Here is a 143,004-nt window from a genome sequence, read left to right on the forward strand (position 1 = left end):
GACAGCTCTCAGGGTGTGACTTTGGGGTCTGCCGGGTGCCTGGCAGTCTCGGGCTGGCTCCTGCCCTGCAGGCAGCCTCTGCCCTCACCCTTCCCCAGACCCATTTCTGTCCCTCGGAGCGATTTTTCATTTTAAATCCCGCGCCTGAGAGCCAAGCGGCCACTGCCCCCGCGGCTGTTTTAGCAGCGCGGCGCGGGCAGACGGACACAGGTCGCTGCTTTTTAGCGGTTTTTTGGGTGTTCTGGGCCAGGAAGGGTCGGGGTGAGGCTGTTGGGACACCGCGATCAGCCCGCGGCTCCCGTGCCCGGCTCCTCTGTCCCGGGACGGGCGCGCTCCTCCCGCTCCGGCCCCACGCCTTCAGCGAGCTCCGGGGTAGCACCGCTCGGTGCGAGGCTGCCGGGCCCTGGCCATGACCATCGCGATAACCCATCACGACAAACCATCGCGATAAACCCGCTGTTCCCCTGCCCGGGCTCCGGCTGCCGCAAAGCGGGCGGCGGGCGCGCTCCTTCCAGCCCAGTCCCGCAGCTTCAGCACAGTTCACACATTCTGGGGCAGCACCGTTTGGCGTGTGGAGCTGCCGGCCTGGGGCGATAAACCCATCGCGATAAACTCGCGGTTCCCGTGCCACTCGCGTGGGGGGCGGGCGCGCTGCTTCCACGCCGGTCGCGCTGCTTTAACACAGTTCGTGCGGTCTGGGGCAGCGCCGCTCGGTGTGGGGCCGCCGGGCTATGCCCATAACTCGGTCGCGACATCCCTATCGCGACATCCCCTGCCCGGCCGCTCTCCCTCCAGCCCCAGAGTCGCGCGGGTGGGACGGAGCGCGGGGCAGGGAAGGGCGGAGCTCCGCCGCGCGTCTTAGCCAATAGCGGCCCGGGATGCAAATGAGATGCCCTTATTTGGCGCTCGGCCCCGCCCCTCCCGCGCCGCCCGCTCCCACCGTGCGGCCCATTCATGCCGGCGCTGGCGGCGCGGGGTGGGACCGGCCGCTCCTCTGCTCCGTCCCGGCCCTTCTGTCGCGATTTACCCCGCGCCCGGCTGCCTTTCCCCCCTTCCTCCCGTCCTCTCTTCTTCCTGGATTAGGCAGCCCATCGATCCTCCTCGTCGTCCGCTCGAGGAAGCAGGTGATCCTCGCCAGCGGCGGTGGGTTTGCGGATGCGGCGCTGCCCTGGGCTGCGTGTGGAGGATGATGATACCAGGCGAGACTGAATCAGCGTGACTTTCACTCGGCGAGAGGAAAAACTTTCTTCCCCCCCACCCCTCCGTTCGAAGGCGTTAAAAACACGTAGCGTTGAAAAGCAGAAGAAGTTGGTTTTAAAGCTGAACTTCACTTTCCCGGGATTTGCGTGTCAGAGTCAAAGGCTGCGTCGTTTTCTTGTTCTTTTTTTTTTTTTTTCCCTTCTCCCTTTATCTCCCACAAGGAAACTGTTGCTAGTTGGAATAGACTTTTTAAATGTTTGGAATTCAAGATACTCTAGGAAGAGGACCAATTCTGAAAGATAAATCTCTAGGTTCTGAGATGGATTCCGTCAGGTCCTGGGTCAGAAACGTTGGGGTTGTGGATGCAAACGTAGCAGCGCAAAGGTAACCGTGACTCTTTCTCTCCCACTTTCCCCTTGCTTGTTATTTTTTTTTTTTAAGCAAACCTTTTCTTTATACCCTGTTGTTCGCATTTGATATTAAATTTATTTTCTTCCTCTCTGTCCCCCTCCCGGACTCCTCCAGCCAGCGAGGAGTGAAGGTTGGAGTTAGAACTAGGCAGCAGCGCTCCAAAAGCAGAGAGCATCAAGAGTCCAAAAACCCAGTGCGGGGCTCACATGACAGCGGGATGGGATCACCCTTTTAATTTCTGCCCCAGGAAGATGTGCAGGACCCTGGATTGGTTGTTCCCAGCGATCCCGGGTCTCTGCTTGCTGGCCCAGACAGCCGAACAGGAGGGCACCAAGTTAGAATGAAATGTAGATGTCAAACCCCAGCTCCCCCCAGCCCATCTTGGTTTGTTTAATTCACGGTGGGCATTGCCCAAATCCTCACCCGTGGCTTCAGGGCAGGTCTGAGGGAGCGGCGGAGGGCACGGGCACCGCGGATCTCCGCGGGCATCCCGCAGCCTGCGGGCATCCCGTGCCCGCCCGCCCGCAGCACCTGTCCGGGCGCCCGAGAGGTCTCTGCTGAACCCAAACGCCTCCGAGCACCCCGAAATTGGGGCCTGGCTGTTCGCTTCCCACTCGTTTAGGCGGGGTATTTCCCTTTCCGCCTCCTTTTTATTTTCTCTTCCCAGCCAAGTCGGCACAGGACGGTTATGCCTGTCTCTTCCCGTTAGGGGTAAGACGATAAAAAAACTCTTTTAGGGTTTGTTTGTTTGTTTTTTTTCTCCTTGCTCTCTGGATAGCTTAAGAAAAATTAAAAAATTAGTAGCGTCGGGAAAGGCTAAATTGGGAACCCCGGGAATAAGCCTGATTTTATTTAGTGTTAGAGACAAGGTGAAGGGCATAAAACAGCAGAGGGGACTTGAGATGAATCAGGGACGTTTTAGAAATAGTACATCCGTGCCCCCACCCACGGCCTGATCCGGCAGCAAGGTTTTCCCAGCGCCATGGGAGGAGTTATCAGAGTTTTATGAATGTCGATAGAGCGTTTAATAAACACGGCTGAGGAGGGGGAAGAGGTTTATCCTTGAGGAAATCGAAAGTAAAAGGAAGCGGCTCCTAACGAGACTCGAATTCACGGGAGAGGTGGAGGCGCACCCGGGTTGTGCTGCCCGCTGGCATCGCCGGGTTTGTCCTCCCAGATATCCCGAACAAACCAATAAATCCCAATTTTTACCCGCGGAACCAGAGGAAGCCCCGAGCTAGGTGCAGTTGTGGCGGATGCGGTGAGTTCACACCGTCCCTCACTGGCAAGGAAAGCACAGGGAAACATCTGCAGTTCTCTGGAAGAGTCAAATACTTTTGCCAGAGCTGTGGAGCTATTTTGGGGGCTAAAACCAAAAGCTGTCCAGCTCCTAACTAGTCTGGCACACAGACTTCATCTGTCTGTTAGGTAATTTGGAGGTGCTCGTGCGCACCGATTTTCTTGCAGCAAGCAGAAATTGGCTTTAGGGAGAAGGAACCACGACTAATTTCACAAAGAAATAAAGCTGCAGTCAGGGATGTTGTGGGGAAACAGAAGCGTTTGAATCTTTCCAAGCCGGGAAATGCGTGGGAAACATCACAACGTTTTCTGCAGCCAGGGACGGGATTTTCGCAAGGGCTGGCTAACCCGAGACGAAATTCTTTCAGCTTAAATCAGAGCTCCAATTCGCAGGAATCGGTTCAAGTCAGCCGGTGACTAAAGTCAAACTTCGCTGCCGAGGGAAGTCGCTGCTCTGCCCCAAAGTCGCTGACCAAAACGGGGATGCCCCCCGAGCTGACAGCCTGCACTTAGGAAAGGTTTTTAGGGTCTGCGGGAGAAAGGGACGTGCAAAGAGCACTTCCAGACCCTCTGACAGCCCCTTCCCACCCCGCTGCATTCCAGCCAGGAGCGGTGACAGGCAGAGAGAGAAGCGGGGGCAGGAAAACACGCGCTGCCTTTAGCGCTCACCCCTCTCTGTCCTCGGGCTGTGCAGGGAGCGGGGTCGTGCCGAAATTCAGATTTCAGCATCCGCCCCCGTCGCCGCCCGGCTGCAGCCCGGGACGGTCCGAGCGTGCTCTGCCTTCTTCTGTGTTGTTGTTTTGCCGTTTTCTGCTGCACAACCTGGTAATGTCTTTGTCTCTCCCCCCCCCCCCCCCCGTGACCCCATCCCGTGTGTTTCCTCCACAGCGGAGTAGCTTTGTCCAGAGCCCACTTTGAAAAGCAGCCACCCTCCAACTTGAGGAAATCCAATTTCTTTCACTTTGTTCTGGCTCTCTACGACAGACAGGGGCAGCCCGTGGAAATAGAGAGGACAGCTTTTGTGGACTTTGTAGAAAATGATAAAGTAAGGCTCCTTACTCTTCTTCTTCCTCTTTTCCTCTCCGATTTTGGTCCTCTCCCCTCCCCAGCCCCCGCTGAGCTGCCAACCTCTAATACCTGTTGTCCCTAATAAAACACAGCCGTGCTTTGGGTTTAGGTGCTGTGGCAGAGCTGCAGCCCTGCCTGTGCCGCTGTAGTTTCAAAAGGGTTGGAAGCTTCTGCTCTGTATCAAGAATTACATTCGGCCACTAATAAATAAAATAAAATTCATGGGGGGCATAAATGAACTTTTTTTTTCTTTTTTTTTTTTTTTCTTTTTTACCTACCAAGTCTTCCAGGTTTTATTAGTACCCAAACAGAAGTGGAATCTGACGTGTAATATGTCAGATTATGGTTGAGTGTGGTTATATGTGTTTCCTAAGGCTCCAAAGTCAATGGCAGGGCTTGAAAAGCATTCCCTTTTGGATTTTAATTCCACGTCTTGGCCATTTTGCATTTTTTCAATTATTTTCTTAGCCGTGAACAAGATATTTTTGAACTGTGAATCGTAAATAATTTTCTTATTAATTAGGGGAAATTACATTTAAAAAAAAGTATAAGAAACGTGCCTGTAAGAAACATACCTTCAGGAAATAAATCTCAATTTTGACTCAAAGTGACACTACTGCAAAGCAGTGATCACAGTGGAATCAAAAGCCGTCGTGTTTTTCCCCGCTGTCAATCTGCTTTATATGAACTGATTTGAAATGCACAAATCCCTCTCAATTTATAGCCTCGAAAAAGTTGAGTGCATAATGGCAAAATAAGGGAGGGAAAGAAGTTCTTGAACTCCTCCAGGAAAAGATGTCAGCAGCATTTTGTAGTTTGTCCTGGGTCACTCGGAAGGTTAATACATCCCAATCAGCGGATTCACCTCTTAGAATTTTAATGAACTTTGTTGTCACTTCCATCATGATTATCAGCTCTTGCATTTTAAATGTGCCAAGTGTAAGTTCTGGAAGGATTTCTTCCCCCCCCCCCCCCCCCCCCCCCTTTTTTTTTGTTTTGTTTTGTTTTTACAAATTCCCTTTGCAGGAGCAAGGCAACGAGAAGACCAACAACGGCACACACTACAAACTCCAGCTCCTCTACAGCAACGGTGAGTGCCCTTCCCTGGCCCCTCCTGGGTCTGCCTGTGGGGGCTGCGATTTCCAGAATGCACCAAAATTCCCTTGTCTGAGGCCCATTCCGTGCAGGGATGGGCCCTGGAGTTTGGGTGGGTTTGGGAACAGAACAACCCGGGGTGCCGAGGGTGTAACGGGGCACGAAAATGGGTTTGTTCCGCTGCTTTTTTAGGGCAAGGTGCCTGTAGGGTGTTTATTTAAAGGTGCCTATAGAGCATTTATTTAAATGTGCCTGCAGAGTGTTTATTTATCCCTGTTCTCCCTCGTTCCAGGTGTCAGGACGGAGCAGGATCTCTACGTGAGGCTCATTGATTCTGTCACCAAGCAGGTGAGCAGGGCTGTGCTATCCCACCTCATCCTCCCTGTTTGCTCAACCTTCCCGGGCACCTTTTCCCTTCCCTGCTTCACTTTGGTCTCCTGCTCTGCTATGTTGCAGATCTGCTCTGGAGGGTAGTTGCTCTTAAATCTCTTTTTTTTTATTATTTTTATTTTTTTATTTTTTTCCCTCTGTGGACTGTAGGTTTTCATCCACTTTGTAGCGATATTTATGTAAAGCTCTTCTCCCTGCACGTAAAGGGGAAGGAGTTTATTTGCAGGCGATGGTGAGGAGTGGAAAAATCCCTTCCCCTCACACCTGACCATCCTGAGGAATAAATAACCGACCCCCGATGCTCCTGGCTCACCCCTTCTCTTGGTTTTTGCAGCCCATAACTTACGAAGGCCAGAACAAGAACCCCGAGATGTGCAGGGTGCTGCTCACTCACGAGGTCATGTGCAGGTAAGACGATTTTAATTAACATATAATTCATCAGCTTGGCTGCCCCAAATGCTGGGAGAGCCTCTCCCAGGAAATTTTGGGTAGGGAGAGTTGGATTTTGTTGTTTGTTTATTCTGGTTTTGGCTCAGAGAGGGCCTTTGTGTAGTGAGACTTTCTCTCTATGCTTGCTTGGGTTCAAAACAGATATCTGGGGGGGTTTCCAATTTTTTTTTTTTTTTTGCTATTTGTTTTTCCTGCAGGAGATTCAGCTGCACTATTTTTGTTTAAAGTAGGCCTTTGCATGTGTTAAGTCAAGACTTTTATGTGCTCATCGCTCACAAAATTTCTGCTCACCTTCTGAGAATGAGCAGTTTAACTTTTATATTTTTACCTGGAAACTGCGAGTTGTTCTTCATGTAACTTCTTTCGGTGAAATATTTTAATTTGCTTAATTAAAGCGGCGTTGTTAATGTCCTTTAATTTTGGGCAGTTCTACCCCAAAAGAAAAAAAAATCCCTCAAACCCTTCCTTTCTATACACATGAACAGTATTTTGGAGCCTTCTACTTTTTAATTAAAACAAAAAAAAGAAAAAAAAGGAAAAAAAAAAGAAAAGACTATTTTTAGCATTTAAATTTATAAATTAGAGGGTGAAATGACTTGAGGATGTTTTTAATAACTTTTGTATAAGTCTGAACTTACATGTACCTTATGTATGTGTGTCGTGCTTCCATGGTAACTTATTACTTTTCCTGTTCCTGGGTAATTAAATTTTTTTTTTTCTCAATACATATAATAATGCAAACAGTCAATGTTCTTATATTAAAATGTGCTAAAATGTGCATGGAATGTTCATAAAATGAGAGGCAAACCCCATTCCTGACCTTTATTAAACACGATTTGTGATTTGTTGTATCAGTGGGAGAGGGTTAAGCTGTTGGACTCAATGTTGCTTCTTTTAATGGTGCAGCTTGCTACTTGATTGTTGGTTTTTTTTAATTTCATTTTTATTAAAGTAGCCTTTTAAGTTAATGTAGCAGTGAGAGAAGCTTATTGGGACAGAATTTTTGTCAAGGGAAAGTCTCAGTGTCAATACTTAATTATGTCAACAATTCCATTACTTTTTAATATAATGTGAACCAGCTATTGAGTATGAAACAAATGTATTGTTTCTCTGTTGTGTGCGGCTCTCATTAATTAGGTAAATGAGCTTTTGACCAGTATTTGTGCCCAGACACAATGTCTGTCACCTGTGAGGGGTGCATTGGGTGGGCTTTACAAGGATCTGGTGATGTAGTGGCAAAGATCAAAGGTGTGCGAGTGACTTTCTGGCACACCTAGAACTCATACAGACAATTATATATAAATATAATATATATATATATGTTATATGGATCCATGCTGTTGAAAGGTTTCACTACAACCAGGTGGAAACAGGAAAAGAAAAATCTGATTTTTGGTGCAGTTGGGTCGTGGGTTGTGACACCACGAGAGCAGTGAGCCCGTTCCTCGTCTCCACTCCCCCTGCACAGAGCCCAGCTCTGCTTTGGAACTTGGAGTGTTTCTGCACCTTCTCCTCCAAAACGGACTTGTTCGATTTAAAATTAATTTGGGCTTTCCCCCAGCTTCCTCCCTCCTGCCTTTCTGGTTATCAAATGCTCTGCTCAGCTTTGATATTTGTGAGCTCCAGTGATGCCTGCAAACCTCCTGCGTGCTCGGTTCAAGGCGGCGTCGCACAAACCTGAGCCAATATTCTGATTATTCTCAGCTCTGCTGCTTGATAGGTTAACCAAGGAAGAATTACAGCCCAGGGCCCGTCCTTCCCATGTAAAACACAGATTAGTGGAGGGAATCAAAAGCGCTCTGTAACCTAATGAAGACATTTGATTTTAAATGTGGTGTTTTCCTGGAGCATCTCGGAGCAGGGTGCTGCGCGTGCTGGAAGAGGAATTACACCACATCACTTTGAATAACGCCAGGGGAATGGCTCCAGCTCTAGTTAAACTTGACATTTTATTTTATTTCTTTTAAGTACAATAATCAAATCTCCCCTCATTGTGTGCTGCTTAAGTGGCAGCATCAATTTTTAAAGCCCCCTAGTTTAGTTTGCATTAGGAACAGTATATAAAATTTTAATGCACTGTACCCACTCTGCTGTCGAAATTGATGCCTACTGCTTTTGAAAAGGGAAAACAAGGAGGGTCTGTCTGTCTTTCTGCTCCTCTTCCCATCCTCCCCAGCTGGATGTAGGGTTTTTTGGGGGGAGATTTTTCGTACATAACCACACATGGAGGTTTTTTTGGGTTTTTTTTTTGCTGCGTGCCTCCTAAAGTGCCCGTGTCTCCCTCAGACAGTGACAGATGCCTGCTTAGCAGGAAAGTTGTCCAAATATTGATACGGCTGCACCAATCTGTCACAGCCATTGAAAGTTCAGCTCTCAATAATTAGTTCTTTCAGCTCTTCCAGTGCGAGCCTCCATTTATCCCTTTTCCAACCTGATTTTTTTTTTTTTTTTTTTTTTTTTTTGGCCATTTGGCTTCTTAGGAACACCTCCTATTAGGTGAGTTTGTGTGGAATAACACAATCCTAAGGGCTGAAAATCAAGGTAAAACCACCCTCCTCTCCTGAAACAACTTCCCCCCCCCCCTTTCCTTTCTCCCTCATCTTCTTCCTTTTCTTCCAATTATCCACTAAGAGGAAACTCGTTGTTATGCTGCTGCCAGCAACCCCCTGCGCCCTGAATGCTCGGAGGGTTAAAAGGTATTATAATTCGAACAGAAGTAGTCTCAGGGTCTACAGCTGGCTAATAACAGAGTTGTATTGAGCGGAGCGAGCCCCACAGCTGTGACTTTCGCCACAAGGCTCGGCCTAGACGGGAGCTCTAATCAGCTGGGCCAGGCGGCCGCTGGGGCCCGCGTCTTTATCGGCCAGATGGTGAGAATTTAGACACTTTTGTTATGCAATGGCAGGGAGGAGCCGGGCAGGAGAAAACAAAACAAAGGCCACCATGCTGCGAGCTTATTTGAGTTTGAAATTAGAGACAGGGTGTTGGGGTCTTTATGTATGTATTTATTTATTTATTTATCAAAAAAATTATTTTTATTATCGTGGTGGTGGGGGTGAAGGGAGAGGAGTTGAGGGATGGATTTTAGAAGTGTTGTGGTCGAGTACAAGGAAAGGGAAAGGATGGAAGCCATGGGGTTGATTTTGAAACTGGTTTAGTCAAGTACGAAGAGAGGAATGGATGGAAGTTGAGGGGTGGATTTTAAAAAGTGTTTCGGTCAAGAAAGAGAAAGGGAAAGGGTGGAGGTTGAGGGGTGGATTTTAAAAGTGTTTTGGTCAAGAAAGAGAAAGGGAGAGGGTGGAAGTTGAGGGGTGGATTTTAAAAGTGTTTTGGTCAAGAAAGAGGATGGGAAAGGATGGAAGTTTGGCTTTGGGATGAGGCTTCTGGGGTACTCATTTTGTAGGGCCGGGGTGGTCTCTGGAAATAAAATCTTGATTTTTAAGCTGCCATGTTGAGAGATTTTTGGAGTTTGAAATTAGAGACAGGCTGTTGGGGTGTTTTTTTTGTTTGTTTTTTTTTTTTTTAATTATTATTTTTATTATTTAGGTGTTGAGGTGATGGGAAAGAAGTTGAGGGACGGATTTTTAAAGCGTTTTAGTCAAGTATGAGGAGAGGAATGGATGGAAGGGATGGATTTTAGAAGTATTTTAGTCAAGTAAGAGAAAGGGAAAGGATGGAAGCTGAGGGATGGATTTTAAAAGTGTTGTAGTCAAGTACGAGGAGAGGAGAGGATGGAAGTTTGGCTTTGGGATGAGGCCTCAGTTTGTAGGGCTGGGGATGTGTCTGGGAGCTCTCTGTGTTTGCTTTTAGTTTTTTTCCTTGACCATTCTTAACACAAACCGTCCTTTTCCCAAAGTAGATCTAATCCGAGGGGAAAGTATAACAACAAAAGATGCAGAAATTCATCTTAAGCCTTGATATTCTTGTCTTAAGCAAATGAGCATCCCTAAAGGTGTGTTCCCAGCCCAAAGCTGTAGCAGAAATGTAAATATTGGTCAAGTCTTGCCAATATTGGTCAAGTCATGCCAATAATTTGCTTGAAGAGGATATTGAAGGCTTGGTCCTGGACCCACCAGAGTTTGGGGGTTTGGTTTGGGCCGAAATTGGAACAATTCTGTTACGGACAGAACTCGTGAAACCAACCAAGTGGGAATGTCACTGATGGATATGGGGTGAAACACCTGGAAATGGGGATTTAGGAGATATTTTTGTAAAACGTTGGGTTGAAACATCCTCAATCTCTCTGATTTATCTGCAAACAAGTCCTTCATTTGGTTTTTCTCCCTCATCAGGGTTTTTTTTTTTTTCATATATTTGGGCTCGGAAAGTACCAGGGTCAAAGGGGAAAAAGTTTATCACTTCCCAAGGTCTTGCCCCAGATGTGACAGGAATGTAGATATCAGTCCAATATTTGGAGAACTTCAGCTGCAAGCCACAGTTTTAGGGAGGAAAAGGTCTGAATATTGCAAATACGAAGTTCAGAACTTCCATAATTGTGGAAATAAACCAAGATGCATTTGTTTGTGAACCCAGCCACGTTGTGCTCAATCTCACAGAATTCATCCCAAAGCAGAATTCACACTAAAACACTCCAGGAAGTGCAGGAAGCGGAACCATCCCTGGAACCCCTACAGAAATATTTTGAAAAGAGGGTTCCTTTTTTTTTTTTTTTTCCTTATTATAATGGCCAGTAAAGCAGCAAAGATTTTATCCCCATTATTATTTTCCACGTGTTGCTAGTTTGGACATGTCAAAGTACATCCCAAGTTTATCTTCCTTTAAGAGGATTTTCTGCCTTTTTTTTTTTGGGGGGGGTGTTATTATAATTTTCTCCTTTAGAAAACAGCTCCCATCTTGGCTCCTGGTATAAAAACCCACTCCATTCTTTTTCCAGACACCGATTAGGCAGCGAAATCCATAAAAGATGGGCTGAAAATAAAGTTGGGAGAAGGAGGGAGGGTGATGTCGTGCCCGGGTGTGGATTTCCAGAGCTGCACCGAAGTCGATGGAGCCACGACAATTTACAGCAGCTACAGGGGCTGCCCCGGGGATTTTTAAATATTTAGTGTTTCCTTTTATTTTAAAAGGAGCAGCATCGATGAATGAGTGCAGGTTTGAGGTGAGGGGGATGTAGGAATGTTGAAACAGTTTGAGCTGCTGTTCAAATAAATCCACTCCTTGCAGCTCATCTGCCTGGGCAATCCCAGCCCCAGAGCAGGAACTTCCTGCGAACTGCAGGAAATGTTGGGATTTTTCACAGCTGAAAGAGGATTTTTCTGTCCAAATCCTCATTTTAGGCGTTTGTAATTGAATATTTGGCATATCGAGAAAAACATCCTCGCTTTAGTGTTTTATTCTGCCTTCAATGAATTCAAGTATTTTATTTATTTATTTATTTTAATATTGATTTCTTTGATTTTGATTTTTTGATATTTGATATATGTATATGTATATTTATAATTATATGTAAAATATATATTATTTAAATATTATATGTACACACACACACATATATATATATGGCACAAAAACATCTCTTCAGATCCTTTTGTAGGATCTAAGTATGTTCAGTTTCTGGCTTTTCATAGAGTGGTGAAGTTTTCGGTCACCATATAAAATTAAATATTCAATAATAATAAAACAGACGGTGATATATAAAAATTATTGGAATATGCCAAACCATTAGCTTGCTTATAATCAGTCCCAACACCTCTTGATGGGCTTTTAACCCCACATAACCCATTGGGTCCTGCCCGCAGTGACATTATGTCATCTGTTAATCACTTATCAGACCTTTATAAATATCACCTCGGTCTCAAGCGTGCCCATATTGCTGCTCATTTTTGGCTGGGCCATTCGGGATGGACTGCAGGGAGCCAAGTGCCAAACTCCAGCTGGAACCAGCCAGGATTTAGCCACTCAATTCCCTTAGTTTTCCCTTCTGAAAAGCAGAATTTTTACCCTTCCAGACTTATATCGAGTGCTGAAGGTTTTCTGACAGACTTTGAGCTGGTTCTTTGCTCTCAACTGTCCCAGTGGTTCTTTAATTTTGGTTTTTTTTTTTTTTCCCTCTCCAGTCGGTGCTGCGAGAAGAAAAGTTGTGGCAACAGGAACGAGACTCCATCCGACCCTGTGATCATTGACAGGTAGGAGTTGAATCCTCATTTTCCATCCCGAAAATTGTTGGTTTTCCCTTTGAACGATCCGAGGTTGTTGAATCCTCGTTTTCCTGCAAAACCTTCCCAAAAATTGTTGGTTTTCCCTTTGAACGATCCGAGGTTGTTGAATCCTCGTTTTCCTGCAAAAACCATCCCAAAAATTGTTGGTTTTCCCTTTGAACGATCCGAGGTTGTTGAATCCTCGTTTTCCTGCAAAACCTTCCCAAAAATTGTTGGTTTTCCCTTTGAACGATCCGAGGTTGTTGAATCCTCGTTTTCCTGCAAAAACCATCCCAAAAATTGTTGGTTTTCCCTTTGAACGATCCGAGGTTGTTGAATCCTCGTTTTCCTGCAAAACCTTCCCAAAAATTGTTGGTTTTCCCTTTGAACGATCCGAGGTTGTTGAATCCTCGTTTTCCTGCAAAACCACCCCAAAAATTGTTGGTTTTCCCTTTGAACGATCCGAGGTTGTTCCTCCCTGGTTATCTGTCCATGTCTGCCGTGTGGTGATGTTTGTTTTCCAAATGAGGTTCTGTTTTTATTGTGACCAAATATTTCCACGTGAGCTCCTGGAACGTTCTCTCCTCACCAGGGATGGGATCCAACGGCTGAGGCAGATAAAGCTTGGAGCAGCCTGGCAGCTCCAGTAATGTTCTTTAGCAAAAGAACAACGCTTTTATAGAAATGTGGGGAGAAAGGGAGAGGGGGGAAAAAAGGCAAAATGTAAAAATTTTGTAAATGGAAATGTAAAAAGGCAAAAAACGCGATGTTAAATCTGGCAGGTCGGGGATTGCGAGCAATTTTATGTAGAAGAGCTTCGTGTGCTACTCAGTTTCAGCTCCGGGTTTGGGTTCTTTTGCCAGTTTTTAGGTCAAAAATCAGAAATGTTTGTTAAACCATGAAGTGGCACTGCAAAAATTGCGTGTGTTTGGGGGAGCTTAGAAAACTTCCTCGGTGGAACTCACTGACCATGGAAAGGTTTGAAATCTGGAGTCCAGCAAGGCGCAGGATTTTATTTCCAAGGGAAAATAAAACCAGGCAGAGCCGCTTCAGAAAGGAGCACATGTTCAAGGGCCGCAGGAGGGGAACAGTAAATAAGGAAAAGCCAGGGAGGAAACGTTTTCCCCCAGATTATTCTGTAGTAGCTGTTCAAGGGTTCCTTTTCCCTGAAGCAGATGCTCCAGGAGAGCTGAGTGGATTGATTTTCGAGTCAGTTTTTATGCCTGTCTGTGCCTGGCCTGTTGTATCTCCTTTCTAACAAGCTTCATTTGTCACAGTATTTCTTGTGGAAATACTCAGAAATACTTCCAAATACCTGGAAATTTTGGCACTCAGAGCAGTAAAGCTGGTTTGAATAAAGACCTGCAATAATTTCCTTTTTTTTTTTTTTTTTTAAATTAATCTAAATGATTTTGGAACTCTGCTGAGGTGCTGGTTTCTCCCTCTCCCTTTACCCCGTGGGTTTTTTTTTTCCCCTTTTAATTCTGTGTCCACAAGCTGTGGTTGGGGCCAGAGCTGGAAGCTGCAGTGAAGTGGGTTCTTTGGGGAGCAGAAGTCCTGGATGTGCCATCTTGACCTTTCCTATGAAATTTTGAGCTTATTTTTGGCTGTGTCGGTGCTTGCTATGAATGCGCATTTGGGAACTTTCCAGCCCGAAGTCTGAGTTCTGCTGGGGAGCAGCTGGGGATGGATTTGCCCCTGGATTGAGACCTTGGCAGGGGCAGTTCCTACCCCATCTGAATTTGTAATCCCAGGGCAGTGGTAGGAAAATGAAGGATGGACAGGTTGGGTCAGTGGAAAGTCCTGCCTTCTGCTCCTTTCTCCCCAAAAAAGTATTTTTGTAACTATTCACAGGGTCTGTGTTTAACTGCAAAGTTATCAGCCTGTCCTCATGCAGAGTGAGGGTTCTGAGCCTTCCTGGGGGGAATTTGGGCTCTGCTGATGTAAAATGAAATGGGAACTATGAGAGAGAACTGGGTTTTTCTTTTGAACAGCTGTGTGTGTAAAACGTGCATCACAACTCACCTGTCGTGCTCCAGCCTTTTCTGTTTTGCTCTAAGGCCTCTCCTAACTCCATCTAGACCCCTCCTAAGTTGTTCTGAGCCCAGAACTTTTTTTTTTTTCCCTGCCTGCCCTGCTCACAGCAACATTCTCTTGGCGTGGAATCATCCTCCAGGCTCAGTCTGGCAGCTCCTTTTTGTGCCTTGGTTCTTCCCTTTCTCTGTGTGTGTGTGTGTGTCTCCGTTCCAGGTGAGCTCTGGAGCTCAGTGAGGGAAATAAATAAGAGCTGCAGCCTGGTAAAGCTGCTCCACTCGGTATTAAAGGCAGTCACTAAACCAGATTTAGGCCCCAGAGAGAAGAGTTTATCCCAGCTCTGCCCTGCTGTCGGGGGGAGGCTTGGTGAAAAAAGGAAAATGGAGAGGGAAGAATTGCAAGACCACCTTTGTGTTATACAAAACGGGGTCTAAGCAGTGAGGGCAGAGTGAGACCCAATTTCCATGGCGTGAAATTCCAGAACCTTTGAGATTGGAAAGGTCCCTGAGGCCATTGAGCTCAACCATAACTCCACCATCGAAACAGCGATTTCCCCTTTATTTGTTTCTCTCCCCACCTTTTTACCTGCTCTGTGCTGGAGGGAGACAATCCACTGGTGCTCACCGAACCCCGGGGACTTGTATCCCCGTTTGAAAACGAAGAAATAGTTCAGTGGGAAAAAAAATGTCAGCCCTGCTGTTGTTGTTGGGCTTCTCCTTCTCCTTGAAAGAATTCCAAAAGTTCTGATGCGGAATAGAACATTTCTGCAGTGACCTTTGCCCTGGGGACTGGATTTAGATCCGAAGGGCCTTGCAGTTGTTTTTCCTTGCAGTCATTTTTCCACTCCCTCTAGGAAATGAGAACGTTTCCACGTGAAGGGGGAACTTCTCCACTGGAATTGAGTGTGTGCCCTCTCCTGCTGGCAGAGGTCTGCAGGATAAACTGGAATATCTTGATTCCTGGGATGTTCTGAGCCACAATTCCAGCGTCACTCTGGTAAAGGATTTGATTTCAGAGTTGATGCCTCTGATTTAACAGGGAGGGCACAGCTCAGCTCCTGCAGTGCTGCTGTTACAGGTGTCCAGAACTGGGAATTCCACTGGAGCACAGGGCTGGAAGGACCTGGGGTCACATTTTTAATCCAGAAACACTTCCACTCCAAAATTTTGGACAACATGAGCCATAATCAGTTCTCAAAATGTCACAGCAAGCTCTGACTTTGTGTGCACAACCAGAATTGGTCAGGGCTGAGTTGGTTCTGGTGCGTTCCTGTGGTGGATCCATCCTGGGTTTCTCCTCGCCCTTTGAAGTTGGTGTCTGTGGAATTGGTTGCTTTAAGAGACATCAAAAATGTAAATATTTTCTTTTTGCTCCCCCTCCCTCGTGGTTGAAGTGGTGGTTCTTGATGTTCCTTGAAACTGGAGAGTGAATTTTGTGTTTCCTGGGTGGAAATCACGGGCAGGGATATGAGGTGAGGGGCTGGGGGAAGTTTGGGTGGAAGCTCATTCCTCTGAAGATGGCACTTCCAACTGAAATCAGGATTTTGTTACACCCCCGATGGAATTACTCAGTTTGTTGCCTTCCCCATCCTGCTCGTGCCAATAAAAAGGAACTTGGTGTTAGGATTAAGTGGTCGTGGAAGAAGCAAATTGATTTAATTAATCACTTCACTGCAGATTTTCTCTCTCATTGTAGGTGAGTTGTGTAGCTTTTGGATATAAACTCATCACATGCCAATGATATTTTGATTTTTTTTTTTTCAATTTTCTTTGTGTTCCTTGAAGATTCAAGCCTTTTAGAGGAGGTTATTCTGTGTACTTGTGTACTTAGTGCTTTACTGAGTTTACTGAAGCTGTGGTTTAATTGAAGCTTCTGTGGTACAGGGGAGAATTGGTGTGACTTTTTTAGCTGAAAAATTTCCTTTTTTTAATTTTTTTTTTTTTGTTTTTAACCTTTATTCCCTCCCCTTTTTCTAATAGAGAGAAACAGCCAAAAATTCCCAGAGACACTGGGTTGCCCTGTCACCTTAAGTGACATCACGTGCCTCAGTTTCCCCCTTAAAGCACAGCAATACCTGGCTGTGGAAAGCGGTTTCAGACCCTTAAACGGGAGTTTTGGGGGTTTATTTTTTCACGTTCCTGCTGCCAGGAGGGTTTAATCTGCGCGGCAGACTTTGATTTTCCCCGCCCTGTTCTCTGTGAGTGTCCGTTAAGGCGAAATGAATATCTGGGATCCGTGGGGTGAAACCAGGAGCTGTTCCCAGCTCCCTGAGTGCCCCAATCCCCCTTTTCCAAACCCCCCAAACCCACCGTGATCTCTCCCCTCGTCCCAGGGAGTCCAAGTCCTTTGTTCCCTGCTAAACCCTGCTCTCCTGCAAAGAGCTGCTGTTGTGCCATCTGTCTCTTTATGAATTTTTTAGTAGACTGGATGTTTGTGGGGAGTCAGTAACTCAAAGTGCACCATCCCAGCCATTTGACAAGTGGTTCTCTTAGTGCCTAATTTGTTTGTTTCTTTTTTATTCCCCCCCCCCTTCTGTTTTAGACAGAAAAAAAAGAAAATTCTTTGCTAGTTCGCCGTCCAAAACATCTTGAAATCTTTGATGTGTGCAAACACTTAAAGCTTGTAAATGGGCTAAACTGGAGAGTAGCTGGTGTCACTTAATCTTTCTCGTTTAATGTTGACAGACAACAGATTTTCCAGCAGGTTGGTGAGTCAGAAGAAGCTTAGATATCTTTTTGAGTGTGCTAGAAAAATGAGGAATGGACTGGTGGGGTCAGTGGAAGTCCTGGGTTCTGATCCTTCCTCCCCATCACAGCCCCTGTAATTTTGTATCCACAGGGCCAGTGTTTAACTATAAACCACAAACGTGACTTTCTGGCTTTCCCAAAGACACATTTGCTGGGAACTGAGGTGTGGAAATACTCTGGTGATGTGCAAGAGCGTTGCTGTCACAGCAGAGGTGGTTTTGGAGCAAGTTGTAAAGTTTCTCTCCCCCAGGAATGTTGGGTGCTGCTGCTTCTGGAATGGAGCAAGAAATGAGGGATGGGTTTAAATCACTGCTGGTTTCAAGCACAGATCATATATAAATATATATATATATATATGATTTATAAAAAATATAAATAAATAAAAATTAATTAATAAATAAAAATATATCTTATAATCAGAGCTGGAACGTGATTTCCACCAGCACTTTGTGCAGGTTTTCTCCTGGCCGTGTGCCGTCACTGGGGGCATCTCTGCCCTCCGAACGCTGAGAGGCCTTTTCGGGATGTGTTGGAGGGAACACCTGTGTGGGAGGGCCCACCAATATTGATCACTTCAATATTAAATCTATAAGCTGGAACTATCCATCAAATCCATAACTGGAATAGTGAGCTCACGTCCTGACCTGAGAACCGAGAGGGAAACACGGCCGAGCCTAAGCAAGGCCACATTACATAACCTGAAGATTATATAATGAAGAAATAAAATCTGAGTGTTGCTACTACTGCCTGGAAGCCTTGAGAAAACAAGCCCGATGAAGACAAAACCCAAAGGATTTTAGCAGTTCTGCATAAAATCAGATAAGCTTCCCTGATGCTCTGGAGCGGCTTGGACACCAGCGTGGATGGGTTCCAACCTCGTTAGATTAGTTGAGATAAAGACACTGATGGTGCCGGGGCTGAACCCTGTGCAAAGCTGGGAGCAAAGTTTACAAACGGTCCAGGGGAATCCTTGTTCCTTTTTAAACTGAAGCATTTTGCTGTAACTGGGGAGAATTCGGCCCGGTTTGTGCTCATGAACAGCGAGTGAGGAGGTTAAGGGGCGCTGACCCCACAGGGAGCAGAGTGAGGAGCCATTGGAGTCAATGAGGTTGGTAGTAGTGGAAAGGGGAATGGAAAACAAGTTTCCCATGGACTAAAGCACCTCTGGGAATAGAAGCTGAGGATAAATTCGCTGTGCAAACAGCGCAGAAGAAATTCTGGGTATGCAGAGCAGCAGTGTGTGACAGCTCCAGTCCTTGGGTCTGCCTTTGCCCGGCTCCGTCTGCGCTCATCAATAAAAATGCCAATATTTCAGAGTATTTGCATCCTAATGAAAGCATCCTCTGTGTATTTATGACCTGAAATACTCTTCCTTCTCACTTCTGCACTCCTCTCAGCCTCTGTCTAGACCTGGTTTTATGGACTTGTCACTTCATCTGCCCGAAGCTCTTTAGTTCCTGCCTCTTGCTTTCCTTTTGAACCTTTTGTTCCCCTTCATCCCTTCCCTGTGTGCTCCTTTCACCATCTGTTTCTGGTGGGATCTCCCGTATTTTCTGCCCCTGTAAACATCCCCGGGTTTCAGCCTCTCTGAGCTGATTGCTTCACCTCTGAAAAAACTTCTCCCAATTAATGTGTTCCTGCTTTCAAGATGGGCTGCGAAACAATTTGTCCTGCTTGGGACATCACCCCCAAGTCCTTGTGAAGAAAAGATTGAGACTGAGAGTACACAATGTGCGTCTGAAGCTTGAATCGGTTGGAGAAGCAATTTTAAAGCTATTAAAACTTGTATCATTTGCAAAAGATGCTGTGGGAGACATCATCAAAGTCATTTTTTGTAGCACGCTCTCCACACGGAGGAGTGGAACCCAAGTCCTGTGTTCCAGGCTGGATCATGTCAGCAACTCCTGGAACAACATTTTCCTCTGCACCTGTGATCCCCATTCCCTTTTTTTCCTCCCTGGTTTGGATCTTTAATCCTCTGCTGTTCATCCAGGCCATCCTTCTTTTCCCTCCTTATTACCTTCCCTTTTCCTCCCCATCTCCTCTGCTCCTTTTCCTCACAAATAAACGCTGATATCTCCACGGGCATCCCGCTCACAGTTCTGGTGGCTTTTCCTCCAAGTGGAGCCCATCGAGCTTGCAAATTGCACTGGATCACTGAGCCCATAATGAGCCTTCCAAGCCCAAACAGTGCAAGTCTGCTGGGATTTTATTGTTCATAAAGCTCCTTCCCCGGGGAGTGATAGAGCCATTAGGTGTGTGCTGTGTTTAATATTTGGTCATGACAGGAAGCAATAATTTTCTCTCTTTTGCTGGGGCTCCCGAGCTGTTTTTAAGCAGTCAGCTTATTTAGCCCCAGTGGCTGGGAGCCCATTAGGCAAACGGCTCTTCCCTCCATGAGGTTGTGTCTTCCTGCGAAGGTCGTTCCGAGAAAATAAAATTAAAAAATCAAGTGGCAACTGGTTGCCCTGTGGTGGCTTTTAATGCCTGGCCCTTCTCAGTGGCTGCCACTGGCAGGAGTTGACATAAGGCTGGTTTCACCAGAAAATGGCATTTCTCACGCTGGATGAGATTTTATTTTTATTTATTCCAGCGGAGAGCAACCACCAGAGCTCCCGTTTGCATGGTGTGTTATGGGTTTGGGTATTTATCTTGTGCAAATCCGTTATTTAATTTCAGTGGAAGCAGCAGGAAGGTTGGATTCAAGTGTTTTGGAAGTGGGTTTATACCTTTATAAATAGAAAAAAAAAATTTGAAAACAGGACTTTTGGGTGTAGCCTGTAGGAAGCTGCTCCTCTGGGTGTCCTTCCCTTGCATTCCCAAAGCTTCCCTCAAAGAACCAGGACACTTCTCCATGGAATGTGGGAGGATTCTGCATGTTCTGTGTCCTGATGGTGCTTTTCAGGAGGGTTCTGCATGTTCTGTGTCCTGATGGTGCTTTTCAGCCTGATCACTGCAGCAGCTCCCTTGCTCTCTGCTTGGGTCTCCTCCTTTGCTCCAGGGGAAAAGTTTTCCACTCCCTCATCTCCCCTCTGGGTGCTGGTCTCGGATCTCTGCAGCTCGATGGGAGAGGTTTGGATCAGAAAGGGGATAAATAATTGGCTGGTTCTGTCCTAGGGCTGTTGTGAGGGCACAGAAACTCGAGGTGGGTTTGCATCAACCAGGAACACAAAGGTTCTTCTTCCAAACCAGCCCTGACAGGAAGACCCTGGAATGTTTGGGGAAGAGGGAGGGCAATTCCAGAGGCGCTCAAAGCAGCTGGAAACTGCCCACGACCAACACGTTAGACCAGCTCGTGGCGTAAAGAGATGAAAGCTCAGCGCTGGTGTCTCACAAAGGATATTTAATTAATTGTTAAGAGGTGTGCTTATCAGAAAAAAAAGTTATTTTAAATTGGATCCTGGTTCAGCAAAGCAATTAACGCTCTGTATTATCTGGCATCAACATCAAGAAGGGTCTATGGAAATAGTTTCCATGAAGTAAGTCCTGAAAAGAAAAGTGGAAGTGCAGAGATTGATAACTGGGCTCCTGCTTCCTCTCGCTGTCACGAACTTTCTGTAAGAAAATTCAGACCCTGAAGTTGCATTTTTTTGAAAAGATGAAACTTGAGTTTCTCTAAACCACAGAGTGGAGTTTTGGGTGCTGCTAAAGCTGAGTTCTGCCTCCTCCCACACCCATTGACCTTCAGCTCTAACTGTGGAAATGAGCTTGGGATTTATGGCTGCCAGACAGTTCCCTGGGCCTTCAAACTTGCTCGGGCTAGATTGCAATCTGGATTAGGAGTTCTTAAATACAAATTGTAATTTGGATTAGGAGTCCTTGAATGTAAAATGTAATTTGAGTTAGGAGTGCTTGGATATAAATTGTAACTTGGATTAGGAGTTCTTAAATATAAATTGTAATTTGGATTTGGAGTGCTTGAATATAAATTGTAATTTGGATTTGGAGCGCTTGAATTTGGTTTTCCAAGTCTCTGCTCTCTTTGGGAATGTGGGTGCTCAGGGCCTGGAAGAAAAGCAACCACAGCTTTTCCAACTGAACCCCTGCCAGTGTAAATCCTTCCCCCTGGTGCTGACAAAGTGTCTGCTCAGTCACAATTCCTCTGCTGGAGAGGGGAGAAAAAGCTGTGCGGTGTTGTCTCAGGTCACGCAGAACCTCAAAAAAACCCTCCATCCTCTGGGATGTTTTGATTAAAGATGGTTTTTTGGGGTTTTTTTCCCCCCCCTTTCCTCTTTATCTGAAACGTTTCCCAGCATTCCTCCAGGGACATCTGGTTCTCTCATTTTCCTTTGGTGCCTCCAGAAAGTGTCACTGTCACTTGTGTCTCCTCAGCCCAAGGCAGGACGCTGATCCTGCCCAGAAATTTCCCTAAAACGTCGCTGCCCCTCAGAAGCAGAGCCTGAAACCATTCCTGGGGCGGGGAATCCCTCTCTAGCATTTCCTAGACACCTTTTTTTGTCCCTTTCTTGCATTTTTCAGTGTAAAAAATGTCCCTTTCTGAAGGTTTGGCACTGTTGCAGATGGTTTTTCATTGAGATTTTTGCGTTTGGGCGGGGGAAAGGGCTCTGCGCTCCCATGCCCTGGGTCCCTTTGTGTCACTGTCACCTTGGGCAGGTTGGGTTTTTTTTCCCTCTGGAGGAATATTCAGGAGCACAGGGGTTGTATTCCCTCCTCTGCCTGAGCCCCGTGCAGTGCCTGATGTCAGAGGGATTTTGGGAGTCCCGTCCTATTGTCTGCGTGAACTCTGCTTTGTGCTGCCTCCTGCAAAAAAAGAAAAAAAAAAGGATCTGACATGGAAAACTTTGTTTGATGGAGAATTAGTCTGGAGGCAGCTGCAGAGCACTGTGCTGCAGGAATATTTTGGAACGCAGCATTTAAAAGGAGAGTGTAGTTTGTTTGTTTGTTCGTGACAAAAAAAAAAAAAATTCCAAATCCAACTTTTATGCTGTGGGTCCTCTGCACTTCATGGACTGCATTAAAAGCCTCGAACTTGGCTCTTGCTTATATTAATTTAAATATCTTTTTTAAATGCTCCTCATATTTTAGGGCTGCTCAGGGCCATTGTCCTGGGCTTTTTTTTGTTTTGTTTTTGTGTATTTTTGTGTATTTTTGTGTATTTTTGTGTATTTTTGTGTATTTTTGTTCTTCCTTCTCTATCTTTTCTCTCTGGAATGCAGGGGGTTTTGAACTGTGCCTAAAAATCTGGTGTCCTGCTCTAGGCTGAGTTTGTAGCTGCTTCTAAAATAATGCAATGATTTCAACTTGCCCCTAATAGTGATTTCTGCTGCACAGGGGAAATGTGTTTATTTATTAAATGGGACTCAAATGAAATGTTTATTTTCTGCCCCACACCGCAGCCCTTTGAACCGTTGTGTGCGAAGTAATTAATAAAACTGAATAACCACGTAAATATTTTTGGTAGATTCTTAAAATTTGTTTTCTGGAAGTCTTAAATAGGTTTGGTTTGTTGTTTTTTTTTTTTTTTTTCATGACTGGCAAAACATTTCAGTAGGTTTTGTCACTTGTTGAAACTCTTTGAAAACAAGAAGCTTCTCTTTAGAAAACCTGGTTCTATAGTCAGCACGCTCACGCAGATTTTTAACTGGTTCACCAAGAAAAAAGTAATCTCAGATTAAAGAGTGGGGATAAAATCCTTCATGAAAACGATTCTCCTCCTGTGCCCCGAGTCACCCCTGCTAACGACGGGGTCTCCTGTTTCCACACTGCTGCTTCTAATTGATGTCATTTGATCTGATCTGTTTGCCGGGCACTGAGTGGCAACTGAAACATGAGACGGGTTTTGAAGGGTCCGTGTGAAAAAATAAATAAATAAAAAAAAAAGATTCACTGCCACGGCGGTGTCACTGCAGGGCTCCCGGCTCTGGAGGGAATTCCTCCTCTGGGCAGACACCAAAATCAGCTTTTAGTCCATTTTTTTTTTGGTCTGGTCCAGGTCTCACATCCCCCAAATATTCGCTGTAAATGGCAGAGGTGGGACAGCTGAGTGTTCCGTACTCAGGGATTCCATGGGATCAACCATTCTGTGTCACCCCAATGATCAACGTGGAAAACTTCCCCTTATCTTGTTATATAAAAAAAACCCCCTCCTCCCTCTCCCCACTGAAAATTCCCCCTGTTCCACGGTCCCATCCCTGTCTCCTCAGCCCCGTTTTCTCCCGGAGTTCAGCATTGTTTTGCCAGCCCAGCCCTGACAAAGCAGAGGTCACACCAACACGACCCCTTGGCTGCTACCAGGAGGCTGCTAAATAATTCACGTGGCCAACTTGATTTCGGGGGTCCACATTTGTTTTTTCCACTCTCCTAATCAAGATGCTCATTTAATTCTATTCCAGCACCTGTTCAGCAATTAACACCCTACAATTTGCATCTTACCCTGACATTTGCTATCTTTCCAATTAGTTTTTATATCAGTATAATTAGGTAGGGTTATTACAGTGCATCAAGCAGGGTCGAGGATATTCCCAAGCCTTTAAGCTCTTTCCCAGATTTGTTTGGGGAAGGCACCGAGGGTAAACGGTTGATTAGGATCACTGTTTTTCTTCTTCATTCAGATCAGGAGGAAAACTGTTTCCCCATGTGGCCCATGAAAGATCAGGGAAATATGTCAGCCTGTAAGAACTAATATTATGTAGTTCGTGACTTTTTGGGGTGAATTTACAGGGGATTAGGAGTGAGGGTCAGCCCCTTGCAGCAGCACTCACCTTCATTATGCCCTTCCTTTATGTTAAGCCGAGCAACTTGCAACAATGATTTTAATTTAAAAAATCAATTTATATATATATATATATTTTTTTTCTTTTTTGGAGTTGACATGTGGATGGGTGAAAAATCCAAATTAGAGAGTGGCCTGACCATATTGAACACCCTGCTTAATTGGTGAAGGCTCTGGGAGTGAAATGACTACTCCTAACACCTTTTAATTTAAATTTCACAGAAGGGAGGTCTCGCTGTTCAGCTGTGATTGGTTTGGGTTGTGGGCTCCTGGAGTCAAAAACGCTCCAGCGGCCAATGTGGACTTTCCCAAAATTGCTGAATTCCAGCTGATCCCCCTCAACACCCAGTGCTGACAGAAGGGAGAGGGATGTGTGTGTGGGGAGATCTGCAGTGTGGATCAGAGGGGAGAGGATTTTTTCCTTGCCTCACACCACCCGACTCTGCCCATTCTCCTTTTTTTCTTTTTTTTTTTTTAAATGTTCAGTTGGAAATCATCTCCCTGCAGCCCCCAAATTATCCCCCTGCATGTCTCTTCATTCTGGAGGTGCACACAAAGGCTGGAATTATCAAGAGGCGACGTTGCCCTTGGCAAGATCGCAGTGAAGGGTGGGATTGGAGGAAGGTTTGTGCTGGGGAAAGTGAAGAGCTGGATTTAAAAGAAAACCCCAAAATTTCCACAGTGCATGTCTGAATCCTGGGTGCTGTTCTGAGTTTTCTGCAATACACCTCAGTGATGCTCTGCAGGCCTTGGCAGGGCCCTGCTGGGACCCCAAAAAATCCAAAAAAAACCCCCCAAAAAATCACCCCAAATTCCCCAGCCTGGAAAGGCAGGAGAGCAGCAGAGCTCTGCAAGCAGTTCTGATGTTCAGTGCGTTCACCCTTGCCCAATTTAATATTATTCTCTGCAATGTGCTTCACCTCTCCCCATCCTGTTGGGGTTTTTTTAAATCTCCGTTTGCTTTATGTTGGTACCTGAACAGGCTTAGAGAAATATTGGGGTGAAATGCCCCGGGGAACTGGGGCAGCGAGGGAGAAGTGAGAGGTTGTTCCAAGGAGTGGGAGGAAGGATGTGAAGAAGGCAAAGCAGGACACAGAGGTGATGGAATTCACTCCCTCTGCCAGGGCACAGAACCAGCCTGGCTCATCCTCCTCCTCACTCTGTGAGAGCAGAACCTGGCCTAAGACCCCAAAGAATTCCCATTCACTGGTGGGAACTGTGGATCAGGCTCTCGTGGAAGTCATCTCCTCAAACGACCAGAGCTAAAATGGAGAGCAATACAGAGAAAAGGGACAGATTTTTGTGGGGGTCAGAACTCCGCTTGAGGAGAGCAGAATCCACAGGAGCCCCTGGGTGGACGCTGTGCCCAGCAGATTCCAGAGCTCCTGCTGGGAGCAGGAAAAGCAGCTGCTCACCTGTGCTGACAGCAGCTGTGGGGTGTCTATTCCCAAGGTTTTGTCTCAGCCAGGATCCTTGTTCCCAGCCTGGGCTGTCCTCTTTGTACATTGACTGGCCATGAATGTGCTCTGAGAAATGGGGAGGGACAATTTGTGTAAATCTGATTCGAAAGGAGGAAGAGTCTATATTGAGGAGACTTTTAATGAGATTTTTTTTTTTTCCAAGCTCTTCTGTTTAGCTGGGTGCTCATCTAAGCTAAACCCTGAGCAGCAGCAGTTCTCCCTGATGTCCACCCCTGCATCTCCTGCTAAAATCTAGCGCCTGGTGGGTGGGCGGAGGAGAAAGTCACCAAACAATTAATTCCATTTACCTCAACCATGCCCTGTGTTGTGCAGGACGATGCCATCATCTGATCAGCTTCTCTGCACTGCAATCCCACACCTCATCCTTTCCCCTGGAGAGATTTCACCTTGGAATGCAAATGCATTTGTCCCTGGTGGGTGAACTGGGTAACACAGAGCCTGGTTACTGTGGGCCAGCAAGGCTTTACAACCATCCATCATTTGAGAGTTCTAAAAGGTTTAGCGACTCCTGAGGGAGTGGCAGGAGGTTTTCTCAGGGCAGGTTCTGGTGGCAGCACCGAGGGCTGAATTTTACCGTTGCTGCGCCAGAATGTTTCTTAACCAGCATTTGGAAACCTCCTCTGAAGCTCACTTGCTGATCCACCAAGGTCTGGGACTTCAAAAATTGAATCTTTAGATCCCCCATCACAAATTAGACCAGATCTAGGAGTTTATAACAGTAATTATCATCCAAATCCAATGGCTGGCTTGGAAAAATCAGCCTGAAGGGAGCAGTCGGTGTTCTAGAAATTGCTGGCTCTTCAGAACTTTTGAAAATGAAACCCTCTCCAGCCCATTGCTTTTGAATTTAAGGATTCTCTTCTAGATCACCTAAAGCACACAACAGGAGTGAGTTTGTTCCAGGAGAGAGTATGAGATTGACTTTTTATCAGTGTCCAAAGAGAAAATCTAACCTGCAGAGTCCAGACTGTGCTTGTGGTGTCTCTCCATGTGAGTCCCTGAGTTTTGGGCGGCTTTGTGAGCGGAATCAGAGTTATAAAAGTTGGGTGTTTTCCATCTGGATGAGGTCACCCCCATCGCTCCCTGGCGTGGCCCTGCTCAAGAATCTCTTGCTGGATTCTATTAATTACTGTCTCCTGCTGTAATTTGGAGGGTTGTTTCCCTGAAGGCAGGTGTCCAGCGCTGATGGGAGTCACATCCCCCCGGCACAGGGACGTGTCAGACCCTCGGTGTGCTGCACCCAGGAACGGGAGAAGAAAGAGCCCAACGAAGTCAATGAATAATCACATTAATGATGTTTGCTGAGTCTCTCATCCAGTGCACCGGCCAGTGTAATTGCTTCAGAGCTTTGTGTGAAAGCCAGCAGGCTGATGGAGAAATATAAACAAAATTATTCGCTCCCCTTTACCCCAAACAAGAACATAGCCATCAGTGAGGGCTCTTTGTTTCCTAAAAACCTAAAAATAGAAGCTCACGATGTGTGAGCAGGCAAGGTTTGTGTGTGCGATCAGTCCTGGCTGCGCTGCCAGCTGTATTAAATTCCCTCTATTTTGGGGGGATCTTCCAGGGCTTTTGCAGTTGCGTTCACAGAAATGAAGTTTCCCTGCACGAACACAAGAATATTTGTGTTTGAGCACCAGCAGTGATCGGTTTGGAGCTGTTTTCCCAACCCCGGATTTATCAACACGTTATTAAACTGAAACCACGCAAAGCTCTGCAAATCCCTTTTTAATCTCTAAGAGCAAATTTGGGGGAAACCACAACAATAATAATAAAGCCTTACGTGTTCAAAGTTGGCGGGAAAGTTTAAAATCAGACGGGAATCCTACAGGTTAGGTACCTTTGGCAGGGTGTTTGACTTCTCAATTTTCCTCCTGTAAACCCCCTCGGGTGAGCTCGGTGCTCCGGAGCTGTCAGGTACAGAAGGAGGGGGCTGCCGCTGTTTGGAAATAAATAAATTTGTAGGATGAAAGGTCACGCCAAATATTTGGGAGTTTTTCAGCTGGCACCGGGAGCGGCAGCCTGGGTTCCCTCCTGGAGGTGCTGCCGTGTTGTTTCGGGGGATATTTCGGGGGGAAAAAGGGACCGGGAAGGGGGGAAACCTGCTGAGCGTTTGGCAGCCGGGAGCAGGTGACCAAATCGACGGGACGCTTCTGCGTTTTGTGCGAGGAGGGGTCAGGGAGGAAAAAAAAGAAAAAAAAAAAAAAACAACCCAAAAAATAGCGTGCGGGGAGGGCTCTGCGTTTTAACACCTTCCCTGCTGAGCAGGAGGCCGGGCTCGGGGGGTGCTAAATTCCTGTCTGCGAAATAAATCCGCGGTGCCGAGCTGTCAGCAGCGCTTTGCAGTGATGGGCTTTGGAGAGGTTCGCTCCGGCTCCCGGAGCAGCCGCAGCCACTAGGGAGCTGTCTTTAGCTCGGATTTCTGAGTTAGCTCATTAGACCAATCACAGCAGACACTCGCCGGCTTTTTCTGCAAGAATTTGTCCAGCCGGGGTGTATTTACAGAGCTGCGGCTCGGCGATAATAATGTTACACCTCCCTTTATTTTATTTTCTTTTATTTTCTTTTATTTTCTTTTATTTTCTTTTATTTTCTTTTATTTTCTTTTATTTATTTTATTTTATTTTATTTTATTTTATTTTATTTTATTTTATTTATTTTTTTTTTTTTAACCTGTTGCGATGGTTTTTCTCGCAGAGATCATCATCCCCCGCGGGTTTCTATCTGTGCTCATCTCGTGCCTTGAAAGGAGCTTGGGGATGTTGAATTCTTTGGCTCGGCTCAGGTTTTGGGGGTTGGCCTTGTGTTTTGAACAGTGACCCTAAAGATTGAAATGGGAAAAACTCAATTTTCACCGTCACTCCAGCGATTAGGAAAATCTGTCCTGTAGGATCTGAAGGGATGAGACGGCCCTGCTGATTCCAGTGCAGGAAAAGATGTGGAATTACCAGAAAAGCAGAAGCCAGGGACTCCAGTTTTGATTAATTATCTGATGCACTTCCCCTTAACCAAGTAATTTAATGTCTTTGCTTCGATTTTAGCAGTCAGATCTGACTGGCTTTGGGTTGGAAGTCCTCAGTTAGATTCCGTTAACAAGAGGGAGAAAACAGTGAAAGAAGAAGAATAAAAAAAGTTAAATATTTTTCAGTTTCAGCTCTGGAATGGGAAAACTGACTTGCAGCTTCTGAGCCTGGTCTGGGTCATCACAAAACATCAGCCTGGCTCGTTACCAGCGACACTTGGGATTGTTAAAGCAGAGCTGTGGTACCACGGCTCAAAGTGGGAGTAAAAGTCTGGAAATGTGCTGTGCGATCCTGCCTGGAGCAGGTGGGGACGCTGAGGCAGAGGAGGCAGGATGTGAGGTGAGGAGGAAGGATGTGGATGCGCCGTGACCTCCCGGTGAAAGATGTCATCACCCAGCGCTTGGCTGGGACAGGGAGGGCAGGGGTGTCCCTCTTCCAAAGGAGAAATGACTCAACCTGCCCCTCATTTCCAGACAAAAAAACCTGATGGGTTTAGGGCTGGAATACAGAGAGGAGAGCTGGAAGCAAGGGGGAACTAGAGGGAAAAATCTGTTTGGATAGAAGGTGTTGGAAATTCAGCGGTGCCTTTCAAACAAGGAAGGAAAATCCCTGAACTGAGCTAATGCCAGTCTTGTTTCTGCCCCACCAAAATGCTCTCCCAGCTTTGGATCTCAGCCTAAAATCCATCCAGCCGGTCTATCTCTGTATGGGAAATAGTCCAAGTAGGACTGACAGGCAAATGATGTCCAAATTTATTTTTCCAGAGTAACGTAACCATAAATAAGTTTTAAACAAAGAGTAATACAGTGTCAAGTTGGTTAGGGGAACATGATAGTGGTGGCTTTTCCTTATCTAACAGAAGATATTGCTTCCCTTGCTGACCCTCTGAATTCCAGTTTGTTTTCCTGAGGGGAGGTGGGGTTTGTAGCTGGCTCTGGAGCTGGAGCTGACACCAGAAACGATTCATTTGTCACAGCACCTCCTCAATTCTGTGCTTTGCCCTGCAAAAAAGCTGCACTGGAAGCACCAGTGCCCGGCTGGCATTTGGGTTCAGTCCCTGCAGGAGCCCTGGGATGAACAAGTCCAACACGGCCAAATCTGGCAAAAAAAAAAAAAAACCCAAAAAAACCTCCACAAAAAACCACTGGCAAACTGCGTATTAATTAAACAGCTGATAAAGTTTCATTTGGTTCATTTTCCCTGCAATAAACCGCTAATTATGTCGGGATGGGAAGGTTTTCTGAGCCCTGCAGCAGCAGGATGGGTTTGAGATGGGAGTGACGGCTGTGAGTGCAGAGCCACCCACACTCACTCAGTGTCGGGAAGAGCACAACAACTCCAGAGCCAAGGGATGAGGTCGAGGAGGAAGTGGTGGGTTCTGATGGTCAAACAATCTTTCACTGGACCTCTCTGGTTTCGGTCTCTCCAGCTGACAGGAGAAAACCTCCACTCAGATGGTTGAAAACGGGTTGGAAGCTGTTTGGGGCTTTTTGTTTGCCTGATAACTCTAAAAAATTAATAGTGGCAATGTTTTTTTCTCTCTTACCAAGGAGCTCTTGGAAGTTGGAAGAGTATTTTCTATTATTGCAGGGAAAAAAAACCAAAACGTTTTTTCAACCCAATAAAGAGTTGCACTGCAATACTTCTTGAATCCTGAAAGAAGCATGACTTATAATGGAGATAATTCATTGTGACTGTTTAAGATTATTTTCAGTAGATAGTTTGTTTTTTCCTCCAGAGCCCCAAACCCTTTTCAAAGATAAACTTGCAGGACATGGAATAGGATTGATCAGCAGGATTTTTGAATTATTTAAATTGATATCTTCTGGCGCAAGAAAAATATTTTTTCAGTTAATTTTTCCATTAGCAACTTCCCATTTTGGTGATTGTGTGCTAATTTCAGGACAATTTCCTGAACAAGAACCACCTTCTTTGCAACTTTCAGGTCGAGTTAATGGATTCTGCTTTTGGAAGTGTAAAATTGGCAGCTCCAAGTGTCCAAATTAATCTGTGACTGGGACTTTGTTCTGTGCTTGGAATAAGAGTCTGTGGAACACGAGACTCTGTGGTAAGGCTGATGTTTAAGGAAAGGTCAGTAATCCCATCTTGAAAGGGTTACACAATTTTTGATGGGAAGTTAGGACAATGTTGTTGTTCTTCAGGCCTGAAGGCAGAGGAGCAAACTGATGTCGCTTCCAGGTCTCTCTCGGTGTTATTTTTTAAAGATTGAGGGTGGTGTAGCCCAATTTCCTTCAAAAAACAACAGCTCTGAGTGTTCCCGCCCTGGTAAAGGGCACTCCTGGAAATTAAAGATTTTGGGACCCGTCTGGCAGCCCGTGTTCCAGGCAAGGCACTCCCAGATGTTCCCAGATGTGTGGCAGTTTCATGCATGATTTTGTGTAAGGCAAACCATGTTTTTAGGCTGCGTCTCATCCTCTCTCCTCCCCCCATCCTCCTGTGGTGCTTTCTCCTCTGAGGTTAAGCTCCAGTCGGAGAGAATAAAATAACGAACGCAACGAGGGAAAGAAGCTGGGGCTTTCCTTTTCACCATTTCAGGTTTATTTCTTTCAAATGACACTTGAGGAGCTGGAGCCTGTTAAAGCTCTCTCCGAGGAGCCAAGGTTGCTTTTTGAGAGGAGGACCACGGGGAAATGCAGCGGCAGCAGCAACGAAAGTGCACCAGAGCCCCTCAGACCTGGGCGCTCCGCACAGAGCTCTGGCTGTCGTAATTTACACACCTTGCCTAATTCAGAGCACATGTCTCAGCTACAAGAGGCATTCGGGAGACATGCTGCTGTCTTCCTCGCAGTGGGCCTGCTGTGAGTTTGTCAGCAGCGCTGTTAACAATGACAAACTAGTTCATCAATGTATTTCTCTTCTTTCTTTTTTCCTTTTTTTGTTTTTTTTTCTTTTTTGAACACCGATATCCCAGAAGCGGCAAAAAAACCTCCCAAAACCTCCTGCGTTGTTCCTGGGCTGTAGCCTTAGGGAGAAACTCAGCAGGGATAGAGCTGCTGGGTGTTGAAAGCCTGTTTTTTAATCGAGGGATTGGCAGTTTGTCCTTTAATATTCCTCTCTGTGGGTCTGTTCTTGAATCCGGGTGGGATTCTCTGGGTCGTGTTGGTGCAGAGTGACGCTGTTGTACACCACAACGACGCAGACTCTGAACTTCAGAAGGCTGAAAATGACTCCTTTATTTTTGGGATGTGTCTTTATTTTATACTATTCTACACAGACCAATTTGATTGGTGAAACAAAGACAAATTTTTTCACTCACATTGGTCAGACCAGAGGGACATCAAGAAGAAGTCGCCCCCCCCCCCCCAGGAGAAGGAATGAAACAGTACAGTCACAAAAACGTGTTTCTTGTTTACAGAAAATTCTTTGGGAAAAGAATTTCAGAAAACTAAAACATCTCAGGTATGAAACCAAGGCTACAGCAGAGCTCACAAGTGCCGCTGGGCCAGGGGCTGTGCAGGGCTGGGAGCATTAAAAGCATTCCACTTGTGCTCCTGCATCGTTATTTTCCAGCTCTGCTGGGTTTGGAAGGCCTTGGAAGGGTCCAGCCTTTGGGCCTGAGCCTGTTCTGTGTCTTCTGTGTGGAGCACAACCAAGCTAGCAAATCCTCATGGCTGCAGAAGAGCTTGGGAATGGGATGTGGAGAGATGTCAGAAATCCAGCTGGACAATCCCATTTCCTGGTGATTTTCCTGCCATCCCCTGAATAGCCCTTCATAATCCAAAAATCACCACTTCCACTTACCCACGGACCTGTAATCTGCCCCAAAATGACCACTTGAGCTTTTCCCTGGTCCTTTAATGTGCCCCAAATTCATCACTTCTCCGTGGACTTTTGAGCTGCCTGTTTGCCTCGGTGGGTCTGACGGGGATGGAACAGAAATCTGCTGAAATTAAAGACTGAGAACCCAACAACAAAATCAAATGGAACCTGTGAAAATTTCTGGAAGCTTCTGGAAGTCCTTTTAGGAGCAGGTTCTGGAAACAGAGGCAGTGGGAGAGAGTTGATAAAGAGTAAATTGGGGTGGGCAAGCCAGTCCAGAGCTGGGCGCCGTGGGATTCACCTTGCTTCAGTAGAAAAGTGTCACCTGAGGTTTATCTTCTCCTCAGGCTCCACTGAAGCCAGGAGACCCCAGGTCTTGGGCACCCACTGGAAAGTTTCTGGCCAATCAAAGAATGAACTCCACCATTTTCATGCTGATTTCATGAATTCCTTGCTAGTCCTCAGCTGCCCTTTTGAGGGGGGTTTCTGTGCTGGGGCGTGGAATGGGCAGGCTGGGGACTGACCCCTCGTAGCTGATAAGGGAACCTTCCCCTCTCCCCCTCCCCACTGCTCAAGGAGCTTGGTCTGACTCATGTCTGGCCTCTGCAACATGTGGTAAGAGTTAAGAGAAAGGGAAAAAAAGGAAAAAAACAAAACAAAACAAAACAAATAAAGTGGGGGAAGGGTTGGATGAGAAGGTTCCACTGGATTCAGTAAGAATCCCTAGAATTTATGCTGGAATCCTGCTGGGAGGGTGTACACACAAACACACACAATGCCTCTGCAGGTTTGGAGCCAAGAAATGCGAAATTTGGGTGGAGGTGTTCAGAAAAAAGCACAGGTAGAAAAAAAAAAGACGAAAGAGGTATTAAAAGGAACATGGAGTCAGACCCTGGGCTGGGTGGGAACAGTCCCAAAGCTGTTGAATTCCCACTCCTTTGGATGCCAGCTGGGGGCCTGTTCTTCTCCCAGAGAAGATTTGGGAAGAGCTGGTGGAACTCGCCCTTGGCTGCAGCGTTGGGGTGAGTGTTTAAAGGAAATAAAATGGATGTTGTTCAAGCCAAAGCTGCAGAATCCACGTTCCCTTAATCCCATCCGTAGTTTTTTTTCTTTTTTTTTTTTTTCGTCCCCGCGGAAGGCGGTTTGGAACCGTTTCTGAGGGAAAAGATTTGCTGCTCAAGGAGAGATTTGTAGAAGTCTCAGGCCTGGCTTTGCTTCGTGCCCAGCCTTCCCACTGCCCTGATCCCAAACGGTGGGAATTGCTCTGGAGTCAGCTCTTAGTGCAGATCCGACAGGGAGAGTTTGTGTTTCCCTGCAATATCTTAAGGCCACATTTGTTGTGTTACCTCTGTGTGGGCTTTTTGGCTGCCCGTGCACTAATTTGTTGACACAAGAATAGAACCGTATTTTCAAGCAGCATCTGCTTTGTCTTTCTTCCATGAGTTCTGCATACTTTCTGCTCTGTTTTTCCAAAAGCTGCCAGGCGTGCGTCCAATAACCTCTCCCCAGCTCTTCCAAAAGTTGATTCCTGCAATTGCCCAAGGGCCTGAATAAGGATGAGAAAAAAAAATAATAAAAATAGAGGTTATCTGCATGAGAATGATTGATTGATTGATTGATTGACTGCAGGAGTGCAATAAAATTGGAAAAGCTAAGCCCTCCCTCCCCAGGAAAATGTGTGATCCATGGAGCCCACAGCCATGGAGTTTTAAAAGCAAGGCCTTGGGGTGTAGTTTGAGCAGGGCCATAAAATCAGTTTGAAATCTGCTCACTTAGGGCTTTGATTTGTGTTTATTTACTGTGCATTGGCTCAGATGGGGCCTCTTCTCCACTGCAGGGCTGGTGGAGTGAATCACAGGATCCCAGAATGATCTGGGTTGAGTTAAACCCCATCCTGGGACAGGGACAAGGACACTTTCCACTGCCCCAGGGTGCTCCACGTCCCATCCAGCCTGGCCTTGGACACCTCCAGGGATCCAGGGGCAGCCACGGCCAACAAACGTGCCTGAATTTCACTCACATTGTGGACAAAGACGTCGCTCAAACCGCAGCTGAGCTGGGTTTAAGCCAAGCTCAGTTCCTTTTACAGGCAGGTAGATGCTGGTTTTTTTTAGTTCTGATCCCAAAAATCAGGATTACGAACTGCTGGGGGCAGAAACTTCCTCCACCCCCTCCCAGGGGGGCGTGTGAGGACCTCTCTCAGCTGTCCCCGGTGCAAGTGTGGTGATGAAAACCAACTGAACAACACCTAAAGTGCGCAGAGGATGAACTTGTGGGCTCCCCTTGGTGCTCCACGAGTTGTGGACGAGGATCATCAGCTCCTCAGGAAGCGAGATCGGTCTTGTCACGCAGTGCCAGCCACAGCTCTTAATTGCCCCGCCCGTAACGCTCTATTCCTTCGCTGATAGTTTGAGTTATTTCTTTGTTAACCTTTACACAGCCAATAACAAATTAAACATCATTATCTGAGTTTAAAATGGGCTGTAAATCTTGAAGCTCTGCTTGGTTCTCAGGTGCTTTACACCGGGGGAGCAATAAAAGGGCATTTAATGACGCTCCCCGACGCGACGTGGGAAGTGTTATAACCCGAAAGGAGGAAAACAAGGCAGCTCTGAATTGTCCACGGGAAGATTGCTTTGCATGAATGATTGATCGAAGCGGGGGAGATTTTCGAGTTGCAGGCAGGTAAACGTGGTTCCAATGCTCTGGATGGTTTTGACTAAGCGAAATTAAAGGCCCGTAGGAACATTTTGCCGCAGAAATCACTCGAATCACTGCCTGCCTCATCCCTGGGAGTGGCCAAGGCCAGGCTGGACAGGGCTTGGACCAACCTGGGATAGGGAAAGTGTCCCTGACCATGGCAGGAGGTGGAATGAGATGATTTTAAGGTCCCTTCCCACCCAAACCATTCCATGATTATATAATTTGTATATTACGACCACAAAAGGCCGTTATTCTGATTACTTTGCTACAGAATGCTGTCACCTTGCTCGTTACTTTGATTACTCCCTGGCACAGCCAGCTGTGATTGGGATCAGGATTTTGAGGATCTGAGCTTTGCTTTGGTTCCCTTTGGTCTGGCCAGGTTGGGACTCTGTGGCCGGGAACGGAACCTGCCGTTCCTCAGTTGGAATATTCTCCTTCAACCATCTCACCGTGGCATCCTCTCCCTTGCGCTTCACCCTCGTGGTGGCAGCTGAAAATCAGAATTAAATCAGGAACAAAACCTACACGGAGGACGCCGTGGTTTGGAGGCCTGAACATCTGAGCCCCGACTGTCCCTTTGAGGGGCCAGGAGCAGCTTTTGGAGAGGCTCCTTGGGGCTGCCCTGTTTATTTTTGCACTTGGAGAGACTTTGGAAAGTTTTTGGCACTCAGGGAAGGGGCAGCAGGACCTGGAGGAGGAGGAGGACCCAGGATGTCATTAGAGGTGTCAGAGGTCGGCGATGCCACAAGTGACACACTTGACCCATTTCCCTGCCCCGCCCGGGAAAAGGGAATTCCCGAGGGGGCAGCACGGCGGGTTTGGAGCTGCGTCCGCAGCCCCGCCCTCCCCTGAGGTGGATAATTCGGTATTTATGGCCCTTCTCTCCAACAAGGTCTATGACACCTCGGGGAGCCATTGGGGGAAGAATGCTGATTCCCTTTATGAATTTTTGATGGGGGAGGAGGAGCGAGGGAAGGCCACAGAGGGAACTTGTGAAACGTTAATATTTTTTTTTTCTTTTTTTTAGCGGTGCTGTGAACATCCCCTCTGATTATGTTTGGGAGGATAAACTCCCCTGAACGTCCCTTCTCTTCAATTCTCCCCCCGTCCTGCCCTCAAAGCAGAAAACAATAGCCAGGAACTCTCATTTCCATCCCACAACTCCACTAAGGACAGAGTTTTCAGCTGCTGCCCTCCTCCAAAAATAAAAAAGAAAAACCAAACCAAGATGCTCAGTAAACAGGATATTTCCCTTGGAAATGCTCTAAACGAGCCTCCTTTGTTCAGCTTTATTTTGGTGGTCCATGGGGGTGGCACTCCCGGGACTGGGAGTGTCTGAGCACGTTTCGGTGCCGAGGAGGAAATGAAGGGTTTGCTTTTATTAGAGAGCATGAATGCACATTACTCGGCCGTAATTTTTCTTTTTTCCCATCCCAACACGAACGAATGTTCACCCCTCACTCCTTTCTGCAGGTGAAGTGTTCCCCCAGCGTGACCTTAAGTGCAGCTTTAATCGCAGACGGGGGCCTTGAGGGGTTTTTTTTTGTGAGGTGGTTTTTTTGGCGTGTTTCCTTCTCTTCTTAGTTGTAATTTATTTGCAGAAGTAAGTCTGATTTTGTGCCTCTCTCTGCTGACTTTGCTTTTAATTCTAACTGCTAATTTTAAAAAATTTTTAATTCTAGCTCTGCTGAATTTGGTATTTAATTCTAACTTTCTTCGGCCTAGAGCGATGCAAGGTCCGTGTTGTAAAAAAGAGGAACCAGCGGCGCTTCATTTTTTTAAGGGACCTTCAGACATTAAACAGGTCAAATGGGTCCAAAGTTTGATTGATAAGAAGAATTAGATGTGGTGAAAGAAGGGAAATGAGGACACGGGTGTTCAGATGGTGATTTTGGGGACAAGAATATCTTTGATTTTTAGACAAAGAATGCGTGCATCAGAAAGGAGGTTTGGGGTGATTTTCCGGAGGTGCCTCGTCCTTGCAGAGGCAGGGAGTGGATGAAATAAATAAAATAACCAGGACGCTTTCCCCCTTCTGTCGTCCTCTGCCCTGTGGGGGTTTCAGGGGGTGCAGTGCCCTGGCTTTGGCAAACACTGCTCTGATCACTCAGGAAACTCCAAATGCCAGCAGGACGTGGAGATTTTGAGTTTATTAATGAGATTTTGATATCATGATGGGCTTTTTACTTGGGATGGGGCAGGTAATAAGCGCAGCATCTGCCAGGTTTTGCTTTTCCTGTTGATTGACTCCCAGAACAATGTGAAAGCAGAGGCAATTCCCAATGTAGGCTGGATGCTGGAGACATTGAAAACTCAACACTGGAACTGTTCAGCTTCACTCTGCTGAGCAGTCCTGGGGAATCAGCCCGGGCCTGGATTTTGGGGGTCTTGATCTGGTAGATCAGGAAAGTGGAAATTGGGAGTGGGATGGAGAAAAGGGCATCAGGGGATGCAGAAGGTCTGCTCTGTTTGTCACTTCAGAGGAGTAAAAAAAAAAAAAAAAAGAATTAAAAAAAAAAGAAAAAAAAGAGGTCTGGATCTTTGCCTTGGATTTCCCCATCTGTTCAATAAAGATTAAGATACTTTCTCTGCCTCCCATCAGGCTGTAAAACTTAATGGATTCGACTGGCTGCTTTTTGATGGCACCTGTTGGGTGCTGTGCTTTCGAGCCTGGTGGATTCTGCGTCCCCTTCTGTGAAATCTTTATCCTCGTTGCTTTTTTGCAAAGTCAGGAAAACTTCATTTTTGAGTTAATTTTCTCTTCCCAGACTGGTCAACAATTTGATTTTGTTTCAGTGTTTTCCTTCTCTAAACCAATCCTCAGATATTTTTCCTTGTCGTGTTTCTCATCCTCCCTGTTTCCCTTCACAGCCAACACTTAGCAGCAGCCTGGCAAGATAAATTAAACTTTTATTCTGATAATAGCATCAGACTCTTTTCCAAGAAGCTTTAGTCCTCCATTATCTTCAAGAATCACAGGCTCAAGGTGAATCTTAATTTCTTCTTTGCTGCACCAAGACTCATTTCTTACCTCTTCCCTGTTGTTGTCCATTCCAGACCTCTTAATGAGTTTTTTTGGGGTTTTTTTTGTGGGTTTTTTTTTTTTTTTTTTTCTTGTTCCCAACTCGTTAAAAACCTTTGGGAACTTAGAAAAGATCCCCCAGGCTCTTCTATAAAATAACCCTTTTTGATGATCCACTTTGCCGGCTCGGTTGACTTTGCCTTCCTTCTTTCTCCTGGAGTGTGTTGGAGTTTGTGGGGGAAACCCAACGGACCGGCAGGGTTGGTGCAGGACATTCCCAAACCGGCTGAAACTTCTGCCAGCTCTTTGCAAATATTTGTTGCCTTTCCTGGAAGCCTTGTTGGGAGCAGCTCTATGGATATGGAAAGCTTTCAGTGTCAGGAGGGACAGGGACAACAACTCTCCTACCTCGTGAAAGCAGCAGAATATAAAAAGCCTTCGCACAAACGTGTTAAAAGGAGGCTGTAAGGACCTCTCAAATAAAACCTCCAGTATAATTAGGGTGAAGGAGGCTGTTCAGAACATTCACTCCCATCTCGATGAACGTGGCCTCATGCAAACATTGGTGCAGCCCCCTCTGTCACACAGGCAGAGAGAGAGTCCTGCCAACCCCTGCAGGAGCCTCCCCATCCCCACAAAGGCGCAGCAGCCAGCCAGCCTTCCACAGGAGCCCCCTCGCCACCATAAAAGCAAATTAGCCAGGCAAAATACCACAGGCATCTGTCGGTAGAATCCCTGATCTATTTCGAGTCACTTGGAGCATCTCGGTTTCCCAACAGCCACCTTGACATGTGGCTGCACCGTAAATTGCTCGGGGGAAGAAGCCAGGCGTTCAGCAGTCGTAAAAGGAAAAGGCTTCCTGCTGCTGCTGGGAAGGGTTTGCTGCTCCCCACGCCCCATTTCCCCGCTCCCGCAGCAGCTCTGCTTCTTGCTGAGCTGCAGGTAAACCTGGCTCAGCTTTGCTGGCACGCCTGCCTGTCTGTTGTCCGTCTGTCTGGCAGTGTTCCTTCCAAGGAGGGCTGCTCTTTGGTTTCCAAGACGTGACAAGATGTCAGTGACGCTTCAGACACCAGCCCATGACCGTGGATCTGCTGCTGGCTGGGGTTTGTGGTGCTTCATCTGCTCCTTCTAAAGGGACGAGGGATGTTTTTCTGAAGTGGTCAGGCCGATGGGGATGAGGGGGGAGAGGCAGATTCACTCCTGGTTCCTCTCTCCTGGTTGTTTTCTGGTGGCTGCCTCCTTAACCCATCGTGGCCGTGGAGACAAAGTGCCACAAGTGTTGGGACCTTGGCAACTCCCAGATGGATCTGACGTTCAGTTTCCAAAGCAAAAACTAAAATTCCCCATCCCCGACCCAGCACTTGAGGAATCCTTCATAATCTTAGCAGAACTGGTAGCAAAGTACTCAAACAATTAGGGAGCAAGGAAATTCTTCAGGTTTGATCCTGATAGGTACAGCTCCCGTTTGGTTTGGGGTAAAACCAAACAAGACCTGACTCCTGCCCTGCTCCCCCAGCCCCTCACAGAGGCTTTGTGTCCTCCTGTTCTACTGGAATTATAAATTATTTTATCTGCATAAGTTACCAGGCTCCCTGTTGCTAAAATTCCTGGTGGGTGTGAGGAAAGCGCTGCCTGTGTTGTTACACCGGCCCCTGTGTGTTGGATTAATCGGTTGTAGAGAAACATTTTATTGCAGTGGTTATCAGAGGTCAGGACTTGTTCTAGTGGGACCCTTAATTTTATCTGGTGTGGAAGAGGAGAAGAGGGATAAAGTTAAAAGTTAATTCTTAAAGGTGGCCTGCTTTCGATGGTGGATTTTGCCACGAGCTTCCTCGGTGACTTGGGGTTACTCCGTTCCACAAAACCTTGGTTTTCCTGCCCAGGAAATGGTTATTGTAGCATTTTCCTACAACTCCTCCTCGTCTGAGACTCTGGGGCTCAGCACTCACAGTGTTTCACGCACGAGGAAGATCCTAAAGGGGCTGGGAGTTGACGATTTAGTGCAAATGTTTCCCACGGTTTGCTTTGAAGATGATTCAGTGGCCGGAACGCCGCTCCCGCTCTGTTGGGCAATTATTTCGGGGCAGCTTTTGCCATTTAGGATCTCGCCTCTTTCCATCGTAACTCCTGGTGAGTAAACAGAGAGTATGGAGTGCTGCTGGTGGTTTAGGAGTGAGTTACTGCTCTGCCTTGTTTTTGTTCTTGGAAATGCCTCTTTTCTCTACTCCCTAATTGGATATCAGTCAGAAAACAACCCAGCCTTGGGAACATGAGATTTTAATGTGCACTGAAAAAAGTACCTTGAGACTGAAGCCTGTCACTAGAACTCATCTGGAATTGCTTACCGTGGAGTAAATTTACTAGAAGCTGTGCTTAATACTGGAGTTTAAAAGGTGGCACCTAAAGAAATCCTCTTAACGTCTCAACAAGCTGATGTTGACAAGTCCTTTGCATTAAGGACTTATGGCAAAGTCCAAACCCTTCCTCGGTGCGTTAGACAAATAATTATAGGGAATTTTTATCTGGATTCTTTGCTCTGAGGTATCCATTCATAAAATATTTACAGTAACTGCAGAGAAAGCAACAATCAGTTTGAGGGGGATTTTTTTTTTTCTTCCTTTCTTTTTCTTCTCTCTCCTCAGAACTGCAGGAATGAAACCTAGCCTTTAAATTTTTAGCAGAGAGACATCTCCTAGGAGAAACTGAATTTTTTTTTTCCCCCCGCCCTGTAAACTTTAATAAATGCAAGAAAACATGAGGAATCATACCCAAGCAATCACCGTGCTCAGAGGGTATTTTTTTTTCTGCAGCTCGTTCCCACTTTGTGTCATTTTCCAAAGTCTCATGCCCAGAATGTTACGAGAGCTCCTAAAGATGTCAAGTGACCACTCGGCACCTACCGGGGCCCACAAACCTTTGTGGACGTCGGCGAGTTCAGCACTTGGCTGAGCTTTCAGAGCAGCCCGTGGTGCGAGCTTGCCAAATTGGCCAAATTATCCCGATTTTTGAGTCCGAAGTGAGGGAAATAACATGGAAAAAGTGCCTGCGGTTTGGAGGAGCTCTGCTCCATAATGATTTAACCATTTTAACCGCATCCTATTTAAAAAAAAAATAAATAATAAAAAAATCAATTTCTTTTTATGAAGCGCGTGTTGCAATGTTTCATCTCCTGAACATCTCCATCGGTATCAGAAGTGACTCATAATTTGTATTGTTTATAAACGCGTGCATGGTTGTCTGTTTTTCAATTGGATGTTGGTTTAAACGTTATTTAAGAATCTTGTAAAGGTTCAAGCCAGTAGCACCAATTCATTTTCTGGCTTGAAGTTTTTACTTTTCTTTGGTAGCTCCATAAACTCTGACAAACATTCCTGAGAAACCATTGCTATTCAAATGCAATCCCATGGCTTGTTGGTGTTTTCTCAAATACACATTGATTTTGTACGGTGCCTAATTCTCTGTTTTGAAAAATAACCTCAATGTAAAGTAGCTGAATTATTTTGGATATTATTTTGGGACAGCAAAAAGCATCAACGCATTTTGAAAACTGTTTAGATAAATATAAAGGCATTCGTTGGCTGCCTGTTCTCGGTTACTTTGCATTGGAAGTTTGAAGTGCAGGCAGAGCTGGAATATTTAAAACACATGATTTAATTAGGGAACATATTGAATGAACACAAAACTGCATGTGTTAGAGAATGGAAACACTGAATTGATCTGGACTCTTAGTTGAGCTATGTAAACAATTCCTTGGGGGGAAAAAAAAGAAAAAAGAAGAAAACTCACTCTTCTTCCTTTTTGCCTAAATATTCTTTTTTTTCCCTCAGAAAAATTTTTGCTGCCCAATTTATCAAGCAAATGGTGTTTGTTTATAGCCAGGAATGAGGAAGTCAATGTGAATAATAACAATAATGGTGATGATGATGATAATGATAATGATAATAATAATAATAATAGTAATAATAGTAATGATGATGGTAATGATGATGATGATGATGATGACGATGATGTTGGGCTTGGTGGTTTGGATTTTTCCCAGAACCAGAGGTTAACTGAGCTGCTTCTGGATTTCCCAAACATGAGTGTCTTTGTTCCAGGTGTTTTCAGGACAGCCCAGAGAAAAGGCCCTTCCTGTCCCAGGCCACTTCCAAGAATTTCTAATTTTACATCATAAAAACACATTAAAAAAAAGTGGAAATTCTCCTTTTGCTCAGCTCCCGGAGCTGCCCCTTTGGCCCGCAGTTGCTTCCAGCTGGACGTAAACTTCCATTTGTATTTTTTTGGTGGTGGGGGGGGGGGATAGATGTTGGGTTATGACTTTAAAGGATGGGATCACCGAGGGAAGGGGCCATCCCCAATTAATCTTGTGCCTCTGGGTTCCCCAGCGCTCGTGGCTGTGGCCATTCCTCTCCCGCAGTGGCAGCCCCGTAACGAGGGGGGAGGCACAGCCAGGAGCTCGATTGTTCTGGATGAACTCTCAGCCATCCACTGGGAATTCTGGTACCTTGACCTCCCTGACCCTCAAAGTGCTGAGTGTGGAAAATGGGAAGTCTCCACGGGCCTCAGTATGCACAAGATGTCAGGAAAAATGCAGTTCTTGGAAAACTGTACCTTTTTTTTTTTCTTTTATTTTGAGGTTGCATCATTGTGCTAACATTACAAGTTTTTCCTCCTTTTTGTTTGCTTTTGTCCCCAAATGCGTGTTTTCAGGTTATTTTTTTCTTTTTTTTCTTTTTTTTTTTTTTGCATTCTTCAATTTTTATTGTGTTTCTGGGTGTTTGCAGCTGTCCCAGGAGAAGAAAAAAAAAACAACCCAAAAAAACGTGAGAGAGGATTTTTAAACGCATTTACATGGCAGAATTGTGTTGTGCTCCTTCTCCCGCCTCCACCACGGGGCTGGGATCTCTTTTAATAATCTCTTCCCCACATCCAGCCAAAAAAATCTCTGCTGAACTTGAGTAAACTTCCTACAGCTCCTTTCGGGCTCATTAAGGGCTGAGCTATATTTCAATTTTGATATTTGGGTGTTTCCTTGGCAACAGGGTTTTCTTTTTTAGGGTTTTGTTTTTGGGTTTTTTGGGGGGTTTTTTTTGGTTTGGTTTTTTTTTTTTTTTTCATTTGGAGGCAGGGCAGGTTATGGACCCTTCACTTGCTGCTCTGAATTCCCAGGAATTGTTTGGGACGGGGCTGGACAATCCCAGATTTGCAGAGGGGCTGCTCGGCAGCGATGTTGCAATTTCTGGGTTCCTGAGCACTTCCAGATCCCTCCTGCCAATATCCAGGGATGTGTATGGTGAGCAGACAACTTGCAGCAAGTTTAGTCAACAGTTTAAGATTTCAGTTCCTGAGCCAAGGTTTAAATTGTTTTCCCTCCCCCTCCTCTTTAGAGGACAGAGGGGTGTATTTGATTTTCTCTAGTGCACCTCTTCAGGGCTCGGGTTTGGGTTTTTCTTCTTTTTTTTTAATCTTACAATTATTTTTTTTTTTTTTAATGAACACACCTCCCCTCCCTCTTAGTTCACTGCAAGTGTGTTCTCCCCTTTTTCCCAGCATCACTCATAATGCTGGGCATGGATTTAAGGGTTGAGAATAAAAGTTCAGCTTAGCTTGAGTAAATTAACTTCTCACTGGCTGTGCTTTGGTTTGTGTATCTCAAAGGAAAACCCCCAGATGTTTAGGAGGATCCGAGACTTGATTTTGAAGGAGTTTAAAAGATTTGCTGTTACAAATGAGCCCCTCATCCCAGCACAGGTTGTTCTGGATTTGCTAAATTATTATCAACATTCTTGCTGGGATTTCATTCCGGGGCCTTGGAGCATCGAAACAGAGAAGGTGCACCGGATTTTTAATTTGGATGCTCTTGACGTGGATGATGGCGTTTGGGTTTTTTTTAAGATGATGTTCTTGATGAAGTGTAATGGTTTAGACACGCCCAAAAAATTCTTAATTAGCAGAAGAAATCAGCAGACATAACTAATATAGTTCAAAGTGTATGTACTGTATATGCAAAATTGTGATATTTTACTCTTGAAACAGGGATAGTTCTTACTGGGTCTGGTCTGCTACTTGAAAATGAAAACGCAGAAGGATGCTGAAGAGTAACAACTTTTTAAGGGATAGAGGAAAAGCAAAAGGGCTTTTTTTCTTTACCATGGTCCCTTTGTGAAAGTTTAAATAAAAACTGTCTCTGTTTTTCAGCCACTTCAGTATTGTCAAAGCAACGAGGCCAAGAAAGGGAAAAAAAAAAGAATCAGGTTTATTGTGTTCCACTAAAAAAACCAAAAAATTACAACCAGTGTTTTATCAAATGGCCTTTAAAAAAAACCCACCCAAAACTGAATTCTTAATTCCTACAGACTAAATCCTTATTTACCTGAGAGACCAAACATCTCCGGTGGTGGTTTTCTGGTCTTCAAGGTAAATAATGAACCCTTTACAGAAGTGCTTACTTAACATCCTCAGCCCAGGTCCCTGCCGGCTCCCCGGTGTAAATGATGTGTTTTATGAGGCTGCTAAGAATGAAACACACAAACCGACGTTTAAAGAACACGGGGAGGGTTGGGAGAGTGTCCTTGCACTCCCATCTGTGCACAAGTGGGCCTGAGCCTAAGGATGAAAAGTTCTGGCAGGAATTATTTGCGGCTCAGATCATTTTGTCTTTGCCTTTTCTTTTTCCACACGAGCCAGAATTCGTTGCTATCAGCCTTAACTTTCAATTTCCTGGGCTTTGTCAGCTTAAGCCAGACACTTAACCTCATTCAAAAACTTTGTTATTTATTTAACTTTTTTTTTTTTCAGGTTTTATGAAAACCTGGAAAAAAAAAGGACTTGGCTCGAACTATGTTGAAGAGCAAAGTGATTTTTCACTTTCTTGAAACAAAGGGAAGGTGAAAAATGCCGATTTTTTTTTAACCACTACTCCCCCAGAGAAAAAATATGGAAACAAAAGTGGAATTTAAGTGGCGAAAATTCCCAAATAAGAGCAAATTCTGCGTATGTTTAAAAGAATCCAACAACACTTCAGATTTTTCAAAATGTTGATTGTCTAGTTACTCGCAGCTTTTTAAAAGAGTTGTTAGACAATTATTTTTTTCTTTCCATGTTTTTAAAAATTATTTCATTTTATTTTTTGTTCTGGGATCTCTCTGTAGAAAATTGAGGTTGGAGAGGAAGACAGCCAAAGGAACAAAAGTTTAATAAAGCCCCGTCTTTCTCCCTCTTGCCCAATCACAGGAAAAATGCGGGAGAGAGGGCACCCTCAACAAGTTTTGTTCATTTAAATTCGGGGAGTGTGCGGCACAGGTGGTTGAAGCCACCTGGTGCGGTGCTGAGGAACTGCACCGGGGTGATGCCGATCCTCGGCATCCCGGGAAATCACGGAATTCCTGGAGGAGAGGGTGATGCCGATCCTCGGCATCCCAGGAAATCGTGGAATTCCTGGAGGAAAGGGTGATCCCGATCCTCGGCATCCCAGGAAATCGTGGAATTCCTGGAGGAAAGGGTGATCCCGATCCTCGGCATCCCAGGAAATCGTGGAATTCCTGGAGGAGAGGGTGATGCCGATCCTCGGCATCCCAGGAAATCGTGGAATTCCTGGAGGAGAGGGTGATGCCGATCCTCGGCATCCCAGGAAATCGTGGAATTCCTGGAGGAAAGGGTGATCCCGATCCTCGGCATCCCAGGAAATCGTGAAATTCCTGGAGGAAAGGGTGATCCCGATCTTCAGCATCCCAGGAAATCACGGAATTCCTGGAGGAAAGGGTGATCCTGATCTTCAGCATCCCAGGAAATCACGGAATTCCTGGAGGAAAGGGTGATCCCGATCTTCAGCATCCCAGGAAATCACGGAATTCCTGGAGGAAAGGGTGATCCTGATCTTCGGCATCCAAGGAAATCATGGAATTCCTGGAGGAAAGGCTGTCCTTCTCTGCTCTCCCCATTCCCAGCTCGGAGGGAGGAGGAGGAGGAGGAGGAGGAAGGATGTTCTGGGTTCATCCCCCAGGAAAGGATTTCCCCGAGGGTGCCAGGACAGGGAATTCCCGGAGGATCTGTGGGTGAGGAGATGCTGCTTTGGGACCTTTGGGAACCTCTCCAGCCCCTCTGGCACGATCCCTGGGGATTTACAGCCAAACCAACCCCAGGGCGAGCTGCCCCGGCTTTGATGGAGCCCCGTTATCTGCAGCATGCCCACGCCCTGCAACAAACTGTTAATTACTCTAAAAGCTCATCAACGTGAGCGAGTAGCTCCATGTAAAACCGGCGGGGACGCCCGCAGTGCCGCCTTTGCACAAAAACATTCCCTGATATCAGATTGTCTCACTGGCTCCTGTCTCTTCAAAGACAGTGTTTCTCTTCGCTCGGGGTGTGTGTGAAAATCTGGGGTGATTCCTTTCTCTTTTATTTTTTTTCCCCCCCCCCCCAAAGTTCCTTTCCTGTGGCGCCGTGGCCTCTTTGTCTTCTCATCGGCTCAGCCTCCGCAGCGGATTCCCAGGCTCCTCTTTTCCCTTCTGTTCTCGGCAGTGATTTAATGAACACATTTCAAAATCACTTTTTCCTTTCTCCTCCGCCCAGCTGCCAACTCCCACCCCCAGAATGTGCGTCTGAATGTGAACTGAATTCACATCCGCAGGCACCGATAGCTCTGATTTCGCCAGGACTTAAGATGATCTGGAGTTTTTTTTTTTTTTATTTTTTTATTTTAAACTCGCTCCTTTTTAATTCCTTCTTTTTCCCTTCTCCCACTGCCTGTGTGTTTTGGATGTGGGGTAAAAGTCCATCTCGCAGTTAGAATGTGAATTAAATGTGGAGAAAAGGAAAATCAGGGTGTCCAGATCACAGTTGCCACCAGACACTGCGCTGATTCTTTTGCCAAAACCTGCTGGCACTGAGTAGAATTCCCTAAATTCCCCAACCAAATTTGCTCAGTGGTACAGTAAATATTTTAGTTCTTGTTGCTTAACATTTAGCAGCAGGATGCTCGAATGTAGTGGGACTGCCTGATGTGTGTGTGCAGCTCTGCTTTCCGGTGCTTGGATATTTATGGGAATTTTCTGCTTCTGAGACCTCAAATTCAATTTCCATTGGCACTGATCTATGGCAATTCCCATGGATTTCAGTGGCACTTACAGCACAGGATCTCTGAATATTTCAGTGGAGCGCTGGAGGACAGGGAATCTCTGCTTTCCTTCCCCTCTCCCAGGTTATTCCAACCTGGATTTGGACATTTCCAGGGATGGGGCAGCCACAGCTTCCCTGGGAATTCCATCCCAACCCCTCACAGGGAGGAATTCCTTCCCAATATCTAATCAAGCTGCACCACAAGGCTTCAGTCCTCAAATTTTCCTCTCCCTGGGCTGCTTTATCTGGAGTTATCTTCACTTTAAACTTTCTTTTCTCTTCTCGTGCGCAGTGAATTCGGATTCAATTAATGCGTAACAAGGAATTAAGCAGCAAAGTTCTTGTCTCCTGTTCATTCATCCCCGTGGCTGTAAGTGAGCGCAATAAAGATTCATGCAAAGGAAGGAGTGGTTTGCTCTGAATAAAGTCGGGACAGAACAAGGCCCCAAGATTCCTGCATTTCATGTACTTTTAAAACCTGAATTTCTAAGCTGGTCCTGCTGCCCCATTGGAGAGAAGCAAAAACATTTAAAGACCTGAATATAAGTGAAGTAATGCAAGACAAGATCTGTCAGCACAGGCTTTAATGTTGCTTAACAAAATATGTTACAGTAAATCTTTATAGACTGTATAAGTACGTCGAGTTCCAACAAAGTAAACCAAAGTAAACATTTCTCTTATGGGAAATTAAATTCCATGTGGTTAGTGCAGAGCCATGATTAATTCAGAGGCAATGAGAATATAGCGAAGTTATTGACTGTGTCTGAGAAACAATTTAATGTCAGGGAGAAAAAAGAGGGGGGAAGGAAAAAAAAAATTAAAAAAAAAAAAAAAAAGTTTAAATACCAGATAGTAGGAGGGGAAAAATAGAAGTGGAGTTTCTGATCTTTAATTATACATGAAAGCATTGATGCTGTAGGTACTAAAGGGGCATCAATTATTGATAATGAGCTCGCTGCAGTATTGGGGAGGAATTCTTTGCACTGAGGGGATGTGTGTGTGTGTGTGTTTGAGCACACGAGTGTGAATTCCCTGCCTGCCTTCCCCAGGAACTCCGAGGGCTCTTGGACAGCAGCCTCAGCCTCAGCCCCGGCTTCATCATGCTCGTTTCAACTCTAAATGATTTTTAATATTCCACATATGGTTTCATGGTTTTAAGCCTCCTCACTGGGAATGAACAAGGCTGTGGTATTATGATGAATAGTGGATCAAGTCCAGGAACACCCACTTGCTTCCCTACATATCAAACATGTGGCGCTCCCATTAAATCTGGGAATCTCCCTGGGGCTTCGGGTTGTCCTATCTAATCCAGCCCTATTTTGTTCCCCCGACCCGAATTGAGTAGGATGCATTGTTCCCATACATTCTTCTTTTAATTAAATGCAGTAGATATGTCATGTCAATGAAATATTCCAGGTCTGTTTTTACATCTGTAGCCATTTTCTCCTCCTGCACTTCCATTTGCCTCCTTGGAAAGAAACTCTCCATTGAATAGAGCCTTGGATTAGTTGATTGGCTCTGTGTGTGTGTGTGCTGCCAGAACAGTTCAAATAAAAACCTTCGTGTTGTTCTTTATTTTTTTTTTATTTTTGCCTATGTAAAACTAACCCATAATGTCACAGAGACACTGCTCCTCTGAGGAGCTGGAGAAAACCCCAAATTCCCCGTGTTTGTTTTGCCAAGCGGATGGGCTTTGCAGCAAGAGCACCGAGCCTTTCCCACCTTGTTCCTGCTCTAATCCCTGCAGGAATTAGCACGGAGGACACCAAGCTGGGCTTGTTTTGTGGATTTGCCGGGATAATTTGGTAACTGATCCAGTGGATACAAAGATGCACCGTTATTTAAAATAAAAAAAACCTCTCTGAGTACAAGCCACGCAGATCATCCACGTTGGGAAACTGATCTCCTTTTAAGAACCCAGTGTTCAATTATTATTTTTAAAATGCTGGATTACAGCTACGAATTCTCAGGAGGTTAAACTGGAGCCTTATTATAAGGGGAACTACAAGTAAACATTATTAATTATAAAAAAAAAAATTGCTTAAATTAGGTTTTTTTTCACACCTGCTTCTTTCTTAATTAGCTGGTAGTCCACATATTTCAGTCAGTTGAACTCTTTAGTATTTATTCAAGCATACTTGACATTAACATACTGTTTGATGTTTGATATCCTGAGTTTTTAATTTACCACATGACAACAAATGGTATTTATGAAATATCAGTGAGCTGGAAAAATATCCTGTGTTGCAGCCGTGTGCTGGAGTGAGCTGAAAGCTGCTTCCTCTCGGAGCTTTGAGAAGGGCTTAAATGCACAGGGGGAATTTGTGCCTCGTGCTGATACCCCTGGTTTTTATTCCCAGCAAGATTTCCAGTCTGCTGGGGGTGCAGAGCTACCAAGAGGGGAAGCAGAGTTGATCTGGGAGCAGGGGGGAAAGAACCACCAAAATGCTTCCAAAATGATGTCATGACTTGGAGGTTTCTTACAAAACGGGAATTTGTTCTGACACGAGAGTCACCGGCAAAATATGCGGCATCCATTCGTCTGGGTTTATTCGTAATTTATTTATTTATTTGGATCGTGCCTTCCCCACCTTCTGGTGGTTTACAGTGATGTTTACAGTTACTGGCATCAAAATTTACCAATTTGTGTCCCAGCAGTGCCTGGCTCTGCTGGGTGCTGTTCACCACAGTCCCTGCCAGAGAGAGAGAGAAAGAGAGAGAGAGAGAAAACTCACTTTTCAAGCAGATTGTACAAACACAGAGCCCAGAAACCACAGCAGCCTGTGCAACAACTCCCTGAGCATTTCACAGCGGGGCAGTGGCAGCCCCAGGATCGGAGCGTTATCCCCTAAATCCCACCCTCTTCCCACAGCATTTTACCGTGGTTTATTGGTTTATTTATTTTTTCAGTAAAGCTGGGGTGTGGAGCACCCAGCTGGATTTTTTTGGGGGGTGCTGGGGACGACCCCCAGCCCTCTGCTGGTCTTTGGGTTCAGGGCTGGTTTGGGGCTGATCATTCCCTCTGTCTCTGAGTAAATAATCTCACATTTGTCACTCCTGAGCTCGCGGCCAACGATGACAGTGCCGAGCCAACGTTAAACTTGCAAAACAAACAACAAAAAAAGAAAAATTCCTGCCAAAATCTTGCTACCTGCTGTGCTGGGCTTTGTGTGTCATCTCTGCAAGGTTTCAGGGGCTGGGGGGGCGGCTTTCAGGGAAGGGTGGGGGGAGATGTGAGTCATTTGTTAAATCTGCTGCAGATTCTCTTGTGCAAGCCCTGTCCTCCTCGGGCTCTTTCCGACAGAAAAGTTTTCTCGTTTTGCTGAATGGCTCTCACGCCGAGCAGAGCTTGGTGCCCTCAACAGAATCAACCGCTTGGTTTATTCGCTAAAACGTTTCAGGGATCCCAAATGAAAAGTTTTGAAATACTAAAAATAGGAAATTTCAAGCCAATTTAACATTAGAATTTTTCGTGATTTTGAGTCTAAAAACTGAATTCTGTCCTAAAGTCCAGCTCCTTGTTTCAAAAGGCGATAATAAAATGTTTTTGCACTCCTAATGCCTTTGCTCCCTGTGAAAAGTGTAGCAAATTGTAAATCTCCCTTTGTTTTCTGCATCGCACGCTGAAACTCGAGGTGTGATTCTGTGTTTGTAAGAATGCTGTTAATCACGACGATGACATCTTTGGGTTTTTTTCCTAAGCCATGTGGTTAGAAGACTAAAAGTGCAAAATTTTTTGAGGATAAATACGTATCACCTTCGTGATCCTTACTTCTGGGTCAGCAGGAAGGACCAGGATTGCAGCAGGAATATCCTTCTAATGAGGAAAAACTGGTATAACACCCAAGTTTCAGGTTAATACTGTTTTTTTTTTTTTAAAAAAAAAAGCTTGCTGGTTGTTTCAGCAGACACAAGTTTGCACGTGATCTTGATCACCAGTAAAATGATTTATAAATCACTTTATCTCCATCACGTGGCTGTGTGAGCACACCTGCGTTATCACTGCTCCAGTTTGATGGCAGGGACTGCCTCTTTCTGTGCCATTTAAAGGCTGGTAATCACTAAAAGGAGGCGAAAAAGAGAATATTCGTGCTTTCACCTCATATCTCAATGCCCCACGCCAGGAGATGCTGCTGGGGTGGGGCCGGGCTCCGTGCTGTGTGACAAATGAAGCACGTAAAGAAATATTAAACACGGAGGTGAGAGAAAATCCCTCATGTTGGAGGAATGTTCTGAGCTGAGGACAAGACCTTCATGAGGGATAAATGGGAGACAGATGCGTGGATTGCACGGCGCTGGGTAAATCCAGAGGAGAGGAAAGTCGGGTTTGAGGTTCACACTTGTCAGCAGGTCCAGATAACAGGAGAGGGGATGGAGCTTTCCTGGGAGCCGCTGGAGCTCGTTCACACAGAGCTGCACTGCCTGTGCTGGGATCTTCACTCGGGGTCTTAATTAACACGGGGTGAGGATGCACTTAGCTGGAATTGTGACTTCTGGGAGGAAAGCTGGTGTCAGTGGGTGAGGATGCACTTAGCTGGAATTGTGACTTCTGGGAGGAAAGCTGGTGTCAGTGGGAGCCCCTCACTGACCTCGGCTGACCTGGTCTGGAACGTGGGGTTGGCAGCTCTGTCAGAGTGCCTTTGGCACGCCAGTGTGGGTGAAAAACTCTGGGTTTAGATATTTGGGGGCAGAGCAATTGCTCTGATGAGTTCCCAGTCCCAACAGAGAGAAGAACAAGTATTGACCTGGAGGAGGAGGAGGAGGAGGTGGGAGCATTGCAGGAGGGGTGAACAGGAGAGCTCAAACCAGTGCTGGAGTGTTGCTGCGATTGATGAAACCCCCTGTTTGGCTGTCTGCTTCGGAGACAGGCAGAGAAAACAGCTTTTCCAGGGCTTACCCTCATCCCTGGCCTGCCAGGCTGTGTCACTCCCTGTCTGGAAGCTGAAACCTCACTTGATTCCCCTCATAATTACAGCTTGTCTCTGGCAGGTGGACTTGGCCACGCTGCTGTTGCCTTTGGGTAGAGCTCGTGGTGGAGCTGTGAGAGGCAGTGTCAGAGCCCCCAGGAAAACGTGGAGACAGGACCAGAACTGTGAAAAAACCACGCTGCTTTTAAAGTTTGCTATCACTGCTTCGAACAGAGCAAATAAATAACAAAATAAATAAAAAGGGCAACGTAGCGAAGTTTTGCGCCACGTTTGTGCCATAAAAACTTCCAGGGAGGGAAAACTGCCTTGGAGAGGCTGAGCTTTAACAGCAGTGCTGCTCCAGCCAGGGGCAGGGAATGTGTTGGAGCACAAGGCACACTCTGGGCCTGGAATTTTTATCTGCCTGGGTGTGTTTTGAACCTGAGTGTTGCTGGAGTTCTCCCCCTCTCTCACAGGGAGGTCAGTGAGAAGCTTAAGGGAGTGGGATCCTGCAAACACCAGCAGCTCCCAACAAAGTGAGACACGTGGAGGTCTCCCTCAGAACCGGGTCCTCTCCTGTCTGGAAAGGAGAAGAAATATTTGAACAATGGTGGTTCACTGTCCAAAGCTCGGATCTACAGTCGTTAGGTCAAAGGGAAAGGCCCAGATCTAAGAAGGGAGGAAGGTTTTGAAAGCTACAAGTTGAAATTCTGAATTCCACCAGAGGGGAAAGAACAGCAGGACCTGATTCTGCCCGTACTCCTTGGCTGCAGGAGTTGTTTTGGAGAGTGGGTGCTGCAAATAGAGATGCCGGGAATATTTATGTGAATAAAATTGCTTACGGAGTGGTCAGCTCCCCGTAAGAGTGGAAAAGACTTAGGCAGAGGTGGAGAGGTTTGTGAGGATGCTTTGAAGTGGGATTCCAAGGAAATGGATTGGGGTTGCTGGAATGAGCTGACCTGGGAGAAGGAGGTGTTGAGGAGAAGCTGATCTAGAAGAAGATGGTTGTGGAAGAAAGGCACCAAACCCAGCAGTCATGAAGGGAAGATCCAGCCTTTTCCATCTGCAGCTTGAGGGAAACATTTCCCCTGGGGCCTGGTTTGTTTACAGCTGCTTTTACCTCAGTTTTTAAAATTTTTTTTACCTTAGTTTCTGGTCCTCTCCCTGGTCCTCTGTGATCTCTTGGTGCCTGACACCTGCTCAGGGTGAGTGGCAGCACTGGGGCTCTGCTTCCCATTTATAAACAGGACTATTTATTAATCCTTTATGTGTGAAAAGGGGAGAGACTTTTTGCAACCCCCCCCCCCCTCCCCCCCTCCCAGAATAATTCTGTGTGATTTAGAATGTTTTCTTTTGCTCTGAACAGTTTCAGTGAGAACTTCAGTTCTGCTGCAGTTCAGCTTTTGGGCTCCACCTGCACGAAACACCCCTTAAATGAGCCACTGAGAGGATGATTTTTCTTTAAAGACCACAATCCCAATGCCAGATTATTCCACATGTCCAGAGCCAGACCAACAGACCTGTGTAAACAAGACACCACAGACTCTCCACTTGATTCTTTTTTTTTAAATTTATTTTCAACCATTAAAAAAAAAAAAAAAAGAAAAAAACCCCAAAAAAGCCATGTATAAAGAGGCTACTTCAGATTCTGCAGAAGTAATAATAAAACCAGACCTAATGGGTCACCATATGTGGAGAGGGGTTCTCTTGGGTCTTAGGATATACACTTAGAGAGTGAAGTAAAGAAAAGGAAAAAAGCAGTAATATTGGCAACTGTTGTTAGGTAGTATAAACAATAGCCAGCCATTGGCTCGGAGCAGAGGATCAAGTTCCAATAGCACTCAATAGGGAGCCTTCCTTAAAAAATTAGAAGAAGCTGGGTTGGAGCTGGTCCATGCTGGGAATGGCAGAAGAAGCAAAAACAAGAGTAAATGAATGGAAATTAAGCAGCAGGAAATGGGGATTTGGCACAAGGCTGGAATTTGAAACTGCAGAGAGGTGTCAGTGATAAAGGTTGGATAGAGTTTCTGGCCAAAAACAGAGAGAAAGAATGCAGATGTGTTCATTGAATAAAGTACAGATGTAGAAACAGGGGGAGGGGGGCTGATGGGGAGAGAGGAGTAAAGAAAAGGGTGAAAAAAAAATAAAAAACTGAGGGGAAATAATGCTGAAAGTAGGTGCATTCATGCTGAATGTTTTTTTGGAGCAATTTTTCTCTGTGAGAGCTACGGGTCTGGGCTGAGCTCGATCACTGCGTTCTGCAGGGAGCAGATTTTCACATTTCACTTCTCCTTGCTCCTTGTGTGTCTTGGCCCCACATTCCCCTGGATTGTGCACTGCTCCACAGCGAGGTGTGAGGTGGGACTGGGGATCTGTTCATTTATCATCTGACAGAATCTCCTCAGGAAGAGGAGCTGATGTCATTGCTGGGGCTGCACCGTTAATGCTCTGGACCTCTCACAGAGGGCCTGGGATGTGAAGCCTTCTGTGCAGGTTTTTATTGGCGTTATCATTTCCTCAATTGTTTTTTTGTTCCTTCCTACCTACTCTACGGTGGAGTATTTATGCTTAACTCCAGGCATATGGCAGCACAATCAAAATTTATCATGTATTATTTAAATAAGCCCACACTGTGGCAATTGACAGTGGGTATGTTCCTGCTAATTACCAAGTAGGCTGATTTGCTTAAACTGTTGTGAATACGAGCCCATTTCCCCCTGCAGTCGAGCAGCCTAATGACAGTTTTGTTTCCCTTCCTGCACTTCATCTGATGAGTGATGCTGTTGTGCTCTTTCCCCAAAGTCCTTTTATGATTTCTCCCGTGATTTCTCGTGTGGAGATCTGGCTCCCCACCGCTGCAGTGACGAGGGGAAGTCCTGTCAGTCCTGCTGAACGCCCACTAAACCCGGAGCTGGGAGCTCTGGAGGCACTCAGACATTTGTCTCCTATTGATCCGAGCCCATAAAATAAGAAATACGGTCTTAGCAAGTTGCCAAATAATCCTACAGCCTGGAGCAGAGCTCAGGGTAGGATCTGGACTATCCAAACTTAGGCTGGGCTTCAGCTTTCGCACCAATTCCTTCCCTGCCGTGCTCACAGAGCTGGAGCTCGGGGAATCACCAGTCCAGGGACCGGGAGCGTCCTCTTTGCACTGGGGCTGCCTCAGCCTGGAGACCTTACAAACATCATTTCTTTTAACTGATGCCTCGTGCCTCGAGCTCCCAAGTTTAGATCTGTATAAACATAAAATCTGCTACAAAAGTCGTGGCGGGGATTCTGAAGGGCCTGGCTCTCTGCTGAGTCCTGTGTGCCGTTTGCCAAGCGGCAAAGTTGGTGTTTTCGTGTCTGTTGATGTCAATAAACGACCCGCAAGACTGCACGAGCTCCCTGCAAAGAGCAGCCAAAATGAACGGCGGCCTTTGGGTAACGCTGGACCGAAGAAATCATCCTGTGCCTTATGGGTTTGTGATGTTAGACCCTCAAGTTGTGATTCAATCTGGCCCAGGCCCTGTTGACTTTCTAAAGAGCCTGTCCAGGAAAACCGTCTCCCCACCCAAGGCAGCGGCAGAAAAACAGCTACTGATGTTTTAGGCCTTTCCATGTGGGTAACCCCTTACAAAACCTGGTTATTTGACTTCTAAATTCGACGTAAAGTTCACAAAGAGGACTTAGTGTATTATTGCGGCTCAACAGAGGTGAGGGGAAAAGAGACAAAGAGGAGTTGAGTGAAAAACAAGACAGGGAGAGATTGAAAGGCAAACAAAGCAGGATAGGTTCAACAACCGCTTTGGCAAAGATGACAGGAAGTTTAATGGGAAAACAGGGGTTTAATAAGAGAACTCCTTCTCTGGATTTAAATCTGTTCCCTCCCCCAAACCCTCCTGCCAGGAAAGATGCAATTCATCAAAGTTATGTTGATTAATAAAAGGAAAGCTGTGAGGAGACATTAAAACTCCCATTTCAGGGCTAAAGGGAACTTCTCCAAGGCTTTATGGTGAACTTTCTTGCCGACTTTCTTCTGCCATGGTGCTGGCCCAGGTCAGAGGCCAAGTTGGAGGTTAAAGAGCCCAGTGTTGCTGTAAAAAAACATGGAACAAGGCAGGATTGGGTGTGATGTGCCAACCCCTGTGCCTCCTGGTTATCTGTGTTTTTGTGTGACCACTGGACAATTTTCTGATCCAACCCTCTTGCTGGTGCTCAGTGAAACCAGCCCAACCTTCCCTGGATTATTTTGGGCTGACCATTGAAAATCTGTGGTTGGATTGTCCTGATGAAAACTGTGGCAGGTGAAAATCTGTGGCTGATGAAAGCTGTGGCAGCCGCTGCCAGGGAAGTGAGGCCGAAATATGGACAATTGGATTGTCTCTGAGCTCTGTCCTAGACCTTTATGCTTTGTGATATCAATTTCTGCAAAATCTCCCAATAGATATTCTCATCCGAGGCTTCCTGAGAGCTCAGATCCCGTGACCATGGCAATTAATGAGCCTGGTTTTACAGGGAGGAAGACCTTGAGCAATCTAAACCAACAATAATAAATAAAAACTTCCATATTGCTTATAAGATATTAACTTTGTCTATTAATAAACTCATTGTTGGTTTTTTTGCTGGTTTACTTCTGATTTTTGCAGTTTAGGACTTGGCCATCTGACTCTGGCTTTTGCTTCTCATTAAGACAGAAAATAAATGATATTTTGGCATCTAAGCATCATTTGATATTTAGCTCAAGTATAAAATGTCTCCACTCCAGAAAGTCTTTATTGCCTTTTGAGCTCTAGAAGGAATTTGTAGCTTTTTCACAGCTGTTGTTTTCCTCTCAACTGTGAGTAGTGGTTGCACAACATTTCCTTTATGTTTCAGGGTATTGTTGAAAAAAAAAAAAACCTTCAAGATGAAATGTGTTTTTAATGGGCACAAAATTTAAAGGAGTGCTATCCCAGGTTTTTAAGCAGCATTTGGCCACCTTCTTTATTCTACTTCTCCTTTTCTGGTTCGTGTCTCATCATCCCCTCTCCCCCCCCCCCTCCCACCCTTCCTCTGGTGGAATCTTTTAGGTGTAGATTCTACTTACATGCCTAAACAGCTGTAAAACCACCAGTGCAGCCCCCCTGGAAATGCTGAACAGATGTGCAGGGCTGGGCTCCACATCTGGGCAGTGCTGTCAGAACACGGGAGCCTGGACCCCGCTCCTCCTCCCCTCCCTGGGAGGGCAGAGGGGAAAAAAGGGCTCTGCCCCAAGGTTTGCCTCCTTTTGCTGGAGCTCCTCACTGGGAAGAGTGGGAAGGGAATGGAATCATGAAATTCCAGAATGGTTTGGGTGGAGGCACCTTAAATCCCACCCAGTGCCACCCCTGGACACCTGCCACTGTCCCAGGCTGCTCCAACCTGGCCTTGGACGCTTCAGGATTCTGTGACAGGGTCTGATCCTAGTCCTGGATTAAAGTTTGGACGGGACGAAAGTAAAGCAGGAGAAATCCTGAATGACAAAACCCCGTGTGGACACAAGGCAGAGGTGCCAGGAGATGTAAAATTAATGTTTAAACCCCCTCAAACCCCGAGGCTGGGGTTGATGGGATGATCTTGAAGCATAGAGATGTCACTAAAAAAAAAAAAAAGGCAAGAAAAAAGCCCAACAAAGCAAGACGCAAAAAGGTGAGACATGAGAGAGGTTGAGGTTTAGTGGTTGTCCATCAAAAGCGTTGATAAGCTGCATCTGAAGACACATTTCTGCTGCTCAGAACATCGAACCACACCAATAATAACCTATAGATCATAGTTTGGCACATGTCACCCCAAAAGTGTTCCCAGGAGAGCCACAGGCCCCTTGAAGCGCAGCCAGCCCGAGGGTGGGGGACGGCAATCAGGCAGGCAAGGGCAGAAAAAGAGCAAAAAAGACCAAAAAAAAAGAGAAAAAAAGAGCAAAAAAAGTCATGAGGGCAAAAATATTTTCTCAGGAGAGCTCCAAACCCTTCCCAGCTCCACCAAAAATCCACCCCACGGGTACCAAAGTTAATGCTGGGCAGACAGGAAGCTCCTTTCCATCCACGTGGAACGTGGTGGGATTGTTGGGGGTGTCCCGGGCAGGACTTTGATGATCCTTCCAACTCAGGATATTTGATGATTCCACGATTCCACCCAGCCTTTCCAGCCGTGTGTCCACACCCTGCACAGAGCACAGGAGAGCAGGTCAAAGGAAGGGGGTGGAGAGGGAAGAGAAGCAGGAATTTAATGAAAAATGGAAAGGAAAGGAAAGGAAAGGAAAGGAAAGGAAAGGAAAGGAAAGGAAAGGAAAGGAAAGGAAAGGAAAGGAAAGGAAAGGAAAGGAAAGGAAAGGAAAGGAAAGGAAAGGAAAGGAAAGGAAAGGAAAGGAAAGGAAAGGAAAGGAAAGGAAAGGAAAGGAAAGGAAAGGAAAGGAAAGGAAAGGAAAGGAAAATGGGGAATAGTCTTTGCCGATGGAATAAGCAAAGAAAAATGCTCCTGATTCATGCTGGCAGGGAACTGGTGTGGGAAGGGAAACTGCTCTTGGATGTGGTTGGTGCTGCCATCTCCTCTGGGAATCCCGTGCTCCGTGCCCACGGCTCTCCTGTGCCTCTCCGTGCCCGCTGTGATGAGGTGGGGTTGTGTTCCCTGTCTAAAATCCCTGCTCCAGTGAATTCCTGACTCATCCCCTTTCCACGGGCTGTATCCCACACCAAAAATGAGTCAGACACTTCTTCCTGATCACCCACTTCACAATAAAAAACCCCTTTGCTGCCAAGCAGTGGTTTGTCAAGGACCAGCCTGGTAATTTATCCGGGAATTCTGGATGGGAGCTGTATCAGTGATTGAAAGGTTTTATCATCAATGGAATCAGGAATGTTTCCACAGCTCAGTTATGTGCAGCTCTGGCTGTGACAAAATCGATCTCAGTTTTAAAACTTGAGATCTGTGCTTTAAAAACGATCTGATTGGGTTTGGGTGTTCGTCGGTCTGAGCTGTCTTTGTGTGTGGTGGGATTCCCATCCAAGCCTGAATTATTCACTGGTTTTGTCCCCAGCTTCTGGGGACACCTAACTTTCCTGATTTAATTCTATCTGTGAGATTGCTGCCCACAGGATAAATGGGACATGGCGGGACTCATCTCTAATTAAAATTCTGGCCAGTTTTATTTTATTAACAAAGGAGGCAGGTCAAAATTCCCAACCTCTGTTTTAAACCACACGTAAAATTCTTTAAATCCTATATATTGTGTAAGGTGGGACACTGACAGGAGAAGGAAGACGGTGCATTTCCCCACTCATAAACGGGCCCAGATTTGCAAAGAAGGTTGAGAGGACTTCCTGACCTGCGGGGGTGGCTAATGGGGCTGTTTTTGTGCCGAAACTATGTGAAAACTGCAGCTGTGAAGAAGGATGTGTCTGAGCCACAAGGTTTGGATTCGTTTCCAGATTCACAGGCATGGGCGTTGGGACGTGAGATCTCAGCCTGAGCTACTCCTTGGGCTGGATCCAGTTTAGATCCTTGTGTTTTTCTTTTTTTTTTTTTTTTGTTTTTGGAGCTTGTTTTGTCCCTTTCAGTCCTCAGCCTGAGCTGGTGGAGGTTTGCAGCCCGGGGGTTCCCAGCGTCAGGAATTGCCAGGAATTGAATTGTCAGGAATCATCGGGAATTGTCGGGATTTGTGCTGGAGCAAAGGAGCCACAAACGTCCTTCAGAGGAGGGCTCTGGGCCCAGCAGAAACGCAGAGATCTCACGTGCCAGGTGAAATATTTGCAGCACGGATGTTGAAGCAGCAATGCTGTGACCGGGCTTGCGCTGAAATTGAAATAATTGCTCCCGGCCTCGTCTCTCCGTGCCCCTTGCACCTCTCCCGAATTCTGGATTGCAAATTGCAATTCCTGCTGCAGGGAAGCTCCGGGTGAGGCCCAAGCTCTGTGCGAACCCAAACAGAGCCCTGGGAATATTCCCGCCTGCAGCAGGGGAAGGGGGATTTGGTTCTTCCCCCCCCAAAAAAAACTGCAGCTCCATCACATCCCCCCGATTTCAGCGGGTTGGCCAAATGTTTAATTACTGCAATTACAAAAGGGCATTGCGCCGCACGTCAATCATCCTGCTTGGCAAATATTTGCACATAACCAAGATGGAGAGGAAAACAAATATACGGGATGTGCATATGTTCTAATTTCAATGTGAAATACTAATCTTGGAGCCTGTGAACGTGCAGCAAGATTGGAACAACACTTTGAGAGTTTCCCTCTGAACTGGCTGAGAGCTCCGAGCTGGGATGAGCCTCCTTTTGTCAGGAATGTTAAATATGAGTTCTTTGAGGTGTTTTTTTTTTCTCTTTTTAAGAAAAAACTCCTTTTCTCCAAGTGTTTTGACACTTCTGTGAACGTTTCTCTCAGTTTTGCATCAATGTGTTTTAATTCACCAGAGTAGTAGCTGGGAAAAAATATTTATTTCTTCCCTCTTGGAATTCTACTGAGTAAATATCCATAGGATCCTACATGCTAAATTATGATAGAACCATATGGTTTATTCCCAACTGAATATAGGACTCCTGAAAAGGAGGATGGTGGCATCATTTTTTTTTTTTTTTTCAGCACAACCATCATTGTCTATTTACATCAGTTTCACAAGTATATATTAGGGAAATGAAGCTGTTAAAATATTCCGTTTTCTGGGGGTTTTTTGGTTGTTGTTGTTTTTGAAGGGCCACTGTGGGATGGTGGGAGTCGATTTTGATTCTAAGAGAGATGTTTCTGACAGTTGAGCCTGTGAACAAACATGGAAGAAAAAAATCTAGAAATGTGGGACTTTTGTTTCTGTTGTTGGCTGATATTTGATTCTCTGTCATATATATATATATATATTTTCAAATCAAGGGACTTCTTTCTGTGCAACTGTTGAAAAATCATCTCTGGACGGTGACACAGTTGCACTCCCACTCCTGTGGTTTTTTTCCTCCGTTAAAAAACCAGATGATGTCATTAGGGTTTCCTTCCTAATTTTCATTTCTTTCAGGTTCTTTTTATTTGGTTTGGTTCTTTTATTTGGTTCTTTTTAGCTGAAGCTCACTGAGATACATCTGGATCTGTATAATTCTTCACAAGGTTAAGATATGAGGCATCTCGGTGTATTTTAAGCCAGGCAGACTTTTTAACAGCTACACTGATTTATTTTTTATTTTTTCTTTCTCTTTAATTTCTTTTGACTCTTGTGGGTGGGGGCAGGGGAATAAAGCAGAGAGGAAAGCAAAACAGAAAAAAAAAATAACATTAACACAAAGGAGCACTTCTTATTAAGAGTAGGTGGGTAAAGGCATTGGAAAAATAATACCTCAAGATGCATTGAAACATTTTAGGGAATTAGGGAATTCTGATCTCCTGCAAAAGAAAAAAAAAAGGAGGGGTAGGAGGGGGGTGGGGGAGAAAATTAATATTAAAGACAAGCTGTGAGTTTCCATCTGGCCTTGCCGCTTTCGACTAACGCTTCCATGACGGAATTCATCTGTCCATCAACTGTCAAAAATTCTCCTGTCAGTAAATCCCTGGGTACCCTCTACTCCAGCCCACCCCACTTAAAAATATTCCGAGGCGCAGAGCCCTCCGAATTCCGAATGGCCCCCCTGGCCCCCCTCCCTTCCCAGCTCTGCTCTCGCTGCTCCCAAAGTTGTAGGGCCTGGAAAAATCTGTTTATTTACCTATTTATCTGTTTATTTATCTATTTATGTATTGATTTATCTGTTTATGTGTTAGTTTATTTATTTACTTCCTCCCCTCTGCTCCAGCCCACCCCACTTAAAAATATTCCAAGGCACAGAGCCCACCAAATTCCGAACGGCCCCCCTCCCTTCCCAGCTCTGCTCTCACTGTTCCCAAAGTTGTAGGGCCTGGAAAAATCTGTTTATTTGCCTATTTATCTGTTTAGTTACCTATTTATCTGTTTATTTATTTACTTCCATCCTCTCTCCAGCCCACCCCACTTAAAAAGATTCTGAGGTTCAGACCCCTCCGAATTCCGAGTGGCTGAGTGGCTCTGCTCTCGCTGCTCCCAAAGTTGTAGGGCCTGGAAAAATCTGTTTATTTACCTCTTTATGTGTTTATTTACCTATTTGTGTGTTTATTTATCCATTTATGTGTTTATTTATTTCCTTTCATCCTCCTTCTCCCCTCTACTCCAGCCCACCCCACTTAAAAACAATCCGAGGCACAGAGCCCTGTGAATTCTGAATGGCTGAGTGGCTCTGCTCTCGCTGCTCCCAAAGTTGTAGGGCCTGGAAAAATATGTTTATTTACCTGTTTATTTATCTATTTATCTGTTTATTTATCTATTTACTTATTTCTTTCCATCCCCCTCCCCCTTTGGAACCGGGGGTTCTGGGGGATTGGAGGAGAAGGGTGGGATGAGGACGGGGGAGCCCTCAATCATCTGGAGGTTAAATTCCCACCCAGCTCCTGGTGGTTCTCCCTCTCCAGGCTGACAGCAGACAGCCCACATCTGTTTTAGAGCTCTGAGTGGTTGTGAAGTGTGAACTCCCCACTGTTTAATGTAACTACATGACTATTTAATGTACACAGTGGTAGAGCGGCCCCGAATGCCAAACTGTTGTGACATGCCTGAAGGACATATATAAACATAATATACGGCGGTTTATTGTGACAAAGTGCATCTCCAGCACGGGCAGGGAGGGGTGGCTTTGCTCCTGAGTGGAGTCAAATGGGAGCAGAATAACATTTGCCACGGGTTGTGGGGTTTTTTTTTTATTTTTATTTATTTATTTATTTTTTAAATATATAGCAGGCATAAGGCAAATATACATGAAGCTTATGTTCCTGAAATTGTGTGGAGCGTGTTGAAATTCTCCGAAGGAAATTTTTTGTTGTTGTTGTTTTTTAGCCAGATTTGTGTGTTCTGTGCTGTTGTTGATGGTGGGAATAGGAGGGAAGGGATTTAGGCATCTCCTGTAAGGCTCCATCACTTCACATGGCCCCAAAATCCCATTTCACAGTCATGATTAAAAGGGTTACACTTCCCAAAAATTTGTGGCTACTCTAATCTTAACTGGAGTATTGATTTTTTTTTTTTTTTTTATTATATTCTGGATTTTTTTTGACTGAAAACCCAGCTGCCTTTGAAGCAGCTGCCTGTTGTAGGGTGGGAAGAAAAGTGGCAGAAACATAAAATCTTTAAACCTACATTTTATTTCAGTGTTTTTCCCTTCAAAAAAGTGTTGGTTACTCGTGGCTTCTGACACCTCATTAATCAAGGGATCAGAATTCAGTATTTTACAGCAGCAAACCCAATTAACCTTTGCCAGCTACATAGCAGCCAAAAATAATTTCTAATTGTCAAAAGGGGGAAAAAAAAAATCCCCACCCCAAACACCGAACCTCTGAAGCATATAAAGAACATTAAAAAGAAAGTGAGATTTCTCTTTTCCTTTGCAAGCATTGAACCAGAGAGGGATTCCGAACTTTGCATAGGTGGGTTTCTTTCTTGAATTTATGAAAAGAGGGAAGGAATTGGGTGCGGGGAAGGTTCAGAGCTCGGACTCTGCTCCCTGAACGTCCCTAAATCCCTTCGGATGCTCAGCCTCCCCTTCCCGGTAACTCGAGACGCTGTTGGCTAAAATCCCTCCCCTCCTCTGCCAGGGTGTTGGTGGGAGACAAAAAGATGATGGGAAATCTCAGCTCAGCCCGTTTTATTTGGGTGAGAAATCTCATTTGAGAGATTTTAGGGCGGCGCTGCTCCCTCTTGCAGCGACTTTCCCACCCTGCGGAATTCCCGGCTGGAGCAGCAGTGGCAGCTCCTGGTGGCGCTGGAGGAGGGAATTCTCTGCCACCTGGGCAGCTCTGGGTGCAGCTCCCCACTCGAATTTCGGCACTTTGGGGTTGCTTTTCACTCCCGCACTCCTTAAAATGAATCAGTTTTCAGTTCCGGGCTGTATTTATTGTTTGCAGGGAAATGGAAGTTTTAGAGGCAATCAGAACTAAGAATTCTTTCGGGCAGCTTTAGATTTTGGGTGAAGGTTATCTTTAAATGTCTTTTCAATACTAATGGAGGGGGATGTCACAGCGATAAGTGTTTTGTAAAGGGGAAAAGGTGTCTTTATTTTCTTGTTATTATTTCTCAAGAGTGAGGATGAAGACTTTGTCAAAATTCCATTGTGGATCTTCAGATTTGGCCAATTAGCCAGTTTTGAGGGAGGGGCCCCCAGTATGGAACCTCCACCACAAAACCATCTCCTGCTTTCTTCTTTCTCTCTCCTTATTTCTCTGTTATTTTTATGCTTTCACATTATTTATTAGTTCTCTATATGTTTTTTGTCACTTAAGCCGTCAGGAGATCTGATTACAAAGTCACGCTGAGGTTCAAATCCTGTATGAGCTTATTAATGAGGATTTTATTGCAAGCTTTTAGTTAATATCGTGATGAAATTTGCAATCAAAATAGAGCTCAACTCGTAAATATTTTCAGTTATTCCTGACACTCAGTATGATTTTTTTTGATAGAATGGTGATTTCCATTTTTTTAAAAAAATGGAATTAAAATGGAATTACGACCCAAAATTTGATTCAGGCATTTGAATCAAAATTTCAGACCTGTGGACTTACCTTCAAGAAGTATTTTCCATTCTAGATAGTTTTTCTGTGAGTTAGATTTCACCAGCCACGCTTTTCATTACAAGCAGGCCACCTCCATCCCCACTTCGTCCACAAAGTGCTTCGTCAAACTGGACGCAGTCCATCACCAAATTTTACACAGAGTGGATCACCAAACTGTGCACGAAGTGCATCACCAAACTGAGCCCAAAGTGCATCACCAAATCAGACACAAAGTGCATCACCAAACTGGACACAAAATCCATCACCAAATTGAGCACAAAGTGCATCACCAAACTGGACACAGTCCATCACCAAATTTTACACAGAGTGGATCACCAAACTGTGCATGAAGTCATCACCAAATCAGACACAAAGTGCATCACCAAACTGGACACAAAATCCATCACCAAACTGAGCACGAAGTGCATCACCAAACTGGACACAGTCCATCACCAAATTTTACACAAAGTCTATCCCTACACTGGACACAAAATCCATCACCAAATCAGACACAAAGTCCATCACCAGATCGGACACAAAATCCATCACCAATTTGGACACAAGTCCGTCACCAAATTTTACACAAAGTGGATCATCAAGTTGGACACAAAGTCCATCACCAAATTGAGCACAATGTGAATCACCAAACTGGACACAAAGTCCATCACCAAATCAGGCACAAAGTGCATCACCAAATCAGGCACAAAGTCCATCACCAAACTGTGTCTCAGGGAGGACCTCTGAGCGTCGGGCCCGGCTTCCTTTCACTGCGTTTCATTTATTTTTTCCCCCCCTCCTCCTCTCCACGTTCCCCTTCTCCCCCTGGCAGGGTCTCTCCACCCCTGGCGCAGCGGAGGAGAGGAGGTCACCGCGGCCGGCGCATATGCGGGAGCCGAACAAATCAGCTTTCGGCGGGGTTGGGTGACATGTGTCCCCCTGCCGGGGCGGGACAAGGGGGGCACAGCGCCCAGACAAAGGCGGGGGTGGGCTGGCGGAGCCGCAGCCACACGCGGGGCTTTGTGCGGCAGCTGCCGCCGCTCATTGTTCCCTTCCCCGCTCGCCGCCACCCCTGACAACAGCCACCGCCGCTGGCATCCCACCCCGACATCTGTTCGGCTTTATTGATGCTCTCCTGGAGGAATTCCCAGTGTAAACAGGGAATTCTCCACGGGAACCCCGTGTTGTAAAAGGGATGAGCTGCATAATGCAAAGATTTAACCACTATTTAAAGGTGTGACACTTGATTGAGAGTGACTTGATTTTTTTTTTTTTTTTTCTTCTCTCTCATCCTCTCCCCAGCCACCTTTAACTGTATTTGGCACACAATGTTTGGGTCGACTTTTTTTTTAAATTTTTTTTTTTAAATTTTTAAATTTTGGGTAGGATTTCTCCTCCTCCTCCTCTTCCTTTCTCACCCTCCTCTTCCTCTCTCCCCCTCCTCATTTCTTTTGTTTCATTGCCGGGATGAGCGAAAACTAAGAAAGGGAGAACACCGAAAATGGCAAACGAAGCAAAAGGATTGCAAAGGTGAGAGAGAAAAGCCTGGTTTGTGCGGAGAGGAGTCTGGTTACTCCTCTAAAAGCTGCCAAAGCCCAGCTACTCCTAGGACTGACAACAAGCTGAAGATCTTTGTGTCTCTCTACTGAGAATTCCTTGGAAACTGGGACAGAATGTGCAACATCCACAGTAATAGGAAGGAAAATCATGGACAGGGCCATAAAACATCTTTATTCCTATCCTTTCTCCTGCTTGTTTGTTTGTTTTTAGGGAATCCTGTGTGCTTCCCCTGTGCTTTGGCTTTCCCCAGGAGCAGCAGCAGATCCGCTCCTGTGGGAAGCATTCCACTGGATTTTTGGAACCCAGAGGGCTGATCCAAAACCAAAGATCAACCCAAGGGTTGGGATTGGCTCTGGGGCAAGATTTTGGATGCTGAGGTGGCCAGAACAGCACCAGAGGCTGGGAATTGCTGCGTGTTCTCATCCAGGGAACACCACGAGGAGACCGGAGCTGGCAGTGTTTGGGCTGCCTGATTTGTTTAAATAAACACGTGAAAATAAACGGCGATGCCTGAAATGCAAACAGGAGGTTCTCTGCTAATCAGATCGAGCAAAAATGTCCTGAAAAAATAATAATTTTAAAAAAAATTGTGCTGAAAAAGTCCTGTAGAATTTTAACAGGATATAAAGTGATTTTATTCTGCTGGGATTGCTCCATAAACCATCGTGTCTCAGGCTGGAGGTCCAGCTGAGGTTCCCCAAGCCCAAACACGTGTTTATTTAAATTAACTCTGGACCTGGCCAACAAATCCTTGTTCTTTGTTCAATCCTGGCCTATTCTATTGCTTTAAGTCGTGTGTTAGGTCTAAACATTTCTGTTATTGGATGGCACACAGGTAGAAGAACAAACCCCCGAAGAGTGAAGTGCAATAAGAGACACCAAACCTACGCTAAAAAAAAATCCCACAGAACGAAATAAAACGTTATAAATGTTTAAGGAACAGGAAGAAGGGCTACATTAAAGAGAAATCTCTGAAGCCTGAAAACGTTATAGCTGAAATCAATTCAAGGTTAGAGTGTGTTAGGCATGGAGAGTACTCTGTAGTTATTTTGGTTCTTCCTGGGATATAATCTTCCAGGCTGGGGTTTTTATTAGGTTTATGGCATCACTGGGATGAATAAAGTAATCTCAGCCTCGCAGCAGAAATGCATAGTCTGCACTGGTTTGGATTAATAAAAATTTCTGAGGTGGTTGTTACGAGGAAAAGTCTTAATGAAACCACAACGTGGAGTTTTATTGGCTTGTCTATAGGGTTTCCCAGTCAGTTCTGTTTTTATTCCGTAATTCCATTGGATTGTTTGAAGAAAGATTGCAAATCGACTGATAGCATCTGATTTTCAAATTAAAATTAAATTTAAATCGGAAGGACTTTATAGGAATTTCTTTTAGGAATCTCTGGCTAAGCTGTATTAGAATATTTTCCAAGAAGGGAGGGTAAATGTCTGCGTTTGTTAAAAGGGAAAAAAAAAAAAATCCAGAATCATCCTCCTTCCCTCCAAGCCAACCGAGCATCTTTTCGTGGAGCTGACAGGAACTGGGGGTTGGGGAAGATGATCTTCAAGGTCCTTCCAGGTGAAACCAGGATGGGGTTCTGTGACATGAGGGATCTCAGCGAGCAGAGGGAGGATCCAGAGCCAGCACAAGTCCTCAGCAAAGAGAGGCAGAGCTCCCAAAAAAAAAGTCAGAGCAGGATCTGCTCCTGGAGATTATTTTGAAACTAAAACCAGGATTGTAGGGAAAGGAGCAGGAGACTCCTGATGGCTTTTGTAGGAGTGTCTCGAATCAGAAAGTCTCATTTTCCCCCCAAATTCTGCTCTCCCCTTGCTCCTGGCGGTGGAAAATCAGGAGCACAAACACCAGGGGCGTTGATGGATGGCCAAAGTGGCGGCCAAATCCCACTTGGTGCTTCCTGTGCAGCTCAAACTCAAACACAAAGGGAAGTTTTGCCACTGGAATTTTCTCCCCAGCAGTCAATCAAGACCACGTTTACAGTGGAAAATTCGGCTTCCCCTCAAGAACAAACCACTGAAAGATTTAAGGATGTAAACAATTCCCTTGTAAGGTTTGTTTGGAGCATGAAGTGATTGTGTAGTTTCATCAGGACCTGCCTCTTGCTGGTGTCCTGAAATGCAGCTTTTCTCTCCTCCTAAATGTAAATATTTGAAGAAAACAGGGTTTTTTTCAAAAAAAAAAAAAAAAAAGAAAAGAAAAAGTTAGCAAACATTCTGTGTATTTGTCTTCATGTGAGAAAAGTGACAGGAATGGTGTGTTTATACACTTAATAAATGTGTGGATAGTACCTATACGTCTGTGAATGCATATTTGCACAAATCTATTTGCGTCCAGGTCAAATAACAGCTGTCATTATTAAGTTCAGCTTTTATTATCAATTTGTTGGTAGATTCAGGCACTATTTAAAACCAAAAAAAAACCAAAAACAAACCCCAAAAAAACCACCCACCCCTCCAAACCAGAAATCCACATCTGAGCTCTTTCCTAATCAGTCCCCTCATTTTGCTAATATTCTAACGACTGTCAATTTACTTCAGTGGTGCCATTTGCAGAATTTTCCAATTAGCAGGAAACCTGTTCCACCTTCTCCCGTAATTACAGGGGACTCGCTTCAGATCAGCTGTGGCCAGACAGCATCTGATGCACTTGCCAAAATCTGTGCACTGTGGTTTGGTTGTTTTTTTTTTTATTTGTATGTGTGTGTGTGTGTAATTTTTTTTTTAACCTTTGCATGAGCTGGCACGGAGTTTACATCTCTGTTGTGGGCAGGGAGCTCCCTCAGTAGTGGCATGTGTCAAAATATCCCAATAATTCCCCACAAACACAGCACGGTGAGAACACAAATACCAGCCCGGCCGTGCGTTGATGGGGTGTGATGGATGCTTGGGGCCTTGTGCTGACACAAATCTGCGTGCAGCCATGAAAATCAGGTAAATATTCACCCTCTCCCGTGTTCCGCTCACTCCAGATGATTTCATTCAAGAAAACATCTGTTTGGTCACTTTTTATCACCTTTATCCACCTGAGTGTCTGTCCTGACACTCTCTGATGTCACCCCAGCTGATCAAAAACCAATCAACCCCCTCTTATTTATATATATATATATATTCTTTTTTTTTTAATAGAGCTGCTCAACCAGCTGATATCCCAGCCCCTAACAATGCAGCGGCAATAGCCATTATTGTGACATGAAAAGAAAATATATTTAATAATAAGCTCATTGATTTTTAACAGCATCTCTGTGTTGCCTAATTGATGGGAAGTTGTATGTTTGTGTAGCCAAGGGGGGTTATGAATTAAATATGGTCGTCATTCCTTGAGGGATGCATGTCAATGCAAGAAGGATGGAGGATCTACATCTCCCCCAAGCTAAACAATCCCCTTGTAAAAGACACAGGAAAGCCTGGAACGGGAGGAAGGGGTGAGGGGAGGGGAGGGGAAAAAAGGGAATAAAAAGCATCCATCACTGTTTATTAAGTGCTGCTACTTGCAGGTAAAAGGGGTATTGAACTGTTTTCAAATTGGAAGAAACGGAGCTAAACAAAAACGTTGGTGGTGATACCGGGCTGGCGACAAATTTTATTCATTTGTCCACATTTATTGCAGCGGCGGTTTGGGATGATTTATGCCTCTCGGCCCTCCCAGCCTCTCTGCATATGCACACTCACCAAAATTCAGGGTCTGGGAGTAAGAGAACAAAACTCTACTGGGGACAGCCACGGAAATATTGGGTGAAAGCGTCTGGAAACGCTGGATTTTAAATTGAAGGTGAGGCTGGTGAGCAGCCCTTGGTAAGAAATGGGCTCACCTGAAGATGTCTCAAAGTGAGCACAGGATAGAAAATCTCTGGGCGCTTGTGCAGCCCCAGGCCAGCCTGGGCTTCGCACAGAGGGACGTGGGCGATGCTGGGAGATGCCAAGGACTGCGGTAGATTATTTTTTGGATATTTTAAAGATGTTGAACTCTCTGGAAACTGAAGTTGCCCAGGTCTTGAGCCTGAACTGTCAATGGAAAGGAAGCCCTGAGCTCATGACGCTCCTGATGGGCAGAGCGTGGTTCAGTGTGAGCCATCTCCAGTGTCTCACTCACTGTCACAGGACCCAAAAACCGCCAGATGCCCTCCCATGCCTTTATTGGTGTCGATTTACCTCAGCTTTCACCAGGAGGATTCTGCACACTGCTCCGTTCCCCCCCTGAGCTGGCAGTCCTGGGTCTGCAGTGGACATGATGGTTTTCGCCTGTCACTTTTCCAGTTCCTCTTGCCCGAGTTTTATCTCATTCTTCCCCCACTGGAGGATCATTTTCCGTCTGTTCAGAAGTTCAGCTTGGCCAAAGAGGGCAAGGTTTGGTGGCAGGAACTCTTTGACCATAAAACGCACGTGGAAGGGTAAGAACAGCACAAACTTTGCTGTCCCCAGCGGAGTCCTGAGGGCTGCTGCCTGTCCGAGTCTGGGCTTTGTCAAAAAGTCGTCCAAAAAATCCTGTTACAAGATCTCTAAATCATAAATGCCATTCTGTTTTCTTCTCTCTGCTGCTGTTCCGTGGTCAGATCTATGATTTTGCTGTGGTTAATGGGGATAATGTGATGCAGGGCAAAGTTTGGGGTGACAGTGCGTGTGCAGGGCATGGAGTTTGCAGGTACAACTCCGACTGAACATTGAGATTTAATAAACATCACAGAATATTAAGATTTAAACATCACAGAATTCCTGCTAACTTTTAGTAAGGGACGGAGGTGGAGTGGTTGTGTTTCTCAGAGCAGGGTTTGTTCTTGTAAACAGCCACGACAAAAACAAACCCAGCGCCACTGGGATGGTAATTAACTGGGGAGAGTCACGCCGAGGCTGTGACAGGCAGAGTTTGAAACATTTGAGCCCAAAGTTTAGCTCGAGCAGGATGCTGCAGGAAAACGAAAGTCACCCTCCCACCCAGAACAGGAACAAAATGCTCCTGGTGGGAGGAGGATTGGCTTGGAGAAAGCAGGAGGGTTTATTAACCAGCAGAGTCACACTTTTGGATCAGTTCTTGTTGTCAGCTTCACCTCCCACTTCAGACGCTCGGAGGTGGGAGCAGCCGCTGGTAAAACAAAACTTCTGCAGGATCCAGGCGAGGCTTTGAAGGCAATTTCCCCTCATTGTTGTGTCCTCAGAGGCTCAGGGAAGGGACTGTTCTGTCTCCTGCTCTTTTTATAACTGCTGGGACAGCCAGGCCCTGCTCCCTCTTTAAAGGTTTTGGAGAGTCTTTCGGTGAAAAGAATTCCTGTCACCGAAAGATGTTCACAAGTCCCCAAGTGTGGCCAGCCCAGGGAGCCAAACCAAACCATGGCAGGGAATGGGAGAGGAAAAGCCATTTACAATAAACAATTTCACCTTTTTTCTTTTTTTTTTTTTTTTTTCCCAGAGTTTTGTCCTTTTCTAAGCTCCAGCACAAACGGTGCCAAGCATAATAACTGCCCTATTATTCTTGCTCAGGTGCTCAGGAATATGAGCTTAGTCAACGTGGAAAGAAAACGAGCAGGCTTTTATTTTATTAGAAAGAAATGCTCTGTTGTGTGTAAAAGACACTTTCCCCCCCTAATATTTTACTTGCTAATGGGTAAGTACAAAGTAATTATGTAGGACAGATTGAATGGTTTCTAATGCCTCGTTTCAAGAATTGTAGTGAATGTTTTCCTAAGCTGTCCTCCAAATTGGTAGTCTAATTAAGCAACAAAAAATTATGTTGGCATTCGCTGAATGATTACAAAACCAGAATTTAGACTGAAACTGTCCAATATTACTTTTTTTTTTTTCTTTGGTGGAAGGTAGAGAGGAAAAAGAGGAGTGGGGAAGGGAGGGTTTTGCGATCTGCTATTAGAGGAACTGATTAATTGTCTAAAAATTTTTAAGCGGCCTGGCAGAGATCAGAGTTTCTGCCTTGGCATTCCTTGGTTTGATGATTTCTTAGGAGTGTGATCAATAGATTTAAACCCCAAGAGCTTCTGAGCTGCAGCACATCCTTGTAGGACAAGTATTGGCATGTGCAAATCTTAAAGTTCATCTAGAGTAAACCCTCCTCTTCTAGAAAGAGATGTAAGTTTTTGCTTCTGGGTCCCCAAGAAAACACATTTTTGCCAAAATTAATGTCTGTAAAGTCACTTGAACCCTAAATCTCTGTATTGAACTGAATTTTTGGCCGTAAAGCCTCACGGGGCAAATGTTGCTGTAATTGTTCTTCTAAAAAATGATGCACAACTTCCCGTGGAGACCCTTCAGGAGCATCTCCTGGTGCACAAACCCAACGCAGGCTGGGAGTTTTGGGGCTCTTTGAGTTCACAGCTTTCACCAGAGCTGGAACTGTACACTCAGGCAGGAGGAAACTTCGCAGAGTTAATTTTCTTGGTAGCAAAAAAAAAACCACCTTTGAAAAATCTTCTGGTCTTTTATGGAGCGTTTCCCCCTCTCCTGCTGGCTCCTTTCAAGATGGATTTTGGGCCCAGTGGACCATAACTCCTGTAAAATTGCCTTTCCACAGATATTCCAGCAGATGCTTCCTAACAAAGGCTCCAAAGGAGCCTTTACAGGGGATTGCATCATGATGTGGAGTCATTGAAATCTTTCTGCACACTGGGGGAAAACTCAGCTGTGCAATGGAGAGGAGAGGGAATAGACAGGAGCTGGTTTCGTGCAGAAAAGTCTTTACCTGCTCCACATTATTATAACTTAACAATTTCTGTGTGACTTTACATAGCTGAGAGTGTTTGAGGAAATCAGGGGGAAAAAAAAACAAACCTATAAGAAACAGCAGAAAGTTCAACCATCACAAGGCTGTCACCATCCTCAGTTACAGCAGCGGAATTTAAGAGGTGATTTTTAAAAATCAGTTTATCAAAGCCGCCTCAGGCCCGCACAGTGTGTTCCTTCCTCTTACACTGACTTGACTTCACTGAGGTTAAGGTTGGTTTTTTTGGGAGGTTCTAATTAAAACGAAATGAGAGTTTAACAATGGAGGCAAAAATTAGGGCAGCAAACTTCCAGTGCTTTGAGGGGAACCCACATTCACTCAGACCAAAAATTTCACTGGCAATCCTGAAACCTTAAATCAAAGCAACCCGACTTAGGCTTAAGTCAGGCAACAACTGCAGCACTTCATTTGGGAGCCTCAAAACCACCCTTGCTGTTCGATGAGCTCAGCGAGAGGCTCTGCAAAGAATAAAAATTAGAATATTACCTCTTTAAAAATTTCTTTTTAAAATCAAAACCGTACAAAGAAACAGAAGGGCAACGCTCAGGATCCATTTTCCCTCACGAGCTCCGTGCAGTTTGTGTCAAACCTTGCTCAGCATCTCCCCGAGTGTCAGGGATTTGCACTGATGTGATGTTTTCCAACAAGCTGCACTCCTTCCCTGCCCTAACCCATCCTGACACTGCAGGGACCGAGCCCTCTGCCGGGGTCTCATCCTACAAGTTCCCCCCGACGACAGCGCGACTCCCATTAGCCCTCCTTGATGTCTATTTACCGTAGCAGCTCCTCAATTATTTAAAATGTAAACATCTGGGTTAGATAAACGAAGAAAACATCCAGCAAATGTTGCAGGCGCTCAGAGAAAAACTTTTTTTCTCCGGGAATTATGGCTGAGGTAGAACTTGGGGAAGGAGGAGAAAAAAAAAAAAATAAATCCAAAATTCACTGCACACATCAGGCTCTCGATGCACCGGGGACGTGGGCAGGAAGTTCTAAAGTTGGGAAGTGCCAAGAGACCTTTTAGTTTTTTCAGTGGAGAGCACGTTGTGATGATGCATCTGGAGCGGCACCTTGTTATTTAAGGCATCCAAACAGGAGGATTTTCCGATCAGGAAAGCCAACTGTGGGCTGGCAATCTGTGCTCTCGTGTGTGCCTGCACATGAAACACGCAGGACGAGTGCACGGAAAGATGCTGGACATCTCCAAGGGATAAAGCGGGTTGGCTTTTCTCCCTGAGAGGTCTCCCAAGCTCAGTTAAGCGTGAGTTTGGGTCCAGCTTTGTCACTGCCAGGCTCTTGGCAGAGCCTCATCTCTGATTTTTGCGACCCCTCCTTCAGCACCATCCTCAGTCCCTGGGATCTCCCCAAACTGGGGGGGGAATGTCAGGATTTGGAGTGGGTGAAGAATGTGTTTGGAAACATCTGGAGCCCTCACACGAGCTCATTACTCTGGTCACGATGCAGAACCTTGCAGAAATCTTCTCTTGATGGAATTAAAACCAAGCCCAAGCATTCCCATGGTGTGGGAATGTCCAGCTCTGGGTGGGCTCTTTGGGAGGCTCTGGGGGATTTGGGATCTTTGCCCATCACTGGGTGGGGTTGTGTGATCAGAAACTGGCTGGGGATGGAGAGCTTGGTCACTCAGCTTGTCCCAAACTGCCCCCAGTGTTCTGCCCCCTGCAATTCCCCTCAGGGAGAGGCAGAACCACAGAACGTGGCAGATTCCATGGCCAAAAAAACCTGGGAAATGGTGGGAAGCCCTGGGCACCAGAAATCTGAGAGATTTGGGTGTTGATACTTGGGGTTGGGCCTCAAAATCTCTTCTTCTGACAAAACTGGAATAGCTTTAAAGACTGTCAGGGACTTGCTCGTGTACCAGAACCGTGGCTCTGGAGATACAGATTCTATTTCTGCCTCAGCCATGTGACCTACATATCTTTGGGCCAATTCTTCCATGGTTTAAAAAAAAAAAAAAACCACAATAAGTGCAGGCAGACACGTGGAGGGAAAAAGATACAGACCTAATCCTGATTCTTCTTTTCTTTCTTTTTTCTTTTTTTTTTTTTTTTTTTTTTAACTCATTACATCTTTTCTGTCTGCTCAGTTGGGCTGTTGGACGGGAAGAAATGGAGATGGATGAGGCAGGGAGATGTTTTCTTTGTTCCTCTTTAACTTCCTCTGTCACCTGGTGATGTGTCCAGTGGCTATTAAGAAAACAACCTCTATTTGGGCTGTCTGTAAATTTACAACATGGAATTGTTAGAGCAGTTCCATGTTCGGTCCCGTGGCAATTTCATGATATTTCTGTGCTTTGGGAGTGGGCAGGATTCCAGGAACGCAATTTTTTTCCGTATTTTTTTAATTTCAAGATGATATTTCTTCCCCCAAAGAGAGACCTTTGTTCAACACGTGCCATTCAAAGCTCCTCTCTGCTCTGAGGAGGTTCTGACGAGTTCAAGCACGGCAGAATAATTTCCTGTCTTACTTGGGCCAAAAAGTTGTTGGGTTTGGTTTTTATTTAAAAAAAAAAGAGTGATTTCCTATGGACTGTCCAGTAGGAAATACTAGAAAGAGGCTTGGTTGGCACACAGTGCCAAGAACTTGTCCTGTTTAAGCTTTTATGCGTTCTGTTTATGCAGAGCCCGGGTCAATTTAAATGATATATTTATCTGAGGAAGGGCACCGGTCCAAGTTCATAAAAAAACCCAGAAACTTCAGGCAGAAGTGCCTGATGAGGATGTTTCAGGCATTGTTCAGAAGAGACAAGCCACCCTCAAAGACTTGAAGTGGCTCAGCAATTTCCTCAGATAAGAATTAATTTTTTTCTCTCTTCCTTCGTTGGGAATCAGGAGGTCTTGTCACGGATTTTGCTTGCTCACGGTTGAGGCAAACACAGGGCGATGCTGAATTTGAGGATTGCGGGGAAAACTACGAGCACTAGAGCTGAAATGCTGCACCCCAAAGTAGGTAAATAAATAAATCGTCTGGAGTGAGGCTCCAGACAACGACTGTAAATTAAATAATCACGTTATTGTGGGCACCCTTGTTCCCACGCTATCCTGTGATGTTTTGGATCTCCCTCTTCCCCCTGCACGGCTATTTCAGGAATTTATATTTCAGATCTTAGCACTGGGCTGTTTTAAGCTCGAGGGTTCTTTGTGCATCACTCGGTGCCCTCTAACCCAGCCCGTTTAAACCCGCTCCGGCACGTGCCCGGCTCTCCAACATGAAAGCACAGCCCTTCATTTCAATCAACCGGGAATGAATCCGGTGCTAATAGCACTTAATTGTTTCTCTCGAACGCTCTCTCGGTTGGTTTTGGCAGGCGGGATGAAAACAATTCCAAATCCCATCAAAGGAAGCTGCTCCACACCCGGCGTGTCCGGGGCGAGGGGTTCAGAGGCAGCGTGGGGTGGCATCAGAGCTTCTCCTGATCCTACACCAGCCTCTGTCATCCCTCGCTGATCTTGGAAGGTCCGAGGGGGAAAAGCAGGAAAAAAAAAAAAAAAAAAGAGAAAGGAAAAAAAAAAAAAAAAAGGAATAAACCAGACGCAGAAAATCTTGGTCCGTGCCCCTGAAAATAATGTGCTGACGGTCTCTTCAAGCACACACCTCTATTAATCTTGACTTTCTTGAAGCCTGCCCGCTAGTTTGAATTTGTATGCGACATCAAACATACCTTTTCACATATGTTCTTTCCAGATTTTTTTTAACAGTTACTTAGCAGTTTATAGAAGGAAGTGAATGATCTCATCAAGCTGCTTAGAAATTAAAAAAAAATCTGTGCTTATTAATTATGCAGGATTAGTCTAATTATAATTCAGCAAATTAATTAGCGACAGAAGGTGTTCTGAAACATTGGAGTACATTTGCATGTTAAATGGAGAGGCTAGTCTGTAATATATGTAAATTTATGCATGGCTTCATAGTTTAATTTAAAAATTTGCAGCTGCATATGGTATGGGAGCAGGTGAAAAGTCAGTTTTAGTTTAATGATGCTAACAAACATTGGATGCTGTCCTGTCTTAGGGAAGGAATGCTCTGAATGCACCCCTGTCTGCCAATCCATAAATCTGTCACAGGAATAGAATGTTCCACCAGCGCTCCGACTCAAGGTCATCTGTGCCCAGCCCCAGAAGTACAATGGGTGCAAATCCACCCTCTGAATGGCCCCGAGAAGGGAGGAGGAGGAGGAGGAGGAGGAGGCAGAACGTGGCTCCTGAGCTGCCGGGATGTAAATCTGCCTCTTTAGCAAATGAATGCGCGTTAATTCCACACAAAACCCAGTTTGGGGGACAGAGCCCTCCACGAACTGAGCGGGGAGCTCTGAGCTGAGCGATATCCACCCTGGCAGGTGGAAAATGGGAGCCTAACCTCGCTTCCATCCCTCATGCTCACGTCAGGGCAGCTCTGGGAGCTCCTGGAGTGGCTGGGAAGTTATTCCTGAGTTCTGCATGAGCTGCGGGGTGGGGAGTTTTTGTGTGCCGGGGCTTTGCCATCTGGCAGCAACAGTAAAAACCAGCCGAGCCAGCGGAGAGGGACCACTGGTGTAATTGGTGCTCACTGCTCAGCCTAGCATGGCTCGGCAGGCTGAGCTTGGGGAGAGACGTGGGCTGGGAGGGTGGAAGAGCCACAAGGGAAAGGAGAAACGAGCGGGGATTGGGGTCTGTGCTGGTTTCACACCCCTGTCAGCCTTCCCGGGGTCTGCAGGGTTTGCGAAGCTGATCTGGAGGTAAATTTGCACCCGTGTGGAGCCCCGAGGATGGAGTGATACAGAAATGAGTGGGTTTGAGCAGGGCTGCAGAGCATCCTCGGGCCTGTGCTGGGTGACACAGCCCAGCCCCAAACCCTGTGTGCTTCTGAGGGTGACAGGAGAGTAAAGAACAAGAACTGGGCCAAACCCAGGGTTTGCCAAACCCTGCTGGGTGTTACCTGTGGAGGCAATGAGCTCCATGGAATTTGTGTCACTTTTAAAGAGAACCAGTACAACCCCAAGCGTGGACTTGCAGGAATGGGATGTGGCTGATTTGTGTCTGGTGTTAGGAAAATGAATCCACAAACGCCAGAGGGTCGTGTCCAAAAAGGAGACAGAGGAGTCCTTTGACTTTATTCCAATAAAGGGAGAGGCCGTGGGGCTTTTCCCCTGGGGTCTCTCCAGTTCTGGAGGATTCAGCCTCCTGTTTATCCCAATTTCCTGGCCCCATTTCCCTCTCTCTGAGGTACCTGAGAGGTGCAGACTGCCTGGAGTTCCCGATACCTAAAATTCCCCTTTAATGTATAACCTCCCTTTTAATTTTTAATTCTTACGGAATTTATGGGTTTTCCCCATTGTTTCTTTCACCTTTCAATATCCAATTTCATTTCTCAGCCGACCCACAGTTCGTTTGTAGAGGCAAATATCTTCTTTTTCCATTCATCAGTCAATGGGATCTTCCCACTGGTTTTTTTTTTTCTCTCTCAGTGCTGGTTTTATCTACCAGCAGACACAGAGTTTGTTTGTAAAGACAAATCTGTCATTCCTCCCACTGGAAAAGCAACTGGCTCCGTGTGATGGCACCAAATTTGGATCTGAACTTGAATTTGAATTTCTCTGTGCCTTGACTTCCCCATCCCTGAGATTCACAAAATCCTCCCCTCCCCGCCGTCCTCTGTGCCTCCCTGCCCCAACAACAATTTCAGGACGTGGCTGGGCCGTGCCCAGCACAGTTGGAGCCCACAGACCCTGAAATAAACCTGGGAATATTCTCGGAAGGTCCCTTTCAGCGGCCCGTCAGCCCAATCTTCTCCTCTATTACCTCCCCGCCTATCGGCTTTGGATTGTGCTCTGGCATTTGGGCCCCTTGCCAAGTGCCATGAATAATGTGGATCTTCCAGGAGAAAATCAGCTTCTACCCGTTGTCTTGGAAGTTACTGGGAAGTTTTTGGTGTGGGAGGAAAAGGGGAAAGCCCAAAGGATGAAGGGGAAGCTGCTCCGATTGCAAAGAGCCCTCCAAAGACTTTTTTTTTTGGGAGAACAATTGCAATTACAAACACGCTGTTAGTGTTGTGTTTCATTTTCGATTCGAGCCCATAGAGTTCAATTATTATTTTCATTAATGGTGTCAGGTTTTCATCAGAGTGCACAAACAAGGAGGTTTTCCTTGGAGATTTTGGGGTTGGTTTTGGTTTTTTTTTTTTTTCCCTCTCCCCTAGCAAATGTGGCCTTGGGAAATAAACACTTTGAGCACCGAGAAACGACTGCCTGGGCACCCGGCAGGGCACTCTCCCCCAGCCCTTGTTTCTTGAAAATGGGATCATTTTTCAACAGAAAAAGCATTTATTTACCCCAAAGAGCGTGAACTGCAGTTGTGAGGGTTTGTCCCTGCTCTGAGCAAAGGGGACGCAATCTGCTTCAGAGATGAAAGCTGCAAAACATGTAGAAAATCCACGGAAAACAAATAAATTTTAAAAGAATCAAGTTTCCTGACACGTTTGGAGGTTGGGTGACGCACTGCAGGTTTATATTCAGTTATTATTGGTTTGAAACGGAGCTTTTTGAAACCCTCTCGATAAAAGGTGGAGAGAAATATGTTGTTCCAGAGAGAGGAGGGGATATTTGAGGAGGAATTGTTCTGTGGCTGAGGGAAAGGACTGGGAGCTGGACACGGATCCATTGCTGGGGACTTGTGTGCAATGATCTTTTTTTTTGTTTGTTTGGCTTTTTGTGTGTGTGTTTCTAGTTGTGTATTTTGCTAGGTTTTTTTATGTAGTTGGTCGGGGGGTTTTTTTGTGCAACTGGAGTCTTTCTATTAAAAAACCCCTCTTGATCCGTCTGAAATACTGAATATTTTTACCCCACGTCTTCTTAAATCCACTGTAGAGAGTGTTACCCACCCAAGTGTGAGCAGGACATCTCGGCAGAGCAAAAATATAATTAGAGGCAGTTTTAAGATTGATTCTGGATGTTATAAGGTTGATTTTTAAGTTGGTCAGCTCCCTTAGCTGACTCCCTAACCCTGTTTTTGTTCCTTTTTCACACCTGTCTCCAACATTGGCTTTTTTGAACTCAGGGCCAGAGGAAATCAGACACTTTTGCCTTCCCCCAGGTGGCATTTCAGGGGTTGGGCCCTAAATAATGTTCCCACATCAAAACTTAAACTCTAAACCTAAAACCTTAACTGGAGTGAGTGACTGCAAGAAAAGTCACTTAGAAAAAAGTGGAACCAGGCTGAAGAAATTACACTGAATCGAGGCAAGAGGAGGGAGAAATGTTTCTGGTTTGTCCCATCAGGAAATGAGGATTTTGTTGGGGAAAGAATAACAGGCGCGGTGTTAATCTGCTTTCTGCTTTGGTTGGTTTGGTTTTGCTTATTTGGTTGGGGGTTTTTCGTGTGTGGTTTTGGTTGTGTTTTTTGTTGGGTTTTTTGGTTGGTTTGGGGGTTTTGCGTGTGTGGTTTTAGTTGCGTATTTTTGGGGTTTTTTTTTGTTTGTTTGGGTTGAGTTTTTTTGTGTGCGTGTTTTTAGCTGTGCTTTTCGTTGGGTTTCTTCTGTTGGTGGGTTTGGGTTTTTGGTGTGTGTGGTTTTAGTTTTGCATTTTGTTGGATTTTTCTTGGCTGGTTTGGGGGGATCGTGTGTGTGTTTTTAGTTGTGTTTTTGGCTGGGTTTTTTTGTTGGTCGATTCGGGTTTTTTGCGCGTGTATTTTCAGTTGTCTACTTTGTTGGGTTTTTTTAGGTTGGTTGGTTGTTTTTTTGTGCAACTGGAGTCTTTCTATTAACAAAAAAAATCCCCAAGTGACAAATGAGCAGCCAACTCCTCCTGGCCTGGGCTTGGGATCTCATCCTCTACCTCCTGCTCCCTTCCCTCCCAGTGAAGCTCTGACAGACTCAGGAAAGTCTCCTGACCTACATATGTTGGTTTTCACGTTTGTTAAGCCGGGTTCACACTTTATGCACAGGAGTTTTGTGAAGATTAATTAGCTGCTGTTTGTGGAGCACCGCACAAACGCTCGGGCTGGCTGCAATAACCCCGCTCATCCCTCACACCTTGGAAGGTGCACGTTCATTTCAAGTGCCTTTGTGGCACTGCTGCAAAAAAATAAAACGGGAAATCTTCTCATCAGCTCCCTAATAACACACCCTGTCACCACAGACTGAAACGACTCCGGAGATAAATATCCAGGTTACAGAGAAGCCTTCTGCTGTGAAATTCATTAAAATCAGGGTGGTGATATCAAATACATGCAATTTATTGATTGGAAATTTTGGCCTTTTGAAGGGGAGGAATTTGTAGTTGTGTGGGGCGCTGGGAAGGGTCACTTGTCACTCTTTTCTCTGAGGTCGCCATGCCAAGACATGCAGGGGAGGATCTGACCTGGTCCAGAATTCGAGTTGCAGTCAGGCCCTCGCTGCAATAATATTCCTCTGTATATTCCAATTTAATATTGTTTAACTGACGCTCATAATAACAACTTCTGGGTTGTTTTTGGTTTTTTTTTCATTGTTCCCTTAGTGACTTTTTGGATTATTTAAGCAGAATTGCTCTGTATCTTTATATTTCCATTAGATTTTGGGGTCGCAGGATTTGCTGGCGGAGCATAATCAGAATCATCCTGGATGGATATGAGCGTGTTCTCCTGCCAAAAAACGACTGAGGCCACAACTCCAAATTCCACAGCAACCCCAAAAAGCCATAATTTTTTGCTTTACAGGGGAGAATTTTTAGGTCTATCCAGAACTTTAGGTGTGTCCAGAGGCTGTTCCCAACATACAGCCAACGTTGGACCTCTTGATTCTGTACCTGTGTTTTAATGAAGCATAAAAAGTGGATGGGGGATAAAAATTATTTAGTTCTTTATTTATTTTAAATTACACCTTCTGCTGCGCGTGGGACTGAGCTTCAGGGCTTGTGCTGAAGTCACCAGGAAGATTTTTCTGACTCCAGCGGGATTTCATTGAGGTCAATTTGATTCTTCTCACTCATCTGAGGTGGACAAACACCTTTAGAGATGTGGAACAAAGGTTCCAGTTCTAGCCAGGCACAGAACCTGCTGATTTGGGCTTAGGTGGGACACTTGGTCAAAAATTACTTTGGAAATAGTTTAATTGACCTGATTTTCAGGATTTACCTGACTTTAAATTAAGCAAGACCTGGTTAGTTTGCCTTTCCCCTTTCCCCATGGCCTTGGAGAGCCCCCTGCACCCTCAGCTGTGCCAGGAGTTCTCCTGGTGCTTCCCCAGCCAGGATTGCTCAAAGCATTGCCAAAAAACATTTGAGATAACACAGTTGACTTTGTACTGAAGAGGAAAAAGGACATTTAATTCACCAGCTGAACTCCTGGGCTTGGTGGGCACTCCCAGCAGGAGGAGCAGTAACTTTTTTAAAGCAGTAACTTTTTTTTTAAAAAAAATATATTTTTAAATACAAAAAGAGGGAGGCAGATTTGAGGTGGCATTTTGGAGACCTCCCAATCCGTCCCCAGTGAGGTCAAGGATGAGAGAGACACGACAGGAACAGAAATCTGTGCTTATATCTTAATTAATTTTACGTCTGTGCATTAAGTCAATCAGCTTTTCTTATGGCAATGCCGGAGTTTTCAGGGGTGGTTATTGAAATGTCGATTTCAGTTGAGGTTTTCCCCCAGTACCCTGAAATATTGAGAGGATGGGCCAAGGTCCCTTGGCTCGGCTGGGGCCAGTGTCACCTGTTAAACTCCCACCTAATTCTGTCCTTAGGAAGGCCAAAGGTTGGCCAAGAAACATCAAAATCAAATTTTTTATACTTCTGTTTTTAAAAAATTATCATTATCTTTGATGTATATATATATATATATAGGTTAAGGCCAAAAGCCGGCTAAAGTGTCTCATTTAAAGAAATTAATGAAATCTTTCTGCAATTCTCCTGTTACCCCTAAATCAGCTTCGTTTAGTTGCTAAACCTTCCCTCCTCTTTGCTCTCCCCCCAAGTCATTTTTATTCTAATGCTGCAATAAATATTCATGCCTTTCCCAGATGCAACCTCTTAAAAAATATATATATACATTTATACACACATATATATGTGTGTATTTTGTATATGTAACATATATATATGTGTGTGTATATATAAGTATAAAATATATCTATATCTATATATAAATACAGCAAGCTACAAAATATTTCATGCAGCTGCCCCCTCGCAGCTCAAATTTGACTGGAGCAACTCTGAAAAAGGGGAAAAAAAAATAGATGTGGTTGAAGTGGGGAAAAAAAAAAAGCTAAAAATCCCTGTGTGTGCAGCTAAATGAAATGAAATCTCAATTTTGGGGTGATTAGGAGGGAAATGGTCGTAGTGCAGCGCGTCCAGTGATCTCCAAAAAACATCTTAGCAGAATGAATGTGAATTCTGCCACGATGTCGAGGTGCTAAAAGCAAACCCAGTATTTTGCGAAGTGACCAAGGCAATCTTTTTTTGGTGGGATCTTAAAACAAGGAAAATTCAACATTTTCAGCAGGATTCCAGAAATCTGAGGCAACTCTAAGAGCCCTCAAATTGGGATCCCCCAAATTTCTGGGGTTAACCCTCCAGGCTGAGCCTCGGGGGGTTTGGCCGTGCTCGGTGCAGAGCAGGGAACGCTCCACGCCGCCGCAGCTCCAGGGAAAGGGGAAATTTGGGAGGTTTTTGTTTTATTTTTTTTAATGGCCGTGGCCCCCCTCGGCACCAATCAGCCCGGATTTAATTGGAATCCAGCTCCCTTTTCACCTGTGCTGCTGGCTGGTGTTCGCTGCGGGGTCTGGACCCTGATTTTCTGCAGATTTAGGAGGAAAAAAGGGGATTTTCCTTCCTTGCCACGCCATGTCGAGCAGTTTGCTCGTGGGTTTCGCCGTTTAAATGTACATTTGGAATTTTTTTTTTGCCTCTCTCTCTGTGTCTGCCTTTTCGGGGTTGTGTCACTCACTGACCCCCAGGATCTGTGCTCTTCCCAAAATCAGCCCAGCTGACAAAGCAAGTTCTCTCCCAGACACCTTTCCCTGCTCCTTTCCTTCATTCTTCAGTTCACCTTGATCATTTTTCTCACCTCAATCAACTTTAATGCAAGCATTAAAGAATTAAAAAAAATTAAAAAGCGAGCTGGCCATTTTCCTGCTTAATTTGTTTTATATTTCCTTACAAGTAACGACTTGTGGATTATTTTTGTTGTTGTTGTTGTTGTTGTGGTTCTCCTGCAGAACAATCATTGTTTTTTCCATTTAAAAGTTCCTTGCCTTGGTTCACTTTATGGTTTGGTTCCATTCTAGAGTTTGCACATCTCTTACGAGCTGTTTATATATCTGCAAATATTCTTTTTTATGTCTCTGAGAGGAGGGAAAGAGGGAAAAGGAGTTTTGTTTGTGAGCAACATTTGTGCTGATTCACATTCCCCTGCGGATCTCCGAGGCGTGCAGGGGAATTTTTCCTCCTGAAATCGTTTTTAGGGATAAAATCCTCCCAAACATTTCGTGACCAGGTTTCAGCACGGACTGGGCAGGACTCGTTTAATAGAATATACTCAGTGCTGCTCCCAAGGCATGGAATTCTGTAGGAATTTTTAGTTTGGGAGGCACGGAGGTGCCCAGGGCTCTGTCGGCTGAGCACTGACACCTCTCCCTGCTGAACCTCAACGTCCTGCTGAAGGGAGACCCGAGATGAGAAGGAGACGTGGAGAAAATATCACTCTCACCTCGAGAAAATGAACATTTTTAAAAATATCTACCATATTTGTGACGGATTTAAGGAAATATTAGCTAAAACCCAGGAGATTTGAATTGAAAAGGGGCTCCTGGCAGGGTGGATTTTGTGGCACGATTCTTTTTTCTGGGTGAGGTTTTTTTTTTCGTGGGAGTGGGTTTGTCTATTCGAACGACTCCAGCCCGTGGCTTTTTCTTTGTATTTTTGGGGCAGATGGAGGAGAAATCTCGCGGTGGGAGCAGCGCAGAGAGAAGTGGCACTAACGAGGGAGAGCAGATTTCTGTGTTATTGTCTGGTGCCGGGGCTGGTTTGGAGGGTGTTGTTGGTAAACCCAGGAAATATCCATCTTTCTCCTTTAAAGTTCTAATTCAAGGCATGAATGTGTGAGTTCTGAAGGGACTTAGGGACTGCGGTAAAAAATCGTTGTCATAGTAACAGAAAGGGAAATAGGCCTGGCTCACCTGGGACTTTAACTTACTGCAAAAGCAGATTTTTTTCTTTTTTTTTTTTTTTTTTTTTTTTAAGGAAAGCGCTCAGCAAGAGAAATAAATAAATAACTTGCTCTTTGTATTCGAAATCAATCCTTCAACTATTTATTTTCTTCTCCTCGTATCCCACTCTTTTTTCCCCCCTTCTAAATCTACCTCCAAGCCTTTGATTTATTTTTTTAATTACAATTGTTGCGGTGAAACCCATCTTGTCTGACAAACAGCAACGGGAAGGGGAATCACAGAGAATATTTTCACTTGCAGCAGAGGATGCCAAAAAAATTTTCTTGCTTATGCCTGAATTTTCGAAGGCTTGCTTGTTTTGTTCTAAATCCAACAACCGTGGCTTTTCACACAGTTTCTTTACCTCTGAAACGTCCAGATTCAATCAGAAAACAAAGAGGGGAGGGAGGGGTGAATCCTTTTCCTCCATGGATGTGAGTTAAAATTTGGTGGGAACAGCTTGAGGAAAAAAAAAAAAATCCTGCTTAATATTTCTAAACTCAAAAAAAAAAAAATCTCCTCGCAGCGTTGGGTGAGTCACCAAACAGGCTGGAGATTCCACTCGGGTACACGACAAGCTAAAAACTCTGCAGGGTAATAAAGCACATGAAGATGGGTGTCTGTGACAGGGCAAAAGAATAATTGGCAGGAGAACTTTGTGGGATGTTAATGGGTTTATCTGCTCGGACAGCGTGAGCTGTCATGTTTCACTTGGAGCTCGTGTTTTCCTTATCTGCCCTCAGAAAAATCGAGGTAGGAATAATCTGGGCTCTTGGCAGTTCTGCTCCTCTGCTTTTAGTGACTGGAATCTTCAGCAGGAAAAAAATAATAATAATAAAAAAATAAACATCATCAGGATGAGACCTCATCAGATTCTTCCCTGAGCTCTGTTTGCTCCTGGGTTTTTTTTTTTCATACATTCCAGGTCCTTCCAAGGTTTATCTGCCTCCAAGTCGCCCTGTTGGTTTTGGGGTTTTCACAATACCATCACCCTCCTGTGTCGTTTCGTGGAAAAATCCCTCCAGGCAGCCAAAGAGAGACCTTGAATATGAGGGAGAGATAAATGGAGAGTCTAAAATTTGCCGAGAGGGAGTGGGTGCAGATCAGAAGAATTGCATCCGCTCTCCCCACGGTGGATTTCAGTCCCATTCCTTACCCTTTACCTGTTGGTTATTTTTTTTTTTTTTTTGTAAATTCTCTTTATTGGAGTTTGGTTTGTTTGTGCTGTGATAAATTCCTGTAAGATCCACCGTCGTGCAAATCACCTCGTGTCCATTTTAAACCAGAATGCAACAACACCTCGTGCTGTGCTCAATGGGAGTGACGTGCCTCTTTATCTTTCCAGATTCTTCCTCAAATTTTTTCTCAAGTGCAATCAGAACTGCTTGAAAACAGCAGGAAACCCACGAGACATGAGGCGGTTCCAGGTAAGTCTTACAAGGCTCAGCATTAACCTCTCTGCCTCTGCTCTTCTTTTTCTTCTCCTTTCCCACCTCCTCTCTCCAAATAAACATAACGACAACTCATGAACAGCCCCACCAGACAGCCCTAAAGTTTTTTCTCCATTTGTTGTGTTTAAACCTTTTTCTTTTTCTTCCTCCTTTTTTTTTTTTTTTATTTTTTTCCTTTTTTTTTTTCCCTTCCCTCCTTTTCCACCCCGAGTCCCCAGGGGGAAGTGCCGCACTGTACCAACCAGCAGTGGATATTTGATTTGACACCCTCGGGCAAAAGCGCTCGCACATCCAGCTGCCCACAGCAGGGATCGTGCTTGTGATATTTAGATGCCTCAGAATTTTTTCAAAGTAGCTCTGTACGTGCTGCACAAGCAACCTCCTCATTCCCCACCTCTTCCCCTGTCTTTTGGGGGTTTTTGTTTTGTTTTGGGGTTTTTTTTTTTTGGATTTCTAACACTCTCACATCCTCCCTTTTTTGAAAAACAAAACAAAACAACAACAAACCAAGAAGCCAAACCAGCGCTGGTCACTTTAAGATCTCACAGCAAAAATAAAAACCCAACAAGCCCCTTGGGACCGTGACCCAGCTGCTTTTTTTCTTTTTTTTTTTTTGCAGTGAATTCTGCCACTGGTTCCATCGGGGCTGATGGGTTGGGAATTCCAGCTCACACAAACCCCTGGAGCAGCTGGAGGGTGGCAGTGGGGAGAGAGCAGAGGCAGGCAGGGCTCTCCTGCCTTCAATTTTTGGCAGCTCTTTAATTTGTTTGGATAAATGAAAGGGTTTCTTTCACCTGTAGCTGAGCCCCTGTTGAGGCGTCAAGGGGATGGTCCAGATTTGACAACTGGGATGTGCTGTGAGGTCATCTGGGAAGGGAAAGGAGGAAAGGGAGGGAGGAAAGTGGGGCTGGAGGGGAGGAAAGTGGAGCTGGAAGGAAGGAAAGTGGGGCTGGAGGGGAGGAAAGGAGCTGGAAGGGAAATAAAGTGGGGCTGGAAGAGGAGGAAAGTGGGGCTGAAGCTGATTCTGGGGACAGGATGACCCACAGCCATGGAATCAGGGGGTTGGGCTGTACCCCAGTTTTCTGGGTGACCCTCGATGAGCCAGTTCCTCTCTTTTTTCCATCTCTGATCCCAAACGGGGCCGCTCACCCCGGTGAAACTCTCTACTCCTGGCCCAGGAGAGCCTTGGGGCAAGTCCCTGAGTCCTCTGCCAGCCAGAGGCTCCAAAATTCACTGATGGAGCCCAGGACCAGCCTTGGAGATGCTGCTTGTTCTCATCATTATTGTCACTGTCCCACATTGTTGGAAAAAACCCTTTTTCTGACCCAGACATGGGGCTCCTGAGAGGCTTTTCAAAGACTTTTATTCCATTTTCAGTCTCATGTGAAGGGTGAGACAATACAGATGTTACACTTCACACCGTCACAGTCAGAAGCCAAACTATTTCCTAATTACAAAACATTTTGAGGGTGTTTTGGCCTCTCAGCTTTTGCCACACGATGCTGTTAACGCCTTTAATTGAATCATCTTTTAAAATACCCCACATGGGTTTGGTACAATGCATCTTTCACGGTTCTATGTCTCCAAAATACCTGGTTAATTTATTTGCAAGGTCATCATTTGAAACTTGTCCCTAGTTCGATTTCCACCTCCGTAATAAAATTTGGGTTTTAGCTCACTGAGGGGTGTGTGGTTTTCCTGGAGGTCCTTGACATGGGAAGGTGACATCCATCCGTGGGTTTGGATTTTGATGCTCCATGGCTTCATATTTCATTTTTTTTTTTTTTTGGTGTTCACTTGCATCAGTTTCCTCATTTATAAATGGAGTTAAAACTCCACTGGAGTTTTCAGAGTTGCTTCAGACTTTCAATCAAAACGCGAAAAAGTGATTTTTTTTATTTTTCTTCCTTTTCTGTTAGCAATGAAAAATTTAATAATTAAAAAAATAAAACAACCAACCAAACGTTTCACCTTTTATGAGAAATCCTGCAAATCAAAAAAGCTTCTGAAAGCTCAGAAAAAATTAAAGAAATGCAGGCAAAAAAAAAAAAAAAAAAGAAAAAAGAAAAAGAGATTTATTAGCTTTTTGTTTGGAACATGAAGAAATTTAAAGCAAAAAATTCCTGACCAACCTAATTTTTTTCACCAGCAGTTTAAAGAGACTGCAGTGACTCCTTCACTCTGTGGTTTTGAGAGATGATAAGACACGAGGAAAAAAAAAGAGGTGCTCATTGTTAGGGAATTTACACTGAGGTTTGGTTTTTGGTTTTTTTTTTTTCAAGTGGCAATTTCCATAAAGAAAACAAAACAAAAAAAACCCACACCCCAGCAATTACTTCTCATCTGCCAAGAATGCTAAAAAAAAAAAAAACTGGAAAGCAAAAGAAAAACCTCTTTTACGGCGTGTAAGCACATCTTGTTGGCTCTTGGAGCTGATTGTGGAATGTCAGGAAACATAAATATTCCCCTTTTTTGGGGGGTTGTCCTGAGTTTGTTAAAAAATCGTGCCCAGGGCTCTCCTGATTAACACCTGGGGACACGAGGCACTGCCATAACACACAGAATATTGCTTGGAGCTGCCAAAAGAGAAATTCGGGACCCAAACGCGCCGGAATATCGGAGAAATTCAGCTCTGATGTCAAACCCCTGCTGGCTCCTCCCAAAAAATCCTCAAATCCTCGATTCCCATCAGAGGCTGAGCTGCAGGAGGAGTTTGGATCCGACTTTGTTTTTGGGGTGGGGAGGGCAGAAATGTCTTTGTGGTCTCGGGATTATTCTTGGTGTCCCCTGACCCCAATGGGGACGTGACAGGATCCAACAGCCTCAGATGTCCAGGGAAACCCTGAACAGGGAAAACTTGAACAGGGAAACCCTGAACAGGAAAATGGAACCAAACCCTGCAGGAATCCCATCCCTGGGCACGGAATTCCTTCATTCCTCAGCCCATCCACCCGCCGGCTCTCCTGTATGGGAGATATTTTGGGATTATTTCACAGAAGACATCAGGATTCTCCTTGTCTTCTGTCGTTATTAAAGAAAAAAAAAACAGCAGAGAGGATCCTTCTATCAAAGTTCTCATTTAAATCATGCTGAAATATGATTTAAAATATTGAATTATTGACTGAAATAAAAATTACTGAAACCTGGGCCTGGAAGGGTCTCACCCAACACCATTTTTGCTTTTTTGATGGAGCCTGAATGAAGACACAAATGCAAGTGTCATAAATGTGTGGAAATCATCCTGAAATATGATTTAAAACACTGAATTATTGAATGAAATAAAAAATACTGAAACCTGGGCCTGAAAGGGTCTCACCCAACAGAATTTTTGCTCTTTAATGGAGCCTGAAGGAAAGCCCAGACCTGAAGCTTTGTTGGTGAGGCACAAATACAAATAAAAGATGTGGAAATTGTGCCTTACAACGAATCCTACTGAGTTTTCCTGCATTGGAATATTGGAAACTTGCTTTGATATTAAGTAGAGCTTCAAAAATACAATTAAATTCTCTTGCCTTCCTTTTTTTTATTTTTTTTTTTTTGAGCCGAATGCAATGAGTTTGGTGCTGTTGAAAACCATGTTTTCCACCAGAAGTTAAGGAATGCGTGGCCATTATTTTAGTGGGGGTGGGTTTTTTTTCCCCTGTAGTAACATGATTTTATTGTGAATTATTGTGAATCACTACTCCAATGTCTGTCAGTGGCTAAAGCAGGGAAAGAGAATCTTCCCAGAATTAAAGGAAAGGGAACATTTCTAGAACTAAGAGATACTTTGACAGTTCCTTGATGGCTGCCCAAAACCCACAGAGATCGAGCGATATGTCCTTGTGAATTCAACTGAAGCAAATATTGGCTATTTATCAATTAAAATATTTCCAAACAAAGCTGGTGGATGGAAAACTGAGGCAAAAATCCTCCTAAAATCACCGATTCAAACACAGGCTTTGAGTTCAGCTCCTCTGCAAATTGAGTTTACACAGGTATTGTGAGGCAGGGCTGTGCTCTCAAGTGAGGGATCCTCCCAGGAATGGAACATAAGGTAAAATAAAAATAAAGTAAAATAAAGTAAAGTAAAATAAAATAAAATAAAATAAGATAAAATAAAGTAAAATAAAGTGAAATAAAGTAAAGTAAAGTAAAATAAAATAAAATAAAATAAAATAAAATAAAATAAAATAAAATAAAATAAAATAAAATAAAATAAAATAAAATAAAATAAAATAAAATGAAATAAAAAATGCCCTCCATTTAATGAGAATTTCTCCTGCAGAACCTGATTGAAGCCCAATGATACTTTAATGGTAACGACCGGTGTGTAAAGGGGAACAATAATTCCGTGGAATTGAGATGAGGCTCTTCAGCTGAAAATGCTTCAGCTGAGACCTGGTGCTCACACATTAGGCTCCTGTTGAGTGGGAATTCTGCTTCCTGCAGGAGCAGAGTGATTAAACAGGTCCTGCAGTGCCAGGGAGGGGCAGGAGGCAGCAGAAATCGGTACCAACAGTGGTCAGCTTTGAACCAAAATCCCTTTTTTTTTTTTTTTTTTTTTTTTTTAGGAGCTATAAGAGAGAGGTCAGTAATTGCCCTCTGTTTTCAGCAGAAAACATGACATGGAATGTTTCCTGGCAGGTAACCCCCCCCCCCCCACCTCCTCCTCCTCTAGATGCTCTAGGGAGGAAGAGAAAGGAAAAATAACAAGGTGCATCCCCGGGGAGGTTTCCTTCCTGACCCCGCAGTGGTTGGATCAGTTCATCATCAGGCACGTGAGCAAAGCTGGCTGGGGCTGGGATTTCACCAGATCCTGAGCTCTGAGGGGTCTGTGTCACTCAGGGAGATGGAAAATGATGAGGAGGAGGAGGAGGAGGGCTGGGATGATATTGGGAGTTAGGGATGTAGGGAGGAAAAAGGATAAAACACAGGATAAAGCATAACTGCTGTGACAGGGAATCCTGTTCAGGCTGATGGGGATGTGCCAGAGACCCCCGTGGTCAGGCTGGGCCATGGACAGGGACCACTGAGCTGCTGCCAGAGGTGGAATATCACGGAATAATCACCATGGGGGACTCGTTTCCCAGCTATGGATTTGCAAAACAAACGCAGCCGGTGGCAGCAGAGCCTGGGCCTGTCACTGGAGGGGGCAGATTTCTTCACTGGGTGCTGAGCGACCCAACGAAAGGTGATTTTGTTATTTTGGATTCTGTGTGAGTCAGGGAAGGACTGACTCAGCTGCAAGAGAAAAAAAAAAACAAACCACTCCAGGAGCTTGATGTGCTCAGATCTGAAGGCCAAAATATCCACGGGGAAAGGGAGTTCCCAGAGTGATGCCTCATCCATCAAAAGCCAACCACAGATGAGATCCGCTCTGTCCCACACTGCCAGCAGAAAGGAGGGGGATTTCTGCATTGGGCCCTTCTGGTTTCTTGTTTGGGCACAGTACACTGAATTAACTGCAGCCAAAAGGGAGCAGAATGACATTGGAACAGGTGCAGGAATGGGTTACTCAGGGTTCAGGGGCTGGACAGGAGCTTGGCTCAAACCCTTGCGCTGAGGAGGGATGGAACAGCTCTCTGAAATTACCCTCAGGTAGGTCAGGAAGGGAAATGATCATTTTAAAGCTGATGTTAAGTGTAAATTGACCAGGAATTAATTTAGGCTGTAAGCCATAAATTCCCTCATCATCAGGCCTTAAAACAAGCCGAGCGTCAAAGGCAGGAGGTGGGAATGGTGTCAAATGATTTTCTGAACGCAGCTCCGTGCTTTGGCTGTGGATAGTGGCAGGAGATGAGGTGTCAGTGACCCAGGAGTGGTCCCCAAGTGTCCCAAGACCTTCAGGTTCCCTGGGGTGAAGGCCAAGTGCCCAGTTTGCCCTGTCAGCCCCCAGGTTGGAGGCTCCTGGAGAGGATTTCCCAAAGAATTCCATGGACGTTTTGAGCACAGTGAGGCTGCTGGCGTTTTTCACATTATTTATCTTATTCCTAATCCAGCTCTGAAGCAAACCCATCACATCCAGGTTCTCCTCCTGTGTTACTCCCTCAACCAAAATTCCTGGTGACATCAATGGGAGCCTTGCCCAAGCCCAGGCAAGCAGGATGAGGCCTGACATCTTTCCTTCCACTCAGCTGGAAAATAATAATAATAATAATAATAATAATAATAATAATAATAATAATAATAATAATAATAATAATAAATCCTCATAGCAGTTGTTTTTTTTTTTTTGGAAAAGTTAAAATAACATGGTGCTGTGACCAGAGAGTTGTAAGGGAAAGTGCATCAGGAATGCAATATTGTTTCCAGATGTACAATGTCATAAAGAATTTTTTCCACACTTGGAATGGTAACAGGAATTTTTTTTGAAGAGATCATTTACACAGTGATGAGATATGTTACATGGAAGTAAATGCCTGTATGCCTGGAATGTTTGCACCATATGTCTAAAATAGGTGTCTGTGACTGATACAGGGTTTATATCTGGGGATGTGAATGGATTTGCATATCTGTGATCTGTTTTAGAATATAAAAATACTGATATAAGGTGGTTGGGGGAGGGAAATTTGCAGCTCCCAGGTGGAGGTTTGTAAGGAAACTGTGCAGGGAGGCGCAGGAGGGGCAGGGCAGCTCAGAGGAGCTGAGTTTAATGTGCTAAAGACACTTTGGGCTGGATGTCACGGGAGGTGAACCCTCCCCGTGGGTTCTGAGCCAGGATTGCAGCTCAGAAATCCACCTGGGGAACAAAAATAACGCGGGGATCCAGCTCCAGCATTTCTCCAGGGCTGCTGGAGCATCGCTGCTGTGAGGCTGTGGCCTCTCAGCTGAGGAGAAGACCTCTGCAGATTGGCAGGGAGGACCCCAAGGAGAGTGAAAAGAGCCCAGAATCCTGTAATTCCCTGAAATTCTGAGGGAAGTGGGAGGATTCTGTGTTTGGGAGGATGAAGGAATAACACATTGCCCTCTCTATTTCTTTCTTGCTCGCTGTCCTCTGAAACCCCAGCAGAGGTGACAGCTTGGTCCAGGTTTTGTGTGGCACAAAATCTGTGATTTTTATGTTTTCTGTGCCCAAAATTTGGCCCTCAGCCCCAATTACCAGAACCCATGGCCTACCTGACCTATTTGGTTGTTCTCAGATCATTCCCTTTGGATTGAATTTTGCGTTAACAAACGGCGTGAGGTGAAAGATCATCCACTGAGAACAGGCAAAGGAGCCAAATTATCATCCACGAGAAGCACTGCCATCAGGGCAGGAAAAGAAAAAAAAAACTCCCCAGAACCATTTGCCAGCGCCGTGGGCAAAAGTGAGAATTTAAATCTCCAAGGAAGTTTGCACATCACCTTTCATCAGCACTAAATACAGAGGGATGTTTTTTTTAAAAAAAATGGCTTGGACTATTTTACGACGTTGGGAGAACAAGTGCTGTCGGTAAATACGTGTTCAGGAGGGCATTGGCAAAAAAAAATTGCACAGAAATGGTTAACAAGGTAATGGCAAGAAACGTTGACCTTGATTTGTTTGGCTAAGATGTAAAGATTTTTGAAGGTCAAAGGTGTTCTCGTGTAGTGTTTTGGAGTCTAACTGTGTCTGACCCTCTAACATTAAGCTGCTGTGGCCTGCAGTTTTGAAGAGTGAAGCAAACCAGGGGGAAAAGAGGGAAGGGGGAGAGAACAGGAAATGGAGTGAGGTGTTTCAGGAAGTTGTCAGGAGTTGACTGATTGATTCCAGATGGGAAGGGTCACCCCTCGTGACCCAGGAAATACTCACTGGGGGAAAGCAGTTGGCTTGTGAAAGGGAAGGGCCTGGGAGTTAGGGACCATGGTGGAATGCGCATTCCTCCTCCTTTTTATCCATAAAACATTGGGTTTTAACCTCCAGAATAAAACAGTTGTGTTGTGATCTCCACCAGGCGAGGAGGGAATGGCAAAGTGGAGGAGTTCAGGCAGTTTGAGGTCCATGATCCACACCGCGGATGAGGAGTTGGGCAGTGGTGGGGCGGCAATGACAAAGCTCTCTGCTGAAATTCAGGTTACAGCAAAAAATTTGTATCAATTAACAAACTTTGAGAAGGTTCTGCTCCGGACCTGAGCTTTGCACCTGGTCCTGTCCACGAGAGTGTTGTGTTTATCCACCCCGGGTGAATTCACCCAGCCTGTGACAGGCCCAGCGGCTCTGGCCCTCCTGTCATGGGTGGGACAGGTGGATAAAAGTGGAACCACACATGGAGGGAGGTCTAGAACCTTCCATTCCTGCTGGCGCAGGGAGCAGAAGGTGCTCAGCACTTCTGGGCTGGTTCTTGCCATTACTCTGCCATTGCCGTGGGGTCTCTGCACCTCCTGCCAAAACGTGGCTCTTGTGTTGTGCACAACTCAAAGGGTGATTCCAGCACTGAGCCCTGCTCTGGGACCGGGACAGCACCCAGGGAATGGCTGGAGCTGTGGCAGGTCAGGCTGGAGAGCAGGGAAAGGTTGGATTTTGGGGAAGGTTGGATTTTGGGAAAGGCTCTTCCCCCATTGGGTGCTGGGAATGGGCACATTCCCAAATCTGCCAGAGCTCCGGGAGAGCTTGGACAGCACTCCAGGGGTGCTCGAGGTGGGATTTGGGGGTCTCTGTGCAGGCACAGGAGCTGGATCAATGATCCCAGTGACTCCCTTTTCCTCTCAGGACATTCCATGGTTCTGTTCTCTGTGTGAACATTGAAGCCTGGCTCTGTCCCCTCTTCCTGGGAGCACGTGGGTGTGGATTTACCCCAGTCGTGTGAGTGAGCTCAGAGATGTCTCCATCCCATAGCGCAACTGTACATACAAGACACACTTTTTATTTTTTTTTGCTTTATTTTTTACATTTGGTTGCAATTTAAACACTTGTCGTAAATATTCCAGACACTGGAATAATTCAGGCCTATTCCCCTTTGCCACAGTGTGCTCTGGGCTGGCCAGTGAGAGACTAAAATTTATTTCCATTGTTTAAGGGAAAATAATGAAGTGCATCTGAGTGGGCTCAGCTATGTCATGTGGGAAACGTTCCCTTTGGATGGAGTCACACCCCACCCAAATGGGAGTGAGGAAATCAGTTGGCACACGAAAGCAACACATTCTGTGACAAGAATGCTTGAGAAGTATCAGAGTACGGGATGACAAGAGCCTTTTGGAATGAATTAGGGTTGTCTCGAGAAAGAAAGTGTTCTTTAAGCTCGCCTGAGCCTGGGGAGGGCAAGGGCTCTCCTGCTCTGTGCTGGGATAGAGTTTTATCAACAATTAGAGCTTGACGTTCTCTTACCTCGGCTGTAACAGCTGAGGCTGTGAAAATCCAGGAATGCGTCCAGGGTTTGACTCTCCGTGGCTGTGCGTTTCTGTCGGTGTGGCAGTGGGATGGGATCAAGCTCATTTACGCCAAGTGATGGTCAAAACCCACTCAGCCAGAGGGCATCTTCTTTCAGGAGTTAAAACGCTGTTTGTTTTCCCCAGAAGTCTGTGGTTTGAAGTCACACGTATTTATGGACTGATGGGATTTAGAGCTTTGGATACTGTAAAAACTACAGTGGGATTAATTAACATATACATTTACTTCCTCTGAGAATTCAGGTTGGAGCCCAGTCGTGGAGGCTGAGGTTTCAAACCTGCTGCTTGCTTTGGGGTGCTCAGGCTCAGATGATTTTTCAGGAGGCACTGTGCACTCACATGTCAAAACCAGGCATGATGTTCGGTCCTGTTTGCATGGAGTTTCCATCCTGCAGGAGCTGGGCCATTATACAGCGAGGCATCTACACAGCCCACAGGACGCCGTGTTAAATGCAATTAAAGCACTGAACGAAGGCTGAGAACATTTTCTCCCCTCCTTGTAAGGCCCTGCAGGGCGTGCTGCCATTTTGCAAAACAAGGGGTTGGGCCCAACTGAATAATTAATCCTTAACGAGCTGAATTTTGAATAAATCGTTTACCTGGCTGGTTTGTTTTGTTTTTTCCTTCTCTTTTCTAAATATCCAGGTGGTGCTATCGACAACAGTGAACGTGGATGGGCACGTGCTGGCAGTGTCTGACAACATGTTTGTGCACAACAACTCCAAGCACGGGAGGAGAGCGAGGAGACTCGACCCCTCGGAAGGTGGGAGTTGTGTCTGGAGAGCGGAGCAGAAATTACCCATTCTTCCATCTCTGTTTGTTTTCAGGAGGGAAGGAGAGCTGAGGGGGAATTGCAGAGCCTCAGGGGGTTTGGGGAAAGGCAGAGGCAGGAAAAACAGTGTCTACTGCATGCAAAATATGATCCTCCTCACATCTGAGGGACTGGCTCCCCCCTCCCCCTGCAATTTATTAATTAGTATGTGCTGTGAAGATGAAAAACACGGAAAAACACCAAGTATTATCTAAATTTCAGCGCTCTCATTCAGCTGGGATAGATTTGATTTCAGGCAAATTAGGCAAGATGACATCTTAGTTAAACAGAGCCGTTCCAGCACAAGATGTGTATGAAAAAGTGTCACTGGTTCCCTTAAACAAACTGTGCACGGAGCCTAACGATGCGCAGAGGGAGCTGACACTAATTGATGTGAGTTTGTTTGGCTAAGCCAGACTCATGGCCAGCTCCAGGATGGGTTGGGGACTGGATTCAAGCAATTACAAATCCTCGTATCTGTTAAGTTTCAAAACGTTGGGGCCCCTCCTCTCCTCTCCCTCTTTTGGTTCCCAAAACATTCCGCCTCCCTCGCGCAGACAGTGCTCGAAAAAACAATGGGGAAAAGGGCTGGGAAATGCTCCCAGTGCCCACTTTTCCCTCTCCTGCAGCCACTGAAAGTGAGAAGAGCTGGTGATGTTAGTAGAAAAGACAAGCGAGGATATTATTTCATTATAATGTTTTGCTGCCCCACTTCTTAACGGTGCCCTGTATCAACCTAAAAGAAGAATTAATGAACTGGAAGAAAATGATTGAATCAGTAAAGAATTCAGAGTGGTGTTAATTCTCCCCCAGCGGGCAGTGAAATGGTAGAAGGAAAATCCCAGGATTCCAAGCCTAGGAAGCCATCCAGTTTTTCCTTGACTGATTGGATGTGATTGACTGGCTGTTCAAAGGAGTCTCATGTTTTTGGAGCGCTGCCAAAGTTCCCCTCCACCTCTGACCCTGTCAACATTGGGAATGGAGTGATGGATTGACTTTGGTTATGGCCTGGAAACCATATTGGGTTCCTGATGGGATGCATAGTCCAGGGGCCTCGAACATATGGAAGAGAGAAATAATAAAAAAAAAAAAAAAAATTTGACTCCATAAAATCAAGAAAACTTTTAGAAATTATCTCCTGATATGAATTGGAGGAGACATTTGATATTCCCATATCTTCTTTCACCCATTGATAAACAGTGAATGTGACTCTAGCTGGTTTTTTTCCACAGGGTTTGTGTCTGTGGGATCATATGCTAATGAGTGGGTGCTATTTTGGTTTATTTTTAAGCAGCCTCTGCACAACCATTTAAGCGTTTCATTTTTACACCCACTACAGTTGGCCTATTAGGCTTTAATGACACGATGTTAAGTGCCAGTAATGAATAGGCAAGTAATTAACACTTGCAAAGGCAGAAAAACACTCCTTTATTTATTTCTTTATCAACATCCTGGGCTTTGTGGAGTGGTGAGCAGCCTTCATGGGTGAATGGCTGCAAGGGACTTGTCCCAGGCCTGTGCCAGCAGCGGGAATTCAAGAATTCCCGGCAGTGGACGGGCGGAGCTGCGGTTTTGCGTCACTTGGGATGTTGGGTGCTCACAGGAATTGATTTACACCCAGGCCTGCAAACAGCCTCAAAGCTGTCGAGGGGGAGATTTTAAAAAATACACCTTTAAAGGATGTTTTGATGGGATTTTTTGTTGTGTGCAGCCACGCCCTGCATCAAAGCCATCAGCCCCAGCGAGGGCTGGACCACGGGGGGAGCCATGGTCATCATCATCGGGGACAACTTCTTCGACGGGCTGCAGGTGGTGTTTGGGACCATGCTGGTGTGGAGTGAGGTGGGTACAGCTGCCCCCTGCCCCTGAGATGGGCAGATTTCCCTTTCCTGGGTTAATTCCTGTTCCCATTCCGTGCTCCTGCGTGAGGTGGGACGTTCCCTGTGTGAGGGGAATTCATGGAATTGTGTTTTTCTTGCTCTGTGATGCCCAGAACGGAACTGAACAATTCCAGGCATCTATAAAATCAAAGAAATTATTAGAAATTGTCTCCTGATGTGAGCTGAAGGAGACATTTGATATTCCCATATCTTTTTTTACCCGCTGATGAACTTAATGAATGTGACTCTACCAATTTTTCCACTGGGTTTATTATTTACAGCGGAAATAATGAACTGTAGCCTGTTATCCGAGGTTATTTACATAAGCAAAGGTAGAGAAATAAAGGGTTTGAGTTTGGGAAGGAGAAAAAGCTAAATCCATCTGGGCCCAGGAATAAGCCATCAGTTAACCAGTGGGCTTAACAGTACAAGTTTCTTGATGACAATTTATCCTAAAATGTGTGATCCTCTCCTGGAGGCCAGGAACTAATTCCGGTGTATCCCTCAGCTGATCTATAGTGATGATAATCAAAAATAAAGAGATTTACAGAGGCCTGTGATGGCAGGACCAGAGGGAATGGATTTTAAGTGAACAAGGGCAGAGCTGGAGGTGAGGATGACAATTTTTATGAGGCACAGGGAGCCCAGAGAAGCTGTGGCTACCCCATCCCAGGAAGTGCCCGAGGTCGAGCAGCACTTGGAGCAATCTGGGATGAAGAAAGGTGTTCACTGGGGGTGGGACTGGATCCTTAGGGTCCTTCCAACCCCAAGTCTTCAGTGATTTACTAAAAGATTAGAACAGACAGCTGATGGTGCCTCTGCTGTTCCATTCCCAGCTGATCACACCTCACGCCATCCGCGTGCAGACGCCGCCCCGGCACATCCCTGGCGTGGTGGAGGTGACATTGTCCTACAAATCCAAACAGTTCTGCAAGGGAGCACCAGGCAGGTTCATCTACACAGGTGGGTGCCTGGGGCTTTGTTGCTTTTTTATCTTCTTTGCTGCCACAGTCGGAGTTAAATGCTCGAGACGGTATTTTTGTGTTCGGACTCAGATGTTTGTTAATTCTTATCTGTGTTATCACTTTCACAAGCTGAGAGTTCTACAGCACTTGTAGCTAACTAACTAAAAAATGGCTCCTGTCTTTTTCTCTACAAGGCCTTTTAAGGATAAACTGTCCAATTATGAAATGACACCTCAATTATTTTTACTTTTAACCCAATAACCAAACACCCATGGTCTGCAATGCGGATTTTTCTACCCAATTACCAAACACCACCCAGACCCAGGAAGGAGAAGGAGAAAAAGGACTCAGCCTAAGCCCTAAATCCCCCACCCTGCTTTATAAATATATTACTATATTCTAAACCCTTAAACTCTGAGTTTTGCACCCTGTGACATCACACACTTCTATCCAAACCCCACACCCACAATCCCAGCGCTGTCACTCAATTTTGGGAGCCTTTTCCACGGCCTCAGGTCAATGCAGTGTTTGCTGGGGGGGTCAGAGCCTGTCAGCACAGAAAATCTGAATTTCTCAGTGCCCAGGGTGGAAATTCTCAGTGCCCAGGTTTGAAAATCTCAGTGCCCAGAGTTCCAACAGGGTTTGGGCTACAGGAGCTGTGTCTGTGATTGATATTGACAACCCTTCCTTTGATTAATTAACGAATGAATTAATTTACCCTCTTGCTCTTCCAAGGCCACTCTGGCGGTGGTGACATTTGGGGGGTGTAAGGAGGAGGTTTCATGAGGCATTTTTAGTGCACATTAATATTTTTCCCACCTGCTGTCACAACAGGGGTCTGCCCACAGAACATACAACCAAACATTTCTGCTCAACCTGATTATATTTGAGCCTTTTTTTTTTTTTATTTTGGAAAGAGTCGCTCTGAGACATTGTTTGAAGAGGAAGACGACAAACTGTTGGAAAGAGGAACATAAAAAATTAGCTCTGTGTTTCCAGGGTAGATGTGACTGGCACAGTGAGGCTGTTGTGGGAGCTCACCTGTGTCCTGTGATGTGTGTTTATGTCGCTGCAGAGTGTGCTGTGCTGGCGCTGCTGCCCTTCTGGGGCTCTCAGTGTTTCCTCTCCAAAGTGCTCTCACTCAGGGTGCTGCAGCCCGGCCTTCAGCCTCCTCTTGTTAGCCTTGAAACACAAATTCACAGAATGATTATGTGCAGGTGCTTTTATTGAAGAGCTCTGGGAGTCAGGGGTGCAGGGTACAGCCCCAAATCTGACTCCCACATGGATCCTAAATGGATGTGTTTTAATACCCTTTCATTATATAACTATATATATTAATTATTAACCCCATATTGTTCTATTGAATATATTGACCTTATCCAAGCATGGATTGTTGTAGTTTCCATCAGGGCCCCCAAACATCGTTTCTCATGATTCTTGTTTAAGATAATAATCACATTCCATCACCAAAAAAAAAATCATTACGATTAACAATCAAATCATTTATCATATGATGATTATACAGCTGCAGTTTCACATGATCCAGTAAAGACAAAACCCAACCTTTGTTTCCAGGGCCTGCGTAGTTTTGGTTCCCTTTCCCAGGCCTATCCAGGCCCAACCTTTCTTTTCACCTCCCCTGAACCTATTGTATACAGTTCCCGTGATTTTTAGAAACATTTTAACCCTAGGCTAGCACCCTCATGGCCAAAATGTCAGTGTGGACTTTCCCATGAGTTTCCCACACGGAAAACTTCCCGTCAGAGCGAGGCCAGCAGGATTCTGTAGAGAAATAACAAAGTGTTGGGGAGCACAGCAAAAACCCAGAGAAATGGCTCGGGCTTGGAGGGGAATGGCAGCTGCTGAACCAACCTTAGCAGCTGAAGTAAGAGATGAAATACCTAAAATGAGAGATAAAAGCCTGTTTTTAAAGCACCACACCCAAACATTCAGTCCCCCTGCGTGCCTTCACCCGGTGAGGGCACAGGCTGCGCACACATCCCTGCTCTGAGCTGCTTCCCTTCCATCAGCTGCTCCTGGAATAAAAAAAAAAGACATTTGTTCTCCGCTGCTAATCTTGCTGCAGCCCCATATTCTGCTTTTAATACGACACGAATTCAGATTCTCTGCCGCTGTAAGTGGTTCCATTACAGTTCCCTTGGCTTTAATAACACACCAGCTGAGGGCACATCTTGCCGGCTTTCCCAGCTCAGCTTTGATCACCGCTCCGCGTTTACTTTGTCGCAGAGATGCTAACCTGGAAATGTGGATATCAGGGAGATTTGGAACATAATTTTCCTTGCTGAGCAGAAATCCTCCGGGGGTTACCTTGTCAGAGCAAAGCAATATGAAATCGTCTGAGGGAGAGGTTGGGCTCTGGGTTGTGCCAGGATCCAGGGGTGGGGAAGGTGCTGCTTTGCTAAATCTTGTAAAGGAGATTGGAGCTCTTGTTTTCTGTGAGAAACAACACTTACAAGGGTGCAGAGAGCTCTATAAATTGGAAGAGGGACAAAAAAAAGCTGAGGTGACAAAGCATTTCCTGCTGTCACTGCTTGAGCCTGTGAGAGACATGGGGGAAAGGAGAATTCCAGGATCTGAGGAGGCTGACAGGAAACCCAGAGAGGGGCCCTTCATCAAGAACTGCAGTGACGAGACAAGGAGGAGTGGGTTGGAACTGAAAGAGGGGAAATTTAGGTGAGATTTACAGAAGAAATTCCTCCCTGTGAGGGAGGTGAGGCCCTGGCACAGAGAATCTGTGGCTGCCCCATCCTTGGGAGTGTCCAAGGCCAGGCTGGAGAGGGCTTGGAGCACCCTGGGACAGTGAAAATTGTCCCTGCCATGGCAGTGGGGTAGAACAAGATGATTTTAAAGGTCCCTTCCAACCCAAACCTTTCCATGACTCAAACTTTGATGCCACAGGTGCCTTTTCGCTGTTAACACCTTGAAATCTGGGCAGCCCACTGCAAAAACTGCTCTCCCTCTGCTGCAGCTTTATGGGTTCAGGATGTTTCTAGAGAAACCCAGACTCTGATCCTCCTGTTTTCCCGGTGCTTTGTGGGGTAAATCCCAGGTGATCTGCAGAGCTGTTGGATGTGGCCCTTTCCCACATCTCCTGGGGTGATATTGGGGTAAATCCTGCACCCTCCTCCTGCTCCAGCAGCCTGATGAGCTTTGATTTGTTGTGGGATAATGAATATTTTCATTGTGCTGGGTGGGTGTTGCAGAGAGAGGCTGAGCTGCTGCTGCATGAAGTCTCATGGAAGGTTTGCTCAGCTGTGAGAATTCCTCTTCCTCTCCTATTCCCGCAGGTCAGAATAGATTTTAAGATGAAAATGAAGCGTTTAAGATGAAAATGGAGGTTTTGAAGGGTAAAGTACATCGAGGAGGAAGCACTGTCCAGACCCTGAGGCTCACATAAATAAAGTCAGGTGGTTGGTGACACATTTAGATCCCTCCCTGCTCTTATCCAACAAATCTGTTGTTAAAACAGTCGTGCTAGGGTGAGGTTTACAGGCTCACTGATAATTTAGTTTATTCCCTGGGTGGCTTCTCTTTTCGTGCATGAATTGTATCATGCCACGCCCAGTTTTTTAAACTCTTTGGGGACATTCAAGACACCCCTTGAGCCCGAAACTCTGGATTGGAGGGTCGCCAAAGGGATTTTGCACCCGAGTCCGTTTTCTGAGGGGTTTCATTTCAGATATCTGATTTCTAGGAAATAATGAACAGCCTGCTTCGGTGTCAGGCCCCTTTATGGTCTCTGAACCCACAAACCCCAAAGCATTTGGATTTATAATTCTGGCATATTTCTGTGCCACACACAGATAAATCACTCCTGACCCAGCAGCTCTTCCCTCAGTGGAAGTGGGGTCGTGGAGAAGCTGCTCAAACTTCCTGGGGGATTCTTCATCTTTGGGAAGGTGCCACTTACTCCTCCAAAAGCTCGGTGTGGGTTTCTCGCAGGATTTCACAACAGGGATATTTTTGTTCCATTAACGAGTAAAAACCAGTAGTGGGCAATTCTGCTGCAGGCTGCACAGAAAACCTTTGTGCTGAGAGACGTAATGTCCACATTGAGTGAGGATGGCTGAGCCCTGAGAACAATTCAGCATTGTTGGGAGATGATTTGATCTATCAGGATGAAACCCTCCACGTCAATCCATTGAAAAAATGTTTGTTGAATAACAGCCAGCTTCTCCTTCCTGAATTAGCATTTTGCACATTCCCACTAGCTGTTTTTAGTAACTTGATATATATTCGAATTCCTGTATATTTCACATGTTTGAATTCCTATATGTTTCACTCTTCTTTAGCTTTGGATATGCAAAGCTAAAGAAAATATGATCAAAATCAAAAAAATATGACTTGTGATCAAGAAGAGTAATGGCACATAAGGAGGTTCAGGCTCTTGAGAGAATTGGCCTCTAATTCTCAGGATTATTGGCAAAATAACCCACCCCCCCAAAACCTCCTCTTCCCAAACGGGATGTAGATCCTGTGGCAGTTGAAATGTGTATTATTAAACTCCTTAAGCAAACCAGAATGGCTCCCAGTGGAGAGCAAAGACATTCTAAGTATAGCCAAGACTAAATTCTCAGGTCTGGGTTTTCTCTGCTCAATTCCCACTCGATTATCTCCTGTAATATTTAAACTTCATGCCATGCCATAATTATTTAATAAAAAGTAAATATAAAATGTATCTCAGTGGGGAACGTGACCTTTTACCTTTGTGTTGTTATGCCAAAGGCAGGCAGGGATAAACAGGGGACAGGGATAAACAGGGAACCTGGATCAGTGGAAAAATCCGTCCGACCTGATGGGTTCATCTCCTGGTGCAGGAGATGGTTCTCCTGTGAGGTGCTCAGGATATTTTGGGTGATTCAGTAAGAACCATCAGCCTCTCTTGCAATCGGGGGTTTTCAGCTGTGCCAGTGCTAGTTATTTTAAAAAATAAAGATTTCCCCCCCCCAAAATAACCACAAATGGTACAAGAAGGCCTAAGCCAGCACTGACTGAGGGCAGTGCTAAAGGACTTACATATGTTACTTATTAAACGTGCCACGAAATTCTCCGCAGAATCCTCAGCATGAATGTGTCGTTTGTGTTAAAAATGTGCATTCTGAAGAATAAGGGAATTCGAAGGAAAACATCCCCGGGACTGTGCCGGTGCACGGTGGCACTGCTGAGGTGTTGGAGGCAGGCAGAGCTCGAGCACACAGAACACTGCAATTTAAAGCGGAGTTTGAATAATCAGAAATCTGATTATTGTTGTTGCTGCCATTTCCTAGCAGAGACCGGGAAAGTGTCTGAAGTCTGCTGAAATCATCAGCAATGCCAGCAGGGCTCTGCCAGCTATTGCTTGACTGAGGATCTGGGTCAAAATATCCTGGTTTATCCACCAGAGATTCAGATCATTACAGGGAAGTGGCGGCGTGTGCAGAACACACAACTGGGGAAGGGAACGTGTCTAACGAAGAGCTGTGCCCTACTTTGGGGCTGCAAAACGTTGGGGGTGTGCGTGGAACGGGTTTATTCCAGGAGCAAACACGGCTGTCTGATTTCTGGCTGTGTGACCAGCAGGAGAAGACTTGTTCTGGCGTGTGTTTGTCCCATGATTTGCTTTATTGCTGTCGTGGTTTTGTCCAGAGTGAAACATCCACCCTTTAAGGAGTGTTTTGTGGCAGTGCTGCTGCATCTTGCAAATTGTTAATTCAGCCTTTGGTAGAGGATGAGAGGCCAGGCAAGGAAACTGGAGCGGTTTAAAGTGCAAAAATCGTGATTTCTTTGTTGCCATATAATGATACAGGTTTAGATACCCTCACATAATGTGGTGGGGTTTGATGTTTTCCTTCCAGCTCTAAACGAACCTACCATAGATTACGGCTTCCAGAGGCTGCAGAAGGTCATCCCAAGACATCCTGGGGACCCCGAAAGATTAGCCAAGGTAAAATAATTTTAAGCATTTCACTCAGCCCACCGTACGTGTTCTTTCACTTCTAATTCGTAAAAGAGACAAAATTATGTCTAAAATGCCCATCAGATCTGAATTCACTGATTAGTTGTAAGCCTGGCAAGAATGGGATTGTGTAGAACCCACAGTGATTTTTGTGTGTTGGAGTTCAAACAGTCTCTGAGTAATTCTGCTGCTGAATTGAACATTTCCCAGTTCATGGTCCATGGTGGCAGATCCTTGAGCAAAGGAATGTGTTGAATCCTTCACACGTTCGCGTGTCCGCGCAAAAGGATCCGCGGAAACCCCCGGAGGAGCGGGCACAGCCGGGATTTGTCCCCGCTCTTGAGGCGGAGCCGGTTCAGGACTCTGGAGAGCTCCGGGTCACGGCGGAGCCCCGGGCGGGCCGGGCCCAGCCGGCTCCGGGGGGATTTGTGGGTTTGGGGGCTGCTCTGACCCACCGGGAGGGTTTAAATTCCTCAGGTACCTGGTAAATAACACCTGGTGAGAGCACCCGGGCTTCAGAGTGACCGCACACAAACACTGGAGTCACCTGAGAGAACACTAGCTCCTGGTTTTATTTATTGAATTGTTCTACTCATTGAATTGTTCTATTCTATTCTATTCTATTCTATTCTATTCTATTCTATTCTATTCTATTCTATTCTATTCTATTCTATTCTATTCTATTCTATTCTATTCTATTCTATTCTATTCTATTCTATTCTATTCCAGTCTAGTCTATTCCAGTCTAGTCTATTCCAGTCTAGTCTAGTCTAGTCTAGTCTAGTAGTCTAGTCTATTCCCTATTTTACCCTTAAAACCCATCTTCCCCTGTGCCCTGCAGGAAATGCTGCTGAAAAGAGCCGCTGACCTGGTCGAGGCCCTGTACGGGACCCCCCACAACAACCAGGTCAGCTGGGGGGGGGGCGAGACCCCAGACAGTGCAGCCCCAGACCCCCAGACCCCCAGATCCCAGGGGAGTTCCCCGATGCAACCCCAGACCCCCAGACCTCGGGGGGGTTCCCTGGTGCACTTCCAGACCCCGGGGGGTTCTCCGGTGCAGCCCTGGACCCCCAGACCCCCAAACCCCGGGGGGGTTCCCGGGGGGGTTCCTGGTGCAGCCCCAGACCCCCAGAAGATCCCCAGTCCCCCAACCCCCCAGACCCCCCAGTCCCCCAATCCCCCAGTCCCCCCAAACCCCCAAACCCCCAGACCCTGGTGGGTTTCCCCACCTCTCCATCCCCATCCCTGAGCTGTCGCTGTCCCTGTCCCTCATTCCAGGACCTGATCCTGAAGCGCGCAGCCGACATAGCTGAGGCGCTGTACAGCGTCCCCCGCAACCCCGCGCAGCTGCCGGCGCTGTCCAGCTCCCCAGCCCACAGCTCCATGATGGGCATCAACTCCTACGGCGGCCAGCTGGGCGTCAGCATCTCCGAGTCGGCCCAGGGGAACAACCAGGGTGAGCCCCCGCTGCTTCTCCGGGCTCTGAGAGGGCCTGAGGTTTTAATTTCGTGTATTTCATGTTCTGCGCTGCCCAGGGGTGCAGCTCTGAGCTCACAGTCAGTGTCACTCCGCTCTGCACACAGCAGGGACACAAAACAAATCCTTCTCCTGCTGCACACCAAGGACAACGTTCAGCCCCAACAGCACAAACAAGGGTGGGCTGGAGGGAGGGACAAGAAGGATGGGACCTCACAGCCTGGAGCTGGAACTGGACAATTAAACCCCAATGTGCAAATGGACCAAAACTTATCAAAGTGTGAGACCTTGTGACCGGTTGTGCATTTTGTGTCCATTTTGGGTCCCTTTTGTGACCATTTTGTGTCCACCTTGGGTGTAGCCCTGGCCAGGCTCTTGTCCTGCCCAAGGTGTGCCCTAAAGCCCTTTTAATAAATCTCTACTTTATTCTCTCAGCTCTGTCCAGTCTCTGTTCCAGCTCAGCCTTCCCAAGGCCTCACTGAGAACCCCAACCCAGTCACATTCCCAATCGTTTTTTTCCCTGGATCGGTTTTTCCAACCACTCCACGTGCACAGCGATGTCTTGGAATGAATTAAAAATTTTAATAAATCAAATTTTATTGGGAAAATGTACATCAGCTCGCTTCAAAAACTTGGTTCAGAACTTAAACTGCAGGGAAAAAAACCACTGGATTCATTAGTATTGCCTAAATGTTTTCAGTAATCTGGATTTCAATGACATTTACTTAAGCAGGGGTCATGCAGGAGGAAGTTTTAAGCCATTTGGGCATTCTGAAATGCTCTTTATTTCCAGGTTACATCCGTAACACCAGCAGCATCTCCCCCCGGGGTTATTCATCCAGCTCCACTCCTCAGCAGTCCAACTACAGCACCTCCAGCAACAGCATGAACGGCTACAGCAACGTGCCCATGTCCAACCTGGGCGTGCCCGGCTCCCCCGGCTTCATCAACGGCTCCCCGACGGGATCCCCCTACGGATGTACGGCCTCGCCCTCATTTCAACTCTGTCCTGCCTCCCTAATCCTCATTTCTACCCTGTCCTGCTCCCTCCTGCCTCATTTCCATCCTGTCCTCGTACCCACCTCGTCCTGCCCCCCTCATCCTCATTTCCACCCTGTCCTGCCTCATTTCCAACCTATCCTGCCTCTGTAATCCTCATTTCCAACCTATCCTGCCTCCTTCATCCTCTTTTCCAACCCAGCCTGCCTCCCTCGTCCTCTTTTCTGCCCCGTTCTGCTTCCCTCATCCTCCTTTCCACCCTCTTCTGCCCCATTTCCACCCTCTCTTGCCCCCCTCATCCTCATTTCTACCCTGTCCTGCTTCCTCCTGCCTCATTTCCACCCCATCCTGCCTCATTTCCACCCCATCCTGCCTCATTTCCACCCTGTCCTTCCTCCCTCATCCTCATTTCCGGCCTCTCCTGCCTCATTTTCATCCTGTCCTGCCTCCCTCATCCTCATTCCCACCCCGTCCTGCTTCCCTCCTCCTCATTTCCAGCCTCTCCTGCCTCCCTCATCTTCATTTCCAACCCGTCCTGCCTCCCACTGCCTCAGAAACCACCAAAAACGGTTTTAGGGCGGGTTTTGCCAAAGGTTCTGTTTGTGGTTGGGTATAAGCTAGAAAAGGCTCCCATGGTTTTTTTTTAAGTGTTGGACCTGACTTCTTTATTTCCCTCCATTTTTTTAATTCTTTATGCAGATTCCTGAGTGGCAAAGCCACCGTGGGAAACGAGGCGCAATTCGCAGCTTTATTAAGCGAGTAACCATTGCTTTTAGCACAGAGACTTTGCAAACCCTGGGTCAAAGCCACTCTGAAATAATTTTTTATGAGTTTGAAGGCATAATCAATAACTGAGAGCTGAATTGGGGATCAATTTCCCGTGAAGCCATATTAACTTCATAACCAGAAGTATAAAGTAAAATGGAATTAAGCTCTCAGTTTCTGCTTGTTTTACCATGAGCAGCCCCTTTTTCTTCCATACTTTGATTTCCTTCTGGCTAGGGAATGTGTGAAAAACAACAACAAAAAATGTATACACCACCAGCTATGGTGTAAGTAAATAATTAAATATATGTTATATACATATAGATATAAAAACAGGATGAAGAATTAAACAGCTTCTCCTCCTCCTCCTATTATTATTATTATTATTATTGTTATTATTATTATTATTCCTTCTTCTGGAGCTTTCCATGAGGGAAGGACCAGATCTCCAGCATCGGGTTATTGTGATTTCAAAACTAATACTGCCAAGAGACCTGGGAATTCACATGAAATATTGTTATTTGCTCCTCCTTTTGCTGAGGAATGGCTGATATTGTTCTGGAAGCTCAGCAAACAGTTCCTGGACAAATTATTGGACACAGAAAGGGGGATTTTTTTTTTTCTTGCAAGGCACTTCTTTAAAAAGCAGCCAATTTAGAGTAAAATCTAAGCAGCAGCTTGAAAGCAAGGTAATTTAATTTTTAAAAAACTGGGGGAGACACAAGATTTGCTCAAGGACACTGAGTGGACAGGCAATGACTGCTCCTGCCGACTCTGTTGTTCCCTTGATGATTTGGAATTTTCTGGCACCTTCACCCTTCATTTTGAAAGAAATAAGCACCGTTTTTTTCTGAATGATTCAGCTCAACTCCCTCTCCACTCCAGACTTAACTCTAATTATCCTCACTGAGAGAACAAGACTTTTGAGAGGTAAAACAGGGGATCAAACAGTGGATTCTTGATCAGACAAGGAATCGAGGAATCAGACAAGGAATTAAGGAATCAGACAAGGAATCAGATAAGGAATCAAGGAATCAGACAACAGTTTGACTGAGTTTCTGATGAGAAACCCCTTTGGCTTTACCAAATTCCTGATGAGAAATCCCTTTGGCTTTACCGAATTCCTGATGAGAAATCCCTTTGGTTTTACCAAATTCCTGATGAGAAATCCCTTTGGCTTTACCAAATTCCTGATGAGAAATCCCTTTGGCTTTACCGAATTCCTGATGAGAAACCCCTTTGGCTTTACCGAATTCCTGATGAGAAATCCCTTTAGCTTTACCAAATTCCTGATGAGAAATCCCTTTAGCTTTACCGAATTCCTGATGAGAAATCCCTTTTTTCTTTCCCTTTGGCAGTGATGTCCTCAAGTCCAACAGTGGGCTCCTCCAGCACTTCTTCCATCCTCCCGTTCTCCTCCTCGGTGTTCCCTGCAGTCAAACAGAAGAGTGCCTTTGCTCCTGTCATCAGACCCCAGGGCTCCCCCTCTCCCGCCTGCTCCAGCGGCAACGGGAACGGCTTCAGAGGTGAGGAAATGTGCTCTGACACTTCTGGGTGAGGCCAGAGTGTTCTCAGCCCCACAAAGGTGGATCAAGCTCGGAGGGATGCCCAGCAACCTCCCAGAAATGGCTTCAAAATAATTAGCGAGGCGGTTTTGAAAAAGCAAAAAGATTTTAATTAAAGAAGAAAATAACAAACTATACAGGACAAAAGGGTAAAAGCCGTGCACAGGGCGGGGAGGTCCCTTGCACCGGCTAAGACACCCCAAAAAGCCCCGAGAATCTCCATGTTCTCCCTTAAATATTCAACAATCAAGGAGGGGGTTTTTTGGCTTGCTGCAAATAGAAAAGAGCTCCATTCCTTGAGGAACAGCTCAAAAGTCCAACAAATCCCTTTGTTCTGGCCCTGGGCTAATTTCAGTGTGAGGAGCATGGAAATTTCTGGTTCTTCTTCCTCATAAATTCAGGGGTGAAACTCAAACTCTTTCCTAATAAGGAAACACCTGCTGGGGTGTTTGGGGTCCTCCTGTTAATTCACATTAAAACTTCAGCCTGGGGGAAAGGCAGCCACCACCCGAGTGCCAGCAATCATCACCCTGATGCCATCACAGGGCCGGGACAGGGCTCACGAGGGAAAATCTGCCCCAGCCCAGCTGGGTTAAAGGATCAATCCGAGTTTTTGGCTTTAAAGCAGAGGCCAGGCACTGATTTCCATGGGAAGGTTCTGACCCAGTGCGTTCTGCACCCCAGAATAGTTTGAGTTGGGAAAGAACCTAAAATCATCTTGAGTGCCATCACATGGCCAGGACAGGGCTCAGGAGGGAAAATCTGCCCCAGACGAGCTGGATTAAAGGTTTAATCCAAGGTTTTGGCTTTAAAGCAAGGGCCGGGCACTGATTTCTGTGGGAAGGTTCTGATCCATTCTGCACCCCAGAATGGTTTGGGCTGGGAAAAGACCCTAAAGATCCAGTTCCAAGCCCCTTTCTCTGGAATACAGAGGAATACCAGCTCTTTTGTGGGGAATGACTTCTCCCCTGGCTTGGGGGGCTTGTTAAGCAGAGCAGAGTTAATCCCCAGCTCTGCCCAGAGCACAAACCTGCTGCCAGGTTTAGGCTCAGCCCGGGAATTGAGCCCCACAGCCCGTTTACAGCCCTTTTAAAGGTGATCTGCGAAACAAATGTGAGCAGTGAGATAAGAATGGAAACCTGCACCGAATTCTTGCTTTTAACAGGCTGGGGGAGGGGGGGGGGTGTGCAGCACATAAATATGCTCCAAGTCTCCATAAAAAATATCTTTATAGGGCCTGGGAAGTCATCTGGCTCCTTCAGGCTTCACCAGAGATAGCCCAGGAAACACAGCTCTGGGGATTGAGGCGTGCCAAGTGGTAATTCCAAATGAGCCCCACAAAGGGCACCTGTTGGGCTGGGTGTGATATAAAACCCTCAGCTGGGCCGCCGGGACCTGCAGAAAAGTGTGATTATTTTATGCAATAAGGAAATTCGAACAGAAACAGTAACATTTTTAACAGCTAGCTCAGAGGATTCTGAAACAGCTTCTCGCCCTGCCCCAGTTACAAGAGAATCCACATTTTCCCATGATCGTTTTCTTCCCATGAATGGGTAGATCCATTGATCCCACCAGGTGAATGCACAGATTTAAGTCTGCCTTAAAGTTAAACATGTCTAACTGTTAAGTAGAGAAGGCCTAAATATTAAGCTTAAAAATTAAGGTGGTGCTAAACACAAATCAGAGAGAAAACCACTCGGGCTGCTGCTAGGAGACAGAAAAAAAGGACAGATTAAAAAAAAAACTACTCAGATATTTAAATTAATAATTTTCCTTAAGGTAACACTCGAGGCTCTGCTTAGAAAGAGTTTATCTCTCTTTCAACCCCATAAAGAAATAAAGTGCCAGAGACCAGTTGGTGCCATCTCTGCCATTTGGTGTTTACAATGTATTTTATCCAGTCTATAAATCAGTAATCAACGAGAGATTCTAAAACCTGAGCTTTAAAATTAAATATAACAAAATCTCATAGCTAAAACCATTTCTACTGACCGAAGTCCAGTCCCAAGCTGGTCAGGATAAACCTGTGAGGTTAAAAATTGTGAACAATTGCTGAATTAGAAAAATCAGAGATAAACGAATACAGAATTTATTACCCACTTAAAAATTCTAATAACTTAGAATTCATCCCTTTCTTTGTGGGATTTCTACCTGCACATCGACACAAACATCAGGACATTCATATTCTACAACTGTTAAATTTAATTACCCAGTAAATCAGGGCTGGGCAGTGACACAACAAGAAGGAACAAGGTTGGTTACGCCAGGTCTTGGTGGCTGCTGAACTCTTCCAGCCATGGATGCAAATTCCAGCTGAAATATTTAAATGGATTCAAGCTGGGGAGCACATGCTTTGGAAAGGATCCAGGTACACGCAGCCTGATATCCAAATTAACGTTCCCACAGTGCTGACAGACAGACGTGGCCAAAAAGTCACCGGGAGGCTCCCAGAGAGGCTCCTTGCCTGGGCTGAGGCACTGAGAGATGGATAATTCCAGGGCTGGAAACCAGGGGCAGGAGTGCTGGGCACGGAATTGAGGGTTTATTTACTTGTTTATCAAATTTAGGCATCTGAAAATGCTGCTGGAGAGACAATAGCGAAAGCACAGTGAGGATGTGCAGGCCCCTTTCCAAAGCCCGTGAACTCTCAATTTCCACACCCATAACATGTGGAAAACAGCTCCTCAATTGATAATAATAATAACTATAATAATATTAATAACAACAGTGGCAATAATATATTATTTATATATTTACATATTTATATATTTTTATATATAATAGAGTTACATATCTACATTTAGAGGATGATAATCATCTTCTTCTTCTTCCTATTATTACTATTATTATTATTATTATTATTATTATTATTATTATTATTATTATTATTACTATTATTATTTACCAGCCCCTCAGAGAATGCCACTCTCCTCACAGGCAGCAATGAAAATCTGGATTAGAGCTTCCACATATGTTAACCACAGCAGTATTTAAGCCTGGATTAAAACCAAGAGCAACTGCGTAATCTTCATCAGATTTGCATTCCCGTTATTCCAGCAGTTTACAGGGACGGGGTTTTTTTTTTTCAAAAAAATGTATTTGAGGAGGATTTGCTCTCTGTGAGGGTGGGGAGGGGCTGGGATGGAATTCCCAGAGGAGCTGTGGCAGTGCCCAAGGCCAGGTTGGAGCTCCCTGGGACAGTGGGAGGTGTCCCTGCCCATGGCAGGGGCGGCACTGATGGGATTTAAATCCCTCCCACCCCAAACCATTCCATGATCCCAAAGTTCAGCACCAAAATCCCCTCCCCACTTCTCACATTTGAATCTCAGCGAGTCCTTTTCCACTCCAAGACAGATTTCCAGAGGCCACTTGTACTCACCAGGCTGATGATCATAATTAATTACACCCATTAAAGGTGCCCATCACCAGATCATCTGGGTGCTACCCATCCTTTGATTATTTATTTATAAAAAAATTCCCCAACCTTGCGACAATTTTAATCAAGTGTTTCAGTTGATAATTGCGAGCTGTCAAGGTTAATACAATAAGGCTCATCTCTAATTCTTTTTCCATTTCCCTCCAAGAGAAAAGAAAAAAAGAAGGGGAAAAAAAAAAAAAGACCCTCTGGGATAATGACTGGTGGTTGCTATATTCCCAACTCATCAGGGAGTGTCCTGCATTGAACCACCTTTATTGAAAACTTACATCGATTCAATATATAGTAATACAGGCAAAAATAATTACAGCTTTGCTAGCAGTGTAAGACCTTAATCCAAACCTCCCAAACATTCAATAAAAAGCGATCCAGGCTGGGAATAGGCTTTTGACAGTGCAGCCCCACCGGGGGAGTGGAGGTGGGGTGGAAATGGGCAGAGCAGGGGGTGTGAGAGGAGAAAAAAGCCTCGAGATGAGCTGGGGGAGAGCAGGTGAGGATTCCAGCCAATATTCCTACACCAGCCCGTGCTTTGTTGCAGGAGGAGCTGAGGATGAAATGACACAAGTTGGGCTTCGCTCGTGTTTTCTGTGTCATAGAGCTTGCTGTGTCAGGTCGTGGAATGACAAAATCCCAGGATTTGGGTTGGGAGGGATGTTAAAACCCATCCAGTCCCACCCCTGCCGTGGGCAGGGACATTTCCCACTATCCCAAGTTGCTCCAAGCCCCTTCCAGCCCAGCCTGGGACACTTCCAGGGATCCAGGGGCAGCCACAGCTCCTCTGGAAACCTGTTCCATTCCAACACATACATTATTTTATTATTAATATCTCCAATCCTACAGTAAAAAATGTACTTTCCTATAAAGTTAAGAAACTTCCCAAAACGATGATTTACAAGTTTTCTCTAAATGTTTTTGAAGAGAGATGGCAGAAACTCAGGTTTAAGCTTTGCTTTGCTGGAAGATTTCCTTGATTTAAAAAAAAAAAAAAAAAAAAAAAAAAAGAAAAAAGGAAAAAGGAAATACTGTTAATTAAAAGTAGCATCAAAAAAAGAGCATTTATGCCATTATGAGCTGGCTCTCTTCCAATGCACTCACACGTTATCCCCAAAAACAGGCGTGAAAGTGTCTACCTGCTTTATTTAGGGTTGAAAATATGAGGAACAACAGCAAATTCCAAAGCAATTACAAGAGGTCTCTGTTTGACTTGGGACTGTTGGGTTTCACTTTCTCTTTCAGCTATCTGTCAAAATTGGCAGGGACCTTAGCCCCAGTCAGCGAGAAAATATGAAAATATTTATTTCCCCACTGCACGAAATAACAGACCATGCCCACAGTCGTTTAAAAACCCAGTAACAAACTTGTGTCAGCTCAGGAACTCGCCCCAAAACACTTTTTGAAACCAAGGAAAGGGTGAGATGAATCCTCGGGGGGACGGGGCTTTAAACACACCAATAGTCCCACAAATTCCAGCGAACACAAATCTCTGCAGGATTAGGACCCAGGCCCCTCTGAAAACGTGACTGACTCGTTTGTTACATAAATACAGCCCAACTCAGCTCACCCCCCAAAACCTCGGGGAGCAGCACCGGTTCCAGGCAGCTCCAGACGTTGCTGAGGAGTCGAGCTGCAATTAAAGGCAGGAGAGTGACTAATAAATAATTTACATCAGCCCAGAGTTCTGGGAGGGAGCCAGGAAGGGCTGCAGTGGCTCAGAGACGTGGGGGGAACCAAGGGAGGGAGTTTCCACTGGAGCCAGACTGGCAAAACCCAGCCCTGGGCTTTGGTCAGTGGTTCAGGGTTTGGAATTCCCTGGCTTGGGGTGGTCGGTGGCACGGTGGGGATGGTAAATTCCCTTCCCTTCCGCACCTTTCCTCAACTCCAGGCCTTCCAGGCAGATGGGCAAGGTGGGTAGGGAGACAGACCCTGCTCAGTTTTTGGGTTTTTGGGGATGGTTTCGAGCCTTCAGCCTGAGAAGTTTGGATTTGGGGGGAAATGTGAGCAATGTCCGTCTCCAAGGACTTCTCCCCAGAGATGAGCACTCAAAAGTGGGAAGGGTTTTCTGCAAGTGCACATGAATTGAATTAATCCTCTGTTTCAATCCATGGAACAACTCTCGTGGGCTGTTCACAGAACCAGAAAACCACGGAGTGGTTTGAGAAAGGATCTTAAATCCCACCCAGTGCCACCCCTGCCATGGCAGGGACACTTCCCACTGTCCCAGGCTGCCCCAGCCTGGCCTCGGGCACTCCCAGGGATCCAGGGGCAGCCACAGCTCCTCTGGGAATTCCATCCCAGCCCCTCACAGGAAAAAGAATAATTCCCTTTGACCCTGGGTTAGGCCTTTGCCCATTGCCCGTGTCACGGTCAGCCCCCACAGTTCTCAGTCCAGCAACAAAGGATTTAAAGACACTAAAACTCCAATTTAACCTCAGATCAGGCCCTTCCTGTGGTCCCTGACTGCTCACAGGAGGATGAAGGGCTCGAATATATTTTGTTCCATAACATTTTGCCACAATTTCATCTTTTTTCACTTTTCTTTTTCAGCCATGACTGGTCTTGTCGTTCCCCCGATGTAAGGAAGGGGCAGCTTTGCTGCTCTCCCTCTTCCCTTTTTTTCTCCTTTTTTTTTTTTTTTTTCATTTTTCTTTTACAGCACAAAACTACTTATTGTGATGGACCACTAAAAAGAAAAAAAAAAAATAGCACTACAAGCTCCTTTTTTGGGGGGAAAGCCAGGCCCAGGAAAAGAAAAAAAAAAAACAACAAAAAGGAACATTTTTTATGGATTGGATGAGATAGAAGTCTGCATCATTTACCTTTTTCATATTTCTGACACAACCACATCAACTCCTCAAACGTTGGGAGCGAAGAATCAGCAAGAGCCAGGATGAAGAAGAGTTGGCGGAACGGAATTAGGAATGCAAAATCTTTCCTGGAAGACACGAAAAACCTTCCTAAGATGTGTAAAATATTCGAAAGGAAAAAACAAAACAAAAAAAAAACCCACAAAAAAAAAGAGGAATTGGCAAAACGATTCAAGCTCGATATTTTGGATACAATTTGTTTTACTTTGTAGGGGTGGAAAAAAAAAAAAGTTTGAAGTTTCTATTTTCTATGGAGCCTTTCAGATATCGATTTAGTTTATGCAGAAAAAAAACAAAAAAACAATTCAACAAAACAGGGTACCAGCATGAAAGAATTTCTAGGACAAACTGACATGAGTGATGGAACTTTGGTGTATGTGTGTATTTGCTTATAGTTTAACCTCTTTAAAAAAAAATGTAAGATGTTTTACAATTATTTAAATAAATAAACTTGTAACTTATTGTATGTAGAGGTAGAAATCAAACCCTTTTTTGGATTTTTTTTTTTTTTTATTTCCCCACTCCAGTCGTACTATGAAGAAAGATGATGCAAAAAAAAATGTAGTGATAAGTTTGAGATATAATATTAATCCTGCTGCAATTGCTCCTCACTTTCCCCCCCTCGCCCCCACCTCCTCTCTTACTGAAGTCATGTGCAAGGATGTGTAGGATTCTTTCTGATTAACAAAACCCTCAGAAACTTTTACCTCCGTTGTGGTAAACAGGTCCTGTAGGAGTTTTTTTGTTTTTTCCACCTTCCTCACCTTTACCCCCCCGTTTTCCCTGTTATTTTTTTTTTTTTTGCTTCAATTAAAATATTCAGGTACTGAGATTAACTGCTAAGTCTCAAAGACCCAGCTGACGAGTGAGTGGCACTTAGGGATTCGAGTGAATCGGATTTTTCATGAGGTAACTTGAGTTTATTTTATAGATTCAATGTATGAATTTAGGAGGGGAAGGGTTCCCTGGGGTTTTCCATGTAGTTAGAACACCTCGAGTTCAGTCGTGCTTCATACTAAGGGTGCATTTATAAAGGGTGAACGTGTATTTGAATGATTTATGCACTTTTTCTTTTTTTAATCCTGAGTCATTAAAAATGGTAAGTATTTGCCAGTTACATGTTGAAGTTCATCAAGGTAATCAATTGCTTTGGATTTTTCTGCATTTTAGACTGGAAAAAGAAAAGAAAAAAAAAAAAAAGAGTTTAGTTCTCCTTTGCATCTCCTCTCCTGAAATTGGAAGGTGAGGATGAGCCTGACAAAATAAATCACGAATTATCCAACTGAACCAGAGAACACCCAAAAGAATTTGGTTGTTGGAAAAGCATTTTTAGTGGGGGGGAAAAAAAAATAAAAATCAGCTACGCTACGGAGACCCCTCGAAACCCCAGAGAATTAATGGCTGCATGGCCAGCTGTTCCTATGGAAACACCTCGTTGTTCATCAATAAACCCTAAATAAGGCCCCAGGATCTGAACTTATCCATTTTTCCAGTAGTTTTATGGCTGGGTGAGGGAAATTGGGTTCTTGGTGATCTTTTGGGGTGCTAGAAGCTGAGCTGAGCTCGGGATGGTGAAATCAAGATTTGAAGGTTTGCTCGTAAAACATCCAAGCCACAATTTGGGAGAGGCAGGTGGAGATTTTGCTGGGCATGGGATAAAAGTGTAATTAATGGTCTTTTCTGACCAAACTTTCATGGCTGAGCTCGTTTGGAGCTCTTTTGGGGCTAATTTGGATTAGGAAAAGCCAAAAAAATCCTCATTGCAGCTTGGTGGTGGTGGGAGGCTGAGGGTGGATGAGCTGAGGGACAAGCTGTGGGCACAGGGAGTGGAATCAGAAAATCCTGGAATGTTTTGGGTCGGAAGGGACCTCAAAGCCCACCCAGTGCCACCATGGACAGGGACACCTCCCGCTGTCCCAGGGTGCTCCAACCTGGCCTGGGACACTTCCAGGGGACGGGGAACACTTCCAAGGATGGGACAAGGTCCCCCAAAACTCCCTTTCCTGCTGTCGTGCACGGTTCAGTCCATGGGATAAATCCATTTATTTCACCTGGGGTGTTAAAGGATATCCCAGAGGGACTGGGGACCCCACCTGGGCTGCTCTGGCCGTTCCTCAAGGAATTCCCACTCCTTGGGAAGGGGATTTTGTGTTCCTGACTGTGCTCTGAGGTGTGGCAGGGTCTCCATTTGGTGCCTCCTCAACGCCAGCGAGCCCCGCTTTAAAAAGCTGGAGGGGGGTTAATCTCAACCAGGTTAACCAGCAAAAACCACAGTTTACAGAGAGGTTTGGGGGGAATAATGCGGGCTTAATGTGGGTAATAATTAATATTTCAGAGTCAGTTCCTCAGTGAAACTGAGTTCCACAAAAACCTGAAACAAAACGAATCCCTGTTAATTTTGGCCGCACGTTGATTGTCCTCACGGGTTCTCTGCGTGCCCCCAAGGGTGGGGCAGTCACTGGAGACCAACCAGATCCCTGAAAAGTCTGAAATATCAAAGAATTAAAAAGTCTGGAGCTGTCAGCGTCCCTCTGATAACACAACGGGGTGCAGGGTCTGACCCGGACGTTCCAAACAGCAAAACAGCAACAACAGAACCCGCCAAATATTTCATTTATTCCTAGGTACTGATAGGCCAGCAGGGCTAAGAAGGAGGTTAAATTCATGTTTGGAATTATGCATTTATGCAGGGGTAAATATAATAATATTATATTTATAATATTATATTCATAATATTATCGTAGTTATAATAGTATTATGCTTATAATATTATTATATTTATAACACGATTATGTTTATAATATTATTGTATTTATAATAATATTATATTTGTAATAGTATCCTGGATTTTATCCAGGGGCAAAAATGGATCAAGGACTAGAAGAGTTGGGATTAAAACTTCCATAAATTTCAGTGAAAACACATTGAGTCCTAATTCCAAAAATTATCTTGGTGGACCAGGCTCATCTATCAAATCCCTTCCTTCATTCCCTCCTACTAAAACCCCCAAAAAGCTCCAAAGCCTGAAGATGGTGAATATTTTCCCCCCCCTGCTCTTCTCTGCACAGGATTCCTCTAAAATTGATCATCAAATAGACTCAACATTTTGTCTGGCAAATATTCCAGATCAATGGGGATTTCTAGACCACCTGCTGGAGAGCAGCAGTTTGTTACCTTAAATCCTCTCCCTTTTTTTTTTTTTTTTAACAATTGGGATTTTCATTACAAAATCTCAGTCAGGAAAGTTTCTCAATTAAAAAAGGAAAAAAAAAAGAGATATTTCATGTAAAAATTTGGGGTTTGTCCATCTTTCTGTGGGTTTTTTTTCTCATTAAAAAAAAATCAACCACATCACTGAAATCTTGGGGAAGATTCAGGGGGAAAAAATGACAGTCTGGCAATAAAAAATAACACAAAATAACAAAAAAAAGCGAAAAGGAAAGTTTCTGGAGCACTGAACATTCCTTTCACCCTTCAGTTGTTTTTTTACCAGCTCTGTCCAGTTGCCACCAGTCCAAGTGAAAAAGAGAAACCTCCCCAAAAAAGCTGCTCCAAGCACTTGCAGAAGAGGAGCTGCCCGTGTTGAGGCAAATATGAAAAATCTGGTTTGCTTTGAGCCCCCCCCAAAAAATGAAAACAAATTAAACCGAGGAATTAGAACATGGATTTTTGCTCATGCAGGAAAATCACGGTACTGGAGATGAGCGTAGAATTAATTGAGGTTTTCATTGAGAGAAAAAACACCTGTAAATAAACACCACCAGAAACCTTTGGCCACGAAAAAGGACTTGGGCGGTGGCAAAGCACTCAGAAAAAGGGGAAAAGATGATTTCAGGGTTGATGTGTGAGGGTTTTTTCAGTGTGACGAGCAATCCTGTCCTCTCTGAGCGGTCACTGCCGGCAATTCCCTGAGAATTTCCCTCTTTGCCACTGGGAAGATGAAAATGCTGAAATAGGAAATGACAAAATTCATCAGAACTTTGGAGGAGCTGTTTTGATCTCCTGATTAATCCTGATTTATCTCGGTAGAGCATCTTCCTCTCCCTCTTTCTTTGCACACTTCCAATATGCATGGTTTCTCCAAACCCTGTAAATTAAAACCTCATTTCTCCCTCCTGTATAGTTTTGGGGTTTGTTTGGGGTTGGCAGGTCAGTTTTGGTTTTGGTTTTTTTTGTTTGTTTTTAATTTTTTGTTTGTTTTTTTTTTTTTAGGGGGATTTATTTTATTTTATTTTTTTGCTTTGTCAGTTATATACAGTATGAAGTTGCTATGCACAGAGCTTTTGTAAAGATAGCTTTTTTGGGGGTTGGTTTTTTTTTTTTTGTTGTTTACTGTTTCTAATGGTCCTACTTATGGAAGAATATCTTGTTTGTAAAATGAATATGTCTACTTCGGTTTTGAACTTTAAATTATCCTAACAAAAAAAAAAAATAAAATTTTTGTACTGTAAATAAGGGGGGAATTATCTTAATTTCAGCGTGTGTTCAATCTGCTTCTTTATCATCTTTATGGGTCACTCAGGGGAATAATAACACTTTAAAAAAAAGGTATAAAATGTTACGTGAGAGTTTTTAAATCAAGATTTGAAGATTTGCCTGCAAAACATCCAACCACAACTTGGGAGAGCCAGGTTGAGATTATGCAGTGCATGGAATAAGAGGGTAATTAATGACCATTCCTTAATTACAAATGGACAACACAATTAATGTTCTTTGAGAGTTCAGTCCTTTTTTGGAGGGGGGAAAAGGACTCTAAGGGTAGGGGAGGGAGATCTCCTTTTTGGACACCTCCCCTTTCCGTTATGGATATACAATTGGTCAAAGAACAAAATCAACATTAAAAACTGGGACTGGCTGATCCTGGCCTTTCCCTGGTCTAAATCCGGGGTTGTTTTAGGCTCTGTCTTTGTGCAAAACTCTGAGCAAACAACAAATCGATGCTGCAGAGGGGAACCACATTGGCTCCCCAAAATAATCTGGATTTATTTCCTCCATCCGTCCTCCCTCCTCCATCTCAGCCACGGGGATGGGCAAAGCGGAGTGCTGAAAACTGCCTGGAAATCAATAATTGGCCATTTGAACCAGGGATATTCCATTTCTCTTCAATGAAAATGGCTGGAAAGGTTCAAACAAATGAAGATTTTAACGATGAAGGTCACTTTTACTGACATCTTTGACAGAATGTGAGTCAGTGTTTAAATTGCTGCCAGATGTCAGTGAAAGCATCTGAAAACGTGAGGCACTAACAGCCCAGAGGTGAGGAGAAAATGGAGGATTTTGGTAAACCTGCACCAATTCCTCCTTTCAGGAAAATGTAAAATCAGCAGATGACCTTCCTCCCATCACTGAAACCCTGATTTTCCACTGTCCTGCTGAATTATCCTTCAGCTCCTCTCGAACAGAGCCCCATTCTCCCGAAAATCTGATCCAGCTCCTTTTTCCTCTCCCCCCCTAAGAAATCCCAGCCGTGTTTTAAATGATTATTTTGGTGATAAAACTCCCGGTTCCTGTGAAAGAGATTCCCAGCCCTGAGCAGAACCCTGCTGTTGTGCTCCAGGGGGGAAGCGTGATGTTGTTTTATACTACAACGACACAGACTTCGAGCTTTAGAAGGCTGAAAACGACCTTTTAATTTTTGGGATGGGTTTTCTTTATATACTATTTTACACAGACCAGTCTGATTGGTGGCAAAAAAACCTTTTTCAATCACATTGGTCAGAGAGCAGGGACGTCAAGAAGAAGTCCCTCCTGGGGAAAAGGAATGAAAAACAAAGTTACAACTACAAAAACGTGTCTCTTGTTTACAGAAAATTCTCTGGGAAAAGAATTTCAGAAAATCAAAACTCCTTAGGTATGAAATCAGGGCTACAGAGGTGTGATGGGCAGATGAAAGCTGGAGATCTGCTGCTCCACTCCTGCTTTTCTCACATCCCTGAAGGACCTGCTGACGGGCAGTCTCAAACACCAGCCTGGGATGTGTCTCCCCTGAGCAGCTTCCAAACAAAAACGCTGAGGGAGGGAGGGAGGGAGGGAAGAAGATTTATGAGAGTTTCAGCCTCCCAAAAATTCAAGTTCTTGACTCGAATAAGCACATGAACAACTCTCCCCAAGCCCAAGTAGCTCAGATTATCTGCACAGAAATGTCTTAAAAAAAACCCAAAAAAAACCCCTCTAGGATCATTGCCATGAACGTCTTCCATTATTAGTCTTACTGACATTCTCATTTTTAAAAAAAACGGGGTGAAAAGAGGTTTTTTGGTCGATATTAAGACCCATAAAGGCTTGCCACCTCTCCCCATGTTAAATCCTTGGCTCACCAGGTTGTACAGGAAGATCAGATCAGAACCTTCCCTCCAAGGCTGCTGCCACGCTCTGGGAAGAGTTGAAGGCGTGGGGAGTGGCCCCTTTTCCAAAGGGAAAGTGTCTGGGTGGTGAATATGTAGAGTGACAGGAAGAGCAAAGAAATATTCCTCCTAATATATAGATTTAATATATAATATCTCTCTATATTTATTTATTTATATTTAATAATATAGATCTACATATAAATATATACACATATACATATATACACACACACATATATATCTATTTAATATATATATCTATTTAATATATATATCTACAATATAATTTGTAGAGTGTCAGGAAGAGCAAAGGAATATTCCTGCTAGGAGCAGGGATAATGGGAATTTTAGGAGAGGTCAGTGATGGTGCGGGTTGTCCTTCCCCAGGGAGGGGACAGTCACATCTGGCCACAGCCACGTTGCTCTGCCATGGCTCAGAAAATCCTTCCAGAACAGCCCATCCTCTCCCACCCTAGTTCTTTATTTTTTTTTTGTTGCTGTTTCTTTCCAGGTGTTTTCTAGACAGAAAAAAATCCAAATTTCACGTCAATAAACGGCGGAACAAAAGCCACTCCTCCAGCCACTGGTGCGGGGCAGGCAGGGAATTGCCAGCCCAGGTAAAATATTTATCTCCCTGACAACACACAGCTGCTGAGGGGCAGAGATCCGAGGCTCCGGTGGCACCATGAGATTTAGGCAGGAATGTCTCATTAACTCCGTGTGCAGGACGGGCTGAGCCCGCAGCTGGGGACGAGGCAGAACAAACACCAGCCCAGATAAGGGAAGGGGAAACCCAACACTTGCCCACCCTCAGGGGGAAGGCGCCAAAAAATATCCCGTGGAGGCTCTGGGGGATGCACAGCGGGGAAGGGAAATGGGATCTGCTGTCCTGTGTCGGGTCTGGGCTCGGTTACAACAGGCGAAAACACAAACCCGGCCCTTGGCACCTCCTTTTCCACAGGGAGACGTGGATGGAAACCTCCAGTTTGGAGGTTTGACCTCCTTAAGTCCCTTCCTGGCCTATCCATTGGCAAGGGAAGCTCCTTGGAAATTTTCAGAGAGGCGTTTCACACCGCTCGTACAGTGGTGCTTATTCCTAATTTGGGCTGTGGTTTTAAAGACACGACTCAGTTATTTCTAAGAGTAATAGAGAGAGAAAAAAAAAACATATTTCCAACAGCAAGCAGCCTTTTGAGAATGCTTTGGATCGGTTTTAAGAGCATTATTAACCTGGACGAGAAATTCCAGCAGCCCTTCTTCTCTCAAGACTTTTCTCAAGGCAGTGAAAACGCATTGAGTCCTAATTCCAAAAATTATCTTGGTGGACCAGGCTCATTCTATGAGATCCCTTCCTCCATTCCCACCCACTAAAATCCCCAAAGCATGAGGATGGTGAACATTCCCACCACACCCCAGGAGAGCGGGGTTTGTGTGGGGTTGGGATGGAGAAGGACTTCTCCCAATGCCTCCCCTGCCATTGCAGGGACTTGATTGGAATTTACCAGCAGGGTCCCTCTGACACCGAAATTGCTGCAGTCATTTCTTTGTCTTTAAAACGCCATATAATTGCTAATGTAATTAGTGATGTATACAGAGGGGGGCCCCGTGCAATTACCAAGTCCTAAGATCAAGTAATTAATGTTCTGTCAACAAAACAGCAACTGTTTCATTAACAACTGTCTGGGTTTGAAAACAGATCAACTCAGAACGCGCCCACTCGGCTGAGCTGGGCAAGAGCAGAGAATTCCAGCCCGGAACACGCCAGCCTGGGTGTGGAAAAGGGGATTTCGCCATCCCCACCTCCAGCTCCCAGTTGTTCCTGCCCCAGTGAAGATGAGGATTCACCAGCTCTGCCCATGGGGACGGGGCTCACAGCTGCAGCTTTATGGATAGTCTCAGGTTTTTATAGTTTGCAGACGGTTTCTAGGACCTGCGAAGGTTTATTGGATGGCAGGGCTTGGAATTTTGGTGAGGCCCGTGATTTTGCTGACCTCTGGATTTACCCTGCGTTCCCAAGGTCTTCTCTGCTGCCACAACCCCGAGCGCTGCCCTCAAAGGGACAGCGGTGGGGTGCCCACACCCTGCTCGGATTTTTCCCTCTCCTTCCTTTATGAGTTTGAGTTTTACAAAGAGGTTTTTAACCAGGTTCTCGCCTTGCCCTTTTCCTCACAGCTCTTTTTGCAGAGCTCACATCCCTCCGAGTGTTACCCTTTGTCTCTTTGTCTCAGTGCTTCCATCCAGAGCCCGTTTTTAAGGGTGAGACTCTCAAAGCTGAAGCCTGGAAGGAGCTGTGCTGGTCCTGCCTGTTGGATGATCCCTTTTTCTGACCCAGAGATGGGGCTCCTGAGAGGCATTTTAAAAACTTTTATTCCGTTTTCAGTCTCATGACAAGGGCGAGACAATACAGATGTTACAACTCACGCCATCACAATCAGAAGCCAAAAAATTTCCTAATTACAAAACATTATTAGGGTTTTTTGGCCTATCAGCTGAGGGCATGAGGTGGAGCATTGAGCTTATCCTGGACTGAAGGCCCAGAAAATGTGATGATGAAAATTTGTGACGGCGTGAAGTGTAACATCTGTACCCTCTAACCCTTCTCATGAGACTGAAAATGGAATAAAAGTCTTCTCTGCTCTTTCTGTTTCTGAGGCCTGTTTTTACAGCTTCTGAAAATCTTCTTCCCTTTACTATTTCCCACATTTTCTGGGCCTTCAGTCCAGGATAAGCTCAGTCCTCTACCTTGTGCCGTCAGAGGACGGAATTCCCAATCCTCCAGACTCCATCCTTGGGATGGTTTTGGCTTCTTTCTCTCTGCCAAGGTCGGATTAATCCATGGGAAATGTAGGTTTTGTGTTCAGTCTTGGCTGTTTATTATTTCTTCTCTATTTACAGTCTCACCAGCCGTGAGCTCTAACCAGCAAGTCGGAGAAATGAGGTAAAACCGAGCACCTCTGACTCTTCCCAAGGTTATTTAAGTGATAATCACCCAATAACGAGTTGACACCTATATTATTCTTTATCATTATTTATAAATTTACTATTATTATCATTAATTAATTTTTAAATTATTTCTTTTGACCCAATAATGACCACCCAAGGCCTGCAATGAGAACCTTTTTCACCCAACTACAGAAAACCACCCAAACCCATGAAGAAGGAGGACTTGGACGACGTCCAAAATCCTCCACATTACTCCCCATATATATTCCTATATACCCCAACCCCAAATTCTCATTTTCCAGAATTCCAACACCTCCCTGCTCTCCCTGCCCGCTTCCCCTGTTCCCCGCACAGCACAGGACACAGCTAACCCAGCACAGGAGCTGTGGCAGGGTGGAATTCAGCAGCAGGAGCAAGAGGGATCAGCGAGGATTTCCGGGGAGATTTGAAACACAAACAAGCACGAGGAACTCCAAAAGTACACAATTTTCTTTTTCTCCTCCCGCTCTGTGCATGTCATTTTATTACAGGGCAATTAAAGGACACTTTAAAATTGCGATTAATGGGCTTTTTAGCTTCAGAGGAATCACGTCTTTGATGTCAGGAGCTTAAACATTCCGTTTACTTTGCCATTGAGGAATGGAAACAAATAAAGAATGTTTAGGTGGGATTTTTTTTGCCCCCTTTCCTGCTTTCTGCAGGGAAGGTTTGTAAGAGTCACATGGCTAAAAATGGGATTCATGCAAGAAAAAAAATGGAAAAATTCCCTCCCAGTGTGAGTGAATGGTCACAAGGACCAGCTCAGTGTCACAGTGTGGTGTTCACAGAGGATTTGGAGGTTCCCTCTTCTGGGAAGCAGCAATAATTCAGATTATTGGATTTTAACGGGGCTGGGGGAGGGAAATGTGGTGCTGCAGATCCCAAACCAATGCCAGGTGCCTTCCCAGCCCGTTCCCTGAGGAACAGACACTTCCCTGGATGGATGGATGGAGGGAACGAGCTGTTCCTGGTCTCTCCAGCAGCACCAGCAAATCTCAGGTGCCCAAAGCCTGGTTTGCTGCTCAGCCCGAGGCACTGATTGCAGCAATGCCTCTCCAGGGGGCTTGTTTTTATTTCATTGGACTATTTTTAACCACGGGTGGATTTGCACAGGGTGGAGAATTGAGGAAGAGATCAGTTCCAATTGCCTTTGTTTTTCCTTCCATTTAAGCTCTCGGCTCCACCACCACCCACGAACCCTCCATAGCCTGAACCCCACACATTTTATCATAAAAGTTATGGAGGTTCTCAGTTCCACAACAGGATTTTCAGCCCCCTGGCAGCCTATTTAGCCAAATTTTTTCCTGAAATTTCTTAATTTTCGGCCTTTTCCCCCTCCATTTCTCAGCCTTTCCCTTCGCATCCATAACTACAGAAAAAGCAAAAAGGCAGGTTTTGGAGTTAGAGGGGAAAAATTAATCTGTTAGCCTGTAGTTAAGCACCAGCTACTTAAAACAGTTTTGAAGCTTTATTGGAGTTCCTTAAGATATTTTTTAAGCTTTACTGGAGTTTCTTAAAACATTTTTGAAGCTTTATTATCTGTGGGGTTTTGTTTTTTTGTTTTTGTGGTTTTTTTTGCATAAATCCTGCCCCACAGAGAGAGAGTGAGAGAGAGAGAGAGACTTTTCCTTCCAAATATCCACCTCTAGGCAGATTAAAATTAAGGATCCTTTTCCTTTAGCTGCTTTTGGAAGAACAAAAAAAAAAAAAAAAGGAGGAAAGGAAAGAGGGGAGGGAGAGGAAAGAGGCAACTTTAATACTCTACAGTAGCACAAGCCCCCTGGGCATAAAGCGGTGCTCAGGTAGACACATCTGGTGAAATGCATCACATCAAATTAGTACCGAGGGTATTGAGATTCTGAGACGCCTGGCAGACAATTCCCCCTCTAATGTACTGCTTTGGAGCTCGTCGAGGAAACTTGAATCCCAAATCTCCAGTGAAATGAGTGATACTAAACATGCCTGCTCAAACACTGAAAGTGAAGATCAAAGGCGCCGTGTCCAAATTGGCTTTTGCAAACAAAGCGAGCCCGGGGAATCCCCAGGAGGACGTGGTGCTAATTTTATCAGATCTCCTCGACTCCTTCCTCCCAACAGTTTGTCATTTAAGAAAAATCATGATAATAAAAATAATAATAATAATAACTTAAAAATATAATAATAGCATTAATGCTAATAGTAATAATAATAATAATAATAGTAATAATGATGAGAATGTGTTTCTGGCTGGCTGGCTGTGACACAAACCCAGCGCCTCTTAAAGGTGGGCTTTGCCAAGCACCTTAATCCAGTGAAAGTGAAAAAGATTGAGAATATTTCCCTCTGAAATCTGCCCACGCCTCGGTCCCCAAACCACACACGGACAAACACACGGGGCCATGAATATTTCAGCACGACTCAGCCCCTCGGATCGATGCAGGCAACTCTCAGGTCCTATTGATTTTCAGAGGTTTGGCTCGCAGGGGTGATAAAATATTTCTGGAGTTATGAAACCCGAGCTGGGGAGCTTCTGCTGACGCCTCAGCGTTTACCAGGCACGTCCCTCTGCCCTCCACGTGGATTTATGACGAAGCAATAACTCCTGGGAAGGTGGGCACTGCCATCCCACAGGGCCCACTTGAGGTCAAAAAAGAGAAATCGGGGCGGTCCAAAAAATTGTGTTTTCAGAGGTAATCACTGATTCTTCCCCCTCCAAGTCCCCTTTTCCAAGATTCATTAGGCAGCGGGTGAAATTCCCTTTCAGCGTCCCCTGTAAGCTGTCAGAGAGAAAGGGACACCAAAGCAGACACCAAATAAAGCAACTCCCTGCTGAGGCAAGGGACTTAATCCTCTCCATATGGAAAGGAAATGCACTTAATTATGTATTTATGCATGTCATTGCAGGCTTATATCTTGTTTCACTTTCATCCACCGTGATCCAAACCCATTTCAATATAATGAGTAAACATTTCTGGGTTTACAATAACAGGAGCACACGCTCCCTTCACCGTTTCCCAACCATTTCCTTTGCAGGTTTTTTTTTTTTTTTTTTTTAATTTGTCCTGGAGCAGCACCCAGGGAACACTGTGCTGGACCGTGAGGGGTTTATAATCACAAAACCCAGAAGAGCTGGCCCCAAAGAGCTTAAAACCGAGCTGGAAAAGGATAAACCAAACCCAAGCTCTTCATTTCACTCCTTCAAACCAAACCTGCCTTTCACCCCCTCCCCTTCCTGGCGAAGAGAATTTTATCATCCCCCTCATTTAAACCCGTTCCAGAGGGTTCTGTAGCCCAGGCTGGCACTTCAAAAATGCGAGTTCACATCATGCCATCCCCATCCAGCCCTCCCCTGGCAGCAATACCTGGGAAGAACCTCAGGCAGTGAAAAAAACCCCACCCCAAACCCCCACATTGGCCATCTCTAATCCAATTACCCTCCTCAAGCTGTTCTCTCCCTCAAATGCTTTCTGATATTTTTCCCACAACTGGTGTTAAGCTGTAATTGCTCTCTGCATATTTTTTTTTTTTAAAATTTTCTTTTTTTTTTTTTTTTTTTTGCTCCTTCTTGAATAATCGGTGTTAGATTTGCCACTTCATCGTCCTTGGGAATGTGACCTGTCATTAGAAAGCTTCCCAAATAAAAATTTTCCCGATTTTCTCTCCTTTATTTCTCTCCTTTATTTCTTCCCTCCCCGGATCAGATACCTGATCTGCCTTTGGAGCATTAAAAAAAAAAACAAAAACAAAAAAAAACCAAAAAACAACTTTTCAGCAATAATTTTTGCAGTCATTTAGGCAGTAACACCTCCAACATGCCTGGGAATAGAGAGTCAGGTCTTTAACTGATGCAAACTGGCAGAGCTCCACTGATTTGAATGGTTTGCCTTGCTCTGCTCCACTTGGAGGGTTCACTGAGAATTTTTGCACATTTACAATCTCAGACAAGCTCATTTCTCATTATTTTAAAGGCTGAGCTTGAAGATCAGCGTGGAAAATCAACCTGAAGGGATAAGAGTAGTAAGTAATAATAAGATAAGTCATATCAGCTGTTATTAAATAAGAGATTTCCAGACTAAGTGGAGGCTGTAGTTCAGGACATTGAATTTATCAATATCCTCAATTTTTCTCTTTGAACTGGACCCTCAGTTCAGAAATTCAGTGCCTCATCTTCCAAAGCCCGACATTTCCAGTGGGCTGGGACGTGCAGAAGGTGGGAATTCGACGGCCACAGGCAGGAGGATCCTCATTTCCATGAGTTACACACCGGGTTCCCTTCGGAGAGGAGGGATTTGAGCACAGAAAATGTCCTGGAAGGCTGATTTTTCCTCGTGCGGTCACAAACTCCCGCGGCCTTTTCCTGCAGCAGGTTCTTGGAGAGTTTCCGCAGTGGCTGGTGCTCTGATTCCATCATTTTATATTTCTGAAATATTTTATATTTCAGTATTCTTGGGCATTGGGTCTTGGAGCGTGAATGCACAAACTCACTGCATGATATCATTTGGATATAATAACTCACTGCCTAATATAATCTTATACTTCTATTTAAATACGAAATATTTAAAGCACATTATGGGGGGGTCCTGCCAGCCGCAGCCACAGGTTCTGTGTGTGTGTGTGTGTTAGAGCACCACAGACACCAGCCGAGATTCAGGGATTTGGGGAGATGGGGATCAGGGCACCAACCACTGCTGATGAGTTATTCTATATAAATTAAATAAATATATAATACGCAACATATAATTTATAACGTCATATATATTAAATAATATAAAATATAAATATATATAATATATGCTATGTGATATATGTGATATGTGATATATATTATATATTACATCTTATACATAATATAATAAATATTAATTAACTGTAAATATAAATTAAAGCTTGTTCCCTCACTCTCCAAGCCCCAGTGCCCAAGAATCCTCCAATATCAAACATTTGAACCACATTTCTTGACCAGGGATCGCCCAAACTCTTTATAAAACGGACGGAATTCCCCAGCAATCCTGGGTTCGTCCGTTCCTCCTCCCCCGAATGCTCCATCCCAAGCTCACATCCCATTTTCCCGGCTCTGGGCAGGGGGAGGCAGCTGGACCTGGCTTTTTTTTGGGGGGGTTTTGTTGTTTTTTAGCATTGTTGCTGCAGCTCACAGTAGCCTGACCCGCTGGCCTCCTGCAGCAATCCCTAATTCCCGGCGTTACACGAGCCCTAATGGCACTTCTTTGGCGCTGGACAGGGCAGAGGTCAAGGTCTGGAATGTCACCGGAGCTGCCACTTAGCGGGGACGGACAATTAGGGGATTGTCTGGGCCGGGCGGTGCGGGCGGGATGTGATAAGCTGCCATCAGCCCGAGGAGGTGATAAGAACAAGCTGCCGAGCCGCTGCCGAGCCGCTGGGCTTCCCTTTCCAGTCTCCTGCTTCTTTTCTGGCATCCCTGGAGCTCCTTCCTTCCTTTTCTGGCATCCCTGGAGTTCCCTCCAGCCTTCTCCTTCTTTTCTGGAATCCCTGGGGTTCCCTCCTTCCTTCCTTTTCTGGCATCCCTGGAGCTCCTTCCACCCTCCTGCTTCTTTTCTGGCATCTCTGGGGTTCCTTCCTTCATTTTCTGGCATCCCTGGAGCTCCTTCCACCCTCCTGCTTCTTTTCTGGCATTGCTGGAGCTCCTTCCTTCCTTTTCTGGCATCCCTGGAGTTCCCTCCAGCCTTCTCCTTCTTTTCTGGAATCCCTGGGGTTCCCTCCTTCCTTCCTTTTCTGGCATCCCTGGAGCTCCTTCCACCCTCCTGCTTCTTTTCCGGCATCCCTGGAGCTCCTTCTGCCCTCCTGCTTCTTTTCTGGCATCTCTGGGGTTCCTTCCTTCATTTTCTGGCATCCCTGGAGCTCCTGCCATCCTCTTCCTTCCTCTTCTGGCACCCCTGGAGTTCCCCGTGCCCTGCGCTGCTGCCCAGGCCAGCTGTGGGCATCCAGCTGCACACCAAACCCTTCACCACCCCGCAGCCAAAGGACTGAGGTTGGGCCATTATTTATACGTGATAATTTACAATCATTATAAATAATTTTTAGGCGTTATTTATACTCATTATGATGCTGTTTATGCAAATAATCCTAAACTAACACCCATTCCCTGACAGACACACACACACACCTCACAGCCTCTTGCAGAAAGGAGCTGAAACTGCATTCCCAAAGCCCAGAAAAGCACATTATGCCACTGAGCTGCTGCATTTTAAATAACAAAATTAACCCAAAATAACCAGGCAAACCATTATGCCCAAGCATCTCAGCCTATTTGTCTAAATACATCTAAATTATTTGTTTAAGATGGCCAAACCCCGTTTATTCCTGGTTGGAAGTAGGGAATAAATATCGCCATATATTGGATTATACATATATTTTATATATATATATATATATATATATATATATATATATATATATATATAATATGGATTATATATATATATGAATTATATATATGAAAAATACTGGATACACCATATATTGCAAAGTTCTGCTAATGACATCACAGCTCTCCAACACCTCTAATCCCAACGATCTCCCTGTATTTTATCGTGGCCTTGGCTCACAAAAAAACAAAACAAAACAAATTAATCACAGAATTATTTAAATCCCATTTACTCCAGCAGAACGCACTCTAGTGCTTTGCTGAACTGGGGTGGGGGGACCAAACCATTCAAATTCCCATGCCCACAAGGCAGGAATTCTCTCTCCTGGTTCACGGAGGAGAGGAAAACGAGGCTGGGACAGAAAATCCCTCAGACCCGCACTCGGTTTGTCCAAATCAAACACGGGGATGCACGAGGATCCAAAAACAACAGGCTGGAGGCAGCCCCTGCTTTAAAGGGTTTTTGGTGTGCTCATCCCTGAGCGCAGAGACCGGGTTTGGGAGGAGGAGGAACAACAGATGGGAGGGATGAGTCCACGGGCAGTGGGCAGGAATAATCCGCAGAAATCACATTATTTGCTCTTTCCCCTCAGAACGGGCACCTAGGCCTGGCTTTAGACCTGCCAAACCAGGTCTAAACCTGAAATCCCAGCCTTGCCTCTGCGTTCAGGGGAGGATTTGTGGGAATTTGAGCCTTTCCAAAGCTCTGGAGCCGGCAGGAGGAGCCTGGGGGGTGTGTGTCTTACCCTGAGCTGTTTTACAGGACCTACAGCGTCCTGGGAATCCTTCCCTCCGCTTTCTGAGTGGGAAATGCATCTCCTGAGGATCCTGCTCGTGTTTCACCCCAAACCCACACGTGGAGGGAGGGATTTTTCTGTGCTGTAACCCATAAACCCCACAGCTCCCCCTCCCTCACCCTCCCTCCTCCCTGCCCGGCTTTTCAGAGCTCCCAATAACCTGGGACGGAGCTGAAAACTCCACTCGAAGTGAACATCAGGCAAGAGCAAATTCTCCCTTCCATGAGCCAAAGTTCAGAGAATATCGAGGACGTGTTTTAGTTACGTTCCTCAAATAAGGCACTCGGGGCTTCGTGTGTAGTTTTGTTGGTTTTTTTGGTTTTTTTTTTTTTTTTTTTTAATTCTTTTTGTTTCAAACCAACTTTTGTCGCATGAGTTTGTCTGAAAACTTCTTGTAAAGCCCTGAGCAAGTCCTGCTGAGCAAATCCAGGCCTGCATTTACTATCCTCGAGCTTCCAAGGCACCTTCCTGCACCATAAATGCACCGTCATGGAGCGGTGATGGGGGGGAGAAAAAGGAGGGAAATGAATCAGGGCTGGTCAAATCCAAACCGTTAAATGTAAAACTTCTGTTTGTGAGCCTCAGAGGCTTCTTAAAGTGTGGGGAACGTCATCGGTCTGACCCTGCTGGGGGCTGGGGGTTGTTTAAAGCTCGCTGTAGCAGAGTTTCTTTGAGGTTCAGACTCACTTAAAGTCCTGCCCGACGTGAAGTCAGAGGTTCTATAAAAACTGGGGGGAGAATGGCACACTTGGAAAACATCTGTTCAAATGTTCTCGGTCGTCTGGACAGACCCAGATCCAGAGGAGTCCGAGCAGTGCCGATGGAAGGTTTGCTCAGCACTGAGAGAATGGAGAGGTGCAGGTTGTCATCCCTCAGCCACAGCTCGGTCCTGCCCAAATTCTGGTGAAGATTTCTTCACCAAAAAGGTTGTTAAACATTGGAATAGGCTGCCCAGGGATGTAGCCCTGGTTCCGTGCCTGAGGTGTTTTGGTTTCCTGAAATTCCTTTCCCAGGGAATTTTCTGTAAACAGGAGAAATGTTTTTCTAACTGTGACTTTGCTATCCATTCCTTTTCCCAGGAGGGACTTCTCCTTGCCGTCCCTCTGCTCTGACCAATGTGAGTGAAGAGGTTTGTCTTTGTGTCACCAATCCAATTGGTCTGTGTGAAATAGTGTGAAAGGGAGACACATCCCAGAAATAAAGGAGTCACTTTCAGCCCTCTGAATCTCGGAGTCTGTGTCGTTGCGGTGTAAAACAGAGTCACAAGGAGGTTTGGGGTGCCCACCCCTGGAGATGTCCAAGGAAGGCCTGGTTGTGGCACTCAGGGCTCTGGGTGGGGATTGGGCACAAATCAATGACCTTGGACGGCTTTTCCAACCTCATTTCTTTCCACGATTCTCTAAAATGCCTCTGGGAGTGAAAAGACCAAAGTCAGAGTCTGCCTTTCCTTTCCTGAAGTGCCCGATGCAGTAGGAACCCACTCCATGACAATTCCCACTGCACTATAAACAACAAAAGACAACTGTTTGTACACCACTGCACTATAAACAACAAAAGACAACTGTTTGTACAGCCTGGGCAGAATTCCGAGCCTCACTGGGCACAAACCTTCATCTTCTCTTGGTGCTGCTGTGCTGGGTGTTAAATCAGCTGCCGCTGGTGCAATTCTCCTGCAGAAAGAGCCCCTTCCTCCTCCCTTCATATAATTTGACCCCCAGGGCATCAGAGCTTTCTCCTCTGCAGCTCCTGCCCATCAGTGCATCTCCTTTGCATCTCTTTTCCCCTTCAACTCATTCACACTCTCTCCTAAACTCAGCTGGAAGCATCTCTTTTCCCCCTTGCCCATGACTCTTAATTTCTCTCTCCCTTGGCAGTTATTTAACTCATTAACTGAATTAATTTTAACCCTAGAGCACTTTGGGTGAATAGATTTTCTGCAGGATCTGATGCGAAATGAAGTCTTGGGGGCCCCTTTTCTTTTTTTTTTTTTTTTTTTCTTTTGGCACCGTGGGCGCACAAAGGAGCCTCAGTGTGCCTGAGAGGCCGACCCTGATTTCCCGATTTCTGCGTGGAGCTGGATCTCAGGGCAACTCCCAGGTTCCATTTAATGACAAAGCGGCTCTTTGATTGATAAAAGTCCCACGCCTCTGATGCAGACTAAATAGCCCAAGCATCCTGAACGTGTGGAAAAATTATTCTTGGATCTGCACGAAACGAGGTTCTCCACCGTTTCCCCCCCCCCACACACTCGCTCCTTAGGAAAAAATTCCTTTTCATTTTCAAATGCTGTTTTACTAGGAAATATCAAGAGCACAGGAGGCTCCAACACGGTGGTTTTGCCTTTTGCTCTGAGAGTGGCTGTTTGGCTGAGGGGAAAAAAAAAAAAAGAAAAAAAACCACCAAAACCCAGAAAGTCAACAGAGAAATAAGATGGAAGTTGCCCTAGAGATTGTTTATTTTGCTTAGGTGCACTGGTGGCTTTGAAAAAAGCAGTTTAGTTTCTCTTTCAGGTCAATAACACATTTGTTCACCAAAATTGCACTGGAGACAAGAGTCTACCAGCAGGAGGTATTGATTGGAGGCTGCCAGCACCCAAAAAGGAGCATTTTCAGCTGGCTGGGCAGGAGTGGTTTCTGAGGGTACAATTTTCCACAGGAATTCTGGGATGAGGAGGAAGGGAGCCTGCAGGGGTGTGAGGGGGAGGAAAGGGAATTAAGGCTGCTCAGCGCCTTTTCCATAGATATTCCATGGGCAGGAACACAGCCCCTGACTGGCAGCTTCATGGGATTCAGCCCATCTGAACTCAGATATATCCAAATTTATACATTTCTATATCATTGCCTATATTCTGAAATGATGATTACTGTCCACCCAGCTGTTTGGGACGGAGAAACTCATTACAGGCAGACCATCCTTTCCAGAAACAGCCAATTTTCCCCTGCAATTTTCACAAATCTCAACTATGAAGAGCATTTCTTCACCAGCGAAACAATTAAAGAGCAACAGATCCAAGAGCGGCCCATAAAGTCACCTCCTGCTTCCCATCCCTGCCACCTACTCACTGAATCACCCCGAGCAAATCACTTCCCAAATCCTGCTTTTCATTCCCTGCTCAGAGCTGGGGACAGGGACACTGGATGTGAGCAGGTTTAATGTCACGATGGCTCTGCATAAAAGTGAAATTCACAAAGTTCCAACAAAAACACAGATCCACAAGGTGACTGGAATGTGCCCCATCCCTGGGGGTGTCCAAGGCCAGGCTGGATGGGGCTTGGAGCAACGTGGGATAGTGGAAGGTGTGGAATGAGGTCTTTAGAGTCTCTTCCAACCCAAATCATTCCATGATTTATGATCAGAATAACGGGAAACAAAAAAGGTCCTGGCTGGCTGCTCTCCTGTTATCCTGAAAGGAAAACTAGCACCTGTTTGAAGACCAGAAGACACAAAAACCTCAGGCCATTATTTTAATATAATATATTTATTTCAGTGTGTTTGAAACCTTCATCAGCTTCTGCAGCAGGACCAAACTTCCAGGAGAAGAGATAAAAGGAGCAGGAGGACAGGGCTTGGAAAAAGAGGGGGAAAAAGGGGGAGCAGGGGGATGGAAAAGGAACCTGCCTGCAGCTGATGGTATTTTCTCCCCCACAGCCTCTCGCACACCCCGGTCACAGGCACTGAAGACCCCGCTCTGACCCTCTTGGCACAGGTGACCTCGCAGCTCTTCCCTCACCTGCAATTCCTGAATTTCAGCTCATTTCAGAGCCAAAACGGAGCCCCTGCACCACGGGCACGTCCCTGTGTCCCTGAGACATGCAGAGAGTTGACCCCAAACCCAGCCCTGGAGCTCAGGTGGTTTGTTTTTTTCTTTTTTTTTTCCTGGAAGCAGCAAATAAGGCTCGGGGCTGAGGAGCTGAGCCACGGTAATTCGGGCAGTTATTCTTTGCCCGAAAGGTGATCCCCAACATTTATCCCCCTCCTCGTTAGTGGCATGGTTCAATCAGGCCGGGAGTGAAGGGATTGCAGGCACCCAGGGAATTAATTCCTCGCCCCAGCCAGGAAATGTGGAGTTTGTTAGTTCAAACGGCATCTGTGGGGAGCCGGTAAACAACATCTGAGACGATGAGAGATCACATCAGCTCCTCGCTTTGAAGTAAAAGATATTAAAGCCACGAGTGCAGGAGTTCTTATTCCAGCTCAGCCCCCCTCTCCTGCTGATCCCCGAGAACCTGGCACGGCTCTGGCTGCTGCAGAATAAAGCTGGATCATAAAAATCCATAAAAATATCAACGAGCCTCCTCGAAGCGACACGAAAAAGGGAGGGAAGCCTATTCCTGGTGATGCCGCCATTAAAGGCAATTTGTTACTAGGTGCCTGGAATGAAATCAAACATCCTTCCAGGCCCAGAGTGACATTTCCAGTCTCAGAAAGTTTCGGCTGTGTCGCCCACCCGGACGGGCACGTTTTGGACATTCAGAGGCAGAGCCGTCAGCATCGTCTGGGCACGGAGTCAGCCCCAGGAGCAAGGACAGGGCGTCACGTTTTAACAGGCTCCTGAGGTACTGAGCTGTGAATTCTCCCGTTTGCCAAGCCAGGTAGGGTTTTGTTATTAATTTTGAAGGTACAAAGACAAGTTTAGGGGCCTCTGCAGGGCTGCAAGTCAATGCCTGCAATGGGCTCGGTGACCCTGTGGGTCCCTTACAGCTCAGCTGCTTCTGGGATCCCCTAAAGCTGCTGGAAAAGCCCAGAGTGGACAAAGCTGCTCCTGGAGGTTCTTTCCAGCTCCCTGGACACCACCCGGGATCCAGAGCACACATCCCTGTCATTCCGGCCCATTCCAGCCACCCAGATCTCCTCACCACTCCCGACCCAAAATCTGCTTTTCTCACCTCTCCTAAATCCCCTCAGCCTTCGGTTCTGTGCTTCCCTCCTCTCCACCTTGGTTTTTCCTCTGAGCTAATGAATCCCATCACGTTTTCTACCCTTGGAATAAATTGCTTTCTCCAGGATCCAGTGGATGAAGCTCTGGCCTGGGATGGTGGAGGCCCCTCAGTTCCAGCTTTCCAATCCTTCCCCTCTCCCAGCCATTAGAAGAAGGAGAACAATTTACATCTTCATTTGCAAAATGCTTTGAGATCTCGACATGAAAAGAGCCAAACAGCAAGAATGAATAATAGATGAGAGCTACAGGACAAGGGACGGGTTTATTCCTGGTCCTGACATGCCAAGTGCAATATTTTTGTCTGTGTAAATATTTTTCCACAATAAATTATTGTTAGTAACTGCTTTTTCCTTTTTTGTTCTGTTTTGGTTTTTTGTTTTGGTTTGTGTTTTGTTTTTTTTGAAGCCTTGAGCTTTCAAAATTGCCTGCTCAGGGAGACCTCTGGAAAACATATCCCTGATGATGTGGAATCTCTTTCTGGTGCTACTGGACAGCCCCTTGTCCCCCAGAAAAGGACCCTAAATGGTGCATTTAATACAAATCCAGGCATCATAACACGGGTGGAATAAGCACACAAAGCCAAATTCAAACAACTCATGCCCGTAAGTCAGGAGATGCCTGAAAGTTGAAACACACAGAGGCATCTTGTCGCCTGATTTGTTTGATGAGATGCCTTTCAGCACGTTAAAATACATTTATTTAGGGTGCCCTGAAGCTTACAGAGAAAAACAAAACGCTTTAGGGTTCAGCACATCCAGATTCTGCAGAAAAAAGCCGTCTCAGGCCCTGACCCCAGAGTAAACCCCACACCAGCAGCTCTGGCTCTTCACTAGAGTCGAGTTTGTGACTCTAAAATCTTAAATTTAGCTGCTGTTCCCAAATGAAGGAGGGAGAAAGGATGAGGATAAAGGCTTGGAGTAGCCTGGGACAGAGGGAGGTGTCCCAGCCCATGGCAGGGGTGGCTCTGGGTGGGATTTGAGGAGCATTCCAACCTAAACCATCCCAGGATTCTGTAATTCCGTGGAAATCAGATGTTCCAGAGGCTCCACACAGCCACCAGGGACCCTCATTCCCCTGGTTTTATTGGGAATATTGTGATGTCAGGACCCCCAGTGTGGAGCCCCAGGGTGGATGGGAGCTGCAGCCAGCAGTCCCTGGGATGCCTCAAGTTCTAATTCCATGTATTTCATGTTCTGCGCTGCGCAGGGGTGCAGCTCTGAGCTCACAGTCAGTGTCACTCAGCTCTGCACACAGCAGGGACACAAAACAAATCCTTCTCCTGCTGCACACCAAGGACAACGTTCAGGTCCAACAGCACAAACAAGGGTGGGCTGGAGGGAGGAACAAGGAGGATGGGACCTCACAGCCTGGAGCTGGAACTGGACAATTAAACCCCAATGTGCAAATGGACCAAAACTCATCAAAGTGTGAGACCTTGTGACTGATTGTGCATTTTGTGTCCATTTTGGGACCATTTTGGGTCCACCTTGGGTGTAGCCCTGGCCTGGCTCTTGTCCTGCCCAAGGTTTACCCTTAAAATCCTTTTAATAAATCTCTACTTTATTCTCTCAGCTCTGTCCAGTCACTGTTCCAGCTCAGCCTCCCCAAGGCATCACCTGCTCCCCTTCCCCTGTGTCCCCAGTCCCCCAAAACACCCCAAGTGCCTGAGCATTAGCCCAGGTGATAATTAATAACCTATCAACTGGCCCCAATAATTAATGGGTCATTGATTATCAATTACTGGTGATGCACTCCCCAGCCTCCCCTCAGTTCCCACTCCAAAGGATTGAGGTCGGGCTGTATGCAGACATTATTTACGCTTATTCTGATGTTGTTTATGCAAATACAGAATTCCTAATGCAGACCCAGGGTGGACAATGAGGCATTTTCCCTGCTCCAAGCAGGGGCTGCAGCAAAAGGATGATCTCCTTCCAGCCTTCTCCTTTTCTGGCATCCCTGGAGTTCCTTTCCTTTCCTTTCCTTTCCTTTCCTTTCCTTTCCTTTCCTTTCCTTTCCTTTCCTTTCCTTTCCTTTCCTTTCCTTTCCTTTCCTTTCCTTTCCTTTCCTTTCCTTTCCTTTCCTTTCCTTTCCTTTCCTTTCCTTTCCTTTCCTTTCCTTTTCCTTTCCTTTCCTTTCCTTTCCTTTCCTTTCCTTTCCTTTCCTTTCCTTTCCTTTCCTTTCCTTTCCTTTCCTTTCCTTTCCTTTCCTTTCCTTTCCTTTCCTTTCCTTTCTCTCAGTGCAGAGCACACGTTCCAGGGGCTGAGCTCAGGATAATCCTGACCCAAACACTGCAGCTCTTCTCTGAGATGTTCCTCTTTTATTTTTCCCCAGCTCCGGGTCTGGTTCCATCAGCCTGGAAACGCAGGATGTGAAAACAGATCTGCTCAGGTCCCTCCTCTCTGATTGCAAGGCTTAGCACCTCTGCAGGACGAGCAGGGAGAGCAGCACACGCTCTGCAAATGAATTAATTAGACCTCGGGAAGGAACGTGTGGGCTTGGGGAAGAGTCTGAGCGAGTTTGCAGAGTAATAATGGGTGAAAAAATTTAAGTTGCGCTCCCCATTGTGAACAGGACAGCTCAGGGCAGCCAGGGCAGGGAGAAGGGTGCTGGATGATGCTCTGCTCACCAGGAATCTTTTTGAAATGATTTTGGGCTGTCAGAACGTGCTGGGCTCCACTCACCCCCTTCTCCAATCCAAAGGTATCTGCCTGCATTACGGGGCTGCAAGAAACGCCATAAAAAGGAAACTTCCACTTTCATTTGTCTCCTGTTGCTCTGTACACCAGGGCTGCCCGCTTTACAAGTCTACCAGAGTGAAATAAAAAGTAAGACTTCCTGCACGTCTGCTCCACTTCTCAGGTTATGAGGCAGAGGGAAAAAAAAAAAAAAAAAAAAAAAAAAGAAAACCATCAGTGACTGCTTTACATATAAATGTGAAAACAATTTTAGAACTCCCTGGCCCTGCATCAACATCCATGTGCCTTTTACCAGCCCTGAACTGGGTATTATCCCAACTTTAGAGCGATGATAAAGGAAATGGTCCTGCCCCACAGCTCCAGGTTAACCAGTTCACACCCAAGCATTTGCAGAATTGCTCCTTTTTCCCCTCGAGGTGCTGCTGGGGAGGCTGAGGGCTCTGCAGTTTGTTTCATTTGGTGAGGGGTAACGACATAAAAACCTGGGACCATCCACCCCAAATCTGTGCGGAGGAGCAGGAGGAGGAGCCCAACGCGTGAATTACAGCAGCCACACGCGTGGACATCGCATCGCTGTGCTGCGGTTTATATTAATGCAGAAAGTACAGCCCAGAAAGAGGGAGAGGCTCAGCTGTGTGCATTGCGCTAAATCCACCATGGAAACCCAAATTCTGTGCGGCCCAAAGGCAGGAAAACTCGCCCCAAAAGATGGGTTCAAACCCCAATGCAATTTTATTATTTCCATCCACACAGAGCAGCCTCACTCACGTTCTGCTGCATCCATCAGCAGCACAGCACACGCTCCACCAAGGAAAAGAGGGGGGGAAAAAAAAATCAATACAATGCAATTAAAAATATTTCTCCTAAGTAGCAGCAACCTGTCTTTTCCTTTGGCAAAGACAGCCAAAAGCTTGTACAGTACAAACACAACAGAAGTAAAGCGAGTGGACGTTCTCCTTCAGCATTCACGAGCAAACCCCAGGGAGCCGAGTGCCACTTGAGGGAGAAACAAAGCACTTACCTCGGTGTGATGCACTGCCAGAAACCATTAAAAATAAAAACCCAGCAGCATCCAGCAGCCCCAGGCACTGCAGCTCCTTGCCCTGCCTGCTGGGGAGCCCGGTTCCTGCTCTGGGAACTCCAGTTAAAGCTCTTGGAAAGAGGAGCCAAATTCAGAAATTGTATTAATGAATGCATTGGTCAGTGCAGGGTTGGATTCTGGCTGCGGAGGAAGTCCTGGGGGCCAGACCTGCTGTTTGGTGGCCAGATCTCGTTCAAACCCACTGTTACCACTTGGGATCTGTAAAATTCCTCCCGTGGGCCCTGTGGGATGATGTGCTGGGTTTAAGGCCAGCAGAGCCATGGTTTAACTCCCTCTCCTGTGCAGAACAGGCTGGAGAATTCTCCCAACACCCTGAGATCTCCAGCTCCTGCTGCTGTCCAAGAAATCAGTCAAACGGTGACTTTGTGGAAAGAAGAGGAAAGAGAAACAGGACACAGAGAAGAGGAAAGATTGAGATTCCATCACAGCCCTTGTCCCAGGGGCAAAGGCTAAGTTTAAATAAGTTTAAATATGGGACAAACTAAACTTCAGCCAAAATTATTCCATCCATAAAAAGGATTTTTTTCCCTCCTCTGCTCCCTATGCCCCTACAACATTCCCCCCCCCAAAAAAAAATCCCCCTGAGCCAACTATTCTTTTTCAAGTTAAAAGAAGTGAAGGATTAGAGAGCCGGACACGGGATATGTGTGGAACAAAAATGCAGGCGATATTCGTGATAAGCTGCAGTTTGATGTTCTCCTGTCCTTTTACACTGGGCTTTCATTCCAAAGGGAACAACTCCCAGATCCCACAGCAGGGCCCTCCTGTCCCTGGGAGTGGCTGGTTACAGGTGCTGAGAAGGAACTTTCAGTGCAGTCAGTAATATTTGCACACACTCAATTTTATTTTCTTCCCCTTCCTCACCCCCCTCTTCGTTCTTCAACTCTTCTACTCTTTACGTCACATCTAAAATCAAAAATAATGCCCGGTGACAAATTGAAGTGTCTGATCCAAAGGCAAGGAACGGTTCCCCTGAAGGTGTTTTTGGTCCTGTGGAGTCACCAGCACAGGATTGAACAGTTTTTGTGTAAAACTCTGCAGGGGCAGATATTAACACCCCCCCTCCCAATCCTGAGGAGATCAGAAACCTCTGGAAATGGGGAATGTTTCATTCCTGAGCAGAGCAAAAGATCAACAGCAAAACCAAACCTGAGCCATCAGAGGACGCAGCCTGAACCCTGCCCGGGATGTTTCAGGCTCTGATTTAGTGCCCAATGAAATCAATTATTGATTTCCACAGGAGCTGGAAGACGTCTTCCGTGAGCTGCCCAAAGGGAGGCAGGAAGTTTTTTGGCAGAGCCGAGGCTCAGCCCAGCTCCCCAGAGCTCCCCTGTCACCATATGTCCATGTGTCCCCTCACATTTCCCTGCCTCCTTTCCAGAAGCCGTTTCCCCCCCCAGCTCTGCTCTGCTGGGAGGGAGGAGATGGCACTTTCCCTCTTTCCCTCTCCCAGCCTCGCTCTGGCAGCTTCCTCTGCCACTTGGGATGTGCTGTCGCTTCCATGGAAACAGAATCATGAATCTTTTTTTTTTTTATTTTTTTTTTCCTTTCCCAGGAAATGCCTCCAAACTGCCTTCATTTTGTTTTGTTGCTCTT

The 143,004-nt window shown here is 45.4% G+C and overlaps 1 protein-coding gene across 1 annotated transcript; it reads left to right on the forward strand.

Annotated features, from left to right (window-relative positions):
* Positions 1-1,055: 1,055 nt before the first annotated feature.
* Positions 1,056-118,848, forward strand: EBF2 (EBF transcription factor 2). The gene is made up of 16 exons (XM_066206194.1): positions 1,056-1,584; positions 3,799-3,955; positions 5,005-5,068; positions 5,366-5,421; positions 5,798-5,871; positions 11,991-12,059; positions 86,014-86,095; positions 96,092-96,209; positions 97,969-98,099; positions 98,974-99,100; positions 104,958-105,046; positions 105,900-105,965; positions 106,337-106,514; positions 107,328-107,513; positions 109,657-109,824; positions 115,844-118,848. The coding sequence occupies exons 1-16, from the start codon at positions 1,454-1,456 to the stop codon at positions 115,873-115,875; spliced, it is 1,728 nt and encodes a 575-aa protein (XP_066062291.1). The 5' UTR covers positions 1,056-1,453; the 3' UTR covers positions 115,876-118,848.
* Positions 118,849-143,004: the final 24,156 nt, after the last annotated feature.

This window comes from Chamaea fasciata, unplaced genomic scaffold (genome assembly GCF_029207755.1).
Source record: "Chamaea fasciata isolate MVZ Bird 193981 ecotype frontalis unplaced genomic scaffold, bChaFas1.0.hap1 SCAF_30, whole genome shotgun sequence".
NCBI classification, from domain to species: domain Eukaryota; kingdom Metazoa; phylum Chordata; class Aves; order Passeriformes; family Sylviidae; genus Chamaea; species Chamaea fasciata.

Coding starts and splice junctions, on each gene's coding strand:
- EBF2 (XM_066206194.1), top strand. CDS start 1,454: ATGTTTGGAATTCAAGATACTCTAGGAAGAGGACCAATTCTGAAAGAT. Junction 5,069..5,365: donor CCAGCTCCTCTACAGCAACG/GTGAGTGCCCTT, acceptor CCCTCGTTCCAG/GTGTCAGGACGGAGCAGGAT. Junction 5,422..5,797: donor TTGATTCTGTCACCAAGCAG/GTGAGCAGGGCT, acceptor TGGTTTTTGCAG/CCCATAACTTACGAAGGCCA.